Source organism: Salvelinus namaycush, chromosome 27, assembly GCF_016432855.1.
Source record: "Salvelinus namaycush isolate Seneca chromosome 27, SaNama_1.0, whole genome shotgun sequence".
Classification (NCBI taxonomy): Eukaryota; Metazoa; Chordata; class Actinopteri; order Salmoniformes; family Salmonidae; genus Salvelinus; species Salvelinus namaycush.
The window spans coordinates 26,159,460-26,303,638 of NC_052333.1; the positions used below are offsets into that span (position 1 = coordinate 26,159,460).

The 144,179-nt window shown below is 42.4% G+C and overlaps 4 protein-coding genes across 4 annotated transcripts in view; 2 read left to right on the forward strand and 2 right to left on the reverse strand.

Moving 5' to 3' along the window:
* The first annotated feature begins 24,544 nt into the window (after positions 1-24,544).
* LOC120022769 (transcriptional repressor p66-beta-like) lies at positions 24,545-73,795 on the forward strand. The gene is made up of 11 exons (XM_038966763.1): positions 24,545-24,640; positions 52,306-52,680; positions 53,094-53,223; positions 53,416-53,547; positions 54,164-54,292; positions 54,992-55,159; positions 55,465-55,849; positions 56,213-56,415; positions 59,471-59,581; positions 65,056-65,272; positions 69,328-73,795. Exons 2-11 carry the CDS (start codon positions 52,307-52,309, stop codon positions 69,462-69,464), a joined length of 1,986 nt encoding a protein of 661 aa, XP_038822691.1. The 5' UTR covers positions 24,545-24,640; position 52,306; the 3' UTR covers positions 69,465-73,795.
* Positions 73,796-74,360: 565 nt separating this feature from the next.
* Positions 74,361-85,139, forward strand: LOC120022234 (DNA-directed RNA polymerase III subunit RPC7-like). The gene is made up of 8 exons (XM_038966117.1): positions 74,361-74,527; positions 74,999-75,134; positions 75,502-75,631; positions 76,452-76,520; positions 76,877-76,933; positions 82,981-83,051; positions 83,193-83,312; positions 84,337-85,139. Exons 2-8 carry the CDS (start codon positions 75,015-75,017, stop codon positions 84,421-84,423), a joined length of 654 nt encoding a protein of 217 aa, XP_038822045.1. The 5' UTR covers positions 74,361-74,527; positions 74,999-75,014; the 3' UTR covers positions 84,424-85,139.
* Positions 85,140-119,920: 34,781 nt separating this feature from the next.
* LOC120022252 (thioredoxin-interacting protein-like) lies at positions 119,921-124,015 on the reverse strand. The gene is made up of 6 exons (XM_038966137.1): positions 123,512-124,015; positions 122,898-122,973; positions 122,654-122,801; positions 121,897-122,256; positions 121,205-121,507; positions 119,921-121,095 (listed from the first exon to the last, which is right to left on the reverse strand). The coding sequence occupies exons 1-6, from the start codon at positions 123,765-123,767 to the stop codon at positions 121,048-121,050; spliced, it is 1,191 nt and encodes a 396-aa protein (XP_038822065.1). The 5' UTR covers positions 123,768-124,015; the 3' UTR covers positions 119,921-121,047.
* A 16,092-nt stretch (positions 124,016-140,107) lies between these two features.
* The window catches only part of LOC120022266 (thrombospondin-3b-like), a 30,432-nt gene continuing 26,360 nt past the window's right edge, over positions 140,108-144,179 (reverse strand). Inside the window, exons 17-23 of the mRNA XM_038966158.1 lie at positions 143,682-143,875; positions 143,165-143,343; positions 143,026-143,074; positions 142,655-142,851; positions 142,256-142,428; positions 140,838-140,977; positions 140,108-140,749 (exon numbers count right to left, since the gene is read on the reverse strand). Of these exons, the coding sequence (XP_038822086.1) occupies positions 140,694-140,749; positions 140,838-140,977; positions 142,256-142,428; positions 142,655-142,851; positions 143,026-143,074; positions 143,165-143,343; positions 143,682-143,875 (988 nt within the window). The 3' untranslated portion in view covers positions 140,108-140,693. The remainder of the gene's footprint in view (positions 140,750-140,837; positions 140,978-142,255; positions 142,429-142,654; positions 142,852-143,025; positions 143,075-143,164; positions 143,344-143,681; positions 143,876-144,179) is intronic.

Genomic DNA, 144,179 nt, shown 5'->3' on the forward strand with positions numbered 1-144,179 from the left:
CTACCGTTAAACCTCATCGAAGAATAAGAAGAATATGAGCTAACTAGAAACAGACAGGAAATATATTAATGGCATAATCATAACGAAAGTTATTTAAATTTATGAGGAGACATGCAACGCACAAACCCACAGATTTCATTTTCCTGATTAAAAAGTGATTTCCTCTTTCATTTTCCATCCACCCTGTAGATCATTAACAAAATGGCAACTGTGGACAAGACAACCTGATCAGTAATAAATGCTGTCTTCTAAGTTCAAAGGTTGCTGACTAATAAAGGCCAATTATGCCACTTCCAGTGCGTCAAGTTCCCACAGAAAAGACCATCCAGAGTTAGACATTTTGTTAAACAGCGCTAAATGCTCTGAATGGGATAGATGGCAACTATAGAGATGATTTGTCATGCTAACAACACGCAAATAAAATGTTTCTTTAGCTTTCATTATTGATATATCAGTTAAACCAGTCAACGAAACTTTCGGCTGGGCATTTCGCAAAGGAATCTTTGGATGTGCACCCTACTTTCCTCTATAGGCTACTCGCATTGTTTATCAGCGGACTTGACTGCTTTTGAAAAGAGTCCAAATTATTTTGTAGCCCTACACAGGTATAGTAGGCCTAGCCTAGTGAATGATTTTGGAAGTTGGAAAAATATATCGCTCTTCTTTGTTTCTACTTAGATCTGATAGATTGGTATGACTAGTGTTTCCTGAGTGCAATAGTTGTTGTTTTTAATTAAAGTTGATTAATTACACTTTTGTTCATTCAACTCTTTTTGTCATTTGTGAAATTGACATTTGTCTTATGCCTTTTTTCCCAACCCCCAAGGTACTACACATATGACACTACCCATAGCCTACAAGAGGCCTATAAGGAGCCGCAGAGCTGTAAATGTAAATGCATTGCAGACCTAATGTCTCCTCTCTCATCTGAAAAGACAGGACAAGTGAAGCAGTATGGCGGAAGTCTACAGAGGGACTGCTTTATTGTGAATAGAGTAGGAGATGGGAGAGGAAACCTTTTTAAACTATTGAGATTCCTCCATAGGGTTTGACTAGAGCAGGTATTCCCAAACTTGTTAAAGCAAGGCCCCTGAACTCTCACGTATTTTCTGCATTATGCAATGATATGGGCAGCAACCATGTAACGCTTTTACAACATACAGAAGTGTGCCGGTTATCAAGGGCCAAAGTATTGACACGTTTTTTTTAATTGAGAGAGGAGCTTAAAGTTTAATTTACTGACCATAATTTTCACTTGTCTGACCGCTTGCATGATGACAAGTTTCTCACACGATTGGCCTATCTGGGTGATGTTTCTTCTCGCCTGAATGATCTGAATCTAGGATTACAGGGATTCCCCGCAACTATATTCAATGTGTGGGACAAAATTGAGGCTATGATTAAGAAGTTGGAACTCTTCTCTGTTTGCATTAACAAGGGCAACACACAGGTCTTTCCATCATTGTATGATTTTTTGTGTTTGCAAATGAACTCAAGTTTATGGACAATGTCAAATGTGATATAGCGAAGCACCTGAGTGAGCTGGGTACGCAATTACGCAGGTACTTTCCCGAAACAGATGACACAAACAACTGGATTCATTATCCCTTTCATGCCCTGCCTCCAGTCAACTTACCAATATCTGAACAAGAGAGCCTCGTCGAAATTCCAACAAGGGGTTCTGTGAAAATTGAATTTAATCAGAAGCCACTGCCAGATTTCTGGATAGGGCTGCGCTCAGAGTATCCTGCCTTGGCAAATTGAGCTGTTAAGACACAGATGCACTTTGCAACCACGTACCTATGTGAGAGTGGATTCTCGGCCCCACTAGCATGAAAACTAAATACAGGCACAGACTGTGTGTTGAAAATGATTTAAGACTGAGACTCTCTCCAATACAACACAACATTGCAGAGTTATGTGCATCCTTTCAAGCACACCCTTCTCATTAACCTGTGGTGAGTTATTCACAATTGTTGATGACCAAATAAGGTTTTATGTGTAATATGGCTAAATAAAGAGCAAAATTATTGATTATTATTATATTATTATTTGTGCCCTGGTCCTACAAGAGCTCTTTGTCACTTCCCACGAGCTGGGTTGTGACAAAAACTCACACTCATTCTTATGTATAATAAATGTATCGTATAGTGTGTGTGTGTGGCAGGCTTACAATGATGGCAAAAAACAACATTTGAGAGTGCGCTGACCCTGGTTCTAGAGGGGGTACGCAGCTGGAGGTTGAATGTTTGAAGGGGTACGGGACTATAAAAAGTTTGCGAACCACTGGACTAGAGAATTAAGTAAGTGAAAGGAGAATACTGACCTCTGCTGTTCATATTTATAAGGTGCAGCTGGGTGTGCTATTTATTTTGGGGGGGTTTCCAATCGGCACATGGTGGCACCAGGGCCCTGTTCAAATACCTTTTTCTTTTTTATAAGGAGAGGGGCAAGTCCCACTCCTTACACATGTTTTTATTTACTGGATAGGAAAGAAGTAGAGAGCAATGAGGAGAGTATGTTGAGATAGAAGTGGGCCTGATGATTCAAATTAAAATGAATTCAAATCCATGATGAAGTGGTATATGTGCACTGTAGGCAGCGGCTTGCTAGGCCACACAAATACCTTTAAATTACATTCATCTTTCCTCCCTTCCTTGCGGTAATCACTGTCCTGGAAGTGGATAGGTGAACATTTATTTTACCATGTCAGATTGGCGGTTACCTTGGGGAAAGAAAAGTGCATTGTTACATTATTAATCAAACTGAGCCCAGATATGGTTAAAGGTAGGCACCAAGTTCAAGCGTTTCATTTATGCTTGTATTTTGAGAGCAAATGTCACATCTATAATGCTGTAATTGTCCTAATCTATTCTTCTTTTCACATGTTATTACACCTACCCTTCACCTATTAACTTTATGAATGTGAGTACACTATTCTGACCAGATATCCTGTCTCCTACAATGTCGTTTCATTTTCAGACCAGGCCTCAGATATGTTTTGACCATTTTCATACATACGGTGCCTAGTGACAGTGCCTACTTGCTTGCACCATTTTTTCCCCTAAAATTAGAAAATTAATGAGATTTGTATTTCTTTTCAGCAATCTCTTTCTCCACTCACAGATTCTCTTCATGCAAGTTATTTTTATTCACAGTGGTATTGGGTAGAAAGCAACTGTTTTAGTTTGTGATGGAGTCCATCCCCGCAGACAGGGTTATGTAACCCTCATAAGCTCATAATGTATGCACCCTCTGTTTGTTTACATAACTTGTGTGTCAGACTACAAGTAGATCCTTGGTTCCATGCCCTGTGCTATTGATAGTGTGCGATCCTCTGTTTCACACGAACAATGATTTCATACTTTGGCATTCCTTGTGTTATGGAAAAGAATAGCAGGAATATGTGTCCTAAACCATACTCCAGAATATTACAGAAGTTAGAGTATGGAATTATTTTGGAGTACATTGTTAGATGTAACTTAGATTCTGCCACTCATATTTCAAGTGATAAAAAGGGTACAAGAATCCCCAGTGTTTTTTTTAAGGGTTACTGAGAATTAAAGAGATAGTAGCTCAGGCTTAATTCATCCAATGGTTTGGTGTGAAGATGAGGAATGTAACCACTCTTAAATGCATAGACAGAGCAACAGATGCAAGGACTGACAATCCATGAGCTCTATGATAGGGTAAGGCAGTTGTACTAAGCCCATGATGTATTTATTCCTATTATTACATTCTTCAATAATCATATCATTCATTTAAATAAGCATTGAACAATAGGAAATATCCCAGATTGTTCCGTTTAATAATGTAAAATTGAATATATAGTATATCAAATATGAACCAAAGCATGTGGCCTTATTATATAAGTATACTTTTAAATATACGTATGTGTATGTACTATTTAAAAGTAACACTTTATTTTACAGCCCAGCTTTTTAATAGGTAGTTACTTTGAAAGCACCTGTAATAATAGTATTTACCTAATAATTACAAAGTATCCTAATTAGGCTACACTTCGGTTTCTTTGAGATGCAATGACAATACAGGGTCGCTAGCTTGCTTGATATGTTGAATAAAGTGTGTATCATTGTTCTTTCTTCATATTAATGTGTGTTGCATAACAGTCTGAGAACATCCATATTCATATCCAAACATTATACAGTAGGCTATTAATGAGTTGGTCACATTGTTAAGGAGGAGCAGGCAGGAACAGTAGTGGATACAGCTTCAACCATCAATGGTGTTCTGGAAGCGGACATCTTGTGAAAATCTCCCTGTGAAGCATTTGAACAAACACACCTACAATATGGAGGACAGGACCATCCACACCCTTACTGAATACATGTTGAGTAACTCAAACTCAAAACTGATTAAAGGAATTTATGTAAAGGAATGCAATGCCAGAATATGGCCACTAGATGGAGGGCTCCCCTTGAATCTTCTCTTTAATGTTTTCATGTATTTGAATCCCCAAATCGACCCCTAGTCACTAGCAATGGGTTGATACATTACATGTTTTTCTGATTGCTTAGGCACTATCTTTGAAACTATAGGTTATTTTTACAAAACTGTACACACTAATCACAAAACCTTACGCCAAACATTATACCAAACATTATACAACTCTTGCAAAAGCAAACAATTCTTGCAAAACTCTTCAAACTCGTTTTACATTTTTTTGTTTTTGCATCAATACAGTACACACAAACCATCATTTGAATAAGCACACGGAGCACCAACTACGCACTGATAGTATAAATGAAAAACACTTGTGGCTTTTGCTTTTTCTGTGTGCAGGGTATAGGAGTTTGCAATAAAGTTTTGTCATACATGTAGTAAGCCCACATACACACAGGTATCGAAATGTGTAAAGTATGGATGTGTATTCGGAACATAACACACTATCAATACAAATAAGGGGAAAAAGTTAATTACGTTTTTTCTCAGCATTTTCTAACTCTCATCAAACAACAAAAGTGCAGTAGAAGAAAACAAAAACATTTGTGCTAGGAAAAAAAAGAACATAAAAATATTAGGGTACATCTCACCTTCATTGTGGGTCTGGCCAGAAGACTTCATCCACATCACATGCGATGTTGTCTTGAGTTAGGCAGCATAGAAAGTATCACCTGGAGTGCCGTAACCAGGCCTAGTGTGACCCCTGATCTCCACAAGCTGTTACATCTGCTCCTACCATGCCCTCTACTTCTCATCCTGGACCTCCCTAAATGTGCCACCACTTCCCCAGTGCTCGCTCCCTCTCTCTCCGTGTGTATGTGATTGTGTGAGTGGAGACAGGTGTGCTGGAAGCGGAGTAGATTCCCACCAGCTGCAACCTGTTCCATAATCAAGAACCCTACAAATTCTCAGCCCTGCCACTTCCACACTACCAGATCGTAGCCTCTACTCAGTCAGTCTGTATCACTAGTTGTTTGTGCCTGCATATATTTTGTCATCCTGTTGTGCCTGTTTTCTCTAGCCTCACGCTGCTTTTTCTCTCCGCTACAGTACCATCTGCTTTGACTCTGGTACCTGTCTCCTCAGTCCTGCTTCCCTGCCCTGGATCCCCGCTCTACTGCTTCTTTGGATTCCGCTCCAGACCTGCTTACCCGGTTCCTAATCTCCTTGCTCCCAGCCTCAGTCCGGATTCCCTACTACCCTCCCGAGATTCCCCTGACTGCACCCCATCTCCTCTCCTCTTTTCAATAAATACATTGGTTACCTATCCTTGTCTCCTTGTCTGACTCTGCATTTGGGTTTACCTGCTCCGCCCCACGTAACACAAGCCTCCTCCATTAACTGTAGAAGGGGTATACGTTGGTGGGGCTAGCGATCATACACCTTCCAGTGCCATGCAGAGAATAATTATTCAATAGGATTCAAGAACGGAGAGTATAGGGGGAGATTGAGTGCGATGAAAAGTGGGTGACCTGTGAACCAATTGCGGACCACAGCAGCCCGGTGGAAACTAACATTGTCCCAGATGATAACGTACCTGGGTTGTTCTGGCCCCTGGTCATTAGGGATTAGTCTGTGGAGGGTGTCCAGAAATGTGATAATGTGTGCAGTGTTGTATAGGCCTAGGATTACATGATGGTGAAGGACACTGTTTTGACTAATAGCCGCACACATTATGTTGCCACCACGTTGTGCGTTGATGATGGCACGATGTCCTACGATATTTCTGCCGCGGCCCCTTGTTTTTGCAAGGTTGAAACCTGCCTCGTCCACATATATTAGTTCATGATGCACAGCATCTGCTTCTAGCTCCATGACTCTCTGAAAGAGACAAGACAAAACAATGTAGCACAGTACGAAAAGACAGGGATCAGTCAATATGATGTAGCACCATACACTTCCAGATCCAGCACCAATGATAAGATAGTATAGCTTATGTGCACATATTCATATCTCAGTTGTTTTACACGGTCTGAGTTTCTTTTGAAAGGGACTCTGTACAGCTGATTCATCTTAATTCTATTGCATTTCAGTAGACGAGACAGTGTAGACATTTTGGAATATGGTGTTATCTGCCATTATGTGGTCCTGCAGTTCTCTGAGTCTGATGCAGTTATTTGCAATGACCATATTTACAATGTGGGTCTCCTGCTCTGGGGTGAACAGTCAACCTCTTCCACCAGATACTTGTTCTTTTGCAGTTTTGTAAAAACATTTGAATGGTTTTAGTGATAGTACCTTCTCATTATGAAAGCACAGTACATATTACTGTACCAGTAAGACTACAGCACTTACAGTTACTTACCGGTTCTCATTTCTGCAACAGTATAACGGCTCAGATTTGGTTGAACCTGTTGCCCAGCCTCCCTCCTGCTCATTCCATGGTTGACAACATGGTCAACCACAGTCGCTCTGATTTCATCAGTTATTGTGTTAATGACTCCCCTTCCTCTTCCTTTTCCCTGTCCTCTCCTTCTCCTCTTGTCACGCCCTGATCTGTTTCACATGTCCTTGTGATTGTCTCCACCCCCTCCAGGTGTCACTTATTTTCCCCAGTGTATTTATCCCTGTGTTTCCAGTCTCTCTGTGCCAGTTCGTCTTGTATGTTTTCAAGTCAACCAGTGTGTTTTCCTGTTCTCCTGCTTTTTGCATTTTCCTTTTTCTAGTCCTCCTGGTTTTGACCCTTGCCTGTTTCTGGACTTTGTACCCGCCTGGACTCTGATCTGGTTTTGACCTTTTGCCTGTCCACGACCATTCTCTTGCATACCCCTTTGGATTAATAAACATTGTAAGACTCCAACCATTTTCCTCCTGTGTCTGCATTTGGGTCTCGCCTTGTGCCTTGATAGTACGAACTGGCCATGCCTGACCCAGCAGACTTGGACCAGCTCTGCCAAGCTGTCTCCCTGCAGGGAGCCACCATTGGGAGACATCAGGAGTTGCAACAGGGCCTTTTGGAAGGTCTCAGTTCCTTGATGGAACACTACAGCCATGGGTTAAAGGCTATTATGGAGCAAATCAGGGAGTTAGCTCAGACTGTCTGCCTCCTCTGAAAAAACCCAATCACCCAGTAATTTTTTCCCCTATCTGTGGTGAGTTTGTACAGCCTATCCCGACTCCCCATGAATCCTGCTTACCACCTCAAGAGCGATATTTGGGAATCCTGGTACCTGCCGGTGTTTTCTTTCTCAGTGCTCGCTTATTTTTGAGCTACAGCCATCTTTGTTTTCTTCAGACCAATCGAAGATAGAGTATATTATTACGGTAATGCCCGGAAGGGCGCCTTCCTGGCTTACGGCAGTTTGGGAACAACAATCTGCCGTTTGCGGTCATTTGGAGGAATTAATGAAAGAGGTGAAAAAAGTTTGAGTATCTGGTATCCGGGAGAAAGGCGGCCAGCAAACTACTTGACTTACGTCAAAACTCCCGTAGTGTGGCAGACTACGCGGTGGCCTTTCACACGTTGGCCGCCGAGAGTGCCTGGAATCCGGAGTCTCTTTTTGATACTTTTCTGCACGGATTATCTGAGGTAAAGGACGAGCTAGCTGCTCGGGAACTGTCGGTGGACCTCGACTCTCTTATTGCCTTAACAATTCAAATTGATGGACGCCAAAGGGAACGCAATAGTGAGAGTAGGTCTGGTCTTGGGCACACTCGTGCACCCGACATGGTGCGTTCATCTCCTATGGAATCCGGAAGTTTCCAAAGGCAGCTCTTCCGAGAGGAGTCGAAGTCACCCGAGCTCTCTCATGAATCTACGACGGGTGAGTTGGATACTCCTGAGCCTATGCAGTTGGGAAGAACTAGTCTATCAGTTTGGGAGCGCTCACGGAGGATGAATAATAACTGTTGTCTGTACTGTGGAGAGGCAGGACATGTTATAGCTACCTGCCCTATTAGGAAACCCTTGTCTCTAGTGGGTACCAGTACTATGGTGAATCAGACTGGGAGTTCCCTAATTCCCATCACCCGCACACCCGTTTTTGCTCTTGTGCTGTGGGGAGACCAATCAAAGTCTCCCCGAGTGCTCACTGACTCTGGGGCTGATGAATGTCTTATTGATGCCACGATAGCTTCACAGCTTGCTATTCCCACTCAGCCTCTCTCCGTGCCCATGGATGCTAGGGCACTGGACGGCCGCTCTATAGGGGAAGTCACCCATAGTACTGTGCCCGTTCAATTACGGGTTTCTGGTAACCACAGTGAGACTGTACAGTTCCTCCTCATTGCATCTCCCCATGTCCCGGTTCTGTTGGGATTTTCCTGGCTACAAAAACACAATCCTGTGATTGACTGGACCACAAGCTCCATCCTGGGTTGGAGTCCTTTTTGCCATTCCCACTGCCTTCAAGCAGCACAGCCTTCCCCAAGTCATCCACCTCAGGATGTTAGCATGACTAAATATGTCTCTGCTATTCCTACTGAATACCATGACCTCCTGGAAGTGTTCAGTAAGGCACGTGCTACTTCCCTTCCCCTGCACTGTCCTTATAATTGTGCCATTGACCTTCTCCCAGGCACTACACCACCTCGGGGTCGGCTGTATTCTCTGTCCACACCAGAGACCATAGCTATGGAGGAGTACATAGAGGAGTCTCAGGCCAATGGGGCCGTCCGTCCTTCTGCACCTCCTGCCGGCGCAGGGTTTTTCTTTGTGGAGAAGGACAAGACCCTGCGCCCGTGTATTGACTACTGGGGACTTAATGATATCACTGTTAATCGTTACCCCCTACCTCTCCATGGCGTTTGAACCTCCCCAGGGGGTTAACATGTTTTCAAAGTTGAACCTTCGGAATGCCTACCACTTGGTTCGGATACGCGAGGGGGATGGGTGGAAGACAGCCTTCAACATAGCCAGTGGACATTATGAGTACCAGGTCATGCCATTTGGACTCCCCAAAGCCCCCACTGTCTTCCAGGCTTTGGTCAATTATGTGCTTCGGGACATGCTAAACTGGTTTGTGTTCGTCTACCTGGACGACATCCTGTTTTTTTCCCCAATCTTCCCAAGAACATGTACTCCATGTCAGACAGGTCCTTCAGCGCCTCCTGGAGAACCAATTGTTCGTGAAAGCTGAGAAGTGAGTTCCACCGCTCTTCTATCACCTTTCTGGGATATGTAATTGTTCAGATGGATTCTGGAAAGGTGAAAGCAGTGGTGGATTGGCCTCAACCAACGTCCAGGGTGCAGTTGCAACGGTTTCTTGGGTTTGCAAACTTCTACCGCCATTTCATTCAGGATTACAGCACCTTGGCAGCCCCCCTCTCGGCACTCCCCTCCCCCAAGGTACCATTCAAATGGTCTCCAGCTGTCGACAAAGCCTTTGTGGACCTGAAGCATCGGTTCACAACAGCACCCATCCTCATCCATCTGGACCCCTCGCGTCAATTTGTGGTGGAAGTTGATGCTTCGGATGTTGGCGTGGGGGCCATCCTGTCCCAGCGATCTGCCCAGGACCAGAAGCTTCATCCCTGTGCCTTCTTGTCCCATCATCTCAATCCTGTTGAGAGGAACTACGATGTTGGCAAGCGAGAACTCCTGGCGATGAAGATGGCATTGGAGGAGTGGAGGCACTGGCTGGAAGGAGCAGAACAGCCATTCCTGGTCTGGACCGACCATAACTTGGAATATCTCCGTTCAGCCAAGTGCCTCAACTCAAGGCAGGTCCGGTGGGCCCTCCAGTTTACCAGATTCAACTTTACCATTTCCTACCATCCTGGGTCTAAAAATGTGAAGCCTGATGCTCTCTCCCACCTATACAGTTCCTCTGCCACACCCTCGACTTCCGAAACCATTCTCCCTACCTCATGCCTTGCTGCCACTGTGGATTGGGGTATTGAGAAACTGGTTCGCGAGGTGCAACGCTCCCAGCCTGGACCTGAAGGGGGCCCGGCTAACCGGCTGTTTGTCCCTAACCCAGTCTGGTCCCGGGTCCTGGAATGGGCTCAATCCTCCAGGCTGACCTGTCATCCAAGGTCCCATCATACACTAGCCTTGCCTTTGACAACGTGGCCCACAATGGTCCCTGACGTCTCTGCCTTCATTACCACATGCACTATGTGCTCAAAACAAGACTCCACGGCAAGCTCCTTCTGGCCTCCTGCAGCCACTACTGGTTCCTCATTGTCCCTGGTCTCATATCGCTGTATTTTGACACTGGGCTCCCTCCGTCTGATGGCAGCACTGTCATTCTAATGGTAGTCGACCGGTTCTCCAAGGCCGCCCATTTCATCCCTCTCCCCAAACTACCTTCTGCCAAGGAGACGGCCCAGCTTATGGTGCAGCATGTCCTCCTTATCCATGGACTCCCGGGAGACATGGTCTCCGATCAGGGTTCTCATCTCAGTTCTGGAAGGCATTCTGCACCATTATTGGGTCGTCGGCCAGCCTGTCATCCGGATTTCATCCCAAAACTAACGGTCAGTCAGAGCGAGCCAACCAAGACCTGGAGACCACCTTAAGGTGCCTGGTCTCAACTAACCCCACTACCTGGAGCCGTCAACTGGTCTGGGTGGAGTATGCCCGGAACACTCTTCCCAGTTCTGCCACAGGACTCTCCCCTTTTGAGTGCTCCATGAGGTATCCGCCTCCACTCTTCCCGGAACAAGAGCAGGAGCTCAGTGTACCCTCGGCCCAGATGTTTGTTCGCCACTGTCGACGTACCTGGAGAAGAGCCAGGGCGGGTATTCTCAAGACCAACTCCAGGTATCGTCGACAAGCGGACAATCGCCGGACCCCAGCTCCCCGCTACCGCATTGGGCAGAGGGTATGACTTTCCACTAGGGATTGCCCCTTCGGGTAGAGTCCCGCAAGCTGTCTTCCCAGTTCAATGGTCCTTTTCCCATCTCCAGAGTCCTGAGTTCCACTACTGTCTGTCTTGTGTTGCCCCGTACCCTCCATATTCACCCTACCTTCCATGTGTCTAGGATTAAGCCTGTTTCACTGTCCTTTGTCTTGTCTCCAGGCCAATCCCTCTCCCCTGGGTTATAGGTGGCCAGCCAGCGTATACGGTGAGACACCTCCTGAAGGTTCAACCACGGGGCAGGGGTTTCCAGTGCCTGGTTGACTGGGAGGGTCATTGGCAGCAGAGAACTGGAAGGAAAGGCAGCCAAAGGAAGAATTGGCTTTGGTGGTGACCAGTGAAATATACCTGCTGGAGCGCGTGCTATGGGCGGGTGCTGCTTTGGTGACCAGTGAGCTGAGATAAGGCGGGGCTTTACCTAGCAAAGACTTATAGATGACCTGGAGCCAGTGGGTTTGGCGACAAATATGAAGCGAGGGCCTGCCAACGAGAGCATACGGGTCGCAGTGGTGGGTAGTATATGGGGCTTTGGTGACAAAACGGATTGCACTGTGATAGACTGCATCCAATTTGCTGAGTAGCGTGTTGGAGGCTATTTGTAAATTACATCGCCGAAGTCAAGGATCGGTAGGATAGTCAGTGTTACGAGGGTATGTTTGGCATCATGAGTGAAGGATGCTTTGTTGCGAAATAGGAAGCCGATTCTAGATTTAATTTTGGATTGGAGATGCTTAATGTGAGTCTGGAAGGAGAGTTTACAGTCTAGCCAGACACCTAGGTATTTGTAGTTGTGCACATATTCTAAGTCAGAACCGTCCAGAGTAGTGATGCTGGACGGGTGGGCAGGTGTGGGCAGTGATCGATTGAAGAGCATGCATTTAGTTTTGCATTTAAGAGCAGTTGGAGGCCACGGAAGGAGAGTTGTATGGCATTGAAACTCGTCTGGAGGTTAGTTAACCTGTCTAGGACTGGGGCCCCTTGCCAGCAGCCAATGAAATTGCAGGGCGCCAAATTCAATCAACAGAAATCTCATAATTAAATTTTCTCAAACATACAAGTATTAGACACCATTTTAAAGATAAAATTCTCATTAATCCAACCACAGTGTCCGATTTCAAAAAAGCTTTTCGGCGAAAGCAGAACATATCATTATGTTAGGTCAGCAACTAGTCGCAGAAAGCATACAGTGATTTTCCAACCAAAGAGAGGAGTCACAAAAAGCACAAATATTGATCAAATGAATCACTAACCTTTGATATTCTTCATCAGATGACACTCCCGGGACAACATGTTACACAATACATGTATGTTTTGTTCGATCAAGTTCATATTTATATCCAAAAACCTCAGTTTACATTTGGCTTTGCCTCCAAAACATCCCGTGAATTTGCACAGAGCCACATAAATCACAGAAATACTCATAATAAACATTGATAAAAGATACAAGTGTTATTCACAGATTTAAAGATATACTTCTCCTTAATGCAACCGCTGTGTCAGATTTAAAAAAAACTTTACGGAAAAAGCAAACCATGCAATAATCTGGGTACGGCACTCAAAGTCCAACACAACCCAAGAAGATATCCACCATGTTGGAGTCAACATAAGTCAGAAATAGCATTATAAATATTCACTTACCTTTGATAATCTTCGTCAGAATGCACTCCCAGGAATCCCAGTTCTACAATAAATGTTTGATTTGTTCCATAAAGTCCATCATTTATGTCCAAATTCCTCCTTGTTGTTCGGTATACAATCTAAACTCACGACGCGCGGGCAGGTCCAGGCAAAAGTTCAGACAAAAAGTCATATTACAGTCCGTAGAAACATGTCAAACGAAGTATAGAATCAATCTTTAGGATGTTTTTAACATAAATCTTCAATAATGTTCCAACCGGAGAATTTCTTTGTCTTCAGAAAAGCAATGGAACAGAGCTCGCTCTCACGTGAACGAGCGTCACGAGCTCAAGGCATTCCGGCAGACCTCTGACTCATTCCCCTCTCATTCGGCCCCACTTCACAGTAGAAGCATCAAACAAGGTTCTAAAGACTGTTGACATCTAATGGAAGCCTTAGGAAGTGCAACATGACCCATATCCCACTGTATCTTCAATAAGGAATGAGTTGAAAAACTACCAACCTCAGATTTCCCACTTCCTGGTTGGATTTTTTCTCAGATTTTTGCCTGCCATATGAGTTCTGTTATACTCACAGACATCATTCAAACAGTTTTAGAAATTTCAGAGTGTGTTCTATCCAAATCTACTAAATGATATGCATATATTAGCAACTGGGACTGAGTAGTAGGCAGTTTACTCTGGGCACGCTTTTCATCCAAACGTGAAAATGCTGCCCCTATCCATAAGTTAACACAATGTCCAAAGAAGGGCCAGAAGTATACAGAATGGTGTCGTCTGCGTAGACATCATTGATGTATACAGAGAAAAGAGTCGGCCCGAGGATAGAACCCTGTGGCACCCCTATAGAGACTGCCAGAGGTCCGGACAACAGGCCCTACGATTTTACACAGTGAACTCTGTCTGAGAAGTAGTTTCCTAGCGCTCAAGCTCTGATTTGTAATTGAACTCATTATCTAAAAGTGTTTTCACATGTGTCAATGTGGATAGGCAACTGGCGAAATAGTGTAGCAATGTAGAGACCAATGTTTACAGTTTTTTAGAAGTGTGTTATTAATTTGAAAACTGATTGTAAAGCAGAGAACGTGCATTGTTTGGCACACTTATTAAATGCATTGGCTACAAGTGGTAATGGTTTCAGAGAGAGTGCGTCAATAATCACTGTTAGTGTTTAAGCATTCATTTAAAAAAAAATGTCATTGGTACCTAGGCACTCCTGTAAATCTGAAAGCATCAGATGGGTTTGAGGCAATATGGTAATTGCTTCACCTTGCCCTGGGTGGAATTTTCAGCACAGTCCATACATTTATTCAATGATTTTAGATCTGCAGGAGTGCCTAGGGGTAAGCAGTTAGGAGATGATTTGGATGCCAGCAATCCAGAGGTTAACAGGTTACAGTATGAGGAAAATGCTTTCAGGAACAATCGACAAGACAGTTGGACTATTGTGTCAATGTGAGTTATATCTTCTCTTCAGTTAAAGTTTCTTTACTATTTTATGTTCTCACATGGTGTGTCTGTCTGCTTGTCCACTGTATCTACTGTCTGGAACACCACTTGTTCCTCTCTCTAACATATGGCAGTCTTACCAAAGTGTTTGCTGCCTTATCCGTATTTTGTAGTATGGGTTTTTAATCAGGAGTTAAACCTCGTAATCTATTTAGAGTCAGTATTTAATGTGGGCCCCATGTTGACACACCAAATTTAGAGGCTGCAGGATTATAGATTGAATTTGGGCAACCGTAATGAAGTGTTTTTTTGGGCAAAGACTGGACCGGGGCCATTTGAAACCTACATACTCCATCAGATCTCCCTGTGTGTGATTGTTTTTCCCTTTCTACCCTACTGTATGTCGACGAGAGGTTAATGTCAGAGTAGGCCAAACAGCACATCTAATTATGGTGTTAACATATCTCCGTCTCAGCCGGGGCAATTTTTTTTCAAACAAGTGTTTTTGAGTGACGACAAAACCCCGCTTTGATCTATAGAGACGGGGCCACTGCCAAGAAAATCTGTCCATCAATTAGATGTGAGAAAATGCCTATGAAGGGATAACAAAGAAGATATCTTTAACCACATTCTTTCAGACTCCCCGTCCCTTAGAGCAGGGGTGGGCAACTCCAGTCCTCGAGGTCCTGATTGGTGTCACACTTTTTCTCCATCCCTAGCAAACACAGCTGATTAATCAAATTGCATTCTAAACTGAAGATCATGATTAGGTGATTATTGGAGTGAGGTGTGTTAGCTGGGGTTGGGGCAAAACTGTGACACCAATCAGGCCCTCAAGAGGAGGGGAATTGCCCACCCGTCTTAGAGGGATGAACAACCTGATGTTATTGGTGGCTCAATGTAAGCATGATTTTTACCTGCATGGTCAAGCAACTGCCAGACAACCATATGAGTGGCAGAATATACCTGTACTGGCTGCAGTTCTCATCAGCAATCAATCAATCAACGTTTGAGATGACACAGTTTTTCTTTGCCATGCATGCTAATCACTTAATAGCCAATTAACCAAACTATTTTACTGGAATGTCAGGGGAATCTCCAGTGCTGTAAACAAAGAATATGGCCGGGATTCAATGCATGGAGGTGCACCATAACTGACGTTAAAAAATCATTTAAAAGGAACAACTGTATTGCTCTCTTAGACTGAATCCTGGCCTATGTCTTCCGAATGGTTGGGAAGGGCAAGGGTTGTGTTCATTAGGCACCAAACTGCCTAATGAAGAAAACTCACTGAAAGAGGGACTTCCTGGACTTGTCCAATATGAATCGCGGATAACATTTTCCACTAATGAACATGACACAGGTTACACTACTGTGCATCACCCTCTCTCCGTATCTGCAGTGTTTTGAACGGTCCCTCGCCCATTTAACTGTAATTTCCTGTCATGTAATCAAAAAATAACTTTTCATAACCCTTAATCCCCACCTCCTGTGATGGAGAGCTTTGGCATCAATGGTCACGCATCCTTTCATATGGGGTCAGGAAGTCACTCAGTGTCTCTGTTGGAAGTACTTTGAAGAGGTGTTCTTCCTCCTTTCATTGGAGGAGTCATTGATTTGACATGACTGTTATGGTGTAAGTTCTGTGTAGCCATGTAAAATAATACTTCCCCTCTCTTCCTTTCCACACAAAAATGGCCAACCATTAGAGAACATGTTGTTGGATTACAGTGGACATGTTTGAAATGTATCTGTAATCTATTTAATACCTAAATTCAGTGAATGATCCACATTGTAGGAAGTCACCACTGAATAATCAGGCCAGCTTCACAGAGGAAGTAGTGTTCAAGTAGGTGCTTCACAAGGGGAATACTTTGACAAAATTTTGCAGGGAAATATGGAACTTTACAAAGGCCTTTGTTGGGCCAATAGTTGACAAATACTGTATTCAAAAGGTTCATATCTAAATCACACTGCTGGCTCAAGCAATGTGCATTAAGGCACTGAGATTAAATAATGCATGAGATAAGTCACACAGCATCCTCTCTCAAAGCAAGGTACAATGAATATAATGTAACATAATGCAGTTGGTGGACTACTGCAGTGGTGCGGTGCTGCAACCCTCCAGATGCCTTCTCTGTTTTCTGTTGATCTCTTGTCCAGTTGCAGTGCCCACCTTCACATGAATGATTTAGAGCAGGCACCAGAGAAGAACACTCTGGCTTGCACGTTTTGTGCCCTGCATGGTCCTCTGATAGTACAGCGGCTCCATGGATGTTAACGAGACGTTCGGTGCAGGGGACTATGTCGCATTCCGTTCCTACTAGTACGTAATAGTACCTACCATTGCAAACCCACTGCCTTGCGCATAATTAGCGCTTTACTCTAGAAGACAAAGCAGGCTACCGAAAACAGGTTGACTTCCTGTGTTTGTGGGTTATTTTTGGGCAGCAGTGGTAGGTCACTTCTGGGAAAGGTTCTGGATGTGTTTGAAACGTACAGTACAGTACTGCAGTTAGAAAGATGACCAGGTGGCTAGGGAATTTGGATAATGAAAACAAGGGAAGCGTTTTCTCTGAATTTAGAGTAGGGGACATAACCGGGAACTGACCCCTATCAAGGTTCACTTGACCCTGACAAACTGCAGAGAAGTAATGTGTTTATATTCTGTGAAGATTTTCCCTGTAATCTTAATTTTATGATTCATAATTCTTTGGTGATGAGAGAGTCCAAAAAGAGAGAAGTAATCGACATCAGCAACAGCAAAAAAACTTGCTTCTCACTGAGTGACAGATGCATTTCTCATATTTGGAGTCCGCTCTCAGTATCAAGCAATACGTTGATGGCAGGGGTTAATTAGAAACACACAAACACACACACGCCATACACATGCACACAGACACACAAACACACACATTCTAAAAATGAAAAAATGTCCGCAGTCATCATATTCTGCCCATAAAGGGTGACAAAGCTCCTATTTTCACTGTACAATACTGTACATAGAGACTGAAGGACCCTGAGCAAGAGTCTGCTTGTTTTGGAGGCATTACCTCATCCCATTGAGTAACGTCAGTTAGTGAACAAAGCTCCCTAACCAGGTTTTCTTGGCTACTCTTCCTGGGGTTAATCGAAAAGCAGGATAAGATGACTTCAAGATTTTAAATGCTGACCCTGTGGCCTTGCCATCATGATTATATCAGTGGTTGATAACGTGACATTCTATTTTACATGACATGGCTAAGCCAGCTCGGGTTATAAGACCAACGTGACCCAGTTTAATTTTAATCGTGAATAATTAATTATATACAGTGTAATATAACGTTTATGGTAAATAACAAAAATATGATGTGAAACCCATAATTTACAGATGGTAAAGCCTAAAATTTGCATCACTTACATGAGTAGCATAGTCTTTGTGATTTTATACAATCGCCTGATAGGCCTATTGTACATATAGTATCATGACCTTATAGCTACATGTGTTGGCCAAGTGCCAAGCGAGGGTTCCTTTGCGTGTCATAGAGGGCTCAGTTACCGCTGTTGCCAAACGTAATGATTTTTAACAGTGAAGATCAACACAATTGCGATTCATATCAAGAAAACTGCGGCTCTGCACGCCTGCAAGGGTTTCAGGGTTTCAGAGCTACGGGTAATATACCAAAGTTTACCAGAATCTTCAGTAATATTGGTAATTAATAGAAAATGTATGGCAATCTATCGTCACGTTGGTAATTTATACTAATAACTTTTATAAAATGTATTCATATGGAGTATTCAATTTTTATATCTGTGTCCATATTGTCCACGAATTTCAAGAGATAATAGCCTAATTAATGAAAAATCAAATCAAATCCAATTTATTTATATAGCCCTTCTTACATCAGCTGATATATCAAAGTGCTGTACAGAAAACCAGCCTAAAACCCCAAACAGCAAGCAATGCAGGTGTAGAAGCACGGTGGCTAGGAAGAACTCCCTAGAAAGATCTAGGAAATCCAAAATCTAGGAAGAAACCTAGAGAGGAACCAGGCTATAAGGGGAGGCCAGTCCTCTTCTGGCTGTGCCGGGTGGAGATTATAACAGAACATGGCCAAGATGTTAAAATGTTCATAAATGACCAGCATGGTCAAATAATAATAATCACAGTAGTTGTCGAGGGTGCAACAAGTCAGCACCTCAGGAGTAAATGTCAGTTGGCTTTTCATAGCCAATCATTGAGAGTATTTCTACCGCTCCTGCTGTCTCTAGACAGTTGAAAACAGCAGGTCTGGGACAGGTAGCATGTCTGGTGAACAGGTCAGGGTTCCATAGCCACAGGCAGAACAGTTGAAACTGGAGCAGCATCACGGCCAGGTGGACTGGGGACAGCAAGGAGTCTTCATGCCAGGTAGTCCTGAGGCATGGTCCTAGGGCTCAGGTCCTCCGAGAGAGAGAAAGAAAGAAAGAATTAGAGAGAGCATACTTAAATTCACACAGGACACCGGATAAGACAGGAGAAATACTCCAGATATAACAGACTGACCCTAGCCCCCCGACACATAAACTACTGCAGCATAAATACTGGAGGCTGTTGCATTATTATAATTGCATTATTTTAAATTACCTCTGCAACTCATCCAACTATTGACTTTATCGCAACTGCCACCAGTTGGACGCTAAAACATTGACAACAAATACATATTGACATAATAAAATAAATAAAAGTTTGTAAAAAATGATAAAGGATATTTAATGCTGAAACCCTCATATTAAACAGCAATGGTATTTACTAAGTTGATGGTTTATATTTAGGATAATATTTTACAGCTTTGTCATTCAATTGTTTATTTAAAAATAATATTATTTCATTACTTCATATATTTTACATGTGATAAGACCAGAGAGAGGGCCCGAGATAATTACACACCTGTAACAATCTGAAGTACCCAAAAAGGGCCACTAGATGTCTTGTGATAGCAAAGATAGCAAAATTCTGGTAGTTTACTGGTAAACTTCGAAAGTTCCAAGTAATATACCCTCACTTTGCAACGCTGTGTAACGTCCTGACCAGAGTTCTTATGTGTTTTGCTTGTTTAGTGTTGGTCAGGACGTGAGCTGGGTGGGAATTCTATGTTGTGTGTCTAGTTCGTCTGTTTCTATGTTCAGCCTGATATGGTTCTCAATCAGAGACAGCTGTCAATCGTTGTCCCTGATTGAGAATCATATATAGGTGGCTTGTTTTGTGTTGGGGATTGTGGGTGGTTGTTTCCTGTCTCTGTGTTTGTGTTCTGCACCAGCTAGGACTGTGACGGTATGTTCATTTGTTATTTTGTATAGTGTATTGTTTTGTTTTGATTAAATTCATTATGGAAAATTACCACGCTGCGTATTGGTCCTCTGATCCTTCTCGCCTCTCCTCGTCTGAGGAGGAGGACGACTTAGACTGCCGTTACACGCTGTGCCTGCACATGCATGTAAAAATGTATGGGTATATTTGTCCAACATAAACATTACTCCAATTAACCATTAACTTGCCCGAAAGAAACGCCAAGCTCCAGCTGTTAATCTACTTCATCACCCTCCCGGATCCGGGATCCTCCTCATCAAAAAAGCTGACTAGCATAGCCTAGCCTAACGGGACAGGGATATCATATAATATAATTTTCATGAAATCACAAGTCCAATACAGCAAATGAAAGATAAACATCTTGTGAATCCAGCCATCATTTCCGATTTTTTAAATGTTTTACAGCGAAAACACAATATGTATTTCTATTAGCTAACCACAATAGCCAAACACACAACCGCATATTTTCACCATGTTTCCACCGCATAGGTAGCTTTCACAAAACCGACAAAATAGAGATAAAATTAGTCACTAACCAAGAAACAACTTCATCAGATGACAGTCTTATAACATGTTATACAATACATTTATGTTTTGTTCGAAAATGTGCATATTTGAGGTATAAATCATAGTTTTACATTGCAGCCACCATAAAAAATAGCACCAAAGCAGCCAGAATAATTAGAGAGCAACGTGAAATACATAAATACTCATCATAAAACATTTATGAAAAATACATGGTGTACAGCAAATGAAAGATAAACATCTTGTGAATCCAGCCAATATTTCCGATTTTTTTTTAAGTGTTTTACAGCGAAAACACAATATAGAATTATATTAGCTTACCACAATAGCCAAACACACAAACACATTTATTCACCGCAAAGGTAGCTTTTGCAAAAACCAGCAATATATATAAAATTAATCACTAACCTTTGGACAACTTCATCAGATGACAGTCTTATAACATCATGTTATACAATACATTTATGTTTTGTTCGAAAATGTGCATATGTAGAGCTGCAAATCGTGGTTATACATTGTGAATACGTAGCAACATTTCCCCAGAATGTCCGGAGATATTTTGGACACTCACCTAATCTGACCAAAGAACTCATCATAAACTTTACATAAAAATACTTGTTGTATGGCAAATGAAAGATACACTGGTTCTTAATGCAACCGCTGTGTTGGATTTAAAAAAATAACAGTGCTCACCAACACGGCGGAGAATAGACATCAACATATTACACAGAAATATGAAATAAAATCATAAATGTTGTCTTACTTTTGCTGAGCTTCCATCAGAATGTTGTACAAGGAGTCCTATTTCCAGAATAAATCTTTGTTTGGTTTTAGAATGTCCATTTCTTCTGTCGAATTCGCGCCACAATGCTAGCCAAGGTTGCTAACATTCCCATCCTCTCTTGGCGCAAAGAACGGAAAACTCCAAAAGTCCCAATAAACGTTGAATAAACTGATAAAACTCGGTTGAAAAAACCTACTTTATGATGTTATTATCATATGTATCAAATAAAATCAGAGCCGGAGATATTCGCCGTGTATACCGAACGCTTTTCAGAAGACAATGTCGAGGTCCCTCGCGCGCCGTCGAAGACAAAGAAATACCGGACCTGTCACTCCAAAAGCTCTTGTTCAGCCTTAGATCAAGCTAGACACCCCATTCCACCTTCCACTGCCTGTTGACATCTAGTGGAAGGCGTATGAAGTGCATGCATATCGATAAATAAAAGCCAGTTGAATAGGCAGGCCCTGAAACAGAGCCTCGTTTTCAGATTTTTCACTTCCTGTATGGAAGTTTGCTGCCAAATGAGTTCTGTTTTACTCACAGATATAATTCAAACAGTTTTAGAAACTTGAGAGTGTTTTCTATCCAATAGTAATAATAATATGCATATTGTATGATCTAGAACAGAGTACGAGGCCGTTTCATTTGGGCACGATTTTTTCCAAAGTGAAAACAGCGCCCCCGTATTGACAAGAAGTTTTTAACACACATTTTGACACTTGAAGACAGGATAGTGGTTTTGATTAGATGGCTGCTTATTTTTAGCCATTACAATAATATACAATGTCATAATAAAATGTAGCATTTGACAGAATATACAGTTGAAGTCAGAAGTTTACATACACTTAGGTTGGAGTCATTAAAACTCGTTTTTCAACCACTCCACAAACTTCTTGTTACCAAACTATAGTTTTGGCAAGTCAGTTAGGACATCTACTTTGTGCATGACACAAGTAATTTTTCCAACAATTGTTTACAGACCGATTATTTCACTTATAATTCACTGTATCACAATTCCAGTGGGTCAGAAGTTTACATACACTAAGTTAACTGTGCCTTTAAACAGCTTGGAAAATTCCAGAAAATTATGTCATGGCATTAGAAGCTTCTGATAGGCTAATTGACATCATTTGAGTCAATCGGAGGTGTACCTGTGGATGTATTTCAAGGCCTACTTTCAAACTCAGTGCCTCTTTGATTGACATCATGGGAAAATCAAAAGAAATCAACCAAGACCTCAGAAAAAAGTTGTAGACCTCAAGTTGGGTTCATCCTTGGGAGAAATGTACAAATGCCTGAAGGTACCACGTTCATCTGTACAAACAATAGTACGCAAGTATAAACACCATGGGACCACACAGCCGTCATACCGCTCAGGAAGGAGATGCATTCTGTCTCCTAGAGATGAACGTACTTTGGTGCGAAAAGTGCAAATCAATCCCAGAACAACAGCAAAGGACCTTGTGAAGATGCTGGAGGAAACAGGTACAAAAGTGTCTATATCCACAGTAAAACAAGTCCTGTATCGACATAACCTGAGAGGCCGCTCAGCAAGGAAGAAGCCACTGCTCCAAAACCGCCATAAAAAAGCCAGACTACGGTTTGCAACTGCACATGGGGACAAAGATTGTATTTTTGGAGAAATGTCCTCTGGTCTGATGAAACAAAAATAGAACTGTTTGGCCATAATGACCATCGTTATGTTTGGAGCAAAAAGGGGGAAGCTTGCAAGCCGAAGAACACCATCCCAACCATGAAGCATGGAGGTGGCTGCATCATGTTGTGGGGGTGCTTTGCTGCAGGAGGGACTGGTGCACTTCACAAAATAGATGGCATCATGAGGAAAGGAAAAGTATGTGGATATATTGAAGCAACATCTCAAGAAATCAGTCAGGAAGTTAAAGCTTGGTCGCAAAAGGGTCTTCCAAATGGACAATGACCCCAAGCATACTTCCAAAGTTGTGGCAAAATGGCTTAAGGACAACAAAGTCAAGGTATTGGAGTGGCCATCACAAAGCCCTGACCTCAATCCGATAGAAAATTTGTGGTCAGAACTGAAAAAGCGTGTGTGAGTTAGGAGGCCTACAATCCAGCTCTGTGAGGAGGAATGGGCCAAAATTCACCCAACTTATTGTGGGAAGCTTGCGGAAAGCTACCCAAAACGTTTGACCCAAGTTAAACAATTTAAAGGCAATGCTACCAAATACTAATTGAGTGTATGTAAACTTCTGACCCACTGGGAATGTGATGAAAGAAATAAAAGCTGAAATAAATCATTCTCTCTATAATTCTGACATTTCACATTCTTAAAATAAAGTGGTGATCCTAACTGACCTAAGACAGGCAATTTTTACTTGGATTAAATGTCAGGAATTGTGAAAAACTGAGTTTAAATGTATTTGGCTAAGGTGTATGTAAACATCCGACTTCAAATGTATGTGCAATGATGGGGAATCTGAACTCGGTCACTGAGTTCATATGGAGCTGTCCATACATACAGCAGGCTAAGCTTTAAGTAAAACTTGCTCATGCACCGTGAGCTTTTTCCACGTTTTCCCCTGCAATATGGCTATAGCCTACTGTAGAGGTAATGGTTATTATCACAGCCATGGCGGCCATCAATAAACTATGACTGAAGTCCTAGAATTTAGGTTATTACAGGCTAAGGCTATACAATGCTTACATAGCCTATGCATAACCAATGCAAACATTTTTTTAATGAATAACAATATTGCTTGCCTTGTATGGACGACCTAAAGTGGAGTTCAACAATACTTCTGAGCCAAATCCCTGTTTTAACAATCCTATTTTAGTTCCAAATATGCATATTGAAACATTTACATTCGATTGGGTTATAGTTGGTTAAGTAGGTCAGCAAGTGGAAGGCATTTTATTGTTCATAATCGATTATTTTGAGTGTATTTCTATTGTAGCCTAAATGATAGGCTACTGATGTTACATGGTCACATGTATGAATATGTATGTGCAAGCCCTATATGTAGAATATGTATATAGGCTATATAGCCTATATTTTTTATACAAATCCTAAATTGTGTAAAAAATATACAATTTGAAAATAGATCAATTATATAACACCAAATTGAGTTATCTTATTTACGCTTTTGCGCATATGATTTACTGCCGTATCAAGCGGTTGATCTAGTGTTCTTGGTAGAAAGGCGATACAACAAGATAATTGAAATAACATTTGGGAAGAAATACTAGGTTCAAGATGAGTCCTAGAAACGGCATTGTTCCTCTGAGATTCAGTCGATGACCATCGCCGAATGAAGAGGGAGTTCATATGGCTGTCCACTATCTGTCAATGTAGTAAGCTTGCCTTGTGCTGCCGACACGGCGCGCATAACAACCCATTTAGTTACCATCATTTCACTGCTTCTTGTCCCCTCCCCTCCAGACATAGACAACAACACACACCTTAATAATAGGGGCGCGCCTTCGACATAGCCGGCGACCAATAACCCGTCTGTCTGGGCTGAGACCAAGGGGATGAGCGCTAGCCGAGGCCCAATCAGCGCTTTTGTGTTGCCTGCCGGTGCCGGGGACTGGTCGCGAGGAGCTACTGCAGCGCTTCAGGATCTGAAAGAGAACCCCGAGCTTGTGGAACCTGAGGGGAAAGTCGAGTCAGGTGAGTCCGAGGATATGGATAAGGCCTAGCTGAGATGGAATATAATTTTTGAAATTGCGGCGGCAGGATTTGGATTCTTTCGGATGGAGTAAACTCTCATTGGGTAGTAATAATCACATCCAAGGTTATGGGGGGCGATTTTTTTTGGGGGGGGGGTGCTGCAAAGACAGACAATACAATAACATGGTTCATATATTGATGCAAGCTGATTTGCAAGCGACCAACAACCAACGGTTGGTTCAAAGTGACTAATCAAGGTCTGGGATCATTTGATAGGCATTTTTTGGATACATGTCGCGCTTTGTCATAAAGGACTCATGTGAAAGAAACAAAAGTTGAGAGCAATATTAAAGATTCGTGCAATGGCAACAAATTCGTTTCATTGTTTAATTTTGCGTCTCTGGGGGTTAACTCAGATTGGCGGAGAAAGCCCTGCGTGTGCCCGGCTGGCTACACAAGCAAAGCATGTGCACACGGTGAAATCCTCTAAATATACACAAATATTGCGCTTTAAAACACCTTGTATGAAGCATATCCGTGTGTAAGACCAATGTAGTGGTAGTTGTAGACACAAGACTAAAGTGGTAGCTTCACAGAGCTGTGTAGATGAGGCTACGGTGCACTGTAGCTGAGGCTGTACAATATTTTTTTTTTTTATCCGAAAATCTATCAGCCATATACGTAAGTGAGGACGTTCTTAAGTTGTTCCATATGCACTCAAATGGCTACCCGACGCATGACATGTAGTAAGACTTGAAATGTAATTCTAACGCAGGGGCAACCACTGATTAGCAGCAGTAGATGAGTTTAGGAAAGAAACGCAGATCAATAGCTAATATGGGCCGGCTATTATTCTCGGTGCGGCAGACAAGTCAATAGTGAGACAGCGCCTAGTTTATTTAGATAGGCAGACTGGGTAGAGTCGAGGCTACCCAACTGGGCCAAGCCTAACTGTCTGATCCTTATGCGGCTTTGGCAACATTTTGGGGAGTCCGTGTGTAGACTTTCTTGCCAGGCATCTGTTGGAATATATATACATTGGTTCCCACTGAGAATAGTTTTAACCCATTTATTAGCCTATCAATGGGATTGCCAAAAGACTTGGATTGAATTCAATTTAAAATATTATACCCTTCCCTCGTTGAATTACTTTCTAAAATGTTATCTGACAACGGGAGCTCAGTGTCTATGTAGGCCTGGCTATAGCCTTCAGTTTACAAAACAATGTAAGGAAAAGTCTGCTGAATTGACGAAGACTAGTTGGAACACAGGAGAGACCATTCGTAAAAGTTCCAAATAAAGCCTATGTCCATAGCCACAGGAATTAGGGGTGCTAAGCACCCCCCTGAATAATCAGAATTGATTTAAAAAAAATGTTATTAATCATACAAAATAATAATGAAAAAAACATATTTTTCACAAAAATAGTGCACTGGGCCTTTTATATATATTATACACGTTTGAAGCATCTCCAGCACAGGGTAAGTGTTTTTCTCTGCTTTGGCAAAAAAGGTAGTTGTATAATTAAGAACAGTATCTTGCAGGATTCAGTAGTTGTAATTGTAAGAGTGGTTGCCCTGTCCCTTTCTCTGTGATTGTCATTATAATGGGATCCAGAACAAACAAACTCTGTCCTCAAACATTTACATCAAAAGGTGCAAAGTTATGGGCAAAGACACAAAACAACCACATCAAATTAAATATGGGAAACAACCACTTTTTGTGCAGTATTAATTTACCATCCTTACAAACCACTTAATGTACATTACTATATTGTAAATAGGCTAGTCATCTAGTTTTGTACCTGTAGACTTTCCATCACCATAAAGAAAAACAATGCACAATATAGTAATTGAGACATCAAGTGGTTTGTAATGAGATGTGGCTCAGTTGGTAGCATGGCACTTGCAACGCTAGGGTTGTGGGTTCGATTCCCACGGGGGACCAGTACGAAAATGTATGCACTCACTAGTGTAAGATGCTCTGGATAAGAGTGTCTACTAAAATGGAAAAGGAATGAATAGATAATTTCAGTTTTCACATAGAAATAAGTTGCATTTGCGAAGTATTTAAAGAAACTGGAAAATGTATATATCAAGCAAGTATTTTTATATTCCACAAGTATTATCAGATTAACTGATTCGTGCAGATAATTATAAGACTCAAGTTACAAATGCTGGTAAATACTAAAATACATCTAGTTTTTAAAAAATCACAAAAGTAGTGCACTGGGCCTTTACTAGTCCTGTGTTAGCAGACCGATATAGACATCTTCAGCGTGGGCAAAAAAAATTGCACCACCCCCAAACTACTTCCCGCGGCTATGCCTATATCTGTTCTATTTTGGGATCTCAACTTCAGAATGACGCAGGGGTACTCGGGCGCAATGAACAAGTTCCTTTTGGAGTTAAAACTCTGAAGCCAAGAGGAAGTATTGTCTTTCAGATCATATATGGAACTAAGACATGCATAACCTACTGTATCTATACCAATCCAAGATATGCAGGAATTAAGGATAAACACGTCTAAACATGGATCCTTCATCATGGGGCTTGTCTGAATATTGTATTTTTGCTTATTTAATGTTCCCTGTCTTTATAGGCCTACAATACTCTTTGAGAAGTATTTCAACCTGTGCTTTTCCACCAGACACTATATTCTACCAAGTAATCCAAAAGTACAGTACTTTCTGAGCCCTGGAAAATCTAGTGCTCAGCTCTCTCTCTCTGTGTCTACCTACCTCTCTATCTCTCTGTATGAATGAAAGTCTGCAGTCTGTGAATGGGACTCCCTGGTGTTGAACACTGTCTAGCAGTATGAATGAATGGTTACGGCACTGCTTTGTCAATGATGGACCATCCATGGCCATGTACTCTAATGTGTATCACTCTACCATCCATACGCTCCTTCCCATATGTGTATGGAGAGACCTGTGGCCCTGATCACGCTCAACTACATGGGGTAGAAGAGGAATCCATAACAAATGTATTTTTGGGGTGGCTGTAGCATATTCTTGAATTCTATTCCTGATATAGAGCATCAATAGTTCATCATCAAGGAGGTTTTACCCAGTTTAGGTAGTATGTGACATACAATGTTATTTATTTATTTGATTTCTTTGCGGTTCTTTAACACAATTGATGTGCTCCAGTACACTGGCACTGCCCGTGAAGGGATTTCACACAGTGTGCACACTTTAATTTCCATGGTGCCTTATCGCTACTGACTGCCTGGTGTAGCAAAGCCCATGAGGCCTCTGTTACTCGTCCTCCTGCATTTCTGATGCGACATTGTGCCAAGATTCAACCCTGAAAAGTTCCTATTGAGACAGATTCAGTTCCACAAAGAAAGGTACGCTATTGCCTTGATAAATGTTCCACTGGTCGGTTTCTGTAGATGTGTATCATCAACGCAATATTTCAGATCGATCACAGATTATGGCTACAGCCAGTCCCTTGGCTCAGTAGAACTTGCCGATTGAATTTTTATCATCCGCTAAAACTATCAGGTTCTGCATCATTCTAATTTTAAGGATAAGCAACCGCTTCCTCTCCTGGGAACAAATCTGTTCCAAATTAACATTGCTTATAAATGAGATTTTATGCCTATATCGGACAAACGGGGCAGTTTTATGTAGGCATTTATCATTTTTGGAGGGAAAGATCACAAAAGCACTCAATGTAGGTGGTCTTGGCCGTGCTTCAGGGTTGTTGACCTTGGTCAAAAGAAAAAAGGGTTGAAAACGGACTGCTGCCCTTTTAAACGCCCCCTTTGTCCCAGACACAACAAAGTGACAGCCTCTAAATAAACGACCAGTGCACCTGCGGTTGAATAACAATAAACCAGGTGCCCTCCACTGATGTGCTTAGGATGCAGTCACAACGACCTCTGATGAAAGGATCATGTTGTGTTGGAGAAGCTTCAATGTTGAATATCCTAATATTGATCTCATGACCTTCAGAGGGAGGGGATTTGTCTCTCATGGTGTGGGGAAAAAATACGGTGTTGATTGCACTCACCCATTGATTCAGACACGTGCTTGTGTTTCAAGAGACCTGTGTGTGTGTGTGTGTGATGACCCTACCACTGAGTTGGCATGTCCAGATTGACTCAATGGCCCTGGGTTGGGCAGGGGACTGATGCTCTCTCTCTCACAGATAAAGCATGTGTGCCTTGACACCAGCTGTTCACATTCCCTGTTGGTTCTATACAAAAGCAGAGTCATGACAACACCATTACCTCAGACTTTCCTATGACAGAGTGTACAGGAAAGCGCTCTGAAAAATATCATGAGTGTACGACTTATTGGTCTGGAGAAGCTATAGTCCGGCAGCTTTCCCACTTAAGTTTTTATCAGAGATGATTTTGAGGGGGTAGGGTACATTTTAAGACCGTAGCCTTTAATGTTTTACTTAAAGGAGGTCAAATTTGCAGTTGAGTCAGTCAGCTTTGGTACCACTATGTTGCTATGTTATTGTCCAGCATTCAAAACTAGGCCTATGTTTTTGAGCTCAAAAATATTTGCAGTGCAAAAGGATTGTCATACCCAACACAGCCTGTGGTAATTTCTGAAAGCTGCTGTGTCCAACAACTCCTTCCTTGTGTTTTCAGTCATGGGAAGAGGGATCCTTAGCACCCCATTAAAATCTATGCTCATTTAGTGGTCCATACTTATTTGAAATTAAGAGATAAACGCTCTCTGTTCGAGGGGAGAGAAATCTGTATAATTAGCTCTTAATCAGGAAAATTTTGTTTATTTAAGAATCCGCCCAAGTGAAACTCCTTTGAGGGGGAGAAGCCTTGTCGGTAGCTGGCACGTGGCGCTAATTGATATGTGTGATGGTAATGAATGCATGTAAAGTGTAACTATAAACAAGGGATTTATCTTGCATAGCAACGTGGGTACAACGGGAGTGTGAAAAAAATTCTTCACAGGCTTGTAATTTGTTTCTGACATGCCCAGGAATAATGTTTTGCAAACGATATCGCAGTTGATTCACATTGCGATTGTGGACATTGCAGCTTGTACAGAAAATGGAGTATTGAGAAGATCACTCTAATGCAGTGTTGGTTTTAGCCATTTTCTCCCTTTCTACGGGTCATGAAAGGTCAGCCCAGCTAATGATGTCCCGTTAATTACATGTATAGTTTGTGTTATGTTTCAACCTATTTAGCCTGTGCTGTTCCTTGAAATAATTGTAATTTAAAAGCAGTCCCGGTCCAAGCCAATGAGTAAGCCTTCAGTTTTAGTGAGAGGCATTCCCAAAGAGGAGTGTTGAGGCATGCATTGGGGGATATCCTTGCTTGTAATGTGGGTTCTGTTCAGTGAAAGTCCTGAATCAAAAATGGGTAGACTAAATGAAATTTCCAGCAGCTGTAGGCTCTACATGCTTACACATATTCATTGGTTTACCAAAATCCGTCATTTTGAATCTGTAGGTGAGAGGGGAAGGTAATTGGCTAGACTTTCCCACAGATATTACACCGGTATTTGGGGTAGCAGGTAGCCTAGTGGTTACAGCGTTGGGCCAGTAACTGAAAGGTTGCTGGATAGAATCCCCGAGCTGACAAGGTAAAAATCCGTCGTTCTGCCTCTGAACAAGGCAGTTAACCTATTGTTCCCCGGTAGGCCGTCATTGTAAATAAGAATTTGTTCTTAACTGACTTCCCTAGTTAAAGGTTTAAATAAATAAATAAAGCATTTTTCATTTATTTTATTACATTGGCCTATTTGTTGTCCATCATAGAAGAAAGTACCTTTTACCACTCACCTTGGAATGCCCCTTCTTTCAATGGGCAAAGCAACCTTAACCAGCAAACTGAGAAGAGTATCAATTTAATGAATTAGCAGCATGGGATGTAATTGGTTTGTGAATGGGTCTCAAGAATGCTTGGTTTTGCGTGTTAAGTGTGTGTGTGTTTTGGTGTCGCATCCTTGTTAACACCTGAATCGGGGTGGCTGTGTTCACTGGGCTTCACGCAAGGCTTATTAAACCCTACGCAGAAACAAACAGCCCAGATGAATGGCTCCCTGCAACTCTTAATTAGCGGGCCTCCCCAACGTTTCGACTCTAAGCTACAGCGGGAAACGCAGCAAAACGCAGTTGTGGTCACCAAGAATCACCAGGTCCCGGCTGACTCATACCCTTTCACACTACCATGCCAACCCGAACCTTGCTGTGCTGGAATATATATTTTGTTTTCCAGTATAGTTCCAGCAAAGATGGTGGATGCGTAACCAAGCCAGCCCAGTACGACTTGGCTCAGATGAGTAGTGTGAACAGGATAGCCTTTAATTGGTTTGATCAGACGAAACTGAGACCTTTTAAATGACTCCTTTCATAAGAACATTTTAGGTCCACAGGGGTCCTATTGCCACCATGTTCTGTTGTGTTGGACCTCTGTGTCAGTGACCAAAAGGTTAAAACACGTAGGGCACCATGATGGCTAATTGGCACCCTTGTTCTGGATGAGTAGTTTGCCACTGTTGGCTTTCACAACATCCCCATTTCTGGGTGTTCCTTGTTGGGTTAATTATGTTTTTTGTTAAGATGAGCTTAAAATGCAAATGAATGGACTGCAAAGGTGGGCTGGGAGGTTGGCATGAAGGGGATGAGTTGGTAAAAGGAACGATAATGAAAGGCTGATGGACTGAGAGAGAAGTGGTGTCTGTGCTTGGTCCATTGATTATTTGCATGACACTCGAGTGAAGATGAGTTGACAGTGGGAAGAAGGCTACAAGAAAATTCTACTTTTACATTGGCATGTATAAAGTACTGCTTAATAGACTTGTAACATCTCCATTTAGGTGAGAAGACCATTATGTACCAATACTCCCTCAGACTTGGTTTGATGAAGAGAGGTGGTGATATGTATGCAGGTTTTGTATGCAGGAACTACTGTATTGGACTCAGACTGAAGTGACACTATAGATTGACATTAGTAACTCACTTCCCACCTGTCAATGCAAAGATGGTTCCCCTCTTATAGCACTTCCCAGATCCACCAGGCAGTAACTTCTCAGATTTTCTCAAGGTTTATTGTGCAGCTGCAGTGCTACACTACTGTAGCTCTCCTTTTGTTGCACTGTGTACATTTCACATCTGAAAAAAGTCCTTTTGAAAATTGCTTAGACAGGAAATCACTGTTACGCCCTACAAAAACAAAATGATTTCAGTTTTATGTTGTGCCACGTCTTGTTAAATGAAGTGAATTTAATTGTCACCTAACACAATGTTTTTTTTTGTTGTTTTTTTCCCCCAAAATATGCCATTCACACATCACACCACTTTGACCCTGTGACCTTTTGTAGAACGTGTATCCTGTCACGGCTTTGCTCTTTTGACCTTTTTTCCCTGTGTTGAACTCTGTGTCCCATGTTCCCAGGGGGACGTGTCCTGGCTGTCATGTATCCCTTATCGTCACCCAAACACTGTCCCCTTCATTTACTGTATCAGTAGTGATGTCTATGCTGTTACGATTCAGCCGGAGATGAAAAGTAGTGTTAACAGAACTGGTTGGTAAACACTGAACGCAAGTTCAGTCTAGTTATAGTTGAATTTCTTTGCTCTCGCTGTCTTAGTTCTCTACACTACGGTCAGTAGGTGAAGGAGAATCTTGCACTCCGTTTTTCTGTCAATAACTGTGCTGTTATCAATGGCGTCCATCTTGGACTCTCCTTCAGGACATCGTTTCTCAACGTATGTGTTTGATTCCAGCACCACTTGATTCAACTAATCAGTCCAGCCTTTGATTTGTTGAATCCGGTGTGTTGAAATGGAACAAATATCTGCAATGGTTGGGGGTCCCCGAGGGCTATGTCCTAGTCGTCTTCACCCACAGCCCTCTCCTTCCCTCTCTCATATGAACATGTTTATGCACTGGAACAGATTGCTATTCTACCCATTGAGATATTTCCTCATCCGTGTCCTTTATGGCAGCGTCAGCCCACCATGATTAGAAAACTACGGTTTACCTTCTGCAATAGGGCACCTTTGTGTCGCTGTGGCCAGACCTCAAATGTATTTCGTTCGTACAGTTAGTGGCGTCAGCCCACATAAGGCATCGGAAACGAGCAAGATGTTTTCATATGCTCTGTCTTTGTAGCTTCCTTCTCTCTTCCTTCCTGTAACCTATTTTCACCTGGCCCTGTATAGTGGGATCTTGTGTTGTCCTTTGTGTATGTGTGTGAGTGTATACGTACGTACCCATTACTCTTGGGTTGAGACAAGTGACTCTGCTGACGCTATCTCCTCTTGATGAAGCATCCCTCCCGTAAGAGTGTCAGTTGTGTGATTCAAGGGATTAGTGCTCACAGGGTTTAATGTAGAAAATCAGTCTGTGTGCGTCTGTGTTGATGTCTTCACTGTACCTATTATTCTCTGCTCTCCTCTCATTTCGTGGAAGACATCGATACCCTCACTGCCCCATTCAACCCCATTTTACAAATCTCCCAGCTACCTCAGTCTCTCCAGATGGCCAAAGTTCCAGCATTCCCACCCCCCCCCTTTTTTTTGTTTAAACAACGAATGCCCCACCCTGTGGTCTGAAGTTCCGCAATGATCCCATTTTGTCAAGGTGCCAGGTTTTAGAATCAACGTCTCACAAGAAGTAGATTTTCCTCTTCTGCCCTGAAAGCACAGGGGCTTCATTGCCCCTCCCCCACCCCCTCTCTCCCTCCCTCCCTCGGACTTTTTCTCTCTCCCTGTCTTCGTGTGACGTCCTGACCACTAACGGCTACATATTAAGAGATAATTCCATACCCTGAGGTTACAAACCGGCTTAGACTAGCTCTCTCACGTTTTTGACTGTGCTGGGTACTCTGGGTAATAAAAAAAGAAAAGTGAACAGAATTGTGACTTTTTTTTAAAGGAACAGGAGACATTTATGCCAAGAGTGACATTAAGTTAGGGTACTGTGTCTGAGAAACACAGGCACATCCACAAATACAAATGGTGGATGGAGTAGACTACAGATTCTCATCGCAAAATGTGGTAATCGTAGGGATAACCACACATTCTCAATGAACGAAACTCAATTCATTCGAGTAGACTTGTTTTCATGGTGAACCAATGACTTGGGATGGTTTCTGATGCCCTCTTAAAATGCACTTATCTTTTGTTCTACCCTTGCCTCTCCAATTCCTCCTTGAGGAGGCAGAGTACCTCAAAAAACAGTGTCACCAGTCATTGTTATGTAGTTACATTACGGTAAGGTAGGTCAGGGAAAATCCAGTCTCAATGAAAATCGTAATTAGTTAATCTGTATGCTAACCTACTGTATATGCCACAGTGCTGTATGTCAGCATGCCCACTTAAAGTGAAATGGTTCCATGCTTGATATGCACACAAAATCATAATCTATAAAAGCACAACGTCATGTCCATATGACCAACACTCAAAAATGAAACTCATTGGTCTGAGTAGACCGGAAAACAGCATGATATTTCAGTAGAAACATAGCTGGAGTATCAATGTTTTTCAAAAAACACATTTTATGTTAGATAATATTTATAATTTATCAGCTAAATATTCACACCTCAGTACCCAATGGTTTTCTCATTTGAGTGAATCATGGTTTTCCAGGAAGTGCTGAATATAAGATGGGTTCCATTGAAATGAATGGAATGAATTCCCATTCAGGTTCAATTAAATTAATGAAATGAGTTTACGCTCAAATTCAATGTAGAGACGTTACTGGAACTGGAGGTACTGTAACCAATTTCATTTCGATCCCAGTGTATAGGTATGTGTCCAATCTGTTTGTTGTATTATGGAATATGGTGTTTAGGATAAGTTTGATTTTGTTTCTTTCTTTTTTTAGCATTCGTACTACCCCAAGCACTGAATATCCCACACCGGTCCAGAACCCATCTGATCTTTGTGACCATGGGTTATGTCATTTATGTCTTTCCCAAATGAAACATGGGAAACTAGCCTATGCCGTAGGGCCTCAGATGAGCTAGATTTGTTCTCAGCTATGTAACCTAAACTTATTGGGTCCTGGACCAATTTGGTCTGTGATTGGTAACCATGATGACCCATTGGGTTCTTGTCCGTTACCGCCCGTATGGTAGTCTCCAAAAACCCAGACGGTAAGGCAGCCCTGCCGTCTGTTGGGGACTTATTGGAATTAAATCCTGGGTTGTGTTCATTTGGCACCAACTGGAAGAAAACTGACTGAACTGAAGGGAGGGACAACATGGACTTGTCCAGTAAGAAACGCACATTTTTGTGTTGCAAAAATATTCTCTAAATAGTTTAAAACTGATGAACACAGCCCTAGTTGAAGATTCATTCCTTTTCTTGATAATGCTGCTACTGCTTGCTGCTCACCACTGATGGTCCCTCAAGGCCACTGTCGAGCTCCGCCATGTCAGCTACCTCGGGGCTCGCGTTTGTGCGCTCGACTCTTTGTCTCCAAACTTCACACCCCCACACACTTCCTCCACTCTGCCCCCTGCCACTGCCCACCCCTCTTCACCACCACCCTCCTCCTTCCTAGCCGCCCCTCTCTCCCTCCCTCAGGCGACAGCAGAACAGGAATTGATTAGTGGCACGGCTTAAAAATAGAAGGGGGTCGGTTGTCATGGCGATGACCACAATGAGCTGTTGTCTTGTTTAATGAAGACCAGGGGTGTGTTTTAAGTATTGTGGCTGAGCAGGGGTAGTGCGAGCGGGAGGAGAGACGTAGGTGTGTATCGATGCGGGTGTGTTTGCTGCCTGAAGGAGAGATGTGCGTTTGGTGTTCAGTAGATGAGGGAGACTTGCTCTTATTTTATGTTAGTGTGCAGGTGTGCACATATATGTTTGTACAGTTGAAGTCGGAAGTTTACATACTCCTTAGCCAAATGAATTTAAACTCAGTTTTTCACAATTCCTGACATTTAATCCTAGTAAAAATTGCCTGTCTTAGGTCAGTTAGGATCACCATTTCATTTTAAGAATGTGAAATGTCAGAATAATAGTAGAGAGAATGATTTATTTCAGCTTTTATTTCATTCATCACATTCCCAGTGGGTCAGAGGTTTACGTACACTCAATTCGTATTTGGTAGCATTGCCTTTAAATTGTTTAACTTGGGTGAAACGTTTTGGGTAGCCTTCCACAACCTTCCCACAATAAGTTGGGTGAATTCTGGCCCGTTCCTCCTGACAGAGCTGGTGTAACTGAGTCAGGTTTGTAGCCCTCCTTGCTCGCACACATTTTTTCAGTTTTGCCCACAAATGTTCTATAGGATTTAGGTCAGGGCTTTGTGATGGCCACTCCAATACCTTGACTTTGTTGTCGTTAAGCCATTTTGCAACAACTTTGGAAGTATGCTTGGGGGGTCATTGTCCATTTGGAAGACCCATTTGCGACCAAGCTTTAACTTCCTGACTGATGTCTTGTAATGTTGCTTCAATATATCCACATACTTTTCCTTTCCTCATGATGCCATCTATTTTGTGAAGTGCACCAGTCCCTCCTGCAGCAAAGCACCCCCACAACATGATGCTGCCACCCCGGTGTTTCACGGTTGGGCTGATGTTCTTCGGCTTGCAAGCATCCCCCCTTTTCCTCCAAACATAACAATGGTCATTATGGCCAAACAGTTCCCTTTTTGTTTCATCAGACCAGAGGACATGTCTCTAAAAAGTACGATCTTTCTCCCCATGTGCAGTTGCAAACTGTAGTCTGGCTTTTTTATGGAGCAGTGGCTTCTTCCTTGCTGAGCGGCCTTTCAGGTTATGTCGATATAGGACTCGTTTTACTGTGGATATAGATACTTTTGTACCTGTTTCCTCCAGCATCTTCACAAGGTCCTTTGCTGCTGTTCTGGGATGGATTTGCACTTTTCGCACCAAAGTACGTTCATCTCTAGGAGACAGAACGCGTCTCCTTCCTGAGCGGTATGACGGCTGCATGGTCCCATGGTGTTTATACTTGCGTACTATTGTTTGTACAGATGAACGTGGTACCTTCAGACGTTTGGAAATTGCTCCCAAGGATGAACCAGACTTGTGGAGGTCTACAATTATTTTTCTGAGGTCTTGGCTGATTTCTTTTGATTTTCCCATGATATCAAGCAAAGAGGCACTGAGTTTGAAAGTAGGCCTTGAAATACATCCACAGGTATACCTCAAATTGACTCAAATGATGTCAATTAGCCTATCAGAAGCTTCTAAAGCCATGACATAATTTTCTGGAATTTTCTAAGCTTTTTAAAGGCACAGTCAACTTAGTGTATGTATGTAAACTTCTGACCCACTGGAATTGTGATACAGTGAAATAATCGGTCTGTAAACAATTGTTGGAAAATTACTTGTGTCATGCACACAGTAGATGTCCTACGTGACTTGCCAAAACTATAGTTTGGTAACAAGAAATTTGTGGAGTGGTTGAAAAATGAGGTTTAATGACTCCAACCTAAGTGTATGTAAACTTCTGACATCATCTGTATTTATTTGGAAGTCCCCCCCCCCCCCCCCCCCCCCATGCCAATTTTACGTGGATGTTGTTGCTTCTGAGATGTGAGACTGATTTTCTCTGTCACAGTCTAAACCTTGATAGGCTTACTCAACCTGAGGGTGAACAAAAACCACCAATATGAAATGAGATGTTGTAAGTCTGTCAACATCTCACAGTTGCAGTGCTTACTATTGACTTTGAACCCACATCCTCTTATCCATAACTCCTGAGCAGTTCAAGCCAACCAATTACAACTCTGTTGCCATGGGCGCAATCTGCCTAATTGGCCTCATTAGTGTCAGAAACTAGCCGTATGCAAATTCTGGTCATATTCCCAGCAGCGCCCCATCTGAGTAATATACGTTGCCAGTGTGTGGGTTGATCAGGATATAGGTCCAATTAGTACATTAACCAATGAGCTTAGCAGCTGCCTCCTGCCCAGACCTCCCATTGGCTTTAAAAAATAGCTGTGCCTTGTTTTTTTGCTTTTCCCAGACATAACTTTATCAGCACAACAATTGTGATACGGTTGACCTCAAATTCCCTTTCTAACAACAAAAATGTGTTACTGATCAGTCCTAGGCTATAGTAACATATATCTACATTTGTGCGAAAAGAGCACAATAATTGTGAGCTATGGACTGCCACCTTTTGTCTGACTAATGTGAACTTTACTTGTGATCGGTGTCTACCAAACTCCCAGCACTGATGGTCTTTCCAGAAAATATGTATTTGACATTTTTAGATTTTATTGTGTTGATGAATTGATTGTATATTTATTTGTAAATGGGATCAAATAATTCAGCATTAGCTGCTATTGATACCATGTAATGTTGCTTCATTGAAAAAATGTATGAACTATTCTCTCTATCTTGTAGCTCAATCAATTGGCCCACTTACCATCACCAGTTTGTTTTTCTATGTAGTTGCACAACGTTTAGTGCAAAAGCCAAGCTAACAGTATACCTCCCAACAACTCGTAAAGCTAATTGGCTCATTGTTCCAATTCTCTGCCCTGCCTTAGTGTGCCAGTGAATTTGTCAATAATCCGTTTTAACAGATTTGGTGACTAATAAAATGGGCTCGTCTACACATCCCCTCCATTTTCTTGAACGATGGGATTTAGACGTTCTCGCTGTATGCTTCCACTGTTTTCTGCTTACAACATTTGCATAGCCAGGTAGTTTTCCAACCTGCATCAAGGTTTATTCCAATCGTAAGACCAATACTAATCAAGGTATAGATTTCCATCAACTAGATTACTGTTTTTTATTTTTATGAACTCATCAATCAATGTTGATTTTTGGGGTACTAAGCCTGGAAACCAATATAAGGTTATATAATTACTAAGGAATGGGTATGGAGCTCTTGTAGGAAACCTCTGTAGAAACCAAGCTTTGGCCCCAAATGAACCCACATCTCTGGCATTTTGGTGCTGCTCACCATTTGGTAAGCTCATGTTCCCCTATAATGCATTTTCCTTAACTATAAGCACTATAAAAGAAAAAAGATGGCTCATCTGCAAATGCTATTACACCGAAGAGATCTTATCGAGTGAAATGGAGGGAAAGGTGGAAACAGGACCTCTGCAACCCCAGCGTTTCTGACCTGTATGGTGTTTTGTCTCCTGCAATACGTCGCCTGCGCCGTTACGAGGTGCATGAATGGCTGCAGCATGAGATCATGAAACCAGTGTCTGCTACTGAAGTAATATTTCTGCTTTATGTGCCCTTGGGGATGTCGCACTCTCGCCTGGTGCGTTGTCGCCTGTGTAAGCGAGTTCACAGTGTCTGTGCCCTGCTGTGCAGAGCCCCATCGGACTGCTCTCCTAATCACAAAGGATTGGCTGTTTGTCGTGACGACCTTCAACCCCGAGCAGGGCAGCTCAACTGCCTTAAATCTGGACTTTGTCTCCATTGTGCAGAAATGTGGGTCTGCCGCCGAATGTTAATCATAAATATCCCTCAGGAGTTCAGAGCATACAGCTACGCTAATGAAAATAGGCCCTTATCTGATCCGTTGATACTAGGGTCGCAAACGGCCTGTGGAATTCAGAAGAACTCAAAATCTGAGGATGCGTGAGGGATACTCGGGGGGGGGGGTTACAGCCAATTTAAACACCAGTCACGTGTATGAAGCTATTTTCAGCAACCAAAATCCTATGACAAATGATATGACCTCCACATGATGTCATTATTCCAATAGCATTATTGCCATGTTCAACTGGTTAATAAATGTTCACCAGTTCGTGAAAGGTTCATAGGATTTCTCTCAGAAATCCATTAATCACAATGGAAAGCCAGTATTTCTATTTTCCGTGCTATTCCTCAGACAGTTTATATTTATCTGTGGTACAAGCACACCAACCTATGTCTATAGTTACCCTATCCTGCTTTGGAACTGGGAATGTGGAACTGGAGATTAGTCAGCCATCAATGGCCATGGGCGCTGAGCTCAAATTAAAGATGTCTGCCCTATAGCCTTAGAGAAGCTGACTCATGCCAACACTTACCTTTTCACTTCACCAACCATTATCTTAAACAAATAGGTGCCTATTCCTCATCCGCATGAACTTCCATGAAACACTATAATACAACTTTGAATGAAGTTTGTTAATTATGCAAGCTAGTTAATCAATTAGACTCCTTTTTAATTTCAGCATATGTACGTAGTCGTGGCACTATCCCTCCAAACCACATACAAGGCCAAGGGGGAAAGCAGGACTGGATTGTGCGTTTCCAGAAAGGTCCCAGAGCCCAGCAGCCACCCCGCATTCCCAGAGACTTGCAATGCTCACCCTGTCTGACCCTGTGACAAGGCCAGGCTTTTATAACTCCTAACTGGGTCACAGCCCAAAGCTTTGTGATACTATACCACAAATTACATACATTACTTAGAACACCATACATAAGTGACTTATAAGGCCATGGTGATAACTGTGATGATGATACAGATGATTTGTAATGACAAATATGTTGACTCGATTAGGGATTCAGCCCCAGAGCATTTCACAAGGGTGAGTGTCCACTTGTGTTATGGTGATGGCGGCCATTTTGTGTGCCTGCAATGCTCGCTCGGCATCAGATGCGGTGAAGAGGAAAAGGATTAATCGAGCCAATTGAGCTGGTGGGTGATCAGACAAGCTGGATGGGTAGAGCCAGAGATTTTTTGGGAGTTTGGCCAGGATCACAGGATGGAGATGAGGGGGCAGGGTGGTGATGGCGAACCCCCCCCCCCCCCCCCCCCCCCACTGCGCCTCTGCGATAAGCACCCCTACCATCAGACGAACGTAACGGTTAATAAATATATATATATTAGAAAAAGAGGATGCTCTCAGTCTTGTGTGAAGAATTTCTTTCTGCTCTTTTTCTCCCTCTCTCTAGCCCTGGGTGAAAGATGCAGTGCCACCAGCGTTTTGGGTTGGGGAAGGTGGGGTGCAGGAGTTGCGTCAGCCAAATGAATTGGCATGATGCAGATCATGGTGAAATGAGCTGCGGATTCCACCGTATTGTTGCAAATGGCCTTATTACTGTTGTACCCCACCATCTGGAATTTGGCCTGTTTGGTAAACTCCAAACCAGTTATGTCTAGCAGCATAGGACGATTGATTGTGTGGACATTTTGACGTTAAGGTGTCTGGAGGTGTTGGATTCTTGGGGTGCAAAAAAAGGGGGACATTTTGCTGTGTGTGTGTGCTCTGATCTGATCGACAGGCAGCAGTTGTGTGTACATAAAGAAAATGGTGTGTGTCGGTGGGTGGATGGGGGGGGGAATTAGCGGTTGGCATTATGACAGGGTAGCGTGTCAAGAGAGCATTTTTGTATTTTTTTTCTGCTCGATCTTCCTCTGTCCTCGCCCCCACCCTCACACCTATCTCTTCCTCACACAGCATCCCCCACCACGCACACACACTTCTTTAGATGGGGGTAGTGTAATGTAAATGCATTAATAAAAAACAAAGCCCTCCGCTGTCAGTACCTTCGAGGGCCCCCAGAAAGTAAGCATGTGTGTTTATTTTTACAACGAGGGGGGAGAGATGGGGGGGGGGGGCAATACTTCTATTTTTTGGGGAGGGGGGGTGCAGGAGAAGGGAGGAGTCACTTATGCACACTTCTTTGTGGTGTGGCACAGCTGTAGTAGAATGCTGGAGAGGGGAAGACGAGGGTTGAGCATGGATGAGGGGGGGTTACAAAAGAGTGCCTTATGTTGGAATGGTCTGTTATGTTCCAGTGTGACACATTTTTGGGGTAGGATGCCTCAACTGGCAGCTTCATTAAATAGTACCCGCAAAACACCAGTCTCAACTAGAGGTCGACCGATTAATCGGATTGGCTGATTTAATTTTGGCCAATTTCAAGTTTTCATAACAATCGGAAATCGGTATTTTTGGACACCGATTTGGCCGAATATTTTTTTATTAGTTTTTTTTTTTTTTTACACCTTTATTTAATCTTTATTTAACTAGGGTTAACTGCCTCGTTCAGGGGCAGAACAACAGATTTTTACCTTGTCAGCTCGGGCGATTCAATCTTGCAACTTTACAGTTAACTAGTCCAACGCTCTAACCACCTGATTACATTGCACTCCACGAGGAGCCTGCCTGTTACGCGAATGCAGTAGAAGCCAAGGTAAGTTGCTAGCTAGCATTAAATCACAATCACTAGTTAACTACACATGGTTGATGATATTACTAGTTTATCTAGCGTGTCCTGCGTTGCATATAATCGATGCAGTGCGTATCGTTGCTCAAATGTGTACCTAACCATAAACATCAATGCCTTTCTTAAAATCAATACACAGAAGTATATATTTTTAAACCTGCATATTTAGCTAAAAGAAATCCAGGTTAGCAGGCAATATTAACCAGGTGAAATTGTGTCACTTCTCTTGCGTTCATTGCACGCATAGTCAGTGTATATGCAACAGTTTGGGCCGCCTAATTTGCCAGAATTTTACGTAATTATGACATAACATTGAAGGTTGTGCAATGTGACAGGAATATTTAGACTTATGGATGCCACCCGTTAGATAAAATACGTAACAGTTCCGTATTTCACTGAAAGAATAAACGTTTTATTTTCGAGATGATAGTTTCCGGATTTGACCATATTAATGACCTAAGGCTCGTATTTCTGTTTGTTATTATGTTATAATTAAGTGTATGATTTGATAGAGCAGTCTGACTGAGCGGTGGTAGGCAGCAGCAGGCTCGTAAGCATTCATTCAAACAGCACTTTCCTGCGTTTAGCCTGAAGCTCTTCGCTGTGCTTCAAGCCTATCAACTCCTGAGATTAGGCTGGTGTAACCGATGTGAAATGGCTAGCTAGTTAGCGGAGTGTGCGCCAATAGCGTTTCAAACATAGCGTTTCAGAACATCCAATAGTCAAAGGTTAATGAAATACAAATGTTATAGAGAGAAATAGTCCTATAATTCCTATAATAACTACAACCTAAAACTTCTTAACTGCGAATATTGAAGAACTGGGAATATTGAACCAACAGCTTTCTAATGTTCTGAGCAAGGAACTTAAACGTTAGCTTTTTTACATGGCACATATTGCACTTTTACTTTCTTCTCCAACACTTTGTTTTTGCATTATTTAAACCAAATTGAACATGTTTTATTATTTATTTGAGGCTAAATTGATTTTATTGATGTATTATATTAAGTTAAAATTAGTGTTCATTCAGTATTGTTGTAATTGTCATCATTACAAATAAATTTTTAAAAAATGGCCGATTTTAATCGGTATCGGCTTTTTATGGTCCTCCAATAATCGGTATCGGCTTTTTATGGTCCTCCAATAATCGGTATCGGCGTTGAAAAATCATAATCGGTCGACCTCTAGTCTCAACGTCAACAGTGAAGAGGTGACTCCGGGATGCTGTGTCCAGTGTCTGTGTTCTTTTGCCCATCTTAATCTATACTTTTTATTGGCCAGTCTGAGATATGGCTTTTTCTTTGCAACTCTGTCTAGAAGGACAGCATCCTGGAATCGCCTCTTCACTGTTGACGTTGAGACTGGTATTTGCGGGTACTATTTAGTGAAGCTGCCAGTTGAGGACTTGTGAGGCGTCTATTTCTCAAACTAGACACTCTAATGTACGTGTCCTCTTGCTCAGTTGTGCACCGGGGCCTCCCACTCCTCTTTCTATTCTGGTTAGAGGCAGTTTGCGTTGTTCTGTGAAGGGAGTAGTACACAGCATTGTACGAGATCTTCAGTTTCTTAGCAATTTCTCGCATGAAATAGCCTTCATTTCTCAGAACAAGAATAGACTGACGAGTTTCAGAAGAAAGTTCTTTGTTTCTGGCCATTTTGAGCCTGTAATCGAACCCACAAATGCTGATGCTCCAGATACTCAACTAGTCTAAAGAAGGCCAGTTGTATTGCTTCTTTTATCAGCACACAGTTTTCAGCTGTGCTAACATAATTGCAAAAGGGTTTTCTAATGATCAATTAGCCTTTTAAAATTATAAACTTGGATTAGCTAACGCAACATGCTATTGGAACACAGGAGTGATGGTTGCTGATAATGGGCCTCTGTACGCCTATGTAGATATTCCATAAAAAAAATCTGCCATTTCCAGCTACAATAGTCATTTACAACATTAACAATGTCTACACTGTATTCCTGATCAATTTGATGTTATTTTAATGGACAAAAAATTTGCTTTTCTTTCAAAAACAAGGACATTTTTAAGTGACCCCATACTTTTGAGCGGTTGTGTGTGTGTGTGTGTGTGTGTGGTGAGGTGAGGAACTCTGCCCAGAGAGGGGGGGTGGGGTAAATGAAAAATGGCGATTTGGGGTAAAGGGGGATGATGTTCTTGTCTCAAATTCTCTCCTCCCTCTCGCACAGTCTTTCTTTCTTTTTCGTTTCCCTTAGCTGCTGCTGCGTTGGCTGGCAAAGTGCCCAAAGCCGTGAGTCTGTCACGGAATGCGCGTGTGCAGGTTTCTGTGAAAGGAGGGAGGGGTGGGCGTTTAGGCGGAGGGATAAGGGGGAGAGTGGTTGGGGAGAAAGAGTCTGGTTTGTGTAGCAGCTGACTGAAACAGCCATTATATTATGTAAAGGCAGACGGGGGAACAGTGGGGGCAAGACTGACGCGCACCACAGAAGCCGCACTGATTGGCTCGGCCAGTGCCATTGTTGGCCATGCGCGTGCTTGTGTTTTTTTTCTGTCTCTCATTAGAGGTGGGTGGCTTGGCATGGAGGTTGCAAGGGTGTTTATACATGAAATGGAGACTGTGATTCACATCATGCCTTTTGAGGCATCCAAAATGAAACGAGGCGAATGTGCACTCGCATTGCCCCGACACTCCCTGAGTCCTTATTATTGAGGAGGGGATATTACGTTATCGTAAAAGATTCCTCACTTCTTTTTTTTTTTAAAGAGAACGCTTCAGATCTGGAGATGATAATATTGAGATGTAACAGAATGACAGGCTGAATGGATTTAATGGTGCCAGCCAAAAGAATAAGATAATGCTATAGATGAGGGGGAATTATAGAAAGACATCACAAGGAATAATCCACTAATAGGGAAGTGATTAAGCGATTAAAAGGGGCCAATTAAATCTCTTATTTGAATTCCTATTGATGAGGAGCTCGCTACATGACATTTTTAAAGTAAAGTTAGATGTAGGGCCTTTGGGATTAATTAGATGATGGTTCCTATACTACGGTGCAGGTGAACTACTAATGCTGATGGCTCAGTCTTACAAAGGTCATTTCATGGCAGGTGTTTGCATACTGTGACCCTTTTGAGGGCCAAATAAATCTTCTAATGAGATTCAGTGCTGAAGTTGAGAACATTTTGGACTAGAAAAAGAGTCTTTGCACTCTTCGAACAATGCACATTTCAGTAATTTAATGTGCCAAGCTTTTGACCTTTGTCAGAGCATCTGATTCTCTGATAGCTTAAAACAGAATGTGACTGTTTTGAGAAGCCAGTGAAACAAACTTGCCCTTGAAGAGCTTGACCTCCACATTGCCCTTCACTTGGCAATGACCAGCGAGCATGGTCTGAGAGTTGTGTTTTCAAGAGCTCAGTCTGGCTACCTGTGAGTCTACCCAAGAATATAGATCCTTTTGTAACACTGTTCGAAGTCTGACTCCACGTTTGTAGGTAAACCTGATGTTGAATCATTTGCGACAGCCCCATGCATAGATGAGGCACAAGTTATTCTATTTTGACAGTTGCAATCACAGCAAATTGGGATACATTTCGTCTTTGAGACCCTTAACTTTTGGACATTACTTTACTGGTGGTGGGTACTACTGGCTCTTTATTTGGTTTCAAGTTTTGTGAGACTCATTTGCACCAGGACTGAAACCTTAGTGCTAAAGTGGTAGGCTATAAACAGAATACTTCACAAGAAAGTAGACCATTGGTATGTGTTGTGAGGACCAAGGATTCAGTGGAACACAGTCACCAGTCTTCTTCAGACGGTGTGGCTGGAGACTGTGTTCTTCTTACCAGACCTCATCAAACGCCTCCATCTCTGTGAGGTCAAGTGCGAATCAGACCACATCCGTCAACATGGCTGAACACGCATAGCGGTTGCCTGTCACCAAGGTGAATAAGGTCAGAACGTCAGCAGAAAAAACGTACTATACAAGGTTGTCCACTGTTGGCGTATCTATTTATTATGGCCATTAAAATGTTAGCTATTTAAATCAGATCCAACAATATTATCAAGGGTCTAGAAATCAAAGGCTTAAAAACAATCAATTGTCCTATGCTGCTAGACAAAACTGGTTTGGAGAGTTTTCTTTTAAATCCGCAATCTGGATCACTGCACAGCCTCCTGGAGGATCTAGATCATTTCTCTAACCTCTCTGGATTACAACTGAACTATGATGTACCATATTGCGTATTAGATCACAAAAATTTAAACTTTTAAATTCCTGTGTAGTTACTAATAAAATAGTCTGATGGTGGACATACTCAGTATTCATATAAATTATATCACTACAATACATTTTTATAGAAGGTTATCAAAAATGGATAAGATCTTGCTACCACGGAATGGTAAATGCCTGTCTTTTTGTGGAAAATCTTTCCTGATTTAATTATTTAGTCATATCCTAGGTTACATATTTACTTACAGTGCATTCAGAAAATATTCAGACCCCTTGACTTTTTCCACATTTTGTTACATTACAGCCTTATTGTAAAATGGATTCAATCGTTTAATTTTTTTTATTTTTTGTTGTTGAAATTTTTGCAAATGTATTAAAAAAAAGTCTACAATTACATACATCTTCAGACCCTTGACTCAGTACTTTGTTGAAGCATCTTTGGCAGCGATTACAGCCTCAAGTCTTTTTGGTTATGACTCTAATGCTTGGCACACCTGTATTCAGGGAGTTTCCCCCATTCTTCTTGGATGGGGGGTGTCGCTGCACAGCTATTTTCAGATCTATCCAGAATGTTCGATCGTGTTCAAGTCCGGGCTCTGGCTGGGCCACTTACGGACATTCAGAGATTTGTCCTAAAGTCACTCCTGCGTTGTCTTGGCTGTGTGCTTAGGGTCGTTGTCCTGTTGGAAGGTGAAACTTCACCCCAGTCTGAGGTCCTGAGCGCCCTGGAGCAGGTTTTCATCAAGGTTCTCTCTGTACTTTGCTCTGTTCGTCTTTCCCATGATCCTGACTAGTCTCCCAGTCCCTGCCGCTGAAAAACATCCCCACAGCTTGATTCTGCCACCACCATGCTTCATCGTAGGGATGGTGCCAGGTTTCCTCCAGATGTGACGCTTGGCATTCAGGCCAAAGAGATCAATCGTGGTTTCATCAGACCAGAGAATCTTGTTTCTCATGGTCTGAGTCTTTATGTGCCTTTCGGCAAACTCCAAGCGGGCTGTCGTGTTTTACGGAGGAGTGGCTTCTGTCTGGCCACTACCACTACCACCTGATTGGTGGAGTGCTGCAGAGATAGTTGTCCTTCTGAAATGTTCTCCCATCTCCACAGAGGAACTCTGGAGCTCTGTCAGAGTGATCATCGGGTTCTTGGTCACCTCCCTGACCAAGGCCCTTCTCCCCTGATTGCTCAGTTTGGCTGGGCGGCCAGCTCTAGGAGAGTCTTGGTGGTTCCAAACTGCTTCCATTTAAGAATCAGGGAGGCAACTGTGTTCTTGGAGACCTTCAATGCTGCAGAAATGTTTTGGTACCCTTCCCCAGATCTGTGCCATTGACACAATCCTGTCTCGGAGCTCTATGAACAATTCCTTTGACCTCATGGCTTGGTTTTTGCTCTGACATGCACTGTCAACTGTGGGACCTTATATAGACAGGTGTGTGCTTTTTGAAAGCATGTACAATCAAGTTTTAGAAACATCTCAAGGATGATTAATGGAAACAGGATACACCTGAGCTCAATTGAGTCTTGTAGCAAAGGGTCTGAATACTTATGTAGATGAGGTATTTCTGTTTTATATGTAATACATTTGCAAAAAAAATATAAAAACCTGTTTTTGCTTTGTCATTATGGGGTATTTTGTGTAGATTGAGGAAACCTTTATTTAACCCATTTTAGAATAAGGCTTTAACGTAACAAAATGTGGAAAAGGGGATGGGGTCTGAATATTTTCCGAATGCACTATATGTGGCCCTGCCTACACCGAACAACTTGTTTATTTTAATTATATGAGCAGAAAATATTCTACATTTATTTTGGAATGGCAAGCCAGACAAAATTCAATGGGCCTATTTTATATAATGAATATGAATTTGGAGAGGGCTTTAATGATTTAAATATTAAAGCATAGAGAGAGGTTCAAAAGGCTTCAGTCATACAAAAGTTATACTTCTATCCAAACTTGTTCTCCAGCAGATTAGTAACAATGGCTCACCCCGTAAAAAAACAAAACAATGTTTAAATAAGTGTTTTTCCCTTTATCCAGATTACAACATCCTCCACTTTCAGTTATTTGAAAATGAAATAATGTACAAAATGTGTTCTTTTTAAAACAAGCCATAGAAAGCTGGTTGCAATTTCAGTTTCATCCACCAGAAAAGACAGAACAAATATTATGGTTAACTCAAATATTCTAATTGATCTAAAAAATATGTCTACTTTTTCTTAATGATATCATAAATAGGACTGGTGGAGTTATGTCACACATCAAGCCAACAAAAATATTTGGAAATGTCTGCTCTGTCGAAAATTACAACCAATTGATTGCAGCATTACTGCAAAAATGGAGGAGGCAAGTCAAAGGGGGAGAAGCTAAGGAACTTGTCTGTCAGCCCTACATTAAAGACCAAAATTAATATAAAAATGTTTTGGGTGATAAATAAAAAAGTATACCAGTTCCATTTAATAAGGACCAAAAAATTCACATCTGCGCCATACAGGTTGCCAAATATTTTCAATGTGCCGATTCCATTGTGCTTGGTTTATGAACTTATTCACAAAACAACGCCTGATTCAAAACTTATTGTTTCAATTTAAATTATTATACAAAATTCTTGCAACCAATAAAATGTTTTGTATATGGAGGATACAATCATCCCAGCTCTGCAGATTTTGCTGCAAAGACACAAAATCATTTGATCACTTGTTTTGGTACTGCCCATATGTAGCTTGTTTTTGGTCACATGTTCAGGAATGGCTGAAAATAGAAACATTTACCTAAAAGTAACTCTGCAAATGGCACTGCTGGGTGATTCGAAAATCCGTAGTCAATCGATCAATAGTCTAATAATACTCTTAGTAAAAATCGAAACATTTGATTTCGAATCTATAGAAACTATGACAATCAGAAGGTTCAGAACTTTTGTGAAACATTACAACATAGTTGAAAAATATATGGCAAGTAGAAATCAAAAGTGGATGGTTTTCAGAGATAAATGGGAGGTGTTAAGGGTAGCTGAAGGGTGGGACTAAAGGAAAAGAAGGATAAGTAAGGGAATATGTATATGTATACTTTGGAAGTAAAAGTCAAAGTATTGTTGTCCATTCGTTTACTCCAATTAGAGGAGGGGTGATAGGGTTAGGGGAATATAATAATGAAAGAAAATACATTGAACAAAAATATAAACGCAACATGTAAAGTGTTGGGCCCATGTTTCATGAGCTGAAATAAAAGATCCCAGAAATGTTCCATAAGCCAAAAAATTGTGTTCACAAATTTGTTTACATCCCTGTTAGTGAACATTTCTCCTTTGCCAAAAGAATCCATCTACCTAACAGGTGTGGCATATCATGAAGCAGATTAAACAGCATGATCATTACACAGGTGCACCTTGTGCTGTGGACAATAAAAGGATACTCTAAAATATGTCGTTTTGTCACACAACACAATGTCACAGATGTCTTTTGAGGGAGCGTGCAATTGGCATGCTGACTGCAGGAATGTCCACCAGAGCTGTTGCTAGAGATTTGAATGTACATTTCTCTACCATAAGCCGCCTCCAACATTGGTTTAGAGAATTTGGCACTACGTCCAACCGAACAACAACCGCAGACCCCGTGTAACTACCCCAGCTCAGGACCTCCACCCGGACAGCTGATGAAACTGTGGGTTTGCACAACCAAAGAATTTCTGCACAAACTGTCAGTAACTGTCTCAGGGAAGCTCATCTGCGTGCCTGTCATCCTCACCAGGTTTTTGACCTGATTGCAGTTGGCGTCATATCTGACTTCTGTGGGCAAATGCTCACCTTTGATGCCACTGGCACGTTAGAGAAGTGTGCTCTTCACGGATGAATCCCGGTTTCAACTGTACCGGGCAGATGGCAGACAGCGTGTATGGAGACGTGTGAGCGAGCGGTATGCTGAAGTGTCAACGTTGTCAACAGAGTGCCCCATGGTGGCAGTGGGGTTATGGTATGGGCAGGCATGAGCTATGGACAACGAACACAATACACCTGCATTGAGGTGGTATGTGCGACTACAGACAAGTCATCCTCCATGGTGGTACTACTACAGCACTGTTTGACTGTTGGTGCAGTGCGCTCATGTATGCATCACTGAAGGCCTCATCTGTCATCTGTTAACTGAGAATGAACTTGGCTCTCACCGCACTTTGTCTGAATATGAATCAAAACAGTTTCTTAATTTGGATGGGTTTTCATCAGATACTGGCTGTATCTGCAATGGATACATATATGCTGCCACGGGAAACTTATCTTTGTAGAAAATCCTGGAAATACCTAAAGATTATAACAAAGCCATGCATCCACAGATTTGAATGTACTCAGCATGTTTTTCCCAACATCTTGTGTTTATACTATCCTTTGATGCTTTATACTATCCTTTGATGTGCTGTTGTTTATTTTATGTTTGTATGTCTGGTTGGGATGTTTTATCTAATATATTTTGACAGCTATCTTGTGTTTTGTCTACGTATAGACAGTGGAAAGCATTTTGTAAGTTCAGTTCTGAACTGTCTGCTTATTGTTGGTCTTTTTACCTCAGAAAATCCTCTCTATGCAGAGCAAGATCTCAAGGAACCGATGCAGACGTCAGAGCACTATGCAGTGCAACGCCTGATAGTAATGCACTTAATCTCAGGCTTGCTATCTATGCTGACTGGAATACAAATGTATTGGGCAGATAGGGAGTTGCCAGCAGACAAAAGCCGACACACACTGTCTGGGGTGTGGGTGTGTGTCCTCGGGCCTTCCATAGCCCACCCAAGCGTGCTTAACTTAGTGTGACTGGCACGCACACACATGATCATTTAGATCGTTTGTACGTGACACATGGTCAAACTGGAGCAGACTGTATGTATGCACACAATTTAACTCACGGGCACTTAAACACGTATGACCTCATGCGCATATGTTCTCCACACACGTTGATCATCCACTAACTAGTATGATCTGGATTGATACTGGCCTCTGAGAAATGTTTCTTCCTATGTGTATATTATAGGACCTTTCTTTAGAATCTAAATCTTACGGCTCTACTGTAACTGTACCGAGGGCTCATTTCATGTGCGTTATGAAGATGTATGTGTAAAACGTACAATCTGATATTGTTGCCTTATTCAGTAAACATGCAAAAAAAAAAATAAGACTTCCAGCTTGCATTCCTGACACAGGCTTTTGATTGGACCAAATGTTCAGTCAGTCTACTTATAGCAACCAGTCACATGACAAAGCCGTGTTTGTTGGAGGTCATTGGTTGCCACCCAACCGAAGTCTTCCTCACTGATGTGATCCACATAGTAACCACGCACAATTTGGCTCGCATGTGATTTTATTTGATTTGAAGTTTTCTGAGCAAAAATAAATACAAATTAAATGTATTTTTTATTTTAATTGTTGGACTTAAGACTATTAAAAACACTAGCATATCAGCTCCAAGTGAAATGATTGATTGTTTTAGTCAAATATTATCTGTTTGGGCTTCTTGCGGTCAATTTGCAGTCTACAAATCATTTGCAATTATGTTCCGGCACCCTGACCATCCGCTAAAGAAAAATCGGCCCACGGCTGAATCTCGTTGATGATCCCTGTCCTGAAGAGATGTCTTGAGCACCACAATGTAGGTTACTCGAAAATGTCAAGTCAATGTTTAACACGCATTCATTTTATTTGTGTGTTCCTTCTCATGCATTCATTTGCTGGATAGGAACTTGTTTTAATATAACGACATGACATGAATAACCGTCATCCACTTGTTAACATAATTGTCAGTTAGTCACGGGTCAATGCACCTGATGTCATCTGGTGCTATAGCAAAATAAGGACACCCCCATTCACTGAAGGTGGAAGAGTTCACTCTCACAGATTCACCATTGAGGATGAGAATTCTGTAGGCGTTCAAATATTTTACAATTTCCCTCCTTTGCAAGACTCAAACATCCCTTTTTTTTAAATATCTATGTTGACTTCAATATTAGTGCCATCAAGTGGTGAATATGACTGGTTTCTAAATGTAATGCTTGTGTATTTAGTTCATTGGATGCTGTCAGCGAGTCACCTGATTGCGTAGTTAGTCAGTGGGCAGTCAGGAATATAGCAATCCCACACACTCATTTTTACATGGACACACACATAAAGAGCAAGAAAGGCACTATTTTCACAATAAAATACACAGCTCGGGGGCGAGACTGTTCGTTTTGAGGTGTTAATTTCACATAGGCCCCTTCTCAACCATGGTTCATAAGTGTCTGTGATGTGTGAAATGCTTTCAAATATTTGGTTGAATTGAATTGCGTTGAATTGAACCTCACGTTCCTCCCTCCCTTCCTTTGTTTGCAGGATGGAGCGGATGCCTGAGGAGGCGCTGCGGCTGAACCTGCTCAAGCGGGGCCTGGAGACGTCCGAGGAGCGTGAAGAGGCCCTGGCCAAGCGCCTTAAGATGGAGGGCCACGAGGCTATGGAGCGCCTCAAGATGCTGGCCCTGCTCAAGCGCAAGGACCTGGCTGCGTTGGAAGGGGCAGCGGTGGCAGCCGGGTCCCTGGACGGCAGCAAAGGGGGACTGGGGGGGAGCCACCACCACCAGAGTATGCTGGCGGGCGCAGCGGCGGCCTATGAGGAGAAGATGAACGGGAGGCTGGGGGGCCACGGAGGGCCGAGTAAGAACGGCAAGGAGAACATGGTGGATGAGCCAGTGGACTTTAGCGCCAGAAGAGGGTAATTATCATATAATTAATCGTGATTTAAAATGGATGAAGTACAGGTGATGGGTAGAAATGAGTTGTGCAGAAGATGTGGACTTTGGAAGTTTATTTGGTTGGTGTGTTATGCAGATTTTAAAAACAAAAACACCTTATACATGTATTCATGCGATGCGCACTGCAGAGAACACCGGAAGAAGAATCATCACTGAATTATCACAGTGAATTATTGTAATGTTGGTTTGTGTCAATTAATCCCATAAGGGATGGGTTGCCAACTGGTGTAATTCAAAATGTAATTAATTAATTGTACAATGTATATTGTTGTAACCTGTTTAGTATTGTGTAGCTCCATGTAGAGGAGGTAATGCAGTGTAGCTCTATGCAGTGCTAAACAGCATACACCATTCACCATTCTCCCACCTCCAGCGATGTGGACCGTGAGCGACACACTCCGTCCCCGGACGTGATCATCCTGTCGGACAACGAGGCATCCAGTCCCAGGGGGACACCCCACCCCGAGGAGAGGCTGCACCAGGCCAACCTGGAGATATTCAAGGTTTGTTGCCACCACTTGGCCTGTGTGGTCTAGGGGTTAAAGCCACTGACTCTGACCCCGGCACACATGTAGATCAGAGTCGGCATGGTTCAAATCTGCCCCACCGCCCTTCATACTCACACTCCTCCTACCTTTCCTGTCAGCCCTTTACTGTCCTATCCATAAACGTGTGTGTTTGTGTGTGTGTTCTAGGGGAAGACTGGCGAGGAGCGGCAGCAGATGATCAAGGCTCTGAGGGAAGAGCTGCGTCTGGAGGAGGCCCGTCTGGTGCTGCTCAAGAAGCTTCGGCAGAGCCAGATCCAGAAGGAGAATGTCGTGCAGAAGGTTAGTACCAGAGTTGATGCTAATACCGTTCCATATTCAATTCAGAAAGTTGAAATATCGTTATAGAAAATGAGACCCAGCACCCTAGTTTGTGACAATATATTGGTGTTACAATTCCTTAGCCAGCTACCTCACTTTACAACGGATAATCAACCGGTAAACAAAAATCACAATCAGGGACGCATTATCACTAAAATCAGCATCAAATACATAATGGCTACTATATCCCACGAAATACAGGCACTGAAACAGCCTGATACTAGTGAAATGGGAATGGCTCAGCAGGTAGCGTTACCTACGTCCCCTGTTTGAAGTAGTAGTGAGATTGTGCTGACACACAGACTAAACATCTCAATGTCACAGAGCATGAGTAAACATGGCAGAGATCAGTGACGTTTTTGTGTGCTGTGTGTGTCTCTGTTTTGAAAGAGAGAGAGAGAGTTTTGCGTGTGTGTTCGCCTGCCAGACCTGACCCTGCCACGTGTAAAGCAAGTGACAATACGATGTATATGTACATGATATACATTGCACCAATTGATTTGTAACGTCTGTGTGTAATGTTGTCTATTGTATTTTATTGTTTTCTATTCTAACTGTTCTATTCCAACCCATCCAGGTACCAGTGGTCCAGAATACCCCCTCTTTAGTGCAGCCATCCCCCATCCACAGTTCACAGGGGATGGGAAAGCTGCCGGTGCGCCCTGGCATGCACACCCCGGAGCCCCAGAACTTTCGCAGTGCACAGGTGTGTGTGTCTGTGTGTATTGAAGTGATTTTGGCAGTAGCCTGACCGGAACTCTACCTGCACCTCTGGTCTGAGCCAAACCTTCTATCCACAGCTCCAAGAGCATTATTGCTCCTTCAGTTGGAACGTCTTGTAATGCATTACATACCAACACTGTAGGATCAATACTCAAAGCTAATTTGTGTTTGCATGCTTAGGCAAATCTATTTCACTACTCTTTGGATCATGTTTGTGTTTAGAAAAGTATATCGTTCCTGGTTATGTTGATATCTTACATCTGTTAGGAAGACATTGCCATGATCCCTTGAATTGCACATGGGTTGGTCAGGTCAGCTTTTTATCTAAGCTGTTCACTGTCTGTCTGAACTGTGACAATAAGGCCAAGTATCTATTGTCCTCTAGTGACCACAAACGGTACAACATATACCCATTCATAGACGCATTACATTCGTGGATGACTAGCTCTCTCTATTTCAATGGCACACGCCGTGTAGCAAATGTGGATTCCTGATCAATTCAATTGCGGAATTAATTAAAATGCATCCAAATTTTAATGTTCTCCTCATAATTCTCCCCATTTTATTAACCCACTCCTCTTTATTACTTTCTCACATTTTCCTGTCCCTCTTCCTCCTCCATCCCTGCTGGACATCCCTTCTCTTTCTATTTCCTCTAACCTTTCCTCTCCTCTCTCCACAGGGTCACACAGTCATCAGGTCGGGGGCCAACGCCTCCCTGCCACCAATGATGATGTCACAGAGGGTCATCGCCCCCAACCCATCCCAGCTACATGGCCAGAGAATGCCCTCCAAGCCTGGCATGGGCCGCTCCAGCACGGGTAGTATGAGCAACATCAGCTACCAGCAGGTATGGTGCCACCCCTCTGCTCTCCACGTTTCAGCACACACTGGATGCATTCCGATTCTCTAACCTTCACCCATGAGTATGCACTCGGTCACTCCCCCTCATGCATTTAAAAGCATTGGATCATTGCAAGCATGGCTGGAGGATGTTCCCACTATATTCCTTATACCACTTCATCCCATGAGCATGTTTAAATGTCATAAAAGCCACCCAGAGGACCATTTCGTGTGAATAATAGCAATCACTTCAACTTGTCTCACGGTCTTTCCGCTGTGCCCCTTTTCCCTTGTGTGTTGAATGCACCACAGACCACTAGCCAGCAGGTGGCGGCGTCCCAGCGTTCGGGTTCCTCTGCAATCTACATGAACCTGGCCCACATGCAGGCGGCGGGGGCTGGTGGTGTGGGCGGTGTGGGAATGGGCGGCAGTGGGATTGGTGCTGTCAGCCCTTCCACCATATCGAGCGGCACAGGTGGCGGCAGCAGCTCCGGCGTGAGTTCCCTGGCGGACCAGGCCAGCAGCCAGGCGGCAGCCAAGCTGGCCTTGCGCAAACAGCTGGAGAAGACCCTGCTGGAGATCCCGCCACCCAAGCCGCCGGCCCCACTGCTGCACTTCCTGCCGTCGGCGGCCAACAGCGAGTTCATCTACATGGTAGGCCTGGAGGAGGTGGTGCAGAGCGTCATCGACAGCCAGGGTGAGCCACTGGACAGGCACCACTAAAAATCTACAAATCACACTGCATCCCAAATAACTACTCATTATATGATCAAGATTAGTGATTCTGCGCCTCACCATACTGTCCAGTGAAAATCGAACTTGTTAAAGTTCATATTCTGTTAACTCATACCCAAATAATGTTGTTAACTTATCCTATACTCAAATTTGTGGTCAAAGCATACATTTATGAAAATAATGAAACATCTTTGGAAGGAAACTATTTTGTTATTAATTATAGCTAATATTTCATAGAAATCTGTAAACACAGGACAGCTAGTTTAAACTGACCCCCTCAAGAATCAAAACCTTTAATAAATGCCTCTCTCCTGCCTCTCATCAGGTAAGCTGCGGGGGACGCTGTCGCGCATGGAGCCCTTCTTCTGCGGCCAGTGCAGGATCGACTTCACACCCCACTGGAAGCAGGAGAAGGGCGGGCGTATCCTCTGCGAGCAGTGCATGACGTCCAATCAGAAGAAGGCCCTGAAGGCGGAGCACACCAATAGACTGAAGAACGCATTCGTCAAGGCCCTGCAGCAGGAGCAGGTTAGCTCGACCCCTTTTAACAGGGCTTGATCTACAGTGCATTTGGAAAGTATTCAGATCCCTTGACTTTTTCCACATTTTGCTACATTACAGCCTTATTCTAAAATGGATTAAATCTGTTTTTTTCTCATCAATTTACACATAATGCCCCATAATGACAAAGCAAAAACAGGTTATTAGACAGTTTAGCAAATGTATATATAAAAAAACGGATATCACATTTACATAAGTATTCAGACCCTTTACTCAGCACACAGCCAAGACAACGCCTTCGGGACAAGTCTCTGAATGTCCTTGAGTGGCCCAGCCAGAGCTCGGACTTGAACCCAATCAAGCATCTCTGGAGAGACCTGAAAAAAGCTGTGCAGCGACTCTCCCTAACCAACCTGACAGAGGTTCTTCTGCAAAGAAGAATGGGTGAAACTCTCCAAATACAAGTGTGCCAAGTGTGTAGCATCATACCCAAGAAGACTTGAGGCTGTAATCGCTGCCAAAGGTGCTTCAACGAAGTACTGAGTAAAGGGTCTGAATACTAATGTATATGTGATATTTCAGGATTTTTTAAAATTTATATATACATTTGAAAAAGTTTCTAAAAACCTGTTTTTGCTTTGTCATTATGGGGTATTGTGTGTAGATTGATGAACATAAAAAAAAAAATTGAATAAGGTAGTAACGTAACAGAATGTGGAAAAAGGGAAGGGGTCTGAATACTTTCCAAATGCACTGTAATCTGATCTGAAAGACAATTTATCCTAGATCCACATTCCAATTTATGAATAGGTGGGCAGATTTTATTTTTCACATGGCATGGCATGGATTAAAGAGATACAGTGCTGTGATAAGGTATTTGCCCCTTTTCTGATTTTCTCTATTTTTGCATATTTTTGATACTGAATGTTATCAGATCTTCAACCAAAACCTAGTATTAGATAAAGGGAGCCTGAGTTTACAAATAACAAAAAAAATATATACTTATTTAAAAAAAATTATTAGCAAAGTTATGCAACATCCAATTTCCCTGTGTGAAAAAGTAATTGCCTACTTACATTCAAATACTGGTTGTGCCACCTTTAACTGCAATGACTGCAGCCCTTTTTTAAAAACATTTATTTAACTAAGCAAGTCAGTTAAGAACAAGTTCTTATTTTCAATGACGGCCTAGGAAGAGTGGGTTAACCTTGCCAGCTCTGGAATTCGATCTTGCAACCTTTCGGTTACTAGTCCAGCGCTCTAACTGATAGGCTACCTGCCGCCCCAAATGCTTCCTGTAGTTGTTGATCAGTCCCTCACATCGCTGTGGAGGAATTTTGGCCCACACTTGCATGCAGAACTGCTTTAACTCAGTGACATTTGTGTGTTTTCAAGCATTAACTGCTAATTTCAAGTCCTGCCACAACATCTCAATTGGGATTAGGTCTGGACTGTGACTAGGCTATTCCAAAACATCAAATGTTAACTTGATTGTGTGTCTTGGATCATTTTCTAGCTGCATGACCCAGCTGTGTTTCAGCTCACAGACGGATGTCCTGACATTCTCCTGTAGAATTCTCTGATACAGAGCAGAATTCATGGTTCCTTCTGAGGCAAGTCGTCCAGGTCCTGAGGCAGAAAAGCATCCCGGGCCTCCTGATTGGCACAGTGGTCTAAGGCACTGCATCGCAGTGCTAGCTGTGCCACTAGAGATCCTGGTTCAAGTCCAGGCTCTGTCGCAGCCGGCCGCGCCGGGAGACCCATGGGGGTCTCATGGGGGTCTGCACAATTGGCCCAGCGTCGTCCGGGTTAGGGGAGGGTTTGGCCGGCAGGGATGATCTTGTCCCATCGCGCTCTAGCGACTCCTGTGGCGGGCCGGTTGCAATGCACGCTGACACGGTCGCCTCAGACACATTGGTGCGGCTGGCTTCCGGGTTGAGCAGGCATTGTGTCAAGAAGCAGTGCGGCTCAGCTGGGTTGTTTCGGAGGACGCACGGCTCTCGACCTTCGCCTCTCCCGAGCGATGGGACAAGACTAACTACCAATTGGATACCACGAAATTGGGGAGAAAAAGGGTTAAAAAAAATTAAGAAAAGCATACCCAAACCATCACACTGCCACCACCTTGCTTGACCGTTGGTATAAGGTTCTTACTGTGGAATGCAGTGTTTGGTTTTCGCCAGGCATAATGGGACCCATCTCATCCAAAAAGTTATACTTTTGACTCCGCTGTCCATATAACATTCTTCTAAGAGTCTTGATGATCATCCAGGTGCTTCCAGATGCTTTTTTTGGCAAACTTGAGTCAACATTTTGGACAAGATGGGCACCATTTATGTCTGGCAAACACTGCATTCCACAGTAAGAACCTCATACCAACGGTCAAGTATAGTGGTGGTAGTGTGATGGTTTGGGGATGCTTTGCTTCCTCGGGACCTGGACAACTTGCCTTAATAGAAGGAACCATTAATTATTCTATATATCAGAGAATTCTACAGGAGAATGTCAGGCCATCTGTCTGTGAGCTGAAGCTGCAGCACAGCTGGCTCTAGCAGCAAGACAATGATCCAAAACACACAATCAAGTTTACAGGAAAAAGGTTAAAAAACTTTTAAAAAGTTTCAGAATGGCCTAGTCAAAGTCCAGACCTAATCCCAATTGAGATGTTGTGGCAAGATTTGAAACGAGCAGTTAATGCTTGAAAACCCACAAATGTTGCTGAGTTAAAGCAGTTCTGCATGCAAGAGTGGGTCAACATTCCTCCACAGCAATGTGAGAGACTGATCAACAACTACAGGCAGCATTTGGGGCTGCAGTCATTGCAGCTAAACGTGGCACAACCAGTTATTGAGTGTAAGGGGACAATTACTTATTCACATAGGGGAATTGGGTGTTATATAACTTTGTTAAATAAATAAATATAATAAGCATCAATGCTTTTTTACAGATGTGTGTGTGTGCGGCAGTTCTTTTGTACTTTAATTTCTTGTCTGTTTCTCTCCCGCTCTCCTTGTCCCACAATTTTTTCCATCTGTTGTTCATTGTCTCAACCCTTATCTCTTTCTCTCCTCATGTTTAACAGGAGATTGAGCAAAGGCTCCAGCAGCAGGCAGCCCTCTCACCCAGCACGGCTCAGACTGTTCCCAACGTCAGCAAGGCCGAGACCATGATCCGACATCATGCCCTGCGTCAGGTAACGGGCCTACACTTAGACACCTTAAAGTGACTGTTCACTGCAAAACCTTAATTTCTCAGCTGTTGTCAGACCTCAAACGTAGTCTGTTTTTCTTAAAATGAGTCCTTGGCCCACCCCAATCTGTTTGCGTAGATCCAGTTATCCCCCAGTCAACCATCTATAGCAAGATGGCGCCAACAGAGATGATCGCCTCGCTTCGAGTCCTTAGAAAACTATGCTGTATTTTGTTTTTTTATGTATTAATTCTTACATTGTTAGCCCAGAAAATCTTAAATGTTATTACATACAGCCCGGAAGAACTATTGGATATAAGAGTGTCAACTTACCAACATTACGACCAGGAATACGACTTTCCCGATGCGGCTCCTTTGTTCGCACCACCACCCAGGACATTGGATCTAATCCCAGAGGCCGACCCAAAACAACGTCGCTGCAGAAGAGGTAGACGGAGGGGCCTCCTGGTCAGAATTCGAAAGCGTGCACACCACCCACCGCTTCCCAGTATATTACTCGCCAATGTCCAGTCTCTAGACAACAAGGTAGACGAAATTAGGGCAAGGGTTGCCTTCCAGAGAGACATCAGAGATTGTAACATTTTCTTTTTCACGGAAACATGGCTCTCTCGGGATATGTTGTCGGAGTCGGTACAGCCACCGGGTTTCTTCATGCGTCGCGCCGACAGAAATAAACATCTCTCTGGGAAGAAGGGCGGTGGTGTATGCTTCATGATTAATGACTCATGTTGTAATCATAACAACATACAGGAACTAAAGTCCTTTTGTTCACCTGACCTAGAATTCCTTACAATCAAATGCCAACCATATTATCTCCCTTCAGCAAATCCGACCACGACTCCATTTTTACTCCTACCGTCCTATAGGTAGAAACTCAAACAAGATGTACCCGTGACAAGAACCATTCAATGCTGGTCTGACCAATCTGAATCCACGCTTCAAGATTGTTTTGATCACACGGACTGGGAAATGTTCCGGGCAGCCTCAGAGAATAACATCCATTTATACACTGATTTGGTGAGTGAGTTTATAAGGAAGTGCGTTGGAGATGTTGTACCCATTGTGACTATTAAAACCTACCCTAACCAGAAACCGTGGATAGATGGCAGCATTCACGCAAAACTGAAAGCGTGAACCACTTAATTTAACCATGGAAAGATGACTGGGAATATGGAAGAATATAAACAGTATAGTTATTCCCTCCAAGGCAATCAAACAAGCGAAATGACGGTATAGGGACACAGTAGAGTCGCAATTCAGCGGCTCAGACACGAGATGTATGTGGCAGGGTCTACCGGCAATTACGGACTACAAAAAGAAAACCAGCCACTTCACGGACACCAACGTCTTGCTTCCAGACAAACTAAACACCTTCTTTGCCCGCTTTGAGGATAATACAGTGCCATCAACACGGCCCGCTACCAAGGACTGCCGGACCCCCCTTCTTCTCCACGGCCGACGTTTTAAACGTCGCAAGGCTACTGGCCCATGCGGCATCCCTAGCCGCATCCTCAGAGCATGTGCAGACCAGCTGGTTGGTGTGTTTACGGACATATTCAATCAATCCCTATCCCAGTCTGCTGTCCCCACATGCTTCAAGATGGCCACCATTGTTCCTGTACCCAAGAAGGCAAAGATAACTGAACTAAATTACTATCACCCCGTAGCACTCACTTTTGTCATCATGAAGTGCTTTGAGAAACTAGTCAAGGATCATATCACCTCCACCTTACCCGCCACTCTAGACCCACTTCAGTTTGCATACCGCCCCAACAGGTCCACAGATGATGCAATTGCCATCACACTGCACACTGCCCTATTCCATCTGGACAAGAGGAATACCTATGTAAGAATGCTGTTCATTGACTATAGCTCAGCATTTAACACCATAGTACCATCCAAGCTCATCATTAAGCTTGAGGCCCTGGGTCTCAACCCCACCCTGTGCAGTTGGGTCCTGGACTTCCAGACGGGCCACCCCCAGGTGGTGAAGGTAGGAAACAACATCCCCACTTTGTTGATCCTCAACACTGAGGCCCCACAAGGGTGCGTGCTCAACCACATGTACTCTCTTTTCACCCATGACTGCATGGCCATGGGCACCTCCAACTCGATCATCAAGTTTGCAGACGACACAACAGTAGTAGGCTTGATTACCAACAACAACGAGACAGCCTATAGGGAGGAGGTGGGGGCATGCACAATTGAGAGCATCCTGTCGGGCTGTATCACCGCCTGGTACGGCAACTGCACCGCCCACAACCGCAAGGCTCTCCAGAGGGTGGTACAGTCTGCACAACGCATCACTGGGGGTAATCTACGTGCCCTCCAGGACACCTACAGCACCCGATGTCACAGGAAGGCCAAAAATATCATCAAGGAAAACAGCCACCCGAGCCACTGCCTGTTCACCCCGCTACCATCCAGAAGGCGAGGTCAGTACAGGTGCATCAAAGCTGGGACCGAGAGACTGAAGCTGTTTTTCAATCTCAAAGCCATCAGACTGTTAAACAGCCATCACTAACACAGAGAGGCTGCTGCCTACACACAGACTTGAATCATTGGCCATTTTAATAGATGTATCACTAGTCACTTTAAATAATGTCACTTTAATAATGTTTACATATCTTACATTACTCATCTCATATGTATATACTGTATTTTATACCATCCATTGCATCTTGCCTATGCCGCTCGGTCATCGCTCATCCATATATTTATATGTACATATTCTTGTTCCATCCCTTTAGATTTGTGTTTTAGGTTGTTGTTGTGGAATTGTTAGATTACTTATTAGATATTACTGCACTGTCGGAACTAGAAGCACAAGCATTTCAAATCAAATCAACAGGTGTAGACCTTACAGTGAAATGCTTACTTACAGGCTCTAACCAATAGTGCAAAAAATGTATTAGGTGAACAATAGGTAAGTAAAGAAATAAAAACAACAGTAAAAAGACAGTGGAAAAACAGTAGCGAGGCTATATACAGTAGCGAGGCTACATACAGACACCGGTTAGTCAGGCTGATTGAGGTAGAATGTACATGTAGATATGGTTAAAGTGACTATGCATATATGATGAAAAGAGAGTAGCAGTAGCGTAAAGAGGGGTTGGCGGATAGTGGGTGGCGGGTGGGACACAATGCAGATAGCACGGTTAGCCAATGTGCGGGAGCACTGGTTGGTCGGGCCAATTGAGGTAGTATGTACATATGTACATGAATTTATAGTTAAAGTGACTGATATGATCAACAGAGAGTAGCAGCAGCGTAAAAGAGGGGTTGGGGGGGGGCACACTGAAAATAGTCCGTGTAGCCATTTGATTACCTGTTCAGGAGTCTTATGGCTTGGGGTAAAAACTGTTGAGAAGCCTTTTTGTCCTAGACTTGGCACTCCGGTACCGCTTGCCATGCGGTAGTAGAGAGAGCAGTCTATGACTGGGGTGGCTGGGGTCTTTGACAATTTTTAGGGCCTTCCTCTGACACCGCCTGGTGTAGAGGTCCTGGATGGCAGGCAGCTTAGCCCCAGTGATGTACTGGGCCGTACGCACTACCCTCTGTAGTGCCTTGCGGTCGGAGGCCGAGCAATTGCCGTACCAGGCAGTGATGCAACCAGTCAGGATGCTGTCGATGTTGCAGCTGTAGAACCTTTTAAGGATCTCAGGACCCATGCCAAATCTTTTTAGTTTCCTGATGAGGAACAGGCTTTGTCATGTCCTCTTCATGACTGTCTTGGTGTGTTTGGACCATTCTAGTTTGTTGTTGATGTGGACACCAAGGAACTTGAAGTTCTCAACCTGCTCCACTATAGCCCCATCGATGAGAATGGGGGTGTACTCAGTCCTCCTTTTCCTGTAGTCCACAATCATCTCCTTAGTCTTGGTTACGTTGAGGGATAGGTTGTTATTCTGGCACCACCCAGCCAGGTCTCTGACCTCCTCCCTATAGGCTGTCTCGTCGTTGTCGGTGATCAGGCCTACCACTGTTGTCTCGTCTGCAAACGTAATGATGTTGTGCCTGGCCATGCAGTCGTGGGTGAACAGGGAGTACAGGAGGGGACTGAGCACGCACCCCTGGGGGGTTCCAGTGTTGAGGATCAGCGTGGCAGATGTGTCGCTACCTACCCTCACCGCCTGGGGGTGGCCCGTCAGGAAGTCCAGGATCCAGTTGCAGAGGGAGGTGTTTAATCCCAGGATCCTTAGCTTAGTGATGAGCTTTGAGAGTACTATGGTGTTGAACGCTGAGCTGTAGTCAATGAATAGCATTCTCACATGAGTGTTCCTTTTGTCCAGGTGGGAAAGGGCAGTGTGGAGTGCAATAGAGATTGCATCATCTGTGGATCTGTTTGGGCGGTATGCAAATTGGAGTGGGTCTAGGGTTTCTGGGATAATGGTGTTGATGTGAGCCATTAAAGCACTTCATGGCTACGGACGTGAGTGCTATGGGTCTGTAGTCATTTAGGCAGGTTGCATTTGTGTTCTTGGGCACAGGGACTATGGTGGTCTGCTTGAAACATGTTTGTATTACAGACTCAATCAGAGACATGTTGAAAATGTCAGTGAAGACACCTGCCAGTTGGTCAGCAGAATGCCCGGAGCACACGTCCTGGTAATCCATCTGGCTCCTCAGCCTTGTGTATGTTGACCTGTTTAAAGGTCTTACTCACTTCGGTTACGGAGAGCGTGATCCCACAGTCGTCCCGAACACACAGTCTCATGCATGCCTCAGTGTTGCTTGCCTTGAAGCAAGCATAGAAGTGATTTAGCTCATCTGGTAGGCTCGTGTCACTGGGTAGCTCGCGGCTGTGCTTCCCTTTGCAGTCTGTAATAGTTTGCAAGCCCTGCCACATAAGACGAGCGTCTGAGTCGGTGTAGTATGATTCAATCTTAGCCCTGTATTAACGCTTTGCCTGTTTGATGGTTCGTTGCAGGATTTCTTGTAAGCTTCCGGGTTAGAGTCCCGCACCTTGAAAGCGGCAGCTCTGCCCTTTAGCTCAGTGCGAATGTTGCCTGTAATCCATGGCTTCTGGTTGGGGTATTTACGTACAGTCACTGTGGGGACGACGTCCTCGATGCACTTATTGATAAAGCCAGTGACTGATGGGGTGTTCTCCTCAATGCCTTCGGAAGAATCTCGGAACATGTTCCAGTCTGTGATAGTAAAACAGTCCTGTTGTTTAGCATCTGCTTCATCTGACCACTTTTTTATAGACCGAGTCACTGGTGCTTCCTGCTTTAATTTAATTTCGCTACACTCGCATTAACATCTGCTAACCATGTGTATGTGACCAATAAAATTTGATTTGTTTTAGTTGGCAGCGTTTGTAGACCATACTCCAGCACAGTATCATATTATGTTTTAAATTGTAATGTTACAAAAAAAAACAGTTTTGACTGGACTGATGTATCTGGAGGTCACTGATTTCCTCCACCTTCTCTCCACTCTCTGCTCCCTCAGGCTCCCCAGCCTCAGGCCTCCATGCAGAGGGGTCTCTCCAGCTCGGCGAGGGGCGTCCTCTCCAACTTCGCCCAGGCATCCCAGCTCTCCGTGGCCAGCGGCCTGCTGGGGATGACAGGGAAGCAGCGCTGCGGAGGAGGAGGTGGGAGCGGTAGTGGTGGCGGTGGCAGCAGTCGGATCCAGCATGATGGCCGTCGCCAGATCTACAACATCCCCGGTGGGTTTTTGAGAACCCCTTATGGTAACACTTCAATTAGGCATAAAGCCTGCAGATACAGTGCCTTGAAAGTATTCACACACCTTGACTTTTTCCACATTTTGTTGTTGTACAAAGTGGAATTGAAATTGATTTAATTGCATTTTTTTTGTCAATGATCTACACAAAATACAAAGTGGAATAATAACTCTTAAATATGAAAAATAAAACACAAAAATATCTTGATTAGATAAGTATTCAACCCCCTGAGTCAATACGTGCTAGAATCACCTTTGGCAGTGATTACAGCTGTGGGTCTTTATAGGTCAATCTCAAAGAGCTTTGCACTACTGGATTGTACAATGTTTGCACATTATACTTTAAAAAATTCTTCAATCTCTGTTAAGTTGGGTGTTGATCACTGCTAGACAGCCATTTTCAAGTCTTACCATAGATTTTCAAGCAGATTTGAGTCAAAACTGAATCTAACTAGACCACTCAGGAACATTCAACGTTGTCCTGGTAAGCAACTCCAGTGTATAATTGGCCTTGTCTTTTAGGTTATTGTCCTGCTGAAAGGTGAATTTGTCTCCCAATGTCTGGTGAAAAGCAGACTGAACCAGGTTTTCCTCTAGGGTTTGGCCTGCGCTTAGCTCTACTCCGTTTTTTTTTATCCCAAAAAACTCCCTAGTCCTTGCCGATGACAAGCATACCCAAAACATGATCCATCCACCACAATGCTTGAAAATATGAAAAATGGTCCTCAGTGATGTGTTGGATTTGCCCCAAACATAACGTTTTGTATTCAGGACTTAAAGGTAATTTCTTTGCCACATGTTTTGCTGTTTTACTTTAGTGCCTTATTGCAGACAATATATTTTTTTTACAGGCTTCTTTTCATTTAGGTTAATATTAATATTGTGGAATAACTACAATGTTGTTGATCCATCCTCAATTTTCTCCTACCACAGCCATTATACTCTGTAACTGTTTCAAAGTCACCATTGGCCTCATGGTGAAATCCCTGAGTTGTTTCCTTCCTCTCCGGCAACTGAGTTAGGAATGACGCCTGTATCTTTATAGTGACTGCGTGTATTGATACACCACCCAGAGTGTAATTGATAAGTTCTCCATGTTCAAAAGGGTATTCAATGTCTGCTTTGTTTTATTTTTACCCATCTACCAATAGGTGCCCTTTTTTGCGAGGCATTAGAAAACCTCCCTGGTCTTTGTGGTTGAATCTGTGTTTGAAATTCACTGGTTGACTGAGGGACCTTACAGATAAGTAATTGTATGTGTGGGGTACAGAGATGAGGTAGTCATTCAAACATCCTGTTAAACACTTTTAATGCACACAGAGTGAGTCCATGCAACTTGTTATGCGAGTTGCTAAGCTCCTGAACTTATTTACGCTTGCTAAAACAAACATTTCTAAAAACATAATTGAACTTTGACATTATGAGGTATTGTGTGTAGGCCAGTGACAAACATCTAAATATAACCAATTTTATATTCAGGCTGTAACACAACAAAATGTGGAAAAAATCAAGGGGTGTGAATACTTTCTAAAGGCACTGTATGATGCTATTACATGTTGTATGTATGTATGTATGTATGTGTGTGTGTATGTATGTGTGTGATATATAAGTCAGGTTTGGACACACCTACTCATTCCAGGGTTTTTCTTTATTTTTACTATTTTCTACATTGTATAATAATAGTGAAGACATCAATACTATTAAATATCATATATAGAATCATGTAGTAACCAAAAAGTGTTAAACAAATCAAAATATATTTTATATTTGAGATTCTTCAAAATTGCCACCCTTTGCCTTGATGACAGTTTGCACACTCTTGGCATTCTCTCAACCAGCTTCATATGGTAGTCACCTGGAATGCATTTTAATTAACAGGTGTGCCTTGTTAAAAGTTCATTTGTGGTATTTCTTTCCTTCTTAATGCGTTTGAGCCAATCCGTTGTGTTGTGACAAGGTAAAGTTGGTATACAGAAGATAGCCTTATTTGGTAAAAGACCAAGTCCATATTATGGAAAGAACAGCTTAAATAAGCAAAGAGAAACGACAGTCCATCATTACTTTAAGACATGAAGGTCAGTCAATATGGAGAATTTTGAAAGTTTCTTCAAGTGCAGTCGTAAAAACCATCAAGCGCTATGATGAAACTGGCTCTCATGAGGACCGCCACATGAAAGGAAGACCCAGAGTTACCTCTGCTGCAGAGGATAAGTTCATTAGAGTTACTAGCCTCAGAAATTGCAGCCCAAATAAATGCTTCACAGAGTTCAAGTAACAGACACATCTCAACATCAACTGTTCAGAGGAGACTGAGTGAATCAGGCCAAGGTCACCAAGGTAAAGGGTGGCTACTTTGAAGAATCTCAAACATAAAATGTATTTTTGATTTGTTTAACACTTTTTTGGTTACTACATGATTCCATATGTGTTATTTCATAGTTTTGATGTCTTCACTATTATTCTACAATGTAGAAAATAGTAAAAATAAAGAAAAACCCTGGAATGAGTAGATGTGTCCAAACTTTTGACTGGTGCTGTGTGTATATATGCAGTACCCATCAAAAGTTTGGACACACCTAATCATTCAAGGGTTTTTCTTCATTTTTACTATTTTCTACATTGTAGAAGAAGCTGCAATGCTGCTTAAAAACCCAGCAGCATTGCAGTTTTGACACAAACTGGTGCACATACACCATTCAACGGCACTTCAATCTTTTGTCTTGCCCATTCACCCTCTGAATGGCACACATACACAATACATGTCTCTATTGTCTCAAGGCTTAAAAATCCTTCTTTAACCTGTCTCCTCCCCTTCATCTACACTGATTTTAAGTGGATTTAACAAGTGACATCAATAAGGGATCATAGCTTTCACCTGGTCAGTCTATGTTATGGAAAGAGCAGGTGTCCTTAATGTTTTGTACACTCAGTGTATAAATGGTTGTGGGTTCGATTTCCTTAAGGGATTAGTATAATGTGTAAGGCTCAAAATAAGTTATGTCTTCTATGTAGCACATTTTAAACATCTTCCAAATGCCTGTTTTTAATTCAGTCAGGATCATTATGAGATGATGAGACGATAATATGGGGGTCATACGTGCTGGTCTTACAATGCATTATACCTGAAGGTGATGCCAAATGTTGAGCATTCAAAGAAAGCGATAGAGTGATACACGATGGGCTTTACACATTTTTCACAAAGATGGCCATACTGAGAGCATAAATAAAATAATTATTGCAATAATAATTGTCATACCTTATGATTGTCTAACAAACTCTGAAATCTCTGGTGAGGTGGACAGCAGGGTTGGGATTAATTCAACAAATTACATTCTAATTAAATTCCCTGTAAATTCAATTCAAATTCCAGGTTAGTCTTTGAATTCAGAGAAAATTCAATCCCTCCAAGTTCCAATGTTATGTTATTAAAAAAAATGTAATTGCCAATTCAATATTATCCCCAACAATTCCACAAATTCCAATTAAATTCCCTCAGGCTGTTAGACTGAACATGTCATTGTTCAGACAGTGTACTGTAGTTATACTGGACATAGAAATACAACTTTAAATAATTTTAAAACAACTCCTGCGGTCAATTTTTGATACTAAGTGCATTAACTGTGAAATGTACAAATATTCAATTACATTTTTTTACAATTCCAATTCAAACACACTAATTCCAATTCAATCATAATTCCATAACTTGAAGATTGTTAAAACTTTAATTGAATTCAATGTAAGTTCTCTGCTTCGTGAGTAAAATCAAGTGTTACATTTTGAATTTCGAATTAAATTGCAATTGACCCCAACCCTGGTGGGCAAAACAGACACAGCCGACTGGAACATTTTTTATTTTTAAATATGTTGTGGGTACAAGGGTTTTATTGAATGTGTTCCTCTTTCTTCCTCTCTTTCTTTTTCCTCTCTCTCTCTTTCTGTCCTTTTAACTTCCTTGTTCATTCTCTCAACCTCTTGTTTGAACTCTGTCTCTTTCTCTCGTTCTCTATTATTCTTGATCTCTTTCTCCTTTTCTGTCAGGATTGAACATTGCATACCTGAACCAAGGAGGGGTTGGGGCCCACAAGGGCTCCAGCTTAGCTGACCGCCAGAGGGAGTACCTGTTGGACATGATCCCGCCACGCTCCATATCACAGTCCATCAACGGACAGAAATGAACCCTGCCCTTTGCCCCCACCTTCCCAATCCTCGCCCCAAGGGCCACCTTCTCCACCCCCCACCACCATGCCCTCACAAAAAAAAGACCACCTCCCCCACCCCATTGCATGCAGTGCCTGTCCGTGTGCCTACCTAAACTAACCCATGAGAAACGACACAATCAGCCTGAGAAACGACACAATCAGCCAGACAAAAGACAACCAAACTGTCAGTGCATCTTCTCGACTTTCTTACTATAGCAAAATTATTTAGAAGACTCTCAAATAATTTGTACTACTATTATTGCCGTTGTTACTATTATTATTATGATAACTGTTACCGCTTCAGTTACTATTACTCTTATTAAGCTTTTTTATTGTTATGCTACGTAGAGCGCCTTTCAGTTCATACCTTTACTTTTATTTATTTGGGGGGGGGGACTATTGCAGGGTTGCTTTAGGATATCATTGTTTTTCTTTTGGCATAATTGTATTTTAGTTACTCCCCTTCTACACTCCATATGTATGGTTCTTTAGTTTTCAAAATGTTTAAAGCCACCTTCTGTTATGGATTGGATTCTTGTGAAGTTTCAACGCAGCAAAAGAGATGGACATATCGCTATGTAAGAGGGTGATCATGTGGAATGAACCGGATCTAACTGGACACTGGTCCAATGACTGACTGCCCTGCTTTGAGTCGACCAGCAAAGATGACGGATCATGACCAGGAAGCACTATTCATATTTTTATTTGACACAGTATTAATGGAAGCGAGAAAATTCAGAAAGTACGCACTAAGGAGCAGATAGGTTTTAAAAAATCTTTGAACTAAGCACAGGAAAGTGGAGGCCATGGTCTGCATAGAGAAGGAGCTTGGCAGCCATTTTGGACTGTGGCGTATCGTCCCATCTCACTGCTTGGCACAGGCCTGAAAATGGGGTCATGAAAGCTGCCCCCAAGATTCTCCATTGCCCCTCAATGCCTTCACTTTCAGAGTATGCAGAGACTTCAAACCTTTCTAAACCCAACTGTTCCTTATGGTACCGTGAGGGAAATGGAGAGGACTCGAGCAGGAGGTGGCAGTGGCATGTTATTTGTTTTCTTGTTGTTGTAGGGTTTCTTGATGAGTTTTTTTTTTTTTTCGCCGTCTCCTGTAGAAAAGGCTGCGTATCTGTGAGATACTTGCCCCAGGAGACGATAACTATCAAAAAATAGTGAACAGATTGAAACTATTCAAATATCTATATGGATTATGTATTGATGGCTAGCTTGAGAGAAAGGAGACTGATATGGATTTATCTAGAAAATGGGAGAGATGGATCAATCATCGTGTTCAGGCAATGCACACGAGATGCCTCATTCTCGAGGAGCACTTTTCTTATTATGAATAAAATAAAAATAAAAGGTTAAAAATGTAATAATGTTATAATTCCCAGGTACCCCAAGGTGTGGATGTCATCCGATTGTCTACGAGAGAGTCGGGAGAGAGACCATTGTCCAGAGTGTTCATGTGGACTGTATCAGACGACATTCAATTGGTTAACCCTCTTATCTTTTCAATGATTTGAACAGGTTTGTTAACGCTGGCACTGACACCAAATTGTTTTTATCCTTTTTTTGCCCCCCATTGTCCTTTGGGGCATCGGTCATACAAGCATGGTCTCTCACGCCTGTCAACACTCTTTTACCACTGCCACACACATTTCACCAGCAGCACTTTCTATGTTTGTTTTTCGGTTTGGTTTTGAAGTTAAGTTTGCTACATGTCATACAATACATTAAAGCAGTGTTCAGTAAATGTGCAGTATTACTCCGAGAGAGGTCGACCAGCAGATCTTCAATTAGTTTGGGGTTTGTCTGGTTGGCATAAGATAAGTTTTTACATGTGCGTCCGTGTAGAAGCTATAGGGGGTTTATGGCTAGTCTTGGGAAGATCAGACAGGACTTTTAGTTTGTGCTAGGTTCAGCGTCACAGTTTTCAGTCTTTCGGGCTTTTAGAGGATTGTTGCATTATTTACTGCTATAACCTATCTTTGCAATTTCACCTCTCACTATATCAGGAGTTTAGATCAACCGTTGAATGACATAAAACATTTGCCCCTGTAGGCCATGGGCTCAACAGCGTATTATGTCAGTTTTTGGTCAAATAGGTTATAGAATAAAGGGTTAGGGCACATCACCATCCCAATGGCCATAGAGAAACTTAAGTAAAGCCAAAGGACCATCGAAAGACCCAATGGAAACACTGCAATAATATTGGCACTTAAAAATGTCTCACCTGTATTGTTCACTGGCCTCAAGAAAGAGTTTGGGGTTTTTCACCATCTTATGCACTGACAACCTGTATGGTTTGGTTGTGAGATTATGACCAACACTGTTAGAGTGGAAGCTATGAGGAGCTGAACCAACAAGGTAATCTACTGATTTGGATCAATCTCATGATAGTTAACACTACTATCACTGGGTGTGTGCAGTTTGGCAGGCCTGACATGACGGGCTTACATTTAGTCCTACGGCAGAGTAGTCTGAAGATTGCATACAAGCTCTGCCCACTGGAAACACAGATTTGGTGTGTCAAGTGCACTCATGCAGTGGCCTATGAAATTTCAAGTTCCCTTTCCTAGTTCTCGAAAGTTATTTATACTGAACACACACCAAGTCATTATGAAACTACCTTGGGTTTGATTGGCAGGTGCAATATGTAGATGTGAATGGAAGTTTACATTCAGAAGAGTTTTTTGTTGCTTATACAATTGTCAATCAATTCCCACTTTTGTGGTTGGTTAGTATAGGATGTCATTAAAAAAATGTTTGTCGGGGTACATTTTCTTTCCCACCCCATCATATATTTGATTTGGCTGTCTCATTTTTTTTCCTATGTCCTCTTGCTACAAAGCTGGACTTGTATATTGAAGATCCTTTCTCTCTCTTGCAGACTGTAATAGATGAATCCACACACCTTGGTAATTTCAACCAATCTTTTTTTAAATGTCAAATGTTTTAGGGTTTTTAAATGTCATTCTTCTATTTCTGATGTCTCAATTCAGTTAATGTTTTGTTTGTAATGTTTTAAGTTTTCAAGAAAAAATAAAAACAATAATTAAACAACATTTTATTGACAGAAATAAAAAATGACACGATATTTGCTAGGTCAGAAGTAATAATGACTTATTGTACATAAGCTTTTTTTCTCCCTTCAAAAAAAAATGGTATATTGTGTAGAAAAGCAAACAAAAAGCCATGAATATAGTGAAGCTTGTCATTTCGTTTTGTGATCACTGTGTATTATTGTGTAACAAATGTGCAAAATGTATGGGATTATTATTCTCTTATTATTTTTTTTACACATTTTCCCCCTGAACTACAGGGCTACCCATGTCTGAAATGACAAGTTAAAAAATTTACATTTCCTTTGCTTTCTTCCATATTTCTATTAATATGAAAATGTGACATTTTGTAATGCTCATGTTTTCCATTGGAACATATAATTTTTTTTTTTTTTTTTAAGTATTTGTTTTTAATCTAGTGTGCTAGGAGCTGTTGGAGATGAGTGAAATATTGCCCTCATCACCATTTTGTTCTGGTCAACATTTGTTTTGGGGGAATTTTCATGGTGTTATCAAACTGACAATACTGTATATTGACTGCCATATAAGTGAGTTAAAAAGAATGGGGTTGTGTCTAAAACATTTTAAGGCAGATAAAGCTGCCCATCAGGACAGTGTTAGTTATGGGGTTTACTAATCGTGATGTCATTCTGATGGAGGACTGATCACATTTCCTGGCTACACAAATTTATTATATTATTTTATTGGTATAATTTCATTTACTCTTGGCATATTAGTTATTGTTGGAAATACAGGTAACTTTTTGAAGGGGACGGAGGGGGGGATTTATTGCAAATCATTTTCTAAATTTGATGTGAATATGCTGAAATCTTTTCTTTTTATACATATAAAATTAACTTGCAATTCCTCAGTTTGAACATTGCATAATGTTGATGTTGTATATTACATTTGTGAGAAAAAAATGACATTGATAATGACTCAATCTGTATCAATTGAATGGACATTGGGGAATGGATGAAAAGATTAAAATGAATTTTGATCCTATAAAAAAAAAGCCCTTTTTGTTTTATTTTGATTTCAAATGTAAATCCTGACCTTTTGCACATACTTAATATTTAAATGTCTTCAAATATATAAAAAAGAAAAGAAAAAATATTGATGCTGTTTGAAAACTGCCAGTTGATTAATAATGATTATGCATTGACTGAAAAAATAAGCTAATTTTGGAGGAAATAACTTTGTAATATTTATCTCTTGCAAGCTATGTTTAATAAAGGATGGAACGATTTACTTCTGTAGTGTGACTTGTGCTCTGTTAAAGGAAATATCCCCAGTATTTCCTGTGAAGTCACTATAGGGGTAGATGTGAAATGTAAAGTAATTATTTGGCATTACATACCATTTAAGAGTCTAACCTTTTCAGCAACACAAGCACAAAGCTAACAGGCAAATCTAAAATTCACTCCGAACTAAACACCACACCCTTACTTTCTCAAACAATCGTAAATCATTGTATATAAGCCATTGGCAAATAACAAAATACGCTAGGAATAATAGTGCCATCAGGTGGCAGCACTGGCCGAGCTATTTGGCCGAGCATCAATGCTTTTTTTTTTTGTAGGCTGTTTTTCCTTATTGCCCAGACAGAAGAATGAATTAATAACAATTACTACATTTTTGTCTATGATATGGCTCACCACAACTGCTAAAAAACACTAACACATTTTTTAGGGGAAATTGTGTCATTGTAGATTAAATTGGAAACGATCATTCTATATCAGTACTTGGCAGTAGGGCGGAACAATTCCTCACAGAATATGTTTCATGAGACATTCAAGGCTGACGGAACACACGTTTACTCCAGTTGAAAACATCCGGCAGTCTGCACGTGTGGATTTATTCCTAAAATGTTGAATGTTCTACAGTATAAGCAACATATGTATTATAGCCTGCAGTTTATTAGAAGGCTCAACCTGCAAGCTTAATCGTTAGCTTCATCGCTATCAAACCATTTAGGTAACGTTAAGTGGAAACAATACCATGCCAGAATGACCCTTAGCGGTGAAATATAGCTAGCTAGCTTGAATGCCAGCCAATACTAATGTTAGTTAGCTGGCTATACAACAACCACAATGCTGCACTGGATGGCAGTTAAAATATCACGGCTAGCTAGATATTTTGCCTGCTAAAAAATGTGATGTAATCATGTGTGAAATTAACTCTCGAGAACTCATGCCCATACAGCAGTCAGTAGGGCAAGGGTGAAATGCAATAGCTACTGTAATTAGCTTTCCTATTCTGTATGGACTCCCATGTGGTTATTGAGTGCTAGCTACCTGACTAGTTACTAGCAATCTATAAACAAAGGTAAATTGGGGCCCAAGTGTTGGGAGCCCTGTCTCAAATGCTAGTTAGATATCCACAATACTGGCTGTTATGTGCGTTTGTGTTTGTTAGGCTACTATCAGTTTTCTTTCATGCATTTAGCTACAGACTCATCACCATGGCTGGAAGAGGCAGGGGTCGTGGAAGGGGTCAGATGACCTTCAACCTGGAGGACTTGGGCATAGGAAGGGGAGACAGCCTGCCCCCCACCACCTTTAAGCCCTCACCCCTCTTCCCTGTGAGTGTGCACATGGAGTCAGGGCTTGTAACATAGCCTAGACTTACCTTGCCACTGTTGCTTATAGTGCTCTTGTCTTGAGTGTCACAAAATTAAAATAATTACAGTTATCTAATATTGCTAGTAATGTAATGGAGACATGTTTTGTTTTTCTCTTAGAGGCATTTTTTCTCTCTGAGGTACAATATCATTTGTATGGACACTGACTGGCTTAAACACACAATATTGCCTACCATCCTCTAACTGGGTTGCAGTATTTTGAAATACTGTATAGTAATTTAAATGTAGTAATGTCTTTGCTTAGTGCTAGTGTTTATGGCGCTATAACAACCCAGCCTCTTGATCTGTCCCCCCTCCTTAACCTCAGCCCATGCCAGTCCAGCCTGTGCCCCTGCAGACAGGAGAGGAGGTGGAGTACATGCTGGCTCTGAAACAGGAACTGAGGGCCGCCAACAAGACCCTGCCCTTCTACATCAGACGGGCCGCTCCCAAAAGAGGTAAGCCAGCACACACAGGATTGAAGGTAGAGTTAGCGATGCACAAAGTAAACGGCAATATCAGGCCAATTTCCTCAAACAAGTAAGGGCATTGAAGCGTGAGGCTCTGCCATTTTGGTCCCATAGCTATCACGTTGTAGCTATTGAATTGCACATGCACAACTACTCTATGATACTCGGTGAGTGCATTGTCTTGCATCGCGCTCATCTGCAACATCTGCGGTGCTGCTCGTTGTAATGTCATATTGCCGAGTTTCATTTTAAGGGGTGGAGAAATCGTAGAATGTTATTAACCGTGATTGAGCTAAGTTCCAAAGTCATATGGTTAATGTTATTTGTAAACTTTTAAAGAAAATTGCAAGTTTTTGTTATGTCATTTGTCGCGCGTGAAATAATTTCGTAAGACTCGAAAGTATGCATCTTAGAAATAGTTTTCACATACAATGTGTATATGTCTGAACTCAATCAAATACGCTTCCCTAAATGTATAAGATCGCTGAAATAAAACCTTTGTTTTTGATTGGCAAATTTCAAAAATGTTCAAAGTCCCTTTAGGTAGCCAATTTATCAGCTGTCCATGTAAACTGGATTGTAAGGGCAAAGCATGTAAATGTTTAAATCAATCTATTATATTATCAAAGTATTCACAATAATCGGGTTATTGAATGCATGTAAAAGTACCCAGTTATGATGGATGTTAATGTATGTCAGACAAATGGTATAGAAGGTTTTGTAATGGAGTGTTATACTTGTTTTCCCTTGCTGGTATTATATGAATAGGACATTGTTAGTTGTAATTATGCTGGTGTTTCCATTGTAGATGTCGATCGCTACTCTGATAAGTACCAGAGCGGAGAGCCCAAGGACAGTGCCATCGAGTGGAGCCCAGGTGAGTGATGATGGGCTGGTTTGTGGAAATACTGGTGGTTAGGATCTGCACCCAACTGATCACAGAATAGTTGTCTCTTTCATAAACTATTTAGTTCTCTGTGCCACTTTCCTGCTGCTAGTAGTCTTCAGTGGCAACTCCTTGCCAGGCTGTCGGTCCTTTTTCTGGTGCTTTCTTTTGATGCAGTGTTGGTATATGTCCAGCAGATGGTGCCAGACAAGTCCATTTCTGGTCTGAATTTATCTGATTTTTAATCTTGTGCTGTGGTGTCATTATTCCTTATACTGTGAATAAGATCCATTATGGTGTATTTTTCTGTGTTAACATGTTTCTCTTTTTCTATGGTTCTGTTTCAGACTGGAGCAGATTACCTAAAGAGCTTTGCATTAAAGTGAGGAAGCCTCTGGCTAAAAGTGAGTACTTTGTCTGAAAGGCCTTGAGATTTGTGTGTGGAATTCAAACTTTGTGGAAGCCATGTATTGTTTTCAATTGAGAATTTTCTTTCCCAGATACTCAATAAGTGAACTTTCATCAACATATTTTCTTAGCTACTTACTTTGGCCTTTGAATTCCTTGCGAAACAATTTTGAACCGCTTCCCATCCCTTCTGTCAAGGGCCGTAACCAGGGTTTGAGTTTTAGTGAGGTCCGTTAAAAAAAACGTTGAAATGCTATTTGGTGAACAGCAAAAATGACCCCAGCCATTCTCAACTTGGCTGCTGTAGGTTCGTTCACCTCAGTCGTTCTACAAACACATGGCCTATTCGTTTTATAATTGTAATGTTATGTGAGAAATCGTTCACACTGACATGTAGCGTCAGGGACGAAATGAAAACGTATGGCATTTTACAACTTTGTTTGCATGTTAATCTAGGCCTATAGGGAAGATAGGCCATGTGAAGATGTTCATATTCAAACATATCATACTTTTTGTAAGTTCTTATCTTGTTTGATAAGATAAGTACAGATTGTCTGAGGCCCAAGTTTAGGAAGCACTGTAGTAACTTCTCTCTCTGCTTGCTTCCTCTCTCTCCTCTGCTACCTCCTGCGTGAATTGCAGCCTGCCTCAGCCTCAACACTGAGTGCCACATGCCCACATCACTGTCTGTCTCAGTAGCCTACTCTCTGTAAAGGAAACCTTTTATGAGAACGTATTGGTGTATCATTTGCTCCTGCTGAGGTAGGATGAAGTAAGAAGCTAAGTAATACTAGCCAGAGACCTTCAACGTTACTGCAATAGAAGTCTCTGCCGGCAGCTAGCCACCTAACTGACTGACATAAGTGACTATTTACCAGTTGTGCATTATCCGAGAGTCCGTTTTTGTTTGGGGGATGTCTGTAGATATGAACAGAGTCGCGAGACGGTTTTAAAATTGCCTTTTGTCCGAAATCTCACAAACGCACTTTAAGCAGCATCTCTTCTTGTTTACTTGAACTGACTGTGGGCTGGGGTAGTTTGTTTCACGTCTCAGGCCCTCGTGAGGCCTGTGCCACGAGAGAGTGGAGTTAGCCTTTTGAGAGACTGGTGAATGTTCTCCTAAAAAGGCAAATCCAGGAGGCATATCCGGAGGACGCAGGTGAACATAACGAACAAACCACTGTTCATGATTCCACTCGTTCGCAAAGAGGCAGGCACAATTAGAACGTTGTCAGATAAAAAATAAGCGTTCTGAGTTTTAATCAACGCTTGGAGCAATATTTAGATGTTGGCCCATAATAAATTATCTTTATTGTGTACAAAATACTCTAAGTATACAAAACAATAAACATAGACTGACCAGGTGAAAGCTATGATCCCTTATTGATGTCACTTGTTAAATCCACTTCAATCCGTGTAGATGAAGGGGAGGAGACAGGTTAAAGAAGGATTTTTAAGCCTTGAAACAATTGAAACATGGATTGTGTGTGTGTGCCATCCAGAGGGTGAATGGGCAAGACAAAAGATTTAAGTGTCTTTGAACGGGGTATGGTAGTAAGTGCCAGGCGCACTGGTTTGTGTCAAGAACTGCAACGCTGCTGGGTTTTTCACGCTCAACTGTTTCCTGTGTGTATCAAGAATGGTCCACTACCCAAAGGACATCCAGCTATACTCAGTATATACAGTGCATTCGGAAAGTATTCGGACCCCTTCCCATTTTCCACTTTTTGTTACCTTACAGCCTTATTCTCCAGAGGAGCACTGTCAGAGTGACCATCTGGTTCTTGGTTACCTTCCTGACCAAGGCACTTCTCCCCCGATTGCTCAGTTTTGCCAGGCGGCCAGCTCTAGGAAGAGTCTTGGTGGTTCCAAACTGCATCCATTTAAGAATGATAGAGGCCACTGTGTTCTTGGGGACCTTCAATGCTGCAGACATTTTTTGGTACCCTTCCCCAGATCTGTGCCTCGACACAATCCTGTCTCAGAGCTCTACGGACAATTCCTTTGACTTCAAGGCTTGGTTTTTGCTCTGACATGCACTTTCAAATGTGGGACCTTTATATAGACAGGTGTGTGCCTTCAATCAAGTTCAATCAAGTTGTAGAAACATCTCAAGGATGATCAATGGAAACAGGATGCATCTGAGCTCGTGTGTGTGTGTGTGTGTGTGTGTGTGTGTGTGTGTGTGTGTGTGTGTGTGTGTGTGTGTGTGTGTGTGTGTGTGTGTGTGTGTGTGTGTGTGTATTAGAGGTCGACGATTATGATTTTTCAACGCCGATACCGATTATTAGAGGACCAAAAAACCCGATACCGATTAATCGGCCGATTTAATTTTGTACTTTTTTAAAATTTGTAATAAGGACAATTACAACAATACTGAATGTATACTTAATATAATACATCAATCAAATAAATTTCGCCTCAAATAAATAATGAAACATGTTCAATTTGGTTTAAATAATGCAAAAACAAAGTGTTGGAGAAGAAAGTAAAAGTGCAATATGTGCCATGTAAGAAAGCTAACGTTTAAGTTCCTTGCTCAGAACATGAGAACATATGAAAGCTGGTGGTTCCTTTTAACATGAGTCTTCAATATTCCCATATAAGAAGTTTTAGGTTGAGGTTATTATAGGAATTATAGGACTATTTCTCTCTATACCATTTGTATTTCATATACCTTTGACTATTGGATGTTCTTATAGGCACTTTAGTATTGCCAGTGTAACAGTATAGCTTCCGTCACTCTCCTCGCCCCTACCTGGGCTCGAACCAGGAACACATCGACAACAGCCACCCTCGAAGCATCGTTACCCATCGCTCCACAAAAGCCGCAGCCCTTGCAGAGCAAGGGGAACAACTGCTCCAAGTCTCAGAGCGAGTGACGTTTGAAACGCTATTAGCGCACACCCCGCTAACTAGCTAGCCATTTCACATCGGTTACACCAGCCTAATCTCGGGAGTTGATAGGCTTGAAGTCATAAACAGCTCAATGCTTGAAGCATTGCGAAGAGCTGCTGGCGAACGCACGAAAGTGCTGTTTGAATGAATGCTTACGAGCCTGCTGCTGCCTACCACCGCTCAGTCAGACTGCTCTATCAAATATCAAATCATAGACTTAATTATAACATAATAACACACAGAAATACGAGCCTTAGGTCATTAATATGGTCAAATCCGGAAACTATAATTTCGAAAATAAAACGTGTATTCTTTCAGTCAAATACGGAACGTTCCGTATTTTATCTAAAGGGTGGTATCCATAAGTCTAAATATTCCGGTTACATTGCACAACCTTCAATGTTATGTCATAATTACGTAAAATTCTGGCAAATTAGTTCGCAACGATCCAGGCGGCCCAAACTGTTGCATATACCCTGACTCTGCGTGCAATGAACGCAAGAGAAGTTACACAATTTCCCTAGTTTAATATTGCCTGCTAACATGAATATCTTTTAACTAAATATGCAGGTTTAAAAATATATGCTTCTGTGTATTGATTTTAAGAAAGGCATTGATGTTTATGGTTAAGTACATTCGTGCAACGATTATGCTTTTTTCACAAATGCGCTTTTGTTAAATCATCCACCGTTTGGCGAAGTTGGCTGTCTTTGTTAGGAAGAAATAGTCGTCACAGTTCGCAACGAGCCAGGCGGCCCAAACTGCTGCATATACCCCGACTCTGTTGCACAGAACGCACGAGAAGTGACACAATTTCCCTAGTTAAAATAAATTCATGTTAGCAGGAAATATTAACAAAATATGCAGGTTTAAAAATATATACTTGTGTATTGATTTTAAGAAAGGCGTTGATGTTTATGGTTAGGTACACATTGGTGCAACGGCAGTGCTTTTTTCGCTAATGCGCTTGTTAAATCACCCGTTTGGCGAAGTAGGCTATGATTCAATGATAAATTAACAGGCACCGCATCGATTATATGCAACGCAGGACAAGCTAGATAAACTAGTAATAATATCAACCATGTGTAGTTACCTAGTGATTATGTTAAGGTGGTGTTTTTTATGATACGTTTAATGCTAGCTAGCACCTTACATTGGCTCCTTGCTGCACTCGCATAACAGGTAGTCAGCCTGCCACGCAGTCTCCTCGTGGAGTGCAATGTAATCGGCCATGATCGGTGTCCAAAAATGCCGATTACCGATTGTTATGAAAACTTGAAATCGGCCCTAATTAATCGGCCATTCCGATTAATCGGTCGACCTCTAATATATATACACAGTTGAAGTCGGAAGTTTACATACACCTTAGCCAAATACATTTAAACCCAGTTTTTCACAATTCCTGACATTTAATCCTAGTAGAAATTCCCTGTTTTAGGTCAGTTAGGATCACCACTTTTTTTTAAGAATGTGAATTGTCAAAATAATAGTAGAGAGAATGACTTATTTAATCTTTTATTTCTTTCATCACATTCCCAGTGGGTCAGAAGTGTACATACACTCAATTAGTATTTGGTAGCATTGCCTTTAAATGTTTAACTTGAGTCAAACGTTTCGGGTAGCCTTTCACAACCTTCCCACAATAAGTTGGGTGAATTTTGGCACATTCCTCCTGACAGAGCTGGTATAACTGAGTCAGGTTTGTAGGCCTCCTTGCTCGCACACGCTTTTTCAGTTCAGCCCACAAATGTTCTATAGGATTGAGGTCAGGGCTTTGTGATGGCCACTCCAATACCTTGACTTTGTTGTCCTTAAGCCATTTTGCCACAACTTTGGAAGTATGCTTGGGGTCATTGTCTATTTGGAAGACCCATTTGCGACCAAGCTTTAACTTCCTGACTGATGTCTTGAGATGTTGCTTCAATATATCCACATCATTTTCCTTTCCTCATGATGTCATCTATTTTGTGAAGTGCACCAGTCCCTCCTGCAGCAAAGCACCCCCACAACATGATGCTTCCACTCCCGTGCTTCACGGTTGGGATGGTGTTCTTTGGCTTGCAAGCCTCCCCCTTTTTCCTCCAAACATAAGGATGGTCATTATGGCCAAACAGTTCTATTTTTGTTTCATCAGACCAAAGGACATTTCTCCAAAAAGTACAATATTTTTCCCCATGTGCAGTTGCAGACCGTAGTCTGACTTTTATATGGCAGTTTTGGAGCAGTGGCTTCTTCCTTGCTGAGCGGCCTTTCAGGTTATGTCGATATAGGACTCATTTTACTCTGGATAGAGATACTTTTGTACCTGTTTCCTCCAGCATCTTCACAAGGTCCTTTGCTGTTGTTCTGGGATTGATTTGCACTTTTCGCACCAAAGTACGTTCATCTCCAGGAGACAGAACACGTCTCCTTCCTGAGCGATATGACTGGTGGTCCCATTGTGTTTATACTTGCGTACTATTGTTTGTACAGATAAACGTGGTACCTTCAGGCGTTTGGAAATTGCTACCAAGGATGAACCAGAGTTGTGGAGGTCTACAATTTTTTTTCTAAGATCTTGGCTGATTTCTTTTGATTTTCCCATGATGTCAAAGCAGAGGCACTGAGTTTGAAGGTTGGCCTTGAAATACATCCACAGGTACACCTCCAATTGACTCAAATTATGTCAATTAGCCTATCAGAAGCTTCTAAAGCCATGGCATCATTATATGGAATTTTCCAAGCTGTTTAAAGGAACAGTCAACTTAGTGTATGTAAACTTCTGACCCACTGGAATTGTGATACAGTGAAATAATCTGTGTGTAAACGATTGTTGGAAAAATTACTTGTGTCATGCACAAAGTAGATCTCCTAGCCGACTTGCCAAAACTGTAGTTTGTTAACAAGAAATTTGTGGAGTGGTTGAAAAACGAGTTTTAATGATTCCAACCTAAGTGTATGTAAACGTCCGACTTCAACTGTGTATATATATAGAGATATATAGATAGATATAGATATATATATAGATACATTTATTTATGACCTCTGTGTTCTCATATGTAATTACGGCCATACTTCTGTCTTGTGCCATTTGTTGCCATGTCTGTTCTCCTTTTTTATTTATTTACTTTTAGGTTAACCTTAATTTTCCGTTCTTCTCTTCTAGGACATCCACCCCAAGTTAAACAGCCAAAGAAACCTCTTGTGGGAAAAGAGGAGATTCTCACCAAGCTGGAGGTAGGATACTACAAAAATTACTAACCTTTCTTCGAAAGGCTAGAGATCATACATTTATTCCTTTTAGTTACTCCTAATTAAGGGAGATTTGCATATACCGTGCTCTGGTTTTGATGTTTCGTGGAAATTCCCACCCTTCAGACTCTCGAAAAGAAAGAAGAGGCGGTGAACTCTGAGGAAGAGGAAGACGGGGAGAAAAAGAAGACGAACGAGGAAGAAGAACAGGCAGAGGAAGAGGAATTCGAGGAAGACTTTGAAGAGGTAAGGGGTATTGACGACTGATGTGGCCCATTTACGTTTTGTAACCCTCTCCTCTTTGAACCTGATTGTTATGGTCAGGGTTTTAGTGGTAAAAAAATGGGTGAAATGCCAGTTGAGATAATGGGCGGCGAGTAACACTGATGCTAACAACACTCGTTTATCATAATAGCTACTCAAATACTATTCACAAAATATATAAGTGCATAAACGGTGTTTAAGGTGTGTTTAGGCTCCATAAAATCCCCACCTTCTCATGAGAGGTCCATTAGCTGGTAATAGCTGTCTTTTGGTCGCTAAAAACTCCCCATAAAAGCCGAAAATAAAAACATTGCCGGACACATTGTCCAGCAGAAAATATCCTGATGAAAATCCATATCTTCTTATAGTCACTTTGGCTATGTGCATGGAGATTGGTTCAGGTTGTCTTTCAATCATCAGTCGATTATTCCTGTCTGTCTTGAGCTCGCGCTCTTGCTTGTAAACTTGCCACATTTTATCAACTGGCTCCGGCCTTCAGTTTCCCGTGCCATTGAGTTTGTGACAGACACGGCTGTATTTACTCAGGCCATAAGTGTTCTATGATGTTTTGCGAGATTCACCTCTCCAAATGAGGACTCACTGAAATGTCATACAAGTTCACAAAGGGGGAGTATTTTGATTAAGTAAGATGCCTTCCTCTAATATATGTTTGAATAGCTATGTCAAACATGCTAAAAACAGCTCAAATTAAACTAGCTAGCTACTATACCAAGAAGGTACAGACAAGTGGAAAAATGAAGCGACACTGAAACAGAGAATGTTGACAAGCCAGCGGGACCAAAGGAGATGTGCATTGTGCATAGAGCCATTGTTCACTTGGTAGGCTATCATTACTCCTTGCATAGCTCGATATTAATTGCAACCGACTCGATTCCATATGTGGTGTCATTTGGCAGTGGGGCACCCTTGCAAATTAAAATCTGGTCTTACCATGGGTCTCACAAGTTTTTCCTAATGGAAACGCTGCTTCTCATCTGCGTTCCAGGATACCGACTACATCATGTCTTACTTTGACAACGGAGAGGAGTTTGGAGGGGACAGCGACGACAACATTGACGAAGCTACTTACTGAGAGACCGTAAGAGTGCTGATAACACTAAATAGACTAGAAAAGGAGGCCTTAAGTAATCGTCCCTGTGGACGCAGTTACAGTATTTTAATTACTCGTGGAGTCATTGGCCATGGTAACAGACATTGAATGCCTGCTGCTATTCAGCCATGACAGGTATAGTCTAAAACATGGAAAGAACAATATGCTGCTATCTGATAACCTAGGTCCAAGACATGGAAGGTGGTGACTGCTGGTGGAAACAGTTGCTCAATGTAGATGTCTAGAGCGAATACTCAGACTTGTTGTATGTGGTGGTTTAAAGTCCCAAAGATACTAACTAGTCATGCTGACAGTTCCCCTTTCTTCAGCTATGTTGAGGTAGTAATGGGAGCTGATTTATTTACAGGCCATTGTTGCCTTTTATAACTTTAATAATAGATTTTATGGTTTTAATTAACAAATAATGTGCAATTGCAGTGATAGGGTTTTTAGAGTAAAGGCATGTTTTAGAGAAAGGTAATTTAGCTTTTACAATTCCTTGGTGTACCAATCTTTGTTTTTTAAAGTGTATACGACAATCAAAGTTTTTAATTACAGTTTTCAATGTCTTAGCTAATCGAAAAATTACCTTTGTTCATTTTAAATATTTTATTTCTGTAATGTGAAATTTCTGTTATGCGAGTTGAACATTTGAAAGTGTTGAATTTGATTCTCTAAATACATTTTAAAGAACCCTAGCAAATAGTTGTGTTTTGTATCAGCCAGCAGATGGCATATTACTCCAAGGTAAATCAAGGGGCGGTTTATTTTCACTGGGTGTAGTTGGTAGGTTATGCAGCTCACAAAAAAAAAGTTATTTACCATTGCCAAGTAAAAGGCCATTTATAGTGGTGAGCTTCCAGAATGTTTCTTCTTCTATTTCTACCTTTGAAATGGTGTGATCCTCCATTTCATTGAACAGGGTTTAACATGTTGCCGTCAGCAGTGAAAATAAAACCCGAAGGGCAGAAAGTTTCCATTGCATGACTAGTTTTGAAAAAAGGCATTGTTTATTTGTTTACTCACACGTCTTCTGCTCTCTTACCATTTGGATTTTGAGAAATTCTCTATCCAAACAACATCAATAACACTTAAACGGGGTGGCAGGTAGCCTCAAGGTTAAAGTGTTGGGCCAGTAGCTTAAAGGTTGTTAGAATCCCAAAGCTGACAAGTTGAAAGATCTGTCGCTGTGCCCTTGAGCAAGGCACTTACCACTAATTGCTCTTGGGACGCTAGACAATGGTGACCCTGGCTGTGACCCCACTTCCTGCAGGTGTCTCAGGGGGAGTTTCTGTTACATACAGAAACAGGACAAAAATAAGCCGTCCCCTCAAATAATAATAATTTTTATAAAAAACATGTCTATTTTGCCGCTCGACAGTCTGTTTACTACTCATTTAATCATAATTTATAGATCGGCAGGTAAGGGTGATGTCGAGCGGCTAAATGTGCTTTACCATTGGGCCATCAGATTTGCCACCAATGCTCCTTATAGGACACATCACTGCACTCCTCTGTAAACTGGTCATCTCTGTATACCTGTCGCAAGACCCACTGGTTGATGCTTATTTATAAAACCCTTTTAGGCCTCACTCCCCCCTATCTGAGATGTCTACTGCAGCCCTCATACAACACCCGTTCTGCCAGTCACATTCTGTTAAAGGTCCTCAAAGCACACACATCGGTGGGTCGCTCCACTTTTCAGTTCGCTGCAGCTAGCGACTGGAACGAGCTGCAACAAACATTCAAACTGGACAGTTTTATCTCAATCTCTTCATTCAAAGACTCAATCATGGACACTCTTACTGACAGTTGTGGCTGCTTTGCGTGATGTATTGTTGTCTTTAACTTTTTGTGCTGTTTGTCCCCATTAATGTTTGTACCATGTTTTGTGCTGCTACCATGTTGTGTTGCTATCATGTTGTCATGTTGTGTTGCTACCATGCTGTGTTGTCATGTGTTGCTGCCTTGCTATTTGGTTGTCTTAGGTCTCTCTTTATATAGTGTTGTGTTGTCTCTCTTGTGATATGTTTTGTCCTATATTTATATAAATATTTTTTAATCCTAGCCCCCGTCCCTGCAGGAGGCCTTTTGGTAGGCCATCATTGTAAATAATAATTTGTTCTTAACTGACTTGCCTAAGTAAATAAAGGTTAAATAAATAAAAATGAAAAAGTCCTCAGCAGACAAGTGGGTTAAGACCTTGTGTGATTCATAATCATCCTCACACAGACCTGACGTGATCCAGACTAGCCTACTGCAGCTGCACTCCATCTCCTCTGCTGCTGGGTATAAATCAAGGAGGTATACCAAATGCCAAAGATATTCTTTGGTATTTATGTTTGAGCCATAGCACTTGTCACGTTGTGCACGTATGCAAAATGTGCATGTATGCAAAAGTGTTAGCTTACATATTGGCATGGTTGTATCTGCAATCTAAGCATTCCCTCTGCGATTCCCTCATTAGAGGCTCTAGGGGCAACCTGGCTCCAGGGCTTCTCCTTTTCAAAGGCATGTTGAAAATGGGGAAATATATTTTCATGTATTTGCTAAGGGAAGTGATACCCATTGCTACAGTGTTGGGACCTAGACCTGGGGTTCGTTCCTTTTTAGGAACCGAAGACTGTAGTCAGCATAGGCTGTGCGCAACAAATTGACCGCTTGTGTGTGTAAGCCCACTCTGCATAGCCCCCTGGCTGCCGTTTTAAAGCAGATACCCATAGACTTCCAGTCATTGCTCATTGGCTCGCAAACTACCTCAACTTCCTTTGTACTGGACACATAGACATTATATTGACAAGTTAATCTTGTATCCCTTTAAGTCGACCAAATGTTTTGGGTGTGGACTTAAACATTTACAGTAGTCCTACAGTAGCAATGTGGGCTCCCGAGTGGCGCAGTGGTCTAAGGAACTGCATCTCAGTGCTTGAAGCGTCACTACAGACACCCTGGTTCGAATCCAGGCTGTATCACAACCGGCCGTGATTGGGAGTCCCACAGGGCTGCGCACAATTGGCACAGCGTCGTCCTGGTTTGGCCGGGGCGAGGGCCTCATTGTAAATAAGAATTTGTTCTTAACTGACTTGCCTAATTAACTAAAAAAAATACTTCCTTTCACCCAAGGTGTGGAAAGACATGTACAGCACAACTTCCTCAGGAATTTGCATGAACTAACCAGTTGAGCAGCACATGTTGCTTCAGATAAGGTTAACTTAGCATTGTATTGCCTATGGTTATGGGGTTTAGCCTGAGCAAAGGAGTACAGTTCATCCAAAGTAATAGTTGCTGCAGTCTACTTGGCTTTCAGTTCAAGTTATCTAGTGTCACGTCTGAAAAGCGCAGCCTAAATTGAGTAATGTTATAGGATGAGTTTCACATTATTAAGCATGTACAGAGGGGAGAACAAGTATTTGATACACTGCCGATTTTGCAGGTTTTCCTACTTACAAAGCATGTAGAGGTCTGTAATTTTTATCATAGGTACACTTCAACTGTGAGAGACGGAATCTAAAACAAAAATCCAGAAAATCACATTGTATGATTTTTAAGTAATTAATTTGCATTTTATTGCATGACATAAGTATTTGATCACCTACCAACCAGTAAGAATTCCGGCTCTCACAGACCTGTTAGTTTTTCTTTAAGAAGCCCTCCTGTTCTCCACTCATTACCTGTATTAACTGCACCTGTTTGAACTTGTTACCTATAAAAGACACCTGTCCACACACTCAATCAAACAGACTCCAACCTCTCCACAATGGCCAAGACCAGAGAGCTGTGTAAGGACATCAGGGAAAAAATTGTAGACCTGCACAAGGCTGGGATGGGCTACAGGACAATAGGCAAGCAGCTTGGTGAGAAGGCAACAACTGTTGGCGCAATTATTAGAAAATGGAAGAAGTTCAAGATGACGGTCAATCACCCTCGGTCTGGGGCTCCATGCAAGATCTCACCTCGTGGGGCATCAATGATCATGAGGAAGGTGAGGGATCAGCCCAGAACTACACGGCAGGACCTGGTCAATGACCTGAAGAGAGCTGGGACCACAGTCTCAAAGAAAACCATTAGTAACACACTACGCCGTCATGGATTAAAATCCTGCAGCGCACGCAAGGTCCCCCTGCTCAAGCCAGCGCATGTCCAGGCCCGTCTGAAGTTTGCCAATGACCATCTGGATGATCCAGAGGAGGAATGGGAGAAGGTCATGTGGTCTGATGAGACAAAAATAGAGCTTTTTGGTCTAAACTCCACTCGCCGTGTTTGGAGGAAGAAGAAGGATGAGTACAACCCCAAGAACACCATCCCAACCGTGAGGCATGGAGGTGGAAACATCATTCTTTGGGGATGCTTTTCTGCAAAGGGGACAGGACGACTGCACCGTATTGAGGGGAGGATGGATGGGGCCATGTATCGCGAGATCTTGGCCAACAACCTCCTTCCCTCAGTAAGAGCATTGAAGATGGGTCGTGGCTGGGTCTTCCAGCATGACAACGACCCGAAACACACAGCCAGGGCAACTAAGGAGTGGCTCCGTAAGAAGCATCTCAAGGTCCTGGAGTGGCCTAGCCAGTCTCCAGACCTGAACCCAATAGAAAATCTTTGGAGGGAGCTGAAAGTCCGTATTGCCCAGCGACAGCCCCGAAACCTGAAGGATCTGGAGAAGGTCTGTATGGAGTAGTGGGCCAAAATCCCTGCTGCAGTGTGTGCAAACCTGGTCAAGAACTACAGGAAACGTATGATCTCTGTAATTGCAAACAAAGGTTTCTGTACCAAATATTAAGTTCTGCTTTTCTGATGTATCAAATACTTATGTCATGCAATAAAATGCAAATTAATTACTTAAAAATCATACAATGTGATTTTCTGGATTTTTGTTTTAGATTCCGTCTCTCACAGTTGAAGTGTGCCTATGATAAAAAATTACAGACCTCTACATGTTTTGTAAGTAGGAAAACCTGCAAAATCGGCAGTGTATCAAATACTTGTTCTCCCCACTGTAGCTCATTTGTGTCTTCACATACACAGACCTAACCCCTAGCAAAGATGTCCCCTCCTGTTGTTGTCAACTCAACGCATAGAGCTTGAGCGGGCGGCCTTCACATTCATAAGTTCAGTATGGGAACCATAGAGCCACAGCCAGCGGTAAACAAAGGCAAAGCTCTGTGGGCCTTTCTATTCATGGTGGCAGCCCCACCTACTGTCACATACACAGAAGGAGTGAAGGTGACGGTGCTCCTTTGTCGGTTGGTCACACCACCATGAGTTCTGTTTACACACCTGCATATCTCATCTGCTCTTTCTGCCGAATGACTCTTCGTTGTGCAACGTGTTTTTCTTCGAGGGAAGACGGTATACTATACATGTGTGACCCACGCACAGTTGTCTATAGATTGCACAGGATTGTTCTGGACACCATTTGTTTTAGAGTGAAACACCGCTTTATCAGGGGCTCTGTGCATGCAAAGGTGAAAAATGTATTCCATAAAACTCATCCTATGATCTTCGCTGAGTTGGTTCTGCAGTTATAATACTGCTGGGGATTAAACTGTTGTCATCTTTGACTCATGTAACTCTTTTGATTGAGGGAAATAATGTCATTGAGTTTATGATTAAATGTCACCAATTCTGTTTCATCACTTTATTGTGCATTTTATCCACTGTCAATACAGAAGAGATTCTATTTGATTACATTATTACCCAATTTGAGATTTAACCTAAATAGACGAGGACAAACAGCCTCTTGACTGATTCTGAAGAGTTTGTCGTCAAAATCACAGAATGCTCCTTCAAAACAAGGTTGTGTTAATTTGGCACCAAACAGAAAGGGAGTAACTGGGTTGTTGAGAGCAACACAAACGTTTGTTTTCCGTGGCAAAATATTTTCTGTTGCGTGTCCCGAATGAACATGACCGTGGACTTGTTCACCACACTCCTTCCATGGGTATCCCACTTTCTGGAATCGAGCCATGCTGCTCCCCCTTGAATCAGGGTCATGGGACGTAACCAGAGAGGATTCTAGTGTCTGGCCAAGCAGGCGACAATTTACTGCTCTCGACAGCCCCTACATTTGAACTGCCTACAAGAATGTCAGCCTTATGGAGTGGAATGGCCTGTGGCCATAGTGCTGGCACCCCTTTTCACAACAAGCGACATCCTCCGGTTTTTACAAGGGCACACACTTATTTCTTTGTCCACAACCTAGTGTTTGAACCGTATATAGGTTTGTCCCTGTTCCCCTCTATCCCCTACCATGCTAGTCCATTTTGTCAGTGTCTTCTACTGGGTTTATGTTTGGGTGCTATCTCAAAACATTTGTGAAAAGAATTGGTGGTTATTGATGCAAGCCTAACAGTGCAGTAAGGCATGCTAAAAAAAAAGGTGAGCAATATCGCGTTTCCTCTTTAAGGGCGGAAGTGGTATTGCGTTTTGCCTTTTGTTTATGGTGGGAGAGAACATAGCTAGAACATTGTGTGCTGTGTACTCTACTGAAACCTTTGATGGGTGGGTGTCTGCAGAGAAAATGAACTCTTAGAAAAAATAGACTCATCAAACTTGTGTATAGGGACACGCAATGGAAAGTGCTTGTTAAGAGTGTGATAGTGCAATGCATCTGACTGTTTCATTCAATGTGTCATTGTGTTTTCCTAAGGATATGGCACAATATTGTGTGGCTGCAATGCTTCCCTATCTTTTCTATCACGACTGCTTTCCTTAGCAAGTGACTAAGACAACACATTTTTGCAACCTCTGATCAGATGTAGTAGATTTGTACAATGCTTGTTCAGTCAAATCTGTATCTGATGGTGCAATTCCACCATAATCTGCATGGGGGCAGTATACTCTTCTGAGCCATGTTCAAAACAGTTCATAGGAGGGGAACTTGTTGTTTGTCTCACTTTCTCCCGCCAACCACGGAAACAATGTGAGGTTATGCAACACATGTTGCTCTTTCTTTACTTAAAGTAATAACCAGCATATGTAATCGAAAGAAATGCATTTGCTACAATATCAGTAGATATGTCTATACAAGGACGAAGGAGCAACCAACTCTAGCTGTAGTTGAGGTTCACTTGAATTATTTGTTACATTGAAGAAGTTTGTTATTGTGTCCTTCATGTTTCTTCCATTCTGTTCATTCAGCACACCGTATGTTTGTCTGCGTGGCAGTGCACAGGTGTTCATAAGCTACCGTCAACTTTATGGCGGTTAGGGTGAATGTCTCTCTTGTTAAACAGTGGGTACAATCATTGATAATGAGACTGACAAGGGCAATCCGATGTGTGTGTGTGTTTTGTTTTTTGGCACAAAAGATCTACATGAAATCCTGGACAACATGAAAGGACACCCTGTATTTGTACTTCCTATTGTAGCATTGGAGTAGTGGCACAAACTGAATGTCTGGTATCATACACAGAGTATCCAAAACATGTTCTTTCCATGATATGGACTGACCAGGTGAATCCAGGTGAAAGCTATGATCCCTTGTTGATGTCACTTGTTAAATCCACTTCAATCAGTGTAGATGAAGGGGAGGAGACAGGTTAAAGAAGGATTTTTAAACCTTGAGGCAATTGAGACGGATTGTGTATGTGTGCCATTCAGAGGGTGAATGGGCAAGACAAAATATTTAAGTGCCTTTGATCGGGGTATGGTAGTAGGTGCCAGGCACACCGGTTTGTGTCAAGAACCGCAACACTGCTGGGTTTTACACGCTTAACAGTTTCCTGTGAGTATCAAGAATGGTCCACCTCCCAAAGGACATTCAGCAAACTTGATACAACTGTAGGAAGCATTGGAGTCAACATGGGCCAGCATCCCTGTGGAACAATTTCGACACCTTGTAGAGTCCATGCCCCGACGAATTGAGGCTGTTCTGGTCTGACTCAATATTAGGACGGTGTTCTTAATGTTTTGTAAACTGTGTATATTTATTGGCCTAATCACATGCTTAGTGTTTTATATATCAAACCCCAATCGGTAGGACTGCAGAAATGTTGTGTAATTAGCTACTTCAACTATGTCAACAGAATTGGTTGGTCCTGGTAGTAGACAGTACCTCATTGTGTTTTCAATGACACCCAAAGACATAGAAATGTAAATACTAGGTAATTACAGTTAAGCATTAACAGTAAGGGAATATCTTTACATTAGCATTACTGGAAATGGCCTCAACCCTGATTAAGGTTAAATCCAGTCTGTATGTGACTAATCAAAGAATCCCTTTGGTTCTAGGCTAGTTCTGCAATGTTAGCCTGTTTAGAGCTTTTGTTTTCTGCCTGGCTGACCCAGCTGAGTTCTGCTGAGTAACACAAGTGGGTTAGGTTCCCAAGCACCTGTCATGCATGGAGGAGCTCATCACTAATCAATAAGATTTTTGCCTTGACTACCCTTATCTGTATCCACTGTAATGAGAGATTAGTTCTGACCAAGGTGCGGTTTGTTACCATGGTTAAACAGTGGAGATTGACTGATTTGAACTGAGGTAATGGTCGTTTAGGTTGAGGAACTGAAGAAGAAGAACTGAGTAGCTACTCGTCATTAGTGTAAATGCAGAACACTAACCAGTATGTTTGCACACATTCACAACTATAAGGTTAATAGTAGACTTTTTGTACATTCAAAGATGGCGTGTTAGTGTAACGTGTTAGTACCTATGTTCCCCAGTGCCTGTACTTTCCAAGATTTCTCAGCCAGGTCAAGTGCACAGACTCACGCACATGCCACAGCTAGTCTCGCAGCTCATCCTTTGGCTCCCAGAGGCTCTTTTCACAGGTGGCCATCCAATAAAAACACCATCTTTTTTGAGCGTCATCACCGCTGGTCATCCAATCACTGCGCTGGCCCAATTGGATGCTTCTTCCACCATTAGAGGCTAAGCCAGTCTTGGTAGCATGCGGGATGACCGGATGGGCTTATCCGATTTCAGCCTTCTCATTCTACGTCATCACCCCCAGGTCACCAAGCTCTGACCCCGCTTTTCAGGTGACACAACATGGCGCAGGTTTCCACCACACTACTAAAACAAGACAGATGAAAGTAGAGGATGGAAGAGGGGATACATATAGGGGCACTGCTAGAACGCAGTAAGTAAAACAAAAAATAGGATTGGACCAATGAGAGGGTGCACACGTCACCACTTCCCATGGTGTCACTCCAGCCAGGGAGAGCTGAGCAGAAGAAGAGAGGAAGAGGAGGACGACAGGAGGATAACAGCAATGTGATTCCTACGGAGTGTGCCCAAACCTAAGTTTACTGATGCCATTGTGTAGGTTCTTGATGCTCTGGTCTGTCCATTAATCTATTCTTCCCTAATCTAACAGTAGGAATGGAGAGAAAAGCTTGAAACAGACGCAATTGTCTGTCGGACCATTACTACCCTTGTCCGAACCTCGTAAGAGTCAATTTAATGATGCTCTTATTTATGTCCTAATGGGCTACCGTACTATTGCAGCTCTGGCAGTGAACTATGAATTCAGCTTTAGCCAGGCATACCTATAGAAAGGGAGTATCACAGGTTAACCGAGAGCCGTTACTCTGCACTAGAACTCCTGACCTCTTAGTTGAGCCCTACATCTTATACCTCAGGCCACAGGCTGACTTGGATGTCTAGCACTGCGCTTAAAATATGAGGCCTTCTACTTTGGCCACAGCAAAGTTAGCCCCATATGGGCCCGGAGCAACAGCTCCAAATGACAGTGAACCAATTTGTGCCGTTAATTGTTTGATACTCTGTCTAACTGTGAGGATAGAAATAACTGGCGGCCAGTGTCATGTCTTTTTTATATAGTGATTCAAATCAGAGAGATTCTTGCTCGTCAAGAGGCATCGGCTCATTTCCCAATTAACTTAAAGTTTTGCTTTCTCTTATGATGTCATGGCTTCAAAAAACATAAATCTGAAGTTTTGTGGGGCTGACAAAAAAAGTACCTCTTGTTGGATACATTTGGCTCACAGCCAATGTCTTTTTAATCTGATAGACTCTGTCTTGTGACTGGTTTAAAAAAAGAAGAGAAAAAAAAAGAAATGGAACACCGTGACCTCTGCCATTTTATGAACACAGCCTCTGGTGATTTAACGCATGTTTCCTCCTACTTTACTTATCTTACTCTGTACGATAAACTGAACTAAGTGTAATAAACAAATCTAAAAATAGGGTTTCAGGTTCATGTGAAAGCCATCAAGCCACTGTTGGATTACAATGTTTATGTCCTGTAATCAGTTGATGCTGTTAAAGGGGCAGACGTGGTCGTCTTGCCCTTTTTTCCTATGCTGATTTGGTGTGACGTGTTCATGTCTCCTGACTGCCACGAGACTACAGGCCAACAAACCACTTTGCAGAACAAGCCATTTCCTTTCCGGATGGACCCTGACTGTGGGAGGGTCAATGTTGTACATCCTATGTTGGTTTGTTTTACAGCTTTTGCTTCCTCGGGATTATGTCGTTGACACGGGCTTGCTACCCTGAGACTGCACACTCTTATTTCAACAAGCAAAGAAAATATTAGTGTTTACTCTTGCCAAGGTTGAATTACATATAATATATATCACATTTCTAATCAAACACCTCATTGTTGTTATAAACAGGACATATGACGTAAAACCGGTTTGACACTTTCCCCTTTTCTTATGTTTCTCATATTTCCTCTGTTATGGACATATAATAACACATAGCCTTTATTTATAGGTTATTACATGACTATGTTGTACTGATTCAGTTTCTTACTTACTATATTATCAACATCAAAGGTTTTTATGTTCTTTATAGAGGAATCACTGATCCTATGAAGGCCTCGTCCCCAGTTCTCATGATGACTTTTCGCCTTCGTGTTTTCAACCAATTACTCTATGCATTAACAGTCGGCCATGGGAACAGCCTGGGAGAGATGAAGCCCTACTAGCTGTCAACACCACCTATGTGTGTGTCTGTGCCCTAGATAGAACTTTCATTGATGGCAGTGTACTTCCTCAAGAGCAGCAGATCATTAACCTTTAATGCTTATGAATGAGGTAGTCAATGCTGATGTTATTGCCACCCATAAGGCATAGACCTATCAAGGCACCATGTTATCTATCAGCTTTAGTGCTGTGTAATGCGTAGTCATTTTAAATCATTGCCATATTTTACATACTGTACCTTTTTTTAGGTGGATCTGGACTGTCATGGATGTAGGACTAAGCTAAAGATACCATTACGTGTCATCTTTAATAGGAAGAGACTGGAAGTACAATGATATCGACGTAAGTGTAACTGTATTTTGAGGGTCAGACCTCTGAAGATTGATGTGCCATTGCCTTTTGAAGAGTTGTTACATCACACATAGCGAAGTGAAGCATACTCCATCTTATCAAACCAAATCAGAAGCAGTTTACAGCCATTGGTATCCGTGAGCATATGCAGTATCCATGACAACAAAGCAGGACATAGCCATATAAATGATTTTGGATGAGTACATGGAAAATCAAAACAACAATATGCTGAAATTTAGCCGTTAGCCATAACAGAGTGGAATACTCGGAACAACGCAAGGTCAGTAGTGTGTGGCTAAAGGGACTGGTTTTCTTCCGTCGAGGCCTTGATGACGTCACACTCCGTCTGAGTGATTTATAGAGTTCTAGTCACACAATCCCTGACCTTTCCTTTGGTAGGATTCCAGTTTTTCAATTTCTGATGTCCAGAACAAAAACTTAGCAGCTGCATCTGAGCAGCTTCCACATTGACAAATCTGTGTCCTGAAACAATTCCTGTAATGTAATGCAGTCATTCAAACAAATGAAGGTATAGTCTACCCTTTTTTCAATGGAAACCACTTTATCTGTCTGTCTACTATCATATCAATCTGTCTTTGTTTCCTCAAATGGCTAATTCAAGACCTATAGTTCCTTCCATTACAATTTTACAGAACAGTGGCATGGGACTTCCAGGACTGTTTCCCTGACATCCTGTCAAAACCCTCCATGCTCTGTAACCTCTTTATTCCTTTCATTAAAGCTTCTCTCTACCATTTAAGAGGGCCAATCAGCGACATATCGTCATTCTGTTCCTTTGCCAAGCCCATGTCAACAAGTTGACACTGAGGCAACTCAACCCTGACCCATGGTGAGACAGCGGGGACATCCGTGCTCCGTACTGCCACAACCAGCAGAGCTCAGCAGGCCATGATTGATACTGATGCTATTATTAGCCTAGGTCAGAGGGACCGTGTCATGGTATTGTGAGAAGGGCATTTCTCTACGAGTTACAAGGCACTTTTAGAGGTAAGGGAACTCTGGCACATGCAATGCTGTTTAGAGCTTAAAGACGTTCTCCAGTCATTTCTGAACTTTTACTGTTGAAAAGTAATATCCCATTTATAAATACAGTAAAGTACACATACTAAAGGGTAAAAAAAAGTATCATTTTGAGCAAAATTGTATGTTTTAACTAATTGAAATGCAGTTGCATTACAGTTGACTGGCGTGTTTTGCAACGCTATCAACAATCAAGCAGTACAGTGAGGTCATTATCAGATAACTAGGGCGGAGCTAGACTTTGCGAGGGGAGTTAACCTCGTGGTGTCTCTTGTTTTGCTCTTTTTCACCTGGTGTGCTGAAGCCTCAAGTAAACAGCACATTCCGATCCCTCACCGAGTGTGGGAGGCCTGTGTTTGCTCAGTCTTGCTCTGCAGGCCTCTGCACGTCCACACACAAATATGTGCACACATATACCACATGCACGCAGGACACACGCACACACACTCTGTGCACATTTGTTAACGATCTTGCCCAAGATGTTTTGATTCTATCTTCAAATTTTCTTAAAGGAGAACCATGTGTATTCTGGTCATAGATAGACTCTTTCATTACTATGATCCAGACAGAAAATGTGTTAATAGCCAGTTTCCCATACATGGATTAAGCCTAGTGTAGTTTAGTCCTGGAATAAAAAGCTTATCTAGAAATTCTCCACTGAACATCAATTTTTGTCCAGGAATAGGCTTAATCTGTGTCTGTGCGAAACTGGCCCCATAGAGTTTAACCAGGCAAGTAGCTACAGATTATGTCTGTGTGTTGTGGGGTGGGCGGAATAGCAGGTACTTTCTCTTACTTCTGCAGAGGGCATGTACTGTACATGACATCATTTAAGACATGTGACTGCAGTATATCAAATTCAACCAGCCCTCATCCTGTTATATCTCTCACCAGCCCTCATCCTGTTATATCTCTCACCAGTCCTTGTGTTGCGTTTTCTCTTTTACAGTTTTGCTGTGTTAGCGGATCAACCCGATTTAACGCAGCCTGAGTCTCATGACTATGTGTAAGTTAGCACAGTCCCTGACCATGAAAGCACCTTCTATCTGCGTTAAACAAAGAATACATTAAAGAAGCCATGTGTTTACTGCTACGGGACGTATTGTAGTGGTTCAGGTGTGAAAGAGTGTGAAAGAGATGTCAATAGATGAACAAAGGCTTTGATTTCAGCAGTCATTTGTTGTAATAAAATGTTTTATGTTACCTTTAATAGCATTTGAAGACTTGCTTATGTAACTATTTAACTGTCTGATTTCCACACCCGTTGAGAGTGAAAAGAGACTCATGGTCAAGAGATTCATGACTGGAGCAAATATCTTTTCTCCCTCTTCATTAAACCCCATTTTGCCATGGCATGTCACACAGAGTAGAAAAAAAATTACTCACTACATATGTTTAGCTTAATTGTCTAACTTTTCCAACTTCACAATTTACTACAGTGGGCACAGTAAAGTAAATGGGCCACATCAGAGTATGGTTTCAGACGAGTTCCGTGTTATGCCATAGACAGGTTGGTTGTTTAGCAACAACACCAACGTGTGCGCAACTATGGAGCAAAACTGACAGGATTGGCTTAGATTGTTGACAACATGTACATTTCGTCTACAATGTTTATTGAAAACAAATACACTTGCACAATGAGCACTTGTCTCTCAAATACATTGATACAGTTGTTGGTTAGTTAGCTAGAATTTTTTTGTCATATTAGCGTAGACATGACATCAGTCAAAACAACTCAAAACAAGAAATGGTATCAACAACAATATAAAACTTGCTGAAACGGGTCACCTAAGATTCCCCACATGGCAGCTTCTTGTTGTTGTTGGCCATCAGGCCATCCAGAATCACAACACACGGCCTTCTGCCCCATTGAAGCGCGCACATTTTTTTTGTGACGTTGTAAGCTATATGTCTATAGATAGAGCATATGCTAGAAGACTTGGCCCATATAACTGACGGTTTTGTGTCCACTCAATCATGGAGATTCTTCAAAGTAACCACCTTTGCCTTGACGACATTTTTGCACACTCTTGGCATTCTCTCAACCAGCTTCATGAGGTAGTCACCTGGAATGCATTTCAATTAAAAGGTGTGCCTTGTTAAAAGTTCATTTGTGGAATGTCTTTCCTTCTTAATGCGTTTGAGCCAATCAGTTGTGTTGGGACAAGATAGGGTTGGTATACAGAAGATAGCCCTATTTAGTAAAATACCAAGTCCATATTATGGCAAGGACTGCTCAAATAAGCAAAGAGAAACAACCATCCATTATTACTTTAAGACATGAAGGTCAGTCAATACGGAAAATATCAAGAACTTTGAACGTTTCTTAAAGTGCAGTTGCAAAAAACAATAAGTGCTATGATGAAACGGGCTCTCATGAGGACCGCCACAGAAAAGGAAGACCCAGAGTTACCTCTACTGTGGAGGATTATTTCATTAGAGTTACCAGCCTCAGAAATCAGCAATTAACTGCACCTCAGATTGCAGCCCAAATAAATGCTTCACAGAGTTCAAGTAACAGACACATCTCAACATCAACTGTTCAGAGGAGATTGAGTGAATCAGGCCTTCATGGTTGAATTGCTGCAAAGAAACCACTGCTAAAATACACCAATAATAAGAAGAGACTTGCTTGGGCCAAGAAACATGAGCAATGGACATTAGATCGATGGAAATCTGTTCTTTGATCTGATTCCAAATTAAAGATTTTTGGTTCCAACCTCCGTGTCTTTGTGAGACGCAAAGTAAGTGAACAGATGATCTCTGCATGTGTGGTTCCCACCGTGAAGCATGGAGGAAGAGGTGTGATGGTGTGGGGGTGGTGACACTGTCAGTGATTTATTTAGAATTTAAGGCACACTTAACCAGCATGGCTACCACCACAGTTAGGCCTACCTGTTTGACAGGCAAAATTAGGCTATAGGCTGCTATATTCATAGATTTGTCGGTCAATTCCTCCACCCAACATGCACTCTTAAATTGCTTAACTCTGTGTCAGTGAAGGGCTGTTAAAACCAAGACTCAAATTGCAAGGGTAGGACATAGGCCTACGTTTTATTAAAGAAAATGGCAGAAGAAAATAAAATGGATCCGATTTATTTAAGTTATCTATAACAGCACTTTGGTCCGCGATGCTTTATGCTAGAAACAAGATGTAAAATACTTCGAAAAGACTTGACGCCGATGCACATGGGGACATCATTGTTTAGTTTCTTTGACATTCAGAGGCTGAGCTACAACCTTCTATAGCTGAGGAGACAAAACATTTACTTTGCTTGGGAAGTAATCTCATTCTGTCACTATCAATTGATTAAGCTATTCACTTTCTGTACAATAGAAGATGTTTAAACCCAGACAGCTTTTAGGAAAATACTTGTGACCTTCTCTCGTTGGGTTAAGCCACAGAAGAAGAGTAGCCAGCAGTTAAAGCTTACATTTTTGCTGCGTCGGTGGAACCACTCTGTCTGGGGTGGAAAGGTAGGCCTAACTTTTGAAAATGCCATGCTCAGATTCCTAATGATGTCTCAGATTTCATTATTTGCAAACAGGGACTATTTCTTTGCAAACAAGACACTGATTTGTCATTGGAGAAATATGATAAGATGAATACATAGGCCTATCTCTCTGTCCATTCTTAACCTGTAATTTTGGTGTTTTGCCTGATTTAAAAAAATATATATTCTGCTAATATGTCAAATGAAGTAGAATTGCATGACATTTTTATTAGTAATTTTTTTCTCGGACCTGCAAATAAGATGATAGATTCATTCAATGTTTTTACTGTAAAATAGATCTTTCAACCCCTACTCTTGTCCACAGTGGTCTGCAAACCCACAACCTTGGGCCTGCAGCCCTGTGTGCTGTCAGAATTCCTGCGTTGTCATGTATTTGTATTTATTATGGATCCCATTAGCTACTGCCAAGCCAACAGCTACTCTTCCAGGTTGTCCAGCAAAATTAATGCAGTTATACATTTTATAAAACATTATAATACATTCACAACAGATTTCACAACATATTAAGTGTGTGCCCACAGGCCCATACTCTACTACCACATATCTACAACACAAAATCCGTGTGTGTATAGTGCATATGTTATCATGTGTTTGTATGCATGTGTCTGTGCCTATGTTTGTGTTGCTTCACAGTCCCTGCTGTTCCATAAGGTGTATTTTTATCTGTTTTGTTTTTAATCTAATTTGACTGCTTGCATGAGTTACTTGATGTGGAATAGAGTTCCATGTAGTGGCTCTATGTAGAACTGTGTGCCTCCTATAGTCTGTTCTGGACTTGAGGACCATAAAGAGACCTCTGGTGGCATGTCTTGTGGGGTATGCATGGGTGTCCGAGCTGTGTGCCAGTAGTTCAAACAGGCAACTTGGTGCATTCAACTAGTCAATACCTCCCACAAATACAAGTAGTGATGAAGTCAATCTCTCCTCCACTTTGAGAGCCAGGAGAGATTGACATGCATATTATTAATGTTAGGTCTCTGTGTACTTCCAACGGCCAGCCGTGCTGCCCTGTTCTGAGCCAATTGCAATTTTCCTAAGTCCCTCTTTGTGGCACATGACCACACAACTGAACAGTAGTCCAGGTGCGACAAAACTAGGGCCTGTAGGACCTGCCTTCTTGATAGTGCTGTTAAGAATGCAGAGTAACGCTTTATTATGAACAGACTTCTCCTAATCCTAGCTACTGTTGTATCAATATGTTTTGACCATGAGAGTTTACAATCCAGGGTTACTCCAAGCAGTTTAGTCTCCTCAACTTTCTCAATTACCAAATTATTCATTACATTATTTAGTTGAGGTTTAGTGAATGATTTGTCCCAAATACAATGCTTTTAGTTTTTGAAATATTTAGGTTTAACTTATTCCTTGCCACCCATTCTGAAACTAACTGCAGCTCTTTGTTAAGTGTTGAAGTAATTTCAGTCGCTGTGGTAGCTGACGTGTATACTGTTGAGTCATCCGCATACATAGACTGGCTTTACTCAAAGCCAGGGGCATGTCGTTAATAAAGACTGAAAAAAAGTAAGGGGCCTAGACAGCTGCCCTGGGGAATTCCTGACTCTCCCTGGATTTTGTTGGAGAGGCTTCCATTAAAGAACACCCTCTGTGTTCTGTTAGACAAGTAAGTCTTTATCCACATTATAGCAGGGTGTGTAAAGCCATAACACATACGTTTTTCCAGCAACAGTCTATGATCGATGATGTCTAAAGCCGCACTGAAGTCTAACAAAACAGCCCCCACAATCTTTTTATCATCAATTTCTCTCAGCCAATCATCAATCATTTGTGTAAGTGTTGTGCTTGTTGAAAGTCCTTCCCTATAAGCGTGCTGAAAGTCTGTTGTCTGTCAATTTGTTTACTGTAAAATAGCATTGTATCTGGTCAAACACACATTATTTCCAAAAGTTTACAAAGGGTTGGTAACAGGCTGATTAGTCGGCTATTTGAGCCTGTAAAGGGGGCTTTACTATCCTTAAGTAGGGGAATAACTTTTGCTTCCCTCCTCTATATTTTGCTGAAGGGAGGGCCATCCATTTTCATTTCAGAGAAGTCAGATTTTCTCCATATAACCCTTATTATAAATAACGTTCACTCCCTTAGTGGCATGAGGGAGGCCCTTAAGAAAGCCTCTCTCCCAAAAGAAAAGCTATGTCTCAAGACCAGAGCCTGAACTGATCAGTGTACAGGGGATGCTTGCATGCCGTCCTCGCATGGCAGCCGCATGCACACGCCCTTCAGCCAATCAGAGAGCGAGTGATAGTGCGTGTCGGCCAATGGGGGCTCACTTAATTTCTGTTGAGGATATGCAGAGAGGAAAGGCTGAGTTCACCTCAAGCGAGGACCTGTTGTACTGTAGCAAATGTTCTGAAGGTCATACAAATTCTATCACTTCATACAGTACATGATGTGTTTGTTAGATTCTTCTAAAACAATATAACCTTTACACATTTAAATCAACTTTAACCTGTGATAAATTCATTTTTAGCCCATTCCTTTTCACCATCAATTCCATATATATTTCAATGAGTAATTCCCCATTTAATCATTGAAAAATATGTACAACAAGGCTCTACTTTGACTTTGATCATCCCTGCCGTGAGATCCTATACTGCTATCAGATCAGCACTCCTTTTTCAGCATTTACACTGACCTGCTCAGTTTCCTATTTCGGAGTCAGACTGGGCTATAATGGGAATGAAAGGGGCCATGCTTGCATAAGAGGATAACAGTTACCCTATACTCTCTCTTCTGTGTCACACTGTGACTCCAGTTATCTAATGCCCATGTCAAAATGGTTGTCAAGTTAACATTCACCTACCCATCAAATATCCTGTGTGTCATGTAGTCTACATACAGTAGGACTTCCTCACTAATTTGTCAAGTTAATTGTTACAAGTGAAAAAGGCCTGATGGGTAGTCTTGGGTCAATATTTACAATGTTCAATAGTCAAACTTGTAGAACCGAACTGTAATATAATGTAAAGCCAGCATGCCAAGTAGGCCTACGCATTTATCTGGACAATGCTCTCCCTTGGAAACATGAACGAGAAAGGCACAGAAAGGAAGATTGCACAGTTTGATGGGGGTTTAGATAGACGGAAATCGGTTGCCCTGCCAGTATGATGGCTTATGAGTCTTTCACAGATCAGGCTTCATTGTTATCTTACACATGCTTTTTTTCTAACACACATGTGCTCCACCCATCTCTTTGTACAATAAATATGTTCTATATTTGTAAAAATATAGAAGTCTTTTACATTAGTCTATTGTAAACCATTTTATATTACACTTTATTGTGTGCCCTGCCATTTATCGAGGTCTTTCAGTAGTGCCTAAACCTAATAGTCGTAAAAGCATGTCTATAACTGATCAGAGATGCTGTTTGTTTTCTATAGCACCTAACTAGCACATGGTGGCCTGGATTCTCTCAACCAGCTGTAATAAAAGCAGAACAGAAAGGAGGAGTAGAGAAAAGAGGGAGGCTTGCTTGACTCAGGCCACTGGAACATAAACAGGAAATCCACAAGTGGGAGGGCAGGGATTTCTTGGGAAGGGTGTGGTGAACACGTGCTGACTGAATGGGAGCCCTCGTGAACAACCGGCTAGACCAATCACAATGTGAGTGATCAAGGGCCTGAGCCAATGAGAAGCCCTATAAAGAAACCAGAGAGTGTGACTGCTGTTTTGAGTATGATGGTTTTATATCATCAGAGGGTTTTGTGTTAGAACGAGGGCAGGGTAGTGTGTTGCAATGTTTACATTGAGGCTTATTTCCAAATGTATTCAGGAAGTGAATAGAGTTCCAAGGTATCATTATTGTCATTTGTGTTAATTGTGTGTCATCATGGCATATCTTACCACAAAATGTCATATTTATTGTATTCATACCTGCTTATTTCTGAATATGGAATGATCACTGAAGAGAAAGATATATACCAGTGACTCCAAAATCTGATTCAAGAGTGACCAACATAACTACACAATGGGTACAATTCTTGTGTCGGTGACTGAAAGTTAGCTGCAAAATGAACTATTACTACAGTAGCTTCAGCGTTCACGGTTTACTAGCCTGGTCAGGTGAGGAAACTGGATGGGGAGTATTTCCTTTTTCCTCGAAAAACGTCTGGACATATCTGGGCAAGAGAGCAGTGTGCGTGTGTTGGGAAGTCTTGAAGCACAGGCCTTAGTAGTCAGGGCATACCAGAGCAGCACTGAACAGGGAAGGAGAGCATTACAGCAGACAGACTAACCTTGTTTGGTCAGAGAGAACGGATAAGAGAACATTGGGTACTTTGACATGGCGCTTCTCTCAGCTTTACAATGCTGGCCAAGCCTTTGGTCACAACACAATACATAACACCAAAAGGTATAAAATATTATGATGCATTTATAATGCATTGTCAGACTTGCCATAAGCACGTATGACATCCTTACTAAATAACAGGCATTTAGAGTCCAACAATTTGCTCCATAGACATAACATATCATACAGGAATCCTTAAAATAATAACACATTATAAAAGTTCATACATGTTTATAACAAGTTATAAAGCAATATGTCTGTCAACTTTACGTAAAGTAGTTACATTTTATCCATCGTCTCCCTTAAATAACACTTTTACATGAATAATAGCTCATTTGGTAGAGCATGGCGCTGGTAACGCCAGTGTAGTGGGTTCGATTCCCGGGACCACCCATACGTAAAATGTATGCACGCATGACTGTAAGTCGCTTTGGATAAAAGCGTCAGCTACATGGCATATATTCTAATGCATCCTTTCTGACAGTTTACCAAATGACTCATCACTTCTGTCACAGAAAAGCTATAGGGAACACAAATAATCACTTTTTATTATTATTAAAAGTTTAAGGACATTTTGCATGGTGACTTTGTGTTTGTTACTGTTACGAACCCCTTTGGCCCTGCAGACTAGGGGGGATGGAAACGAGACCCGTAACATATCTCATGAAAATCATAACAGTGAAAAGGAACAGTGAGAACTAAAAGAAATCCACAAACAACTTAAATCTACCGTCAAACAGTTAAGGTTTATTTCAAACACACGGTTATGGGGTGTGGGGAAAAAGGGGCTGAGCTGGACCCAAGGAAAGAAATAATAAATATCCAAAACCCAGAAGCTAGTCTTACCTGCCTCAAGCACAGCTAGCTAACTAACCAATAAAATACAGTGGGTGGTCCGCCCAGTTCTATCTAGGGTTCTTAGACAAAGTTTTCCTACGGGTAGTGTATGCCCATGGGCGACTTGCCTTGGTATCCCCTTTTCCCACCAACAAACAAACAGTCATGCACCACAACAATACACACTCACAGGATAACGGACAAAGTGAGATGTAGGCACCAAAACAAAAGAGAGATAGCTCCATACAAAGAGAGAGGGAGAGAGAGAGAGAGTTTGGGAAAACAACTGACTGGGTTTTTAAACCAAGGGAAAGGGGATGTGATTGGGTAAGGGAAAGGAGCAGGTGTGTCTTCAGTGGCGACTGATGAGTGACACCTGTGACTAGGGCAGAAGGAGAGAAAACAAATACACACAGGATACCTGTAACAGTTACAAATGGATGAAAATTGGTTTTAGTCTGTTATTTCAATTATTGTTCATTGTGAAACAATTGAATGTCCCAATAGGGTATGCCTGAATGGTAAATGGTAAGGTGACTAATATATTCCACATATACAAATGTTCTAAGATAACAGTCAGAGGGAAAGAGACTGCTAAAGTACCTTGGTTTCTGATATTTGTCATCACTAAGGATTTCCTCTTTCTAGTGCTGACTCAACTTGTTTCTGATTGGTCAGAGGTCTAAATCACAACATCATTGTCTGAGGCCAGTTTCACACGGGCTGCCACTTGCACTCTGCATGCACAGCACTTCCCAGAGCTCTGTGTCAAGCTGGATTTATAATGGGATTCATAATGAGGAAATTCTTGATTGATTAACATGAACTGGCAAGTAAGGCATCGTCATACATGGGAGGCTCCCTGTCCGAATTATTTCCCCCTTCAGGAATTTTCATTGAGCAAACACATAGAAAAGGCAACATCTTCAGCTTTCTCATAAACAGCCTCAATTGCAAAGAACTATACTATACGTTCAATATTTATTTATACTTAACTTTATCTAGTTTCTGAGTTTTGTTTTTCTTACAAAGTTATATAACATTTTGTGAGATTAACATACTGTGACAGACCAACAACTTTAATGAGAGATGTGGTGATAGACTACTAGAGCCTGAGGCATGTTATATTGCGAAATAAGAGTCTTTCTTGAAATAGTTGCCTTTGAATATGGAAACCACCACTCTGTCACAGAAATCCCCCAAGAGAGAAAACTCCAAGCTAACCAGACAAAACAACAGTTAAACTCCAACATGTCACTGAGAGGTAGTGACTACTCGATTGTTCCCATTAGCTGAGCTAATCCACAGCTACAGCAGTTTGATGATGGCACGTGTGTTTGTGTTAGTGCATGTTTGTATATTTTGCTCTGTTTGGGTGTACAAAAGAACTCTCTCTCTCTCTCTACGAAGCCCACAGAAAACCAGATGCCATCCTATTCACTCTGTAGTCTGTATACCATCCCATGCCTCAAGATGATTCTGCAATCCGCGTAGACAAACAAGACAGTAGAACAATTAGTGCATTTACTTTGTGTCTCAATCTCTTTGGCATGGGGCCAAAGAAATGTATGAAACTCAAGATGTGCTACAAACTGTCAGTTGCCAAGCAAGTGTCTGGGACATGGCAGCCAATGGGAGACTGCATGAACAACTCCCCTTAACCAATCAGAGCTCTGATAAGGAGCGTGTGAAATGCCTTTAGCTACCTGAGATAAGGACCAAACTTCCCATGTTGTTTTTGCTCCAATTACCTTGAGAATCACAGAGCAAAACCATATAAACAGGCTTTCTAACATGTTTTTATAGTGATGCTGTTTGTAGAGTTGTCAAATGATTTCTTTCAAAAAGTTCAAGTAAAGGTTGATGAAGTCAAATCTAGAACTCTGGCTTGAATTCCAATGTATTCCATTTTTCTTTTAGACCCTCTGTTTTTAATCTAATTTGACTGGTCGTGAACTTGGCACTGTGACACACTGCCATGAATTGATTGCAGGTGTAAAAATACTTTCCCATGCTGGGGCCTCAGAGCACTAATGAACACCGTATAAAATTAGCCCCCACTAATCCAAGGATTTCAATGTCTTAATCAACAGGCTGCTATCTGACAGGGTGCACACTTGCCCTGTCCTTATAAAGACATTCCAGCAACCTTAAGTACAGAACGGTTGGCTCAGCAATAGGAGATAACTCACAATGCTTGCATTAACAGATGCATATTTAAAATAGATGAAACAGATCTAAGTTACATCATATCAATATGGTCTGGTGGTGCTGGTTGCAATGGCTAGCTTTACACCTACTGCCCTGGGGTTCCGTGGAGTGGAGTGTCTTCTCTGTGACATCAGTCTCAGATGAGTTTCCTGAAGCTTTGTGAATTATATGGTCCTTTATTTCTCTTGACGACCCAAACACACACCACTCATAGAACCGCTTTATTTGATGAATTTGGTTTGTTCATGCACAGAGGATTGACTGTCAAATTGATGTTGTACTTTTTACTCTATAATGACTGAGCTTTTACTGGACCTATAGAGAGATGTGGATCTTTATCAATTAACCATGCAGTTTCTGTGTATATCTCAATACACATTTTTTTTGATTGATTAGGGACCGAATACATTTCACAAATGTCTCAGAAATAGAATCCACTTTGTTCCTGAGGATCTTTGTATTGCCAACTGGGTGAAAGGGAAGCTGGTAATGAGATCATTCTAGATGGGGCTACTCAGTCAGACTCGCTTTGATATAATTCTCTCAGACAGATCCCAGAACAGGTCTCATATTACGTCCTCTCGGCTCAGGAGGTCGCTGGACATGACCTTGTTTGTTCCACCTCTAGGCTGTGCTTGCCGTTGAACGTTCCAAAACAAATGCATTTACACCACGTGTTGCATGTCACCCGAGTGCCTGGATTTAAAACGATTTAAGCAATGTGATCTCCACTGCAATGTCGCTGGCTCCCCAGCAGGTGATAGAAACTGGAGAACAGGTTTATCTTCTGTCACCTTTGTTCCACATGGCGTAATTTAACATAAAATAGGGCTCATCAGGCCAGTTTCTCCTCTTACACAGTTCACATACTGTACTCGCAGCTCATGTTGTTCCACAGGGCATTCAGTTCCATTTGTGACGGTGATGATGACGATATGCCTCTTCAGAATTGAGAGATTCTGAGTTGAGAGTTGAAACATTACAAAGTGGTTACCCCTGTTTTGGTCAAAAGCTGAGGGATGGGGCTGGAGAAAATGTAACTACTCTCAATTTATGCTATGGATGCCAGGACTGGTCATCCATGATTTACAACTTATAGATTTCAGCATGTTTTGAGGCTACACAATATTTGTTTACTTTTGCTATGTTTACAAAACATTGGAGTGAAACAAGCTTATATTTTGGGTTCTGACAGGGTGTGAACGTTTAACTATGCTCAGCAGGCAGTTATATTCTCCAAGAATCAATGGATATATATCATTCGTTTATAAGACCAAAAATTGATGTAGCAACTGCAGATTGCCGCTTTAAGATGAATTTTGTTATTTCCATAGACCATAATGCTATAGTTCAACTAATAGTTCTACAAATAAGAGGGTCGGAAATGCTCACACATAATAGGGAAGTGGTGATGCACCTGGCCTCACTTGGACGCTCCCTCGTGTCTGGTTTCCCCTGTCTGTAGTTACCTGGACCGCTATTTTGACAGCTAGGGGGTTGGGTAAAGAGGTGAGAGGTCCGAAGGGGAGTCTTCCTCTATTCTAAGAACAGCTGCAGGTGGAGAAAACAAGTGTTGGGTTGCTCATATGGTGTCTGTAGGGGCTCACTACAATGGGACTGCTGGGGTATGTTGTGGAATCTGAGAGGAAGAAAGTAAGGAGCCGCACACACTAAACTGTTTATATAAGCAGAGGTCCACACAGATAAGATTCCTGCCCTTGTACTTTGTAAAGTACTGGTTGCTCCCAGTGCCCTTTATTTCCCATTGAGGAGCACTATTTACAGCACATGCTATGTACGTATATACGATCACAGGTTTTGTTTAGAGATAAACACACAAGAGTTATCTAATGACAGCAATGTTGACACATAGCAATAGCATGTTGATTTTGGACATAGTGTTGTCCTCTTCATAACCTGGTATGACCATGTGAAAGACGACCATACTGTACCACCGGAGATATCTTTCCACACTCGGATGAGAAATAGCTTCCGTCCTATGCCAAGGGAACATAGCGAGGCTTCCAGTAGTGTTTCTAAGAACTGGCCCTGGAGTTCAGTTGTTTTAAGGGGGCCTTGTTTATTTGCATACACCTCTGAAATACATGTGGGTGGTATACCCCATTAAGTAACACTGGATCGCTGGTCAGCCAATCGATTGTGAGATAAAAAGGGGCTGCAGACAGCTTTGGTGGTGGCTCAGTCATCTACAGATATATACACTGAGTGTACAAATTATTAAGGACACCTGCTCTTTCCATGACAGATTAATCAAGGGTGAAAGCTATGATCCCTTACTGATGTCACTTGTTAAATACACTTCACTCAGTATAGATTAAGGGGAGGAGAGTTTAAAGAAGGATTTTAAAGCCTTGAGACAATTTAGACATGGATTGTGTATGTGTGCCATTGAGAGGGTGAATGGGCAAGACAAAATATTGAATTGTCTTTGAACAGGGTATGGTAGTAGGTGCAAGGCACACCGGTTTGTGTCAAGAACTGCAACGCTGCTGGGGTTTTCCACGCTTAACAGTTTCCTGTGTGTCAAGAATGGTCCACCACCCAAAGGACACCCAGCCAACTTGACAGAACTGTTGAAAGCATTCGAGTCAACATGGGCCAGCATGCCTGTGGAACGCTTTGGACACCTTATAGAGTCCATGCCCCGACAAATTGAGAGCAAAGCTGGGGGGGGGGGGGGGGGGGGGCGCAACTCAATATTAGGAAGGCATTCCAAATATTTGGTAGACTCAGTGTATCTGGCTCTTTCAAGAGATGGTACTTGTTTTCATAACGATGACTCTAGGGGTGGATTGTGGGGGTGGGAGTTGATTAGTTGGGTTACAGCAATCTCTCTTCTACACTGCGATTATAAAATACTCAGAAGCAGGCTGTGTCTGAATTGCCTTCCGCTGTATCCAAACTACAAATAAACTCTCTCATGACAACAACAGGTGTTTCTACTTTTAAAGAGCCAATGAACATCCAGATTGGCACGTGGGTTTTTCTGTTGCTCATTAGAAAAAAGTAGCTTTCAGTCTTGGATGTGTTTCCTAACCAATTCCATGTTTGTTTAATGATGGTTGTCCTCCATGAGACACTGTAGCTTATTTCACTTCCTCAAAATCCCCAGAATGAATCTAAGATAACTCAAGAAATCTGTAATTAATTTTGACGTTTTTCCGAAGATGTTTTAGTTACACAATTGTACATCTAACTAAGGTGTTTGGTGCAGTATTTCGCAACAATGTCGGAGCTGCTAGGCAGGTCTTTCTCACTGTCTATAGATGGGTTAACTGATAACTTCACGAAGATGATGTGCACGCTTCAATGGGGCAGAAGTCCTTGTTTTGTTGTGATTTTGGAAGGCCAGGTAGCTACCAACAATGACAAGAAACTGCCATGTAGGGAATCGTAAGTGGCTCGTTTGTATCTTGTTCTTGACACCATGTCTTGTTTTGAGGTGTTTTGACTGATTTCATGTCAATGAAATATGGCTACAATTCACTGCTAGCTAACCAACCACTGTAATGATGTATTTGAGAGATAGCAAGTGCAAATGTATTTATGTTTTTAATAAACATTGGAGACTAAATATACTGTAGTTTACATGTTGTCAACAATCTAAGCCAACCCCTTCTGTTTTGCACCATAGTTGAGCACGCGTCGGTTTTGTTGCTAAACAACCAACCCATCTATGCTATTGGATAAATAGCAATCACCGCCGCTGTTCACCCCATGTTAGTGGGGTGAACAATCTACACACAATACCCCATAATGACAAAGTGAAAATATTTTTTTCCTCCAGATCTTCGACACAATCCTGAGCTCAATTTCAAGTCTCATAGCAAAGGGTCAGAATACTTATGTAAATAAGGTATTTCAGTTTTTTATTTGTAATAAATGTGTAAACATTTCCAAAAACATGTTTTGTGTGTAGATTGATGGGGAAAAACATGTATTTAATACATTTTAGAATAAGGCTGTCATGTAACAAAATGTGGAAAAAGTCAGGGGGTCTGAATACTTTCCGAATGCACTGTACATTCAGTTATCTTCAGTGAACGTTTCAGATACAGTAGATGCCAGACATGGATACTATAGTATTATTATATCACAGTCAATAGTCAGTCCTCTGAATACTGTAACAGAGAGTCGCATTTTGGCCACTCAGAGGTGGGAAGGGCTGACTAGTCCTTTGGCATTGTCTTTTCCTTGTGTTCCTGGACTATTTGCCAGGTGTCAGAGAGCACATAAATCAGGGCTGAGCCTTCAAATCCCCCCTGAACAGAAGCTGTACATGGACAGCCTGTGTCCAATATAGGAAAAAAACAGCCCCCACCACATCAGAGTACCTTCTTGAGTCTTCAGTCCAATTTATGGAACCCAACTTATAGTCCTTGGGCCCATGACATCAGGTGTGCCTTCCGTGGGATCGTTGACAATGTGCTTTTGACATCCAAATGCCCCTAGGTACACATTTCTTCAACCAAGCTCAATAAAACATCATTCTTTATTAATTAACAGCAGAAAGATTACATCAGTTCAATCAGTTCTCAACATTTGATGAAACATTATTACAGTCAAGATTTACTCGTCACAGTGTGGCTTCGTAACACTAAACAATACATTAATTGCACTCAAACGGTGCCCACAAACTGTTAGTGCCTTGTCACGTTCGTTGACGGAAGAATCAGAATCAGACCAAGGTGCAGCGTGGTAATCGTACATCATTTTATTTGATGAACACGAAAAAACAAACTACAACCGAACGTGAAGCTACATGCAGTGCAGAAAGCAACTACACACAAACAAGATCCCACAAACTAAAGGTGGAAAAAAGGCTGCCTAAGTATGATCCCCAATCAGAGACAATGATAGACAGCTGCCTCTGACCAACAAAGAAATAGAAAAACTAGAATGCCCACCCTAATCACACCCCGACCTAACCAAATAGAGAAGTAAAAAGGCTCTCTAAGGTCAGGGCGTGACATGCCTACATAAAGCTGTCCCAACAGCAGAGCTTTCTTTTCAGCACCATGGAGTGAATCCTTACCACTGCTACACCTGGCTATCAGTGGAGCCTTGTATGTCAGTGAAACAGTTCATTCAGCCTCATTAATGACATGGGACAAGGACAACCCGGCCTGCGCCACTCGGGAGGCCCCCTGATTTCCCTATATGAACTGAAACTCAGTAAAATTGTTGAAATTGTTGCATGTTGTGTTTATATTTTTGTTCTGTAGAAACTTGGTTGCAGTTTCTGTGCTACATGTTTAAAAATGCCATTACAGTTTCTGTAACAATATAGCTAAAACCATGATATTGTTTGTCAGTGTTAGCCTGTCATTTTGATCATTTGTGTGGTATTAAAAAATATTTCTCTAACGTCTCCAGTCATGTAAAATGACATAGAATTGCTTGAAATTATTTTATGAGTCATTTTTGCTATCAGCAATCTCACCATGTCAGAATCAGATCAGTGACGGAAAAGTGAAAGGAAGGAACAGTAGAACCATCTCATCAGTGATGCTGCTTTTAAGGGTTGATAATTATTCAACCCCAGTGAGTTACCACTGAACATGTATCTAACTTGAATATTTTCCATATGTCCATTTTCAAATGGATTAATTTGAATAGATCAAATACAAATTAACTGTTGAAACAGTTATTCAATACAGTGTATCATAGTTTAAGGCAGTTTTCAACACAATTTGTGATACAATTAGCTGATGGCCACCCTTTAATATCTTATATTTTGAGAACATGGCAACCACGTTCTGGGAAAATTCTCTTTGACATTTTGGGAATGTTCTCCTAACTCTAACCCAAAAACATGCTAAATAGGTTCTCAGGAGGTTTTTGCTAACATACTTAGAATGTTCCCCTAACTAACAGAAAACTGGACACAAACATCTGGCGAACATTATGGGTAACATTACAAAAACATTCTCTCTCCCTAGAATTGTTAGCTGGGTTACCTGTCAATGACAGTCGATAAGCTAGCTATTGGCTGGCGCAAGTGGGGACACTTCACACATCCAAATCTCCATGTACTACACAGGCAGGTAGGGACAGCTATCACACACATACAATTATGCAGGCAGGCAGGAGCGCGCACACACACCTGATCTTGTTGCTGATGTCCGCTGGGGCTCTCTCAATGCTCCAACTCGACATCCAACTCGGCTGCCAGCAGAATACCTTTAGATGCTTTCACCAACCACAGACACCCGCTGAAGCTAGAGACTTGATGCTTGTGGTTTTTTACTTTTAAAGCAATGTAAGATCATTTGTTTGTTTGTTTGTGTATGCTGTGTACTGCAATTCAGCTTTTAGCTGCCAAGTATGGCCTACATGTCAAATTAAATAAGCTACTACTATCTGTACAGCTACCCTTTGGTCTCAACCAAGCCCAGCCCTGCTTAGCTATGATATCTGTCACTGACTACTACCCACACGCGATGCGTTCACCCACACACATCTCACAAAGACACGGCGGTTGGAACCATACATTTCCAATTTGGACTCTAGACTAAAGGACACGTTTCCACCGGTCTAATGTCTATTGCTTGTGTTCCTTACGACAAGCAAGTCTCTTCTTCTTATTGGTGTCCTTTAGTAGTGGTTTCTTTGCAGCAATTTGACCATGAAGGTCTGGTTCACACAATCTCCTCTGAACAGTTGATGTTGAGATGTGTCTGTTTCTTGAACTCTATGAAGCATTTATTTGAGCTGCAATTTCTGAGGCTGGTAACTCTAATGAACGTATCCTCTGCAGCAGAGGTAACTCTGTATCTTCCATTCCAGTGGCGGTCCTTATGAGAGCCAGTTTCATCATAGCGCTTGCTTGCTTGTTTGTTTTTGCAACTGCACTTGAAGAAACTCTTACAGTCTTACAGTAATGATGGACTGTAATTTCTCTTTGCTTATTTGAGCTGTTCTTGCCATAATATGGACTTGTTCTTTTACCAAATAGGGCTATCTTCTGTATCATTCATCTGGTCCATAAATAACAGGGGCGCAACTTTGGTTTTAGAAGTGGGGGGGACTTATTTATTTATTTTTCCAGTCGGATAAACACTCCAAACAGCCTACTTGACCGCTCTGAGGCGTCCGCATGGTCCTAAAGCACACTATTGCCTCATTTTGTATCACATTCCAATGATAAAACTGGGGGGGGAACAAAAATGCAATTTCAGAATGTGGGGTTGTCTCCCGTCCCCAGTGAAAGTTGCGCCCCTGATAAATAATACAAATCTGACATTGTATTGGCATTTGAACTTTGCTGTGGTCAAAACTACAGTGATAGACATTTGGGTGACAAATAAACCAAATATCTTAAATAATTTTTCTATTGGAATTTGGTTGTGCTTTTAGATGGTTGAAAGCATAGTGGTAGATTGGAAAATCAGCCAACTTTTGGTTGTCTTTTTGAGTGGGTGAATATAGGTTGTAATCTTAGTGATTAACGTCTCAACCAAATATTAACCAACTATCCACGTTGAAATGATGTAGTGTGCCCAGTGGGAAGTGACTCACACCCCACTGGGCACAGATGTCAATTCAACGTCTATTCCACGTCGGTTCAACATAATTTCATTGAAATATCGTGGAAACAACATTGATTCAACCAGCGTGTGCCCAGTGGGACATTACTTTACCCTGGTGAGTAGGCTGTCAGAAACGTGTCCCCTTCCTTGACCTCATGGTAGCAGAGCTGTTATAGGAGGCAGGGTCAACAACAAGAGTCTGAGATGAATGACCTGAGGTCAAAGACTGTAGGTCATAGGTCATTGACCCAATTGAAAAATCCTGTGCCAGAAACATATTCTTGCTTTTGTGCCTTTTTGCACGTGTCTACCTTCATTGCCATACCCCTGACCAGACTTTATCCACTATGAAGGTTGCTATAAATTATTGTTCAGATGTATAAGATGTTGAAGTTGGTATGAGTGGGGAATATGGCTGAAAGGCCTTGCTTTTCCCAGGACATGCAGGGCAGGTAGCCTACTGTGTTCGTTCAGTGTCCCTGTGTCTGGCATCCTAGGTTTAAAACAATACCCCTGTCGGTATTAAGAACAGCCAAATATAGCTGTTGCACAACCCAGGTCTGATTGTAGCTTCTGGGGAAGGGTGCATACTGCGACTGGTTTGTAACTATGCAGGAGTTCCATCCAAATGTGTTGGCACCAGTGGTGTAGTGCTATTTTTTTTAGGTGCAGAGCGCATTAAAAAATATATATTTAAGACATAATTTCTCTATCAAAGTCTGTACCAACTATTGAACATTATTATAGACTATGCATGAAATGCATCCTCCAGTTAAAATGTCTGTGTATACCCAAACATATTGTCTCAAGAAAATGTCATATTTTTAATACCCTCAAACTCCAAGTTAGGCATACCTAATTTCCAAATAGGCCATCATCACTGTCAATTGTAAATTATAATTCTTTACCTTTTACTGGTGAAATGTCCAAACTGTGTCTGCATGCCAATCATTTGATCTTAATCAGTTTCATGGGAATATGCGCTGTTGAGAAAATAAATGTGACTATTCAGCTTCAGTTAACCATCCTAAAATCTCACTAGACATGACGTGTTTTTGGTGTAACAGGAACATTATAGGCCCACTATGCTATGCTATTATATTCGGTTCTGTTATGTAAAATATCATTATGTGATCTTGCAGGACACTTCAGGAAAAAAAATATATATATACTTTGTCAGGGAGGCTTTATTTCAAGGGAAGCAATCCTTAAAAATGTTTTTGCAGTCTTCAAAAAAACACTACAGTGAATACTAGTATTTATACCATATACCATAGTATTTTTTCATGTGGATATATAGCTGTTATCTGCTGTTGATATTTCTTCCACAGCAACCACGTTAGCCGTACCCAGTCATCAAGTTCAGAATGGGCAAGTAATGGTGACTCAATGGGGTGGAACGATCTCAAGGGAAACAGTCATTAACCGATATGCGTCAGTTCACCATCTGCTACTTCTTTGGTCAACCATTAACTTTGGGAATGTTTTTATCCATCCTATGCCACCCTCATCCTTTGACCCTAGGGAAGTTGTATGCACCTGAAGGCTGTACATGTAAATGCCCACCCACGACATATAACCAAGCCAAACAGTTTGCCCATGTACATTAGTGTAGACGTTGGCAGAAATTGCAATGGACAAGCATGGCACGGCACAAAGATGGGCACATGTACTACGAACATAGCTAGTTCTTGTGACCTCACAGAGCTGTGGGAGCCCATGTGTCCACAAATGTGAGGCTAGCCTGAATGGAAACGAAGGATGCGCCCAGGAAATGGCCTTGTCAAGGTCTCCCCAGGTCATGTGACCACTAACCCGATGGTGTCTGAATGCCTCCCGGATCTCAAGTTAGGCTCAACCCCATATATTCAGACAGAAAGTGAAAATGAAGCATATGCTTTAGAGGTTGTCAGAGAAGAGGGGGTGGAGCGTGGTGTACTATACCTTGTCGGCTGCTGCTGTACAGAAGATAAGCGATGGCCCTTATCACTCGACCCACAGAAGTAGCACTCATGCACGTCAGCACCGAAACACAGAGTAGAGAACATGCTTTGGAAAAATTACCTTTGTTCATGCGTGGACCCTCAGTCTTGACTGCATGCATCACTGACCAGACAAGGGCAAGAACAATTAAGGAGTCTTCTCCAAACTTCATCTCTCTTCATCTTTCATCTTGTCTCCCTCAGTCATTTGTTAAAAGGCCAAATTACCAAAATAGTCTGGCCACAGGCTTGTAGGATAACCAACACATTTAGGTAACACAGTATAAGCAAAATTACATGACGTTGGATTCCTACGCTAGAGACAGACGAAACTGAGAAAAACATCTAATTGGGAACATAGTTTAATAATTATGAGATGAAGGGGTAGAAACTAGAGGTCAACCGATTAATCGGAATGGCCGATTACTTAGGGCCGATTTCAAGTTTTCATAAAAATCGTCAATCGGTATTTTTGGACACCGATTTGCCGATTAATTATTTTATTTTTTTACTAGGCAAGTCAGTTAAGAACACATTCTTATTTTCAATGACGGCGGGTTAACTGCCTTGTTCAGGGGCAGAACGACAGATTTTTACCTTGTCAGCTCGGGGATTCGTTTTTGCAATCTTCCGGTTACTAGTTCAACACTCTAACCACCTGCCTTATATTGCACTCCACGATGAGCCTGCATGGCAGGCTGACTACCTGTTATGCGAGTGCAGCAAGAAGCCAAGGTAAGTTGCTTGCTAGCATTAAACTTATCTTATAAAAAACAATCAATCTTAACATAATCACTAGTTAACTACACATGGTTGATGATATTACTAGTTTATCTAGCGTGTCCTGTGTTGCATATAATCGATGCGCCTACTTCGACAAACGGTGATGATTTAACAAGCGCATTTGAGAAAAAAGCACTGTCGTTGCACCAATGTACCTGACCATAAACATCAATGCCTTTCTTTAAAATCAATACCAATTTGTAAGTCGCTCTGGATAAGAGCGTCTGCTAAATGACTTAAATGTAAATGTAATACACAAGTATATATTTTTAAACCTGCATATTTAGTTAATATTGCCTGCTAACGTGAATTTCTTATAATTAGGGAAATTGTGTCACTTCTCTTGCGTTCCGTGCAAGCAGTCAGGGTATATGCAGCAGTTTGGGCCGCCTGGATCATTGCGAACTGTGTGAAGTCCATTTATTCCTAACAAAGGCCGTAATTAATTTGCCAGAATTGTACATAATTATGACATAACATTGAAGGTTGCACAATGTAACAGCAATATTTAGACTTATGGATGCCATCCGTTAGATAAAATACGGAACGGTTCCGTATTTCACTGAAAGAATAAACGTTTTGTTTTCGAAATGATAGTTTCCGGATTCGACCATTTTAATGACCAAAGGCTCGTATTTCTGTGTGTTATTATGTTATAATTAAGTCTATGATTTCATAGAGCAGTCTGACTGAGCGATGGTAGGCAGCAGCAGGCTCGTAAGCATTCATTCAAACAGCACTTTCGTGCATTTGCCAGCAGCTATTGCGCTGTTTATGACTTCAAGCCTATCAACTCCCGAGATTAGGCTGGTGTAACCGATGTGAAATGGCTAGCTAGTTAGCGGGGTGCGCGCTAATAGCGTTTCAAACGTCACTCGCTCTGAGACTTGGAGTAGTTGTTCCCCTTGCTCTGCATGGGTAACGCTGCTTCGAGGGTGGCTGTTGTCGATGTGTTCCTGGTTCGAGCGAGGAGAGGGACGGAAGCTATACTGTTACACTCATTATTTGAGGTTAAATTGATTTTGATGTATTATATTAAGTTAAAATAAGTGTTCATTCAGTATTGTTGTAATTGTCATTATTACAAAGAAATTTTAAAAATGTTCTGGTCCTCCAATAATCGGTATCGGCGTTGAAAAATCATAATCGGTCGACCTCTAGTAGAAACCTGGGGAAAACAGGACAAGCTTCCCAAGACGATGCATTCGCCCCACTCCCATTTGAAATGCCTTTAAATTCTTCTCTGGGTAAACAGTCAGTATTTCTGTTTGTCTGGACTTATTTCATGAAGGGAATGTTTCCAATGAATTGTGTTGATCCTTGTTCATTTAGGGCAGGGGAAGTTAACGTCCAAGGCAGGGATTCAATCCAATTGTGGGTTGAAGTTCAACTATACAGGGTGATTGAAATTTAAAGGCAACGTTTCCACTTTAGCGGTGACTGCGTTCATGGGAACGCTACAATGTCGGCTCAATCGTAAACTACCTTCAATTTCTATCCGGAATCTGTAATGCTTCAGATTAGATAGAGCCTTTAGTTCTGATATTATATTCATACTATCACAATAGTAGTTTGTGATAAAATGTGCCCAATTTTTTTTTGGGGGGGGGGGGGGGGGGGGGTAGTACCTCCAATAGTCATGCAGCGGTAGTTCCACAAGTTCAATAAAATATATTTCAGTATTAAGGGTTAGAAAATGAAATTTGGTGTAACCAAATATTTCCCGAAACAATGTAAATACTAGGGGCTGGAATCAAGCCACTTTAAAATGTAAAGAATTTCCCGATTGAGCTGACATAGGCAGTTTACCATGAATGCAGCTATAGCTACTTATACCATTTGAAATGTAACAGAGCTTACATAATACTGCAATTCAGATTGACTCCAGTCGTAGGCTTTAAATTACAATTCCTTTTCAGAGAAGGGATCATCTCTAGAAGCAACTGTGGCTTGGTACTATTATTGCTTGGCTATACAGTGTAATGATTGTCGTCATGTACCACATGATTTAGTGCAACTTTTTATTTATAGAAAAGTCTCATACAAAAGATAATTTCCATTTACAATATTCACAAAATATAAAAGATGCATTGCATTCTCAGAGATCAGTTTTACAACATTTATTCAGTTTAGGCATCCCACAGTGAAACACTAAGATAAACCCAAATATATTGTCAATATTGTCACCCAAGGTGCATTTCCTTGATGTCTTATGCACAAAATACACCCGTTTGTCTTGTGATTCAGCCCTCATTTGAAATACAAAACAATTTGAGCCCTTGCTAATATGGAGGTGATACCACAATATATCGGTGGTTGAGTTGGAGACTCCCAACACAACACGGGAGACACAAATCTAAACCACGAGATCTCCTGTAGGCGGTTAGAGCAATATGCATCCATAAGAAAAATGCAATGCCATAGAAGACACTGGTACAGAATATAGAACTCTGCATGATTGTCCCTGGGAAGATATATTCAACATGTTCTAACACAATTGATTGCTTTTATTTTAAAAGATATATCATTAGAAAAAAAATGGCTCCTCAGATGAAATCCCACATTTGTGAAATACAGGAATTATATGGAATGACTAAACGCCATGAAGAACAGACACCCAACAAGCAAAGAGCTTATTCATAGTCAGTCGGGGACTTGTCAACAAATGCTTGGCCCCAGTGGGAAACTCATGGAGATCACATGGTTTATAAAGGACTAGAAGATCCCTCTTCATTTCTTAACAGTCATCTTATGTATTAAGAACATGGAGGATATTGGAAGGCGCAGCTTATTCACACCAAGACGTCGCAAACCATGAAGTCTGCAGTGTCATGCTCAGGTGCAGAAACCTGAACAGCAACAGTCCAGGAGGAAACAGAACAAGATCCACTTAGGTGGTGCTGCAAAGATGGCCGACAGCGCCGGCACAAGAAAGACTTCAGCCTCTTGCCTCATGACCTTCACATCCTCTTTTCTCGATGCAGGGCCGGCTCCGATACCAGACACCACATCACTTCCCAAAGTCCGTCCAACACTTCTCCATTCGTTTGGATATTCTGCTCCTTTTCAAGTGAGCTAAGTGCCAGAAGTGGCCCTTGTACAGTGGGCCAGAGTTCTGGAAGTGCTGAGGTATTTCAGCAGACCTGCAGCATGCGAGTGTTGCCATTGAACTCCTCATCAACCTGAAACCGGCGAGAGACACGTGTTAGATCACCTGCTCATCAATTCAATCACAATGAACATGTACCATCATGGAGATACTTTATCTGCATTTATTTTCAAGACACTCACCTCAGAGTAGGCAGGCAGGGGTGGGAACTGGAAGGCTGAGGAGTGCATGAAGATGGGGCTGTCATCGCCGTCGTAGTCATTCAGCAGGGGCGTGAGTGGCTGATCCAGGCGGCAGTCGCGGGTGACATCGCAGTAGCTGGGGGGAGCAGAGGGCATGCGCAGGGACACCCAGCTGGCTGAGGCATTGCTGACCGAGCCGTCTGTGCTGCTCACGCTGTTGGTGCGGCTGCCCAAGCCGGCTGTGCCGATGACCAGCGGCAGCTCCAGGATCAGCTTCTCGCTGCCTGGGATGTGCATGTAGATCTGGAGGAGAGGATAATGGTTAGATACCAGACTTGCTGAGTGGCCATTTCAAAAGGCTGCATGTCTAACTAGTGCGGATGTAACCGATGTGAAATGGCTAGCTAGGTAGCGGTGGTGCGCGCTAGCAGCCTTTCAGTTGGTGATGTCACTTGCTCTGAAACCTTGAAGTAGTGGATCCCCTTGCTCTGCAGTGTAGTGTCGGATTTAGAGTAATGAACATACTATTTATTATAAGCACGTCTATGATAATAGCGACAAGTTAGTTTAAAGGTAAATAAACGCACTTCATTTCACTAATGAAAGTCCATTGCTACTAGAAATGGCTGCTTACCACAAAAACCTATTAGCACTATCCTATTATGCTAATTTGAGGGGATCAAGATGCTCACCATGAGGGCATACTCCACACGGATGATATTGCAGTCCAGCATGGAGGGCTTGATCTTGGGCACACGGATGGTCTTGCCCTGCCAGGCGTCGCACATACCGGAGATGATGTGGTTGCCACGCACAGAGGAAAGCTTCTGACGGAAGACCTTTGTCCTACCATTGGCCTGGTAGGTGTGCTTGGAGATGATGGCTGCCTTGGGCACCACAATACGTGAGCAGGTGTTCTCAAACTTGGCACAGATGCAGATGTCTTCGCCCTCACAGAACCCCTTGCGATCGATCTTGGCGTTGAGGGACACCTGGCCGTCGGGAATGAACATGCAGGTGACCTTTTTCTCCTTCATGCCACCTGTAGGAGACTGAAGAGGGAGAGAAAGAAACTGGTTACACAAGGGCTCACTTTAACAGATGTTTAACCATGCTTTTGAGATCTCTAATTCAATATATCTATTCCTTCATGTCACAAATGACACGTTTTCTAAATCGTTTAAAGACTTCTAGGACCTATGACTTCAATTGCATGAGGTCAAATCTGTCCATGCTTTACAAGGAAGACTGCTGAGCAGGATGAGGCACAGGTGCCCAACCTGAAGCATCTGGGCATGTCACATGACTGTAATCCCAAAGGCTGGTTGAATTTAACACTCAAGGGAAACACCTGATACAGACTGCTCACTCTTAATGCTTTCAGATTGTCATCTGTTGTGTTTCTACTTTTGCAGTTCAGGCTTTGTGTTAAGTGAGAGATGAACTCACCAGCAGATCTGGGGTGTTCACATCCAGGGGCTCCTCCACCTCAAAGTGCTTCTTGCACTCCAGGGCAGGCTGAGCAGGCCTCTCCATCAAGGCCTTGACAAAGTACTGGACATAGCCAAACTTGCCCTTGTAGGAAGACACAATCTGCCTGTGGGGAAACAAAAAGATAAGGCAGAGCCACATACAGAGGAAGCTTTATATTGTATTGACTCAATAAAATGCAGGCCAATGCAAAGAGACTTACCCTTGCTGGGGAAGTTCAAATCCAAACATGTACTCGTACTTGTTGCCAGGTCTAAGGACAACTGATCCATCATGATCTGAAATTAAAAGTGATTTAATAATGGTGATTTGCCTGATTAGTGGAAACGGCAAGATACAAGGTTGCTTTTTTTAATGCTAGACTATCAGCTATGTTAACTTCTAAAGCCTGGTGTTGGAGGTTTGCCAAGGCCACCATGCTACCCTCAGCCTAGTACTGTGAAACATAGATAATGCTTGACACCTCAGAATGGGATTCCCTGTATACACCCCACATGTACTGCTCAGCCACTGCTGCCAGCAGCTTTTGAATAGGCCAGTCATTCATTCCATGAAATTCAACTCTGAAATCAATGACTACTGAAGGAGGAGACACTTTGTTTAAATACAACTCATAACTGCTAGGTAAACTAACTTAATACTTCACATGAATCTGTAATTCGATCCCTACAGCGACAGTCACATTTGAAATGCATGTAACAATCACAAACTGACTGTCATCGTCATCAGCACCATATGGGTATCTACATCACAAACGTTACACTTGAAAATAAGTTATCATATTGATTTTACGGAATAATTCAATGAGGATCTTACCAGCTGGCTGGTCAACAAGTTGAACAACTTCTTCGTATCTCAAGTACTCATTCTCCTCTCTGCATTTCTGCTTTCCTTTGGCATATTCCACTTTAGCGCATCCAACACCGAGCACCCTCATAGCCGAGACTCTGGTCACCTCCGCTACTTCCACCACGATCCTCCCGGCTACTTTGTCTCCACTGCAGTAGAAAGCCTTGCTAGCATCGCTGAAAATGACCTCGAAAGTCTTCAATCTCTTTGGCATAGCAACCATGTTTGCTTTTTAGTCGAGATGCAACTCTAATAGTTATACTGCAAGAAGTTCAGAGTTATTCCAACTCCAAATCAATGTTTTGTTGTTCAATAAGACGGTCAAAGTCAATATAATTAATTGAGTGGGGTTTAAAGAACTACGACTGTAAAGCAGCGCAAAAAGCTTGCTTTAGTGTAAGCCTATCCTCAAATATAGCCAACCTACTGTCACGTTAACTTTAGGAGATACAAACAAAGGAGGAAGGCGCAGCTTTTATATGAGGAGGCCAGCCAGTGATTCACCAGCGTTGTTGATCACTTCAGCTGAGCATGTGGAAGCAGAATGCACAGCATGGCTCAGCGCATGAACATCGATGTTTGTGTCGTCTGTAACCAATCAGCGCCCGTGAACGGCGCGTGGACACCTCGTGGCTGAGAGGATAGAGCGAGTGCGCAGCAGCTGTCACAGAGGAAGGGCTTTTGGAGGAGTGGCTAGATTCTTTGTAGCTTTTTACAGTATGTGGTCTTTTGGAGAGCGAAATTAACTTCACAAGCCTGGGACAGGAAGCATAACTCTTAAATATATTATTAGTATAGTTTTTTTTTTACAGCCCCGTCGAGGTACATTTTGTTCAGATTTGACCCTCCTGGGAATGGATAAAGAAGTGTTATGGCACTACAAACTACACAGAGTGTAAAAACAATTAGGAACACCTGCTCTTTCCATGACATAGACCAGTGTTTCCCAAGTTATTGTACCACCAACTGAAATTTGCTCTGCCCAGAGTACCCCTGAAGTACCCCCTCATGTGCATTTTACCAGTAGGCCTATGGTCTCATGAGTCTTCTCAAGTACCCCCTGTGGATAGGCTAAGTACCCCCAGGGGACCCCTGGTTGGGAACCATTGACATAGACTGACCAGGTGTAGGCTATGATCCCTTATTGATGTCACCCGTTAAATCCACTTCAAGCAGTGTAGATGAATGGGAGGAGAGAGGTTAAAGGTGGATTTTAAGCCTTGAGAGGAAACAAAATCAAATATTATAGGTCGCATACACGTTTAGCATTAGTTATTAAGGGTGTTGCGAAATGCTTGTGTTCCTAGCTCCAACAGTGTAGTAATATCTAACAATACACACAAACCTAAAAGTCAAAGAATTGAATAAGAAATATTAGGACGAGCAATGTCGGAGTCCGGAGAATAAATACATATATATGCAATACCAGTCAAAAGTTTGGACACACCTACTCATTCCAGGGTTTTTCTTTATTTTAAATATTTTCTATGTAGAATAATAGTAAAGACATCAAAACTATGAAATAGCACATGGAATCTTGTAGTAACCAAAAAAGTGTTAAACAAATCCAAATATATTTTATATTGAGATTCTTCAAAGTAGGCACCCTTTGCCTTGATGACAGCTTTGCACACGCTTGGCATTATCTCAACCAGCTTCATGAGGTAGTCACCTGGAATGCATTTAAATTAACAGGTGTGTTTTGTTAAAAGTTAATTTGTGGAATTTCTTTCCTTCTTAATGCGTTTGAGCCAATCAGTTGTGTTGTGACAAAGTAGGGGTGGTATACAGAAGATAGCCCTATTTGGTAAAAGACCAGGTCCATATTATGGCAAGAACAGCTCAAATAAGCATGGAGAAATGACAGTCCATCATTACTGTAAGACATGAAGGTCAGTCAATCCGTAAAATGTCAAGAACTTTGAAAGTTTCTTCAAGTACAAATGCAAAAACCAACAAGAGCTATGATTAAAATGTCTCTCAGGAGGACCGCCACAGGAAAGGAACACCCAGAGTTACCTCTGCTGCAGAGTATAAGTTCATTAGAGTTACCAGCCTCAGAAATTGCAGCCCAAATAAATGCTTCGCAGAGTTCAAGTAACAGGCACATCTCAACATCGACTGTTCAGAGGTGACTGCGTGAATCAGGCCTTCATGGTCGAATTGCTGCAAAGAAACCACTACTAAAAGACACCAAAAAGAAGAAGAGACTTGCTTGGGCCAAGAAACATGAGTAATGGACATTAGACCAGTGGAAATGATGGTGTGGGGGTGCTTTGCTGGTGACACTGTCAGTGATTTAAGGCACACTTAACCTGCATGGCTACCACAGCATTCTGCAGCGATATGCTGGTTTGCGCTTAGTGGGAATATAATTTGTTTTTCAACAGGACAATGACCCAAAACACACCTCCAAGCTATGTAAGGGCTATTTGACCAGGAATGAGAGTGATAGAGTGCTGCATCAAATGACCTGGCCTCCACAATCACCTGACCTCAACCCAATTGAGATGGTTTGGGATGAGTTGGATCACAGAGTGAAGGAAAAGCAGCCAACAAGTGCTCAGCATATGTGGGAACTCCTTCAATACTGTTGGAAAAGCATTCCTCATGAAGCTGGTTGAGAAAATGCCAAGAGTGTGCAAAGCTGTCATCAAGGCAAAGGGTGGCTACTTTAAAGAATCTCAAATATAAAATATATTTTGATTTGTTTAACACTTTTTGGGTTACTACATGATTCCATATGTTGTTTTTTCATAGTTTTGATGTCTTCGCTATTATTCTACAATATAGAAAATAGTTCAAATAAAGAAAAACCCTTGAATGAGTAGGTGTGTCCAAACATTTGACTGGTACTGTATGTATATATGATGGGATTTATAGACATTATGGATCAAAAGTATGTGGAGAACTGCTCGTTGAACATCTCATGCCAAAAAGATGGGCATTAATATGGAGTTGGCCTCTCCTTTGCTGCTATAACAGCCTCCACTAGATGTTGCAACATTGCTGCTGGGACTTGCTTCCATTCAGCCACAAAGAGCATTACGCCTTGATCACACCGATAGCGTCATAGCGTTTTGGTACACCAGAAGTGTATTAATTTCCATTGGAACGCTGTGTTTGCATTGCAGCCTTGCTTTGCAGAGGCAGTTGCAGTGCGTTCTTTGTGGTGCATGCATTGGATTTATCGAACCTATGTATCAAACTGTATGTGTAGACTGCTTGACAGAAATGGTAGCAGGTGAATGTTGAACTTTTGTTGTACCATTTTGCGCAATGACGCTGTCGGTGTGATCGAGGTGTTTGCGAGGTCGGGCACTGATGTTGGGCAATTAGGACTGGCTCGCAGTCGGCATTCCAATTCACCCCAAAGGTGTTCGATGGGGTTGAGGTCAAGGCCCTGTGCAGGCCAGTCAAGTTCTTCTACACCGATCTCAACAAACCATTTCTGTATGGACCTCACTTTGTGCACAAGGGGCATTGTCATGCTGAAACAGGAAAGGGCCTTCCCCAAACTGTTGTCACAAAGTAGGAAGCACAGAATCGTCAAGAATGTCATTGTATGCTGTAGTGTTAAGATTTCCCTTCACTGGAGCTAAGGGGCCTAGCCCGAACCATGAAAAACAGCCACAGACCATTATTCCTCCTCCACCAAACTTTACAGTTGGCACTATGCATTCAGGCAGGTAGCGTTCTCCTGGCATCCGCCAAGCCCAGGTTTGTCCATCAGACTGCCAGATGGTGAAGCATGATTCATCACTCCAGAGAATGTGTTTCTACTGCTCCAGAGTCAAATGGTGGCAAGCTTTACACCACTCCTGCCAACGCTTAGCATTGCGCATTGTGATCTTAGGCTTGTGTGCGGCTGCTCAGCCATGGAAACCCATTTCATGAAGCTCTCGACGAACAGTTATTGTGCTGACGTTGCTTCCAGAGGCAGTTTGGAACTCAGTGGTGAATGTGGCAACTGAGGACAGATGATCTTTACTCACTACGCGCTTCAGCACTCAGTGGTCCTGTTCTGTGAGCTTGTGTGGCCTACCACTTTGCGGCTGAGCCGTTGTTGCTCCTAAACGTTTCCACTTCACAATAATAGCACTTACAGTTGACCAGGGCAGCTCTAGCAGGGCAGAAGTTGGACTTGTTGGAAAGGTGTCATCCTATGAAGGTGACACGCTGAAAGTCAATGAGCTCTTCAGTTCAAATCAAATGTATTTATATAGCCCTTCTTACATCAGCTGATATCTCAAAGTACTGTACAGAAACCCAGCCTAAAACCTCAAACAGCAAGCAATGCAGGTGTAGAAGCACGGTGGCTAGGAAAAACTCCCTAGAAAGGCCGAAACCTAGAGAGGAACCAGGCTATGAGGGGTGGCCAGTCCTCTTCTGGTTGTGCCGGTGGAGATTATAACAGAACAAGGCCAAGATGTTCAAATGTTCATAAATGACCAGCATGGTCAAATAATAATAATCACAGTAGTTGTCGAGGGTGCAGCAAGTCAGCACCTCAGGAGTAAATGTCAGTTGGCTTTTCATAGCCGATCATTCAGAGTATCTCTACCGCTCCTGCTGTCTCTAGAGAGTTGAAAACAGCAGGTCTGGGACAGGTAGCACGTCCGGTGAACAGGTCAGGGTTCCATAGCCGCAGGCAGAACAGTTGAAACTGGAGCAGCAGCACGGCCAGGTGGACTGGGGACAGCAAGGAGTCATCATGCCAGGTAGTCCTGAGGCATGGTCCTAGGGCTCAGGTCCTCCAAGAGAGAGAAAGAAAGAGAGAATTAGAGAGAGCATACTTAAATTCACACAGGACACTGGATAAGACAGGAGAAGTACTTCAGATATAACAAACTGACCCTAGCCCCCCGACACATAAACTACTGCAGCATAAATACTGGAGGCTGAGACAGGAGGGGTCAGGAGACACTGTGGCCCCATCCGATGATACCCCCGGACAGGGCCAAATAGGAAGGATATAACCCCACCCACTTTGCCAAAGCACAGCCCTCACACCACTAGAGGGATATCTTCATCCACCAACTTACCATCCTGAGACAAGGCCGAGTATAGCCCACAAAGATCTCCGCCACGGCACAACCCAAGGGGGGCTCCAACCCAGACAGGAAGATCACGTCAGTGACTCAACTCACTCAAGTGACGCACCCCTCCTAGGGATTGCATGAAAGAGCACCAGTAAGCCAGTGACTCAGCCCCTGTAATAGGGTTAGAGGCAGAGAATCCCAGTGGAGAGAGTGGAACCGGCCAGGCAGAGACAGCAAGGGTGGTTCGTTGCTCCAGAGCCTTTCCGTTCACCTTCACACTCCTGGGCCAGACTACACTCAATCATATGACCCACTGAAGAGATGAGTCTTCAGTAAAGACTTAAAAGTTGAGACCGAGTCTGCGTCTCTCACATGGGTAGGCAGACCATTCCATAAAAATGGAGCTCTATAGGAGAAAGCCCTGCCTCCAGCTGTTTGCTTAGAAATTCTAGGGACAATTAGGAGTCCTGCGTCTTGTGACCGTAACGTACGTGTAGGTATGTACAGCAGGACCAAATCGGAAAGATATGTAGGAGCAAGCCCAGGTACGAGCAAGCCCATGTAATGCTTTGTAGGTTAGCAGTAAAACCTTGAAATCAGCCCTTGCCTTACTTAGGGAGGCTAGCACTAGAGTAATATGATTATTATTTTTTTTGCTGAATATCCGAATCCACTAATAGTTAGGCCATTCTAGTGCCAATGTTTGTCTATGGAGATTGCATGGCTGCGTGCTCGATTTTATACACCTGTCAACAACGGGTGTGGCTGAAATAGCCGAATCCACTAATTTCAAGGGGTGTCCACATACTTTTGTATATAAAGTCTATGTACATCAATAGTTGAATTGGATAGCCTTGACTAGAATACAGTATTTACATATGAAATAGGTAAAACAGTAAGTAAACATTATTAAGGGACCAGTGTTCCATGTCTATGTACATAGACAGCAGCCTCTAGGGTGCATGGATGAGTAACTGGGTGGTAGCCAGCTAGTGACAGTGACTAAGTTCAGGGAAGGGGACTGGGTGAAGGCTGGCTAGTGATGGCTATTTAACAGTCTGATGGCCTTGAGATTGAAGCTGTTTTTCAGTCTCTCGGTCCCAGCTTTGATGCACCTGCACTGACCTCGCCTTCTGGATGATAACGGGGTGAACAGGCCGTGGCTGAGGTGGCTGAGGTCCTTGATGATCTTATTTGCCTTCCTGTGACACCGGGTGCTTTAGATGTCCTGAAGGGATGTCCTGAATGAGACATGGATTGTGTATGTGTGCCATTCAGAGGGCGAATGAGCACGACAAAATATTTAAGTGACTTTGAACAGGGTACGGTAGTAGGTGCCAGAGGTCAAGAACTGCAACACTGCTGGGTTTTTCACGCTCAACAGTTTCCCGTGTGTATCAAGAATGGTCCACCACCCAAAGGACATCCAGACAATTTGACACAACTGAGGGAAACATTGGAGTCAAATGGGCCAGCATACCTGTTGAATGCTTTCGACACCATGTAGAGTCCATGCCCCCAACAAATTGAAGCTGTTCCTAATGTTTTGTACACTCAGTGTATGTCAGACGTGTTGGGAAAACCAAACGTTGTTTGCAGATAAGCTTGTTAAACCATTTGGTCATGTTTCTACCTAGGCTTGCCCATGCCTACAGTTAGTGGACTAAACTCCACTCCATGTTGATACCTCAAAACATTTATGAAACGCCCAGCTTGTATCTATGTTTGTCCTCTGTAGTCGTGTGCCTTTCTTTGTTTGCTGGGAATCCATACTTTTTCAATAAACGTTAATGAAATGCCACCAACGACTGTTTCCTTGTTGAGGTTCAATTGGCACATCCACATTTGCACGGAGCTGCCATCTTAGAGAAACAGCAACGAGCAAACAGTCGGTGGTTGTATTTTATTCATGTTTATTGAAAAACTCTATCAGATACTGGGTGCGCCCTCTAGTGAGATAGCGTAGCATGACATTTTTTTAAATGTAAAACACCAAACATGAGTCAAACTAATGTTGGGTTGAAGACAGACTTGGTAAACAATTTCAGGATAAAGAAGGGTCACACACATAGCTCATTCCTGAACTTGTTTGGAATATCCATTGCAAAACCACAGCGGGTTTCGTGCCAATTACATAATGTGTGAGTAAAGTTTGAAGAGACGTCGACTGCTGTTGCTTTTGCGTTGACAGCGGTTGTTTATGAATATGCCAGGTGCTTTCTTGGAAGTAGGAAAACAGCAGACTCAAGCAATGTCAATGTTTGACCGCTGGCTTTCTATAGGTAATACTCATACTGTAAGTTTGACCTATTAATATGTCCCACAATATAGAGTTCCAAATAGTTATGGATTCTTAAGTTATAAAATGTAAATAACTGGGCTTTACCTACATACCTTACTTTTTTTTCTGTGACTTCATTTAAATGCTGAAAAGTTATCAAGACTTCAAGTGTTCCCCCTCTGCCCTAAAATCTGAGACATTAGATTGTTTGATTAGATGTCATGACTCATATTGTACCCAGATAGCACACATATTTCTCGCCAACGTTAGCCTGATGTTTACACGATACATCGGGAAGATGTAGTATGGAGAGCGTTTGGTAATTGGCAAGATTACCAAACGAGAGACGTATGTGTGCTACGAGAGACGTATTCAATGGTCTAAATTGGTCAAATTGCACCAGATAATCTGCTTCACCCATCTTTTACTGGTGGTTGAACTTGAAGGTGAATCAGAAGTGCAGAGAAAGTTGTTTCCCATGTTGTTTCCCCTGTCACCACTAAAACTGTGATCACATTGCACCATCTAGAGGCAAAAGTGAGTCTGCTATATCTTATGTCAAACCCTGCATACCAAAAGCCTAGTTTATACCTGCGGTGTATTCATTACATCTTGCAACGGAAAACACTTACCATTTAATAACCTAACAGAGCAAATGGAACGAAGGGACCTATCTGTCCAATAGAAACTCTCGTTTTTGTTGCAAAATATTTTCCGTTGAATACACTCCTGGTTCTAACATGGATCCTGTGTCCTGATCTTATCCACATTCTGATTGTGCCCACATTTTCAGGCGTGTCTGCACGTGGTATTGTATTTGATCCAGCCACTGTCTCATCTCATTCAAGCTGTCAAAGTAAAAATATGTCGTTCTGCCCCTGAACAAGGCAGTTAACCCACTGTTCATAGGCCGCCATTGAAAATAAGAATTTGTTCTTAACTGACTTGCCTAGTTAAATAAAGGCTAAAAAAAATATTCACATTGTGACCAGATTTCCTGGTCCTGTATGATGCATATTGAAGCCATAAGTCAATGTTGTCAGCTGTAAATAATTTTAGAGGGCGGTATAATGATGATTTAAATCAAATAGTATTTTATTTGTCACATGCGCCAAATACAGTTGAAGACTTCACTGTGAAAAGCTTACTTACCAGCCCTTTCCCAACAATGCTGAGTTAAAAAGTAAGAATGATTTGTAACACAATAAAATAACAATAAGGAAGTTATATACAAGGAGTACCGGTACCGAGTCAATGTGCACAGGTACGAGGTAGTTGAGGTAATTGAGATAATATGTACATGTAGGTAGGGGAAAAAGTGACAAGGGAATCAGGATAGATAATAAACATTGCAGCAGCAGTGCATGTGAAGAATGTGAAAGAGTGTGAAATTATGTCTATGTGTGAGTGTGTGTGTGTGGTGTCAATATGCATGTGTGTGTGTTAGCGTATGTAGTGTGTGTGTATGTGTGTGTAACAGCGCCTCTTCAACCTCAGGAGGCTGAAGAAATGTGTCTTGTCACCTAAAACCCTCACAAACTTTTACAGATGCACAATTGAGAACATCCTGTCGGGCTGTATCACCGCCTGATATGGCAACTGCACCGCCCACAACCGCAGGGAACTCTCTAGAGGTTGGTGCGGTCTACACAACGCATCACCAGGGGCAAACTACCTGCCCTCCAGGACACCTACAACACCCGTTGTCACAGAGAGGCCAAAAAGATCATCAAGGACAACAACCACCCGAGCCACTGCCTGTTTACCCCGCTACCATCCAGAAGGTGAGGTCAGTACAGGTGCATCAAAGCTGGGACCGAGAGACTGAAGATATTTTTCAATCTCAATGCCATCAGACTGTTAAACAGCCGTCACTAACACAGAGAGGCTGCTGCCTACATACAGACTTGAAATAACTGGTCACTTTAATAATGCCACTTTAATAATGTTTGCATATCTTGCATTACTCTTTCCATATGTATATACTGTATTGTTATAGCATCTATTGCATCTTGTCTATGCCGCTCGGTCATCGCTCATCCATATATTTATATGTATATATTCTTATTCCATCCCTTTACTTAGATTTATGTGTATTAGGTAGTTGTTGTGGAATTGTTAGATTACTTGTTAGATATTACTGCACTGTTGGAACTAGAAGCACAAGCATTTCGCTACACTCGCAATAACATCTGCTAACCATGTGACTGTGACCAACACAATTTGATTTGAGATATTCATCTGTTGGTCACAGATACAGTTGAAGTCAGAAGTTTACATACACCTTAGCCAAATACATTTAAACTCGGTTTTTCACAATTCCTGACATTTAATCCTAGTAAAAATGTCCTGTCTTAGGTCAGTTAGGATCCCCACTTTATTTTAAGAATGTGAAATGTCAGAATAATAATAGAGAGAATGATTTATTTCAGTTTTTATTTCTTTCATCACATTCCCAGTGGGTGAGAAGTTTACATACACTCAATTAGTATTTGGTAGCATTGCCTTGAAATTGTTTAACTTGGGTCAAACGTTTAGGGTAGCCTTCCACAAGCTTGGGTGAATTTTGGCCCATTCCTCCTGAAAGAGCTGGTTTAACATGGGTCAGAAGTTTGTAGGCCTCCTTGCTCGCACACACTTTTTCAGTTCTGCCCACAAAGTCTCTATAGGATTGAGGTCAAGGCTTTGTGATGGCCATTCCAATACCTTGACTTTGTTGTCCTTAAGCCATTTTGCCACAACTTTGGAAGCATGCTTGGTGTCACGCTCGTCGTTTGAATGAGGAGACTAAGGTGCAGCGTGAAAGGCGAACATCTTACTTTATTAAAATGAACACCGAAAAACAACAAAATACAGATCGAACGTAAAGTTCTGCAGGCTACACAGCAGCTATACAAAATCAAGATCCCACAAACTAAGGTGGAAAAAAAGGCCTCCTAAGTATGATCCCCAATCAGAAACAACGATAGACAGCTGCCTCTGATTGGGAACCATACCAGGCCAACATAGAAAATACAACATGGATTGCCCACCCTAGTCACACCCTGACCTAACCAAATAGAGAATAAAAAGGCTCTCTAAGGGCGTGACATGGGGTCATTGTCCATTTGGAAGAACCATTTCCAACCAAGCTTTAACTTCCTGACTGATGCCTTGAGATGTTGCTTCAATATATCCACATAATTTTCCTCCCTCATGATGCCATCTATTTTGTGAAGTGCACCAGTCCCTCCTGCAGCAAAGCACTCCCACAACATGATGCTGCCACCCCCGTGCTTCACGGTTAAGATGGTGTTCTTCGGCTTGCAAGCTTACCCCTTTTTCCTCCAAACATAACCATGGTCATTATGGCCTAACAGTTCTATATTTTTCATCAAACCAGAGGACATTTCTCCAAAAAGTACGATATTTCTCCCCATGTGCAGTTGCAGACCGTAGTCTGGCTTTTTTATGGCGGTTTTGGAGCAGTGGCTTCTTACTTGCTGAGAGGCCTTTCAGGTTATGTTGATATAGGACTCTTTTTACTGTGGATATAGGCACTTTTGTATCTGTTTCCTCCAGCATCTTCACAAGGTCCTTTGCTGTTGTTCTGGGATTGATTTGCATTTTTCGCACCAAAGTACGTTCATCTCTAGGAGACAGAACGCGTCTCCTTCCTGAGCGGTATGACGGCTGCGTGGTCCCATGGTTTTTATACTTGCGTACTATTTATTGTTTGTACAGATGAACGTGGTACTTTCAGGCATTTGGAAATTGCTCCCAAGGATGAACCAGACTTGTGGCGGTTTACAATTTTTTTTCTGAGGTCTTGGCTGATTTCTTTTGATTTTCCCATGATGTCAAGCAAAGAGGCACTAAGTTTGAAGGTATGCCTTGAAATACAGCCACAGGTAGACCTCAAATTGACTCAAATGATGTCAAATAGCCCATCAGAAGCTTCTAAAGCCATGACATCATTTTCTGGAATTTTCCAACTTGTTTAAAGGCACAGTGAACTTAGTGTATGTAAACTTCTGACCCACTGGAATTGTGATACAGTGAATTATAAGTGAAATAATCTGTCTGTAAACAATTGTTGGATAAATTACTTGTGTCATGCACAAGTAGATGTCCTAACCGACTTGCCAAAACTATAGTTTGTTAACAAGAAATTTGTGGAGTTGTTGAAAAACAAGTCTTAATGACTCCAACCTAAGTTTATGTAAACTTCCGACTTCAACTGTACCTTAAAAAAAGTAGGAGCGTGGATCAGAAAACCAGTCCATATCTGGTGTGACCACCATTTGCCTCATGCAGCGTTACACGTCTCTTTCACATAGAGTTGTATCAGGCTGTTGATTGTGGCCTGTGGAATGTTCTCCCACTCCTCTTCAATGACTGTGCTAAGTTGCTGAATATTGGCGGGAACTGGAAAACGCTGTTGTACACGTCGATCCAGAGCATCCAAAACATGCTCAATTAGTGACATGTCTGGTGAGTGTGCAGGCCATGGAAGAACAGGGACATTTTCAGCTTCCAGTAATTGTGTACAGATCCTTGAGTCATGCATTATCATGCTGAAACATGAGATGATAGCGGCAGGTGAATGGCACGATAATAGACCTCAGGATCTCATCACGGTACCTCTGTGGATTGAAATTTCCATCGATAAAATGCAATTGTGTTCCTTGTCCGTAACTTATGCCTGCCCGTACCATAACCCACTCTGTACGTTGGCATCAGCAAACCGCTTGCATACACAATGCCATTCATGCTGTCTGCCATCTGCCCGGTACAGTTGAAACCAGGATTCATCCGTGAAGAGCACACTTCTCTTATTTCAGCTCATGAAACATAGGAACAACAATTTACGTGTTACATTTTTATAGTTTTGTTCAGTATAAATGTATGTTTTGCCAAAATTATATAATTACACCTGTCTAAATAAAAAGAATCTTAATACTTCACCAGAGAGCATGACTTAGCCACAGATGATCATTAGCTTCTTTAAATACATTGCTTTGTTTCAAATCACAAGTGGGTAGGCCACAAGAGGCGGCTGAGGGGAGAATGGATACATGATAATGGCCGGAATGGCGCAAATGGAATGTCATCAAACACCTGGAAACCATGTGTTTGATGTATTTTATAACATTCCACTCTTTACCACGAGCCCATTCTCCCCAATTAATGTGCCCCCAACCTGCTGTGGTGTAGGCTTATGCCTATTTAGGAGTCCTGCAATTTGGGCAGCACGCTTATAGCTGATTGAGTTGCGGCTGTCAGTGAAAAGCATCTAAAATGTGTGTGTCTTGAGTATAATTGAAAAAGTTTCAACAAAAAGAAGAGGAGGGGTGGGTAGCTATGATGTGGCGTGTAGAGGAGACCGGGGATGGTTGTAACCCATTTCACCTTTTCATTTGTTTCTCAGAGATCGTTTATGGTAGTGTATTCAAAACTTGATGCAAACAACCTACATCTGTCCTTTACAACTTGGTGTGGTTACTATATATGTAAATCAAACTGCAAATGCACGGTGTTGTCTTAAATACAAGGAGTGAAGTGTTACAATTTACCCCATGGTCTGGGTTAGTTGTAACAGTGCTTGTGGTGAATTGTAACAGAATGAAAAAAGTGCGTAAATCATGACATGCAACTAATTATTGAACACCTTAATTGAGACCATGGGAGCCTCATTGCCCTATTTAACATTTTGTTTGGCAGAAATAATAATAAATAATAAATACATGTTTATTATTTTACCCTCTACTAAATGGTCTTTCTCAAACAAGCAACATCTAAGCTAAACTAAACATTTAAACGTTTGTGGTGTGTGTGTGTGTGTGTGTGTGTGTGTGTGTGTGTGTGTGTGTGTGTGTGTGTGTGTGTGTGTGTGTGTGTGTGTGTGTGTGTGTGTGTGTGTGTGTGTGTGTGTGTGTGTGTGTGTGTGTGTCTGTGTCTGAATGTTGGACATGTCACAGTTGTGACAGTGGTATAGCTTTCCTGGGGTATAGGCTTGGTGTGCTCATCATTTTCATTCCCAGCACTGCACCCAGACCTCCTTGTACTGTACTTGGAATTGTTAAAGTGCTCCATGCACACAATGCAGAAGTTTTCCTCGTTGGAGGAATCTGAATCTTCTGGTTCAACGTGCTTTGTTGTGGCTTTTTTCTTAGGCAGGACAGTTTTTTGTTGTTGTTCAGTGTGGTTTGTCTTGGCTTGCTTTTTTCCAGCTGTTTTTTTTAGGCAGGGCAATTTTATTTCTGCCTTCTGAGTGCTTGACTTTTATGCTCTTCTTCCAGTGCCTAATTGGCGGGTGTATCCTTCAAAATCACAGTTTAGTCATTTACCTGGGCCCTGCTTTTGGGAAGGGGCGTACAGCAACTGTGTTGAAACCAGAAGAGTAATCAGGTGTTTCCCAGCCACAGCCTGATACATGTGGGGAGGTGGCCTGTGAAGTGGCTGGAGAGGTGGGCTGGAAGGCAGTTGGGGAGGTGGCCTGAAACGTAGTTGGAGAGGTGGGCTGGAAGGCAGCTGGAGAGTTGACCTGGAAGGCAGCTGGAGAGTTGAGCTGGAAGGCAGCTGGAGAGTTGAGCTGGAAGGCAGCTGGAGAGTTGAGCTGGAAGGCAGCTGGAGAGTTGAGCTGGAAGGCAGCTGGAGAGGTGACCAGGAAGGCAGCTGGAGAGGTGACCAAGAAGGCAGCTGGAGAGGTGACCAGGAAGGCAGCTGGAGAGGTGACATGGAAGGCAGCTGGAGAGTTGGGCTGGAAGGCAGCTGGAGAGTTGGGCTGGAAGGCAGCTGGAGAGTTGACCTGGAAGGCAGCTGGAGAGGTGTGCCGGAAGGCAGTTGTAGCGGTGGGTTGGAAGGCAGCTGGGCCTTTCTCTCCCAGTGCTCCCTTGTTTTCGAGCTGCAGCCTTCTTCGTTCCCCTCAGACCGCTAGAGGATAGCGTACATTATTACGCTGATGTCCGGGAGGGCACTCGCCTGGGCCACGGCGGTGTTGGAGCAACACTCCGCCGTCTGCCTCAGTCTGGAGGTATTCGTGGTGGAGGTGAGAAACGTTTTCGAGGCTTCGGTGTCCGGGAGAGAGTCTCCCCGGAAGTTACTCCAGCTTCGGCAGGACACCCTCAGTTTGGCAGGCTATGCGGTGGAGTTCCGCACGCTAGCAGCGGAGTGTAACTGGAACCCAGAAGCGCTGTTCGACACGTTCCTGCACGGATTATTGGAGGAGGTAAAGGATGAGCTGGCAGCCCGAGAACTACCGACGATCCAATTCCTGCTGGTTGAGTCTCCGCAGGTTCCAGTGGTATTGGGATTCTCTTGGCTCCAGCGACACAATCCCTCCATTGACTGGGCTACTGGTGCCATCGTGGGCTCGAGCCTGTCCTGCCACACTCATTGCCTGAAGTCAGCTCTGCCTGCCCCGGGACGTCTTCCTGGGGTCTTGGAAATTGCCTCGCACCTCTCCGCCAGCTCTGCAGAGTACCAGAACCTCTGGGAGGGGTTCAGTAAGGCCCGGGCCACTTCGCTTCCGCAGCACCGGCCGGTATCCAAGAAAGTCAAGCCTCAGGCGCTGGTACGCTGCTATAGTGCCGCGGCTAAACCCCCGGAAGCCAAGACCTTTCCCCCGTCTCAGGATTATTAGCCCCTCTGCTGTTCGTCCTCTGTTGTCCCGTACCCTCCGTATCTTTTTTACATTTTCTGTGTCTAGAGTTAAAACCATGTCTGACTGCCCCTTGTCTCCTGTTTCCAGGCCCAGACCTCTCCCCCGTATCATCGACGGCCGACCAGCGTACGTCTCCTGAAGGTTCGACCTCGGGGCAGGGGATTCCAGTACCTGGTTGACTGGGAGGGTTATGGCCCGGAGGAGAGGTGCTGGGTCTCCGCTAGGGACATCCTGGACCAAGGCCTCATCTCTGAGTTCCAGTGCCGGCAACCCGCTCAACCAGGTATGTGCCCAGGTAGGATGCCAGGTGGCGTCCCTAGAGGGGGGGAGGGGGTACTGTCACGCCCTGATCTGTTTCACCTGTCTTTGTGGTTGTCTCCACCCCCCTCCAGGTGTCACCCATCTTCCCCATTATCCCCTGTGTATTTATACCTGTGTTCTCTGTATGTCTGTTGCCAGTTTGTCTTCTTTGTCAAGTCAACCAGCGGTTTGTCTCAGCTCCTGCTTTTCCCCAGTCTCTCTTTTTCTCGCCCTCCTGGTTTTGACCCTTACCTGTCCTGTCTCTGAGCCCACCTGACACCTATGCCTGCCCTTGACCCTGCCTGCCGTCCTGTACCTTTGCCCGACCTCTGGATTACCGACCTCTGCCTGACCTGAGCCTGCCTGCCATCCTGTACCTTTGCCCCTACTCTGGATTATCGACCCCTGCCTGCCTTGACCTGTCATTTGCCTGCCCCTGTTGCTGTAATAAACATTGTTACTTTGACACAGTCTGCATCTGGGTCTTACCTTCAAACTTGATAGATAAAGCTGACTTCCGGGTTAAGAGAGCAGTGTGTTAAGAAGCAGTGCGGTTTGCATATTTTAATCATCTACTCCTGTCTTAAAATGTGGACATAATCTGAATGTGGATAATAACTGGACAAAGGACCAGGTATAAACAGGGCTATAATGGCTGCATTTAGAGAGGCAGCCCAATTCTGATATTGTTTTCACTATCACATTGTCACGTCCTGGCCTTAGTATTCTTTGTTTTCTTTATGTTTTTTAGTTAGGTCAGGGTGTGACATGGGGAAGGTATGTGTTTTGTAATGTCTAGGGGTGTTGTATGTGTATGGGGCAGAGTAGAGTAGTGGTGTCCAGTTATGTCTATGGCTGCCTGGATTGGTTCTCAATCAGAGACAGCTGTCATTCATTGTCTCTGATTGGGAGCCATATTTAAGGCAACCATAGGCAGTAGGCTTTTGTGGGGTGTTGTCTATGTTGAACGTTTGTAGCTTGTGTGTGCACTAACGTTTGTAGCTTCACGGTCGTTTGTTGTTTTGTTTCTGTTTATGTATAGTGTTCGGTTCGTGTTTTCTCTCTCTTCTCAATAAAAGAAGATGTATTTTCCACACGCTGCGCCTTGGTCCACTCTCTCTCACGAAGACGATCGTGACACACATCAGATCTAGTCACTTAAAATACCAATTAGTGAAAAAAAAGATCAGAATTAGGATGCCTGTGTAAACGTGGCCAATGAACGTTATGCATATGTTGGATTGGCGAGTATTAGTATTCTAGTATTATGGTTTACATGCAAACACACAAAAATATATATATATATTTGGATGTTTATTACCGTGCAATTGGTTTCTCACAGGCTTCCAGATAGGTCTGTCTCGATGCTCCTCATAAAAATAACAATTTTAAAATTCCTTATAAACTCACCCTTGGGTTAAGTTAACCCTTCATCATGACAAATATTGTACAATTTAACAGTGGATTCAGTGGTCTGTAATGTGACGTCAACTGTGAGTCTGAAACCTTTATGATGCTCAGTTTAAGTCTAAGAGTAGGATTTTACACTTTTCAAACATATGTGATTCATTTTCCCTTATACACATAGTCATGTACCTTAGGATTTCACGATCCTAATTCCTTAAAAGTAGCTTTCATTCATCATTTTATATAATAATAATAATAATAATAAAAGCTTTTATTTTGTCAAACAATCTTAAACTCTTGACTTGACCAACCTGCAGTCAGGTGTAAGGTCGTGGTGTGGGCTAAAGACAGAAAGAGCCCCACATTAAAGTAAATGTACCTTAAAAACACACACACAACCATACACACACACGCAAGATACAGTGAAGGCACAGGTGATGTTGTGTATCTGCACAGATGCTGTGCAAGGCTCAGTCACACCCTGACGTGGATCTGCTTGCGGTAGAACTCATAGTCCTCTGGTACAGTATCTGATGGAAAAATATAGAAAGAAATATTATAACATAGCCAGGTTAAATTCAAATTCAAGAAAATGATCTTCTGAGAGCGTTGACGTACCGTTGCAGCGATAGCCCAGGTTGGACCAGATGATTTGCTCCTGGGAGAAGCAGAAGACGCCCAGCCTCCCGCCCCTCATTGAGGTGTCCACCACCACGCCAGAGTCTGCCACCAATGTCATGCCTTCATACAGCCTCACCCTGTGACATGGGTATACACAATGATCTCTCTATACACTGAGTGTGCAAACCACCTGCTCTTTCCCTGATATAGAGTGACCAGGTGAATCTAGGTGAAAGCTATGATCCCTTATTGATGTCATCAAAAGATTGAAGTGCCTTTGAAACAGATATGGTAGTAGGTGCCAGGGGCACTGGTTTGAGTATGTCAAGAACTGCAACGCTGCTGGGTTTTTCACTCTCAACAGTTTCCTGTGTGTATCAAGGATGGTTCACCACCCAAAGGACATCCAGCCAACAACAGGTAATTTATTAAAGAGGACAAAGGAGGCTGGCACAAATTGTGCAGAGCAATAGACGGGCTACAGTCCAGTATAACATTGGTGCCCAATGACCCATAAAAGAATGCACAATTCGTCGTACCTTGACACGAATGGTGTATGGAAACCAACGACCTTACAGATTTCCACTTCTTTCAGAGAAAAACAATAAACTGCGGTTGCAGTGGGCTAAGGAACAAAAACACTGGACAATGGAGAATCCCGGTTCCTGCTGTTTCACGCTGATGGGAGGACTAGGGTATGGAGAAAACCATTACATGTATCCATCATGGCGCGTGTCAACATTGCAGGCTGGTGGTGATGGTGTGATGGTGTGGGGTGTGTTTTCATGGCACACATCGGGCCCCTTAATAAAAGTGGAGCAACGTTTGAATGCCACAAGATATCTGAACATCATTGCCAATCAGGTGCATCCCTTCATGGCAGCAGTGTCCATCTGCGAATAGATTTCTTTAGCAGGATAATGTCCCATGCCACAAGGATACGCTTGTCTAGGAATGGTTCCACAAAGATGACAGTGAATTCGGCTTACTGCAGTGGCCTGCCCAGTCACCAGATCTCAATCCAATTGAGCATCTGTGGGATGAGATGGAACAAGCTATTCGGAGTAGAGATCCAGCCAACTTGACACAACTGTGGGAAGCATTGGAGTCAACATGGGCCAGTATCCCTGTGGAACGCTTTTGACACCTTGTAAAGTCCATGCCTCGACGAATAGAGGCTGTTCTGAGGGGAAAGTGGGTGCAACTCAATATTAGGATAGTGTTTCTAATGCTCTGTACATTCAGTGCATAATCTGAATTATATACAGATAGCCATAAAGAGCTATAGATCTATCTCTATACAGAAAACGGCTCATTTAAATAGTGATGAACGTTTGTGATGACGAAGTGCATTGGCAGGAGAATACTAGGAGTAGAGCATTTGTGGCTGTAATGCCCTTTGATGTTTTGCTCACCTGATGTAGCCCACCTGCGGGCGGTGGCTGAGGTGCCAACGGTATGATGTCTTGTCCCTCCAGCCCACATTCCTGGGGTCCTTCCACAGCAGGGTGACCTCACCCGGGGTGTCGCCCGTGTGCCACAGGGCATTACGGAGGTACTCACCGGGACCTGTACGTGACTTAACTGCCTGTTGAGCAGAAGGAGTAAAGTCAAGTGTTTGGCTGTGGTAATCTAATATCTATTACGTTTGATGTTGAGGCATGTAGCTGGAACAACACAACAGGATGGGGGTGGGATGTGTACTCCTATTGACATAAGACAACTTTGAAGGTCTGAAATCATCTGACACACGTTTGATGTTGGAGTGTAATGTCCCTTTAAAGCCAACAGATGCAGTGTTCTGTGTGCCCCACCTTCAGTTGCAGGCCTGGCTGGGCAATGGCCCTAAAAGGCAGCGACTGCCAGTAGGTCTGCTCCATCTGTTTCCACATGACCACGTAGAAGCTGGACGAGTCCTGGTAGCCGAAGATGAAGCCAACATAGTCATCGTCCGTGGCCGTGTTGATGTGGAACGTCCCCTCAAAGTCTACCCCATTAAAGGCTGTGATGCCTGGTGGGGATCAGGTGGAGGGAGAGAGAGATACTTGACTTGTCATGCTCTTTATTGATACAGCTTCATTTAAAACTGAGAGAAAGTGGGATAAAGACAGGGGGAGGAGGAAAGAAAGACAGACAGACAGAAAGATACACCGAGCGGTAGAAGGAGGTTTACAGACTTACTTACCTATGGCCAAACCAGGGTCACTGTTCATGGTTTGAACAATTTCCATACCCTAAAACAAAATTCCAGAACAATTCTTAATTAATTAAAGTACATACAATATAATGTTTGTTTTCTATCTGGGAATATTCCAAATGGTCACCCGATTGAGCACTATCCAGTTGGGGTCAATTTGGGCTTCGCCCTCCTGGTCCAGGATGACTGTCTGATAGGCTCTGAAGTCGGTCATTGTGACCTCAGCGCTCTCTGGACACACGTCAATCAAGTCTATCACTGAGTCATTGTCAAAGTCATTCTCGCACATGTCACCAATGCCATTTCCTGATTGGACAAGGGGGACAGAGGGAGAGATCAAAACACAAAATATACCACTCTGAGAACACTGATGGGGATGGGAGTATATAGAAAAATAGGTTACTCTGGTATGACATACAGTATATTTTAGGACAAACATACATAGGTCCCTGTGGTAGCTTGTCAGCAGGCCAATAAAATTCCAAAACATTTAAAACAGAATATGAAATTCTAATCTAACTTTAATTTCCAGTAAAAAGTGCCCCCCCTCTGTGCGTGTCTGGAAAGTAAAGTAACAGATTAGGCCTTTAATCCTGTTAAGACTGGGCTACAAAGCATTTCTTTCACTGTGACTCCTTCCATACTGTCAGTGTCTGTCTGGCTGGGGTTGGGGATGAGACGGCAGTTATCCGGCCCGGGAGGTCCCGCATCTGGAATGCCATCGTTGTCGTCGTCATCGTCGCATTCGTCGCCGATGCCGTCGTTGTCTGAGTCCAGCTGAGAGCTGTTAGGGACGTCTGGACAGTTGTCCCTGGAGTCCTGGTGGCCGTCCCCATCCCTTGACACATGAGGACAAGACAGAGACATTAGAAACAGGCTCATTGACCCAGCAGGCAAGACTGGTTGAAATGATGTCAGCCTAACGTATTTTTCAACGTCATGGTCGCGTCATTCTTTTTCCCAACACAGTTAAACCAAAACCTCGCCCTGTTATTCAGAGGGGCGTTCTACTACACTCCCATTGTCTCACTCACAGGCGATAAGCGCGGAGACAGTGACCTTCCAAGGTAAGGAAGGAAAGTGTAATTGAAAAATTAGCTGCCTACCGTAATGCAGGCCTATTATTATCATGTTTGGTAACA

Coding starts and splice junctions, on each gene's coding strand:
- LOC120022769 (XM_038966763.1), top strand. CDS start 52,307: ATGGAGCGGATGCCTGAGGAGGCGCTGCGGCTGAACCTGCTCAAGCGG. Junction 53,224..53,415: donor CCAACCTGGAGATATTCAAG/GTTTGTTGCCAC, acceptor TGTGTGTTCTAG/GGGAAGACTGGCGAGGAGCG. Junction 59,582..65,055: donor GACATCATGCCCTGCGTCAG/GTAACGGGCCTA, acceptor CTGCTCCCTCAG/GCTCCCCAGCCTCAGGCCTC.
- LOC120022234 (XM_038966117.1), top strand. CDS start 75,015: ATGGCTGGAAGAGGCAGGGGTCGTGGAAGGGGTCAGATGACCTTCAAC. Junction 75,632..76,451: donor ACGGGCCGCTCCCAAAAGAG/GTAAGCCAGCAC, acceptor TTTCCATTGTAG/ATGTCGATCGCTACTCTGAT. Junction 76,521..76,876: donor TGCCATCGAGTGGAGCCCAG/GTGAGTGATGAT, acceptor GTTCTGTTTCAG/ACTGGAGCAGATTACCTAAA.
- LOC120022252 (XM_038966137.1), bottom strand. CDS start 123,767: ATGGTTGCTATGCCAAAGAGATTGAAGACTTTCGAGGTCATTTTCAGC. Junction 122,974..123,511: donor ACTTGTTGACCAGCCAGCTG/GTAAGATCCTCA, acceptor TTTTAATTTCAG/ATCATGATGGATCAGTTGTC. Junction 121,508..121,896: donor GTGTGGAGTATGCCCTCATG/GTGAGCATCTTG, acceptor CCTCTCCTCCAG/ATCTACATGCACATCCCAGG.